The sequence below is a fragment of the Bombina bombina genome, chromosome 12 (assembly GCF_027579735.1).
Source record: "Bombina bombina isolate aBomBom1 chromosome 12, aBomBom1.pri, whole genome shotgun sequence".
NCBI classification, from domain to species: Eukaryota; Metazoa; Chordata; class Amphibia; order Anura; family Bombinatoridae; genus Bombina; species Bombina bombina.
This window is the reverse complement of record NC_069510.1, coordinates 132,488,790-132,632,968: the sequence shown is the minus strand read 5'-3', so window position 1 is coordinate 132,632,968 and position 144,179 is coordinate 132,488,790. Positions and strand designations below refer to the sequence as shown.

Genomic DNA, 144,179 nt, shown 5'->3' with positions numbered 1-144,179 from the left:
AAGGTGTGTGTGTGTGTGTGTAAGGTATGTGTGTGTGTGTAAGGGGTGTGTGTGTGTGTGTGTAAGGTATGTGTGTAAGGGGTGTGTGTGTGTGTGTGTGTAAGGTATGTGTGTAAGGGGTGTGTGTGTGTGTGTGTGTAAGGTATGTGTGTAAGGTATGTGTGTAAGGGGTGTGTGTAAGGGGTGTGTGTGTGTGTGTGTAAGGTATGTGTGTAAGGTATGTGTGTAAGGGGTGTGTGTGTGTGTGTGTGTGTGTAAGGTATGTGTGTAAGGGGTGTGTGTGTGTGTGTGTGTGTAAGGTATGTGTGTAAGGTATGTGTGTAAGGGGTGTGTGTGTGTGTGTGTGTGTGTATGTGTGTAAGGTATGTGTGTAAGGTATGTGTGTAAGGGGTGTGTGTGTGTGTGTGTAAGGTATGTGTGTAAGGTATGTGTGTAAGGGGTGTGTGTGTGTGTGTGTGTAAGGTATGTGTGTAAGGTATGTGTGTAAGGTATGTGTGTAAGGTATGTGTGTAAGGGGTGTGTGTGTGTGTAAGGTATGTGTGTAAGGGGTGTGTGTAAGGGGTGTGTGTGTGTGTAAGGTATGTGTGTAAGGGGTGTGTGTGTGTGTGTGTGTGTGTGTCTGTGTGTAAGGTATGTGTGTAAGGTATGTGTGTAAGGGGTGTGTGTGTGTGTGTGTGTGTAAGGTATGTGTGTAAGGTATGTGTGTAAGGGGTGTGTGTGTGTGTGTGTAAGGTATGTGTGTAAGGGGTGTGTGTGTGTGTGTGTAAGGTATGTGTGTAAGGGGTGTGTGTGTGTGTGTGTGTAAGGTATGTGTGTAAGGGGTGTGTGTGTGTGTGTGTGTGTAAGGTATGTGTGTAAGGGGTGTGTGTGTGTGTGTGTGTAAGGTATGTGTGTAAGGGGTGTGTGTGTGTGTGTGTGTGTGTGTGTGTAAGGTATGTGTGTAAGGGGTGTGTGTGTGTGTAAGGTATGTGTGTAAGGGGTGTGTGTGTGTGTGTAAGGTATGTGTGTAAGGGGTGTGTGTGTGTGTGTAAGGTATGTGTGTAAGGGGTGTGTGTGTGTGTGTGTGTGTAAGGTATGTGTGTAAGGTATGTGTGTAAGGGGTGTGTGTGTGTGTGTGTGTGTGTGTATGTGTGTAAGGTATGTGTGTAAGGTATGTGTGTAAGGGGTGTGTGTGTGTGTGTGTAAGGTATGTGTGTAAGGTATGTGTGTAAGGGGTGTGTGTGTGTGTGTGTAAGGTATGTGTGTAAGGTATGTGTGTAAGGTATGTGTGTAAGGTATGTGTGTAAGGGGTGTGTGTGTGTGTGTAAGGTATGTGTGTAAGGTATGTGTGTAAGGGGTGTGTGTGTGTGTAAGGTATGTGTGTAAGGGGTGTGTGTGTGTGTGTGTGTGTGTGTCTGTGTGTAAGGTATGTGTGTAAGGTATGTGTGTAAGGGGTGTGTGTGTGTGTGTGTGTGTGTGTGTGTGTAAGGTATGTGTGTAAGGTATGTGTGTAAGGGGTGTGTGTGTGTGTGTGTAAGGTATGTGTGTAAGGGGTGTGTGTGTGTGTGTGTAAGGTATGTGTGTAAGGGGTGTGTGTGTGTGTGTGTGTAAGGTATGTGTGTAAGGGGTGTGTGTGTGTGTAAGGTATGTGTGTAAGGGGTGTGTGTGTGTGTGTGTAAGGTATGTGTGTAAGGGGTGTGTGTGTGTGTGTGTAAGGTATGTGTGTAAGGGGTGTGTGTGTGTGTGTGTAAGGTATGTGTGTAAGGGGTGTGTGTGTGTGTAAAGGGGGGTGTCTGTCTCTGACTGTCTGGGAGCCTGTCTATTTCTTCTTCAGATGCCATGAAGCTGAGGCAAGAATGGTTCTTTAGGTAAGAGAATATGTATTTATGTCATTAATAGGTTTATAATTATATACAAACGGCTAGATTACGAGTTGTGCGTTAGGTTAAAAAAGCAGCGTTAAGAGGTCCTAACACTGCTTTTTAACGCCCACTGGTATTACGAGTCTTGAAGGTACAGGCTCACCGCTCACTTTTTTGGCCAGACTTGGCAATACTGCAAATCCACTTACGTAAATTGCGTATCCTCTTTTTTCAATGGGACTTGCATAGCGCCAGTATTACGAGTCTGCCAAAAAGTGAGCAGTACACCCTCTCCTGTCAAGCCTGGTACCGCATTTTAAAGTCAGTAGTTAAGAATTTTACACTACAACGCCGTAGCATAAACTCATAACTAAAGTGCTAAAAAGTACACTAACACCCATAAACTACCTATTATCCCCTAAACTGAGGCACTCCCACATCGCAAACACAAACAAATTTTTTTAAACCCCTAATCTGCCGAACCGGACATCGCCGCCACTATAATAAATATATTATATTAACCCCTAAACCGCCGCACTCCCGCCTCGCAAACATTAGTTAAATATTATTAACCCCTAATCTGCCGTCCCTAACATCGCCGACACCTACCTACATTTATTAACCCCTAATCTGCCACCCCCAACGTCGCCGCCACTATACTAAAGTTATTAACCCCTAAATCTAAGTCTAACCCTAACCCCCCCAACTTAAATATAATTTAAATAAATCTAAATAAAAATGACTATAATTAACTAACGCCTAGATTTAGAGTTCTGCGTTAGCCGTCAAAACCAGCGTTAGGGGGTCCTAACGCTGGTTTTGGCCGCCCGCTGGTATTTAGAGTCAGTCAGGAAAGGGTCTAACGCTAACTTTCCAGCCGCGACTTTTCCATACCGCAGATCCCCTTACGTCAATTGGGTATCCTATCTTTTCAATGGGATCTTTAGAGTATTTGAGTATTTAGAGTCTTGGCTGAAGTGAGCGTTAGAAATCTAACGACAAGACTCCAGCCGCAGAAAAAAGTCAGGAGTTAAGAGCTTTCTGGGCTAACACCGGTTCATAAAGCTCTTAACTACTGTGCTCTAAAGTACACTAACACCCATAAACTACCTATGTACCCCTAAACCGAGGCCCCCCACATCGCCGCCACTCTATTCAATTTTTGTAACCCCTAATCTGCCGACCGCACACCGCCGCAACCTACATTATCCCTATGTACCTCTAATCTGCTGCCCCTAACATCGCCGACCCCTATATTATATTTATTAACCCCTAATCTGCCCCCCCCAACGTCGCCGCTACCTACCTACAATTATTAACCCCTAATCTGCCGACTGGACCTCACCGCTACTATAATAAATATATTAACCCCTAATCCGCCTCACTCCCGCCTCAAAAACCCTATAATAAATAGTATTAACCCCTAATCTGCCCTCCCTAACATCGCCGACACCTAACTTCAAGTATTAACCCCTAATCTGCCGACCGGACGTCGCCGCTACTCTAATAAATGTATTAACCCCTAAAGCTAAGTCTAACCCTAACCCTAACACCCCCCTAAATTAAATATAATTTAAATCTAACGAAATAAAATAAATCTTATTAAATAAATTATTCCTATTTAAATCTAAATACTTACCTGTAAAATAAACCCTAATATAGCTACAATATAAATAATAATTATATTGTAGCTATTTTAGGATTAATATTTATTTTACAGGCTGATCGGCAGATTAGGGGTTAATACTTGAAGTTAGGTGTCGGCGATGTTAGGGAGAGCAGATTAGGGGTTAATACTATTTATTATAGGGTTTTTGAGGCGGGAGTGAGGCGGATTAGGGGTTAATACATTTATTATAGTAGCGGTGAGGTCCGGTCGGCAGATTAGGGGTTAATAATTGTAGGTAGGTGGCGGCGACATTGAGGGCGGCAGATTAGGGGTTAATAAATATAATATAGGGGTCGGCGGTGTTTGGGGCAGCAGATTAGGGGTACATAGGGATAACGTAGGTTGCGGCGGTGTACGGAGCGGCAGATTAGGGGTTAAAAATAATATGCAGGGGTCAGCGATAGTGGGGGCGTCAGATTAGGGGTTAATAAGTGTAAGGCTAGGGGTGTTTAGACTCGGGGTACATGTTAGGGTGTTAAGTGCAGACTTAGGAAGTGTTTCCCCATAGGAAACAATGGGGCTGCATTAGGAGCTGAACGCTGCTTTTTTGCAGGTGTTAGGTTTTTTTTCAGCTCAAACTGCCCCATTGTTTCCTATGGGCGAATCGTGCACGAGCATGTTTTTGAAGCTGGCCGCGTCCGTAATCACCACTGGTATTGAGAGTTGCAGTGGCGGTAAATATGCCTGTACGCTCCCTTTTTGGAGCCTAACGCAGCCCTTCTGAGAACTCTCAATACCAGCGTTGTTTAAAAGGTGCGGGGGAAAAAAGCACTCGTAGCTAACGCACCCTTTTGGCCGCAGAACTCTAAATCTAGGCGTAAATTATTCCTATTTAAAACTAAATACCTATAAAATAGACCCTAAGATAGCTACAATATAACTAATAGTTACATTGTAGCTATCTTAGAGTTTATTTTTATTTTACAGGCAAGTTTGTATTTATTTTAACTAGGTAGAATAGTTATTAAATAGTTATTAACTATTTAATAACTACCTAGCTAAAATAAATACAAAAGTACCTGTAAAATAAAACCTAACCTAAGTTACAATAACACCTAACACTACACTATAATTAAATGACTTGCCTAAATTAAATACAATTAAATAAAATTAGTACAAAAACCCCCCGAAATAATAAACAAATTACAAGATTTTTAAACTAATTACACCTAATCTAATCCCCCTAACAAAATAAAAAAGCCTCCCCAAAATAAAAAAAAAGCCCTACCCTACACTAAATTACAAATAGCCCTTAAAAGGGCCTTTTGCGGGGCATTGCCCCAAAGTAATCAGCTCTTTTACCTGTAAAAAAAATTACAAATCCCCCCCAACATTAAAACCCACCACCCACACAACCAACCTTACTCTAAAACCCACCCAATACCCCCTAAAAAAAAACTAACACTAACCCCTTGAAGATCACCTTACTGGGAGAAGTCTTCATCCAACCGGACCGAAGTCCTCAACGAAGCTGGGAGAAGTCTTCATCCAAGCGGGGCGGAGTGGTCCTCCAGACGGGCAGAAGTCTTCATCCAGACGGCATCTTCTATCTTCATCCATCAAGCGCGGAGCGGGTTCATCTTCAAGACATCCGACGTGGAGCATCCTCTTCATCCGACGGCTCTTCTGGAATGAAGGTTCCTTTAAATGACGTCATCCAAGATGGCATCCCTTCAATTCCGATTGGCTGATAGAATTCTATCAGCCAATCGGAATTAAGGTAGAACAAATCCTATTGGCTGATGCAATCAGCCAATAGGATTGAGCTCGCATTCTATTGGCTGATTGGAACCTTAATTCTATCAGACAATTGGAATTGAAGGGACGCCATCTTGGATGACGTCACTTAATGGTACCTTCATTCAGCTTTAGTCGTTGGATGAAGAGGATGCTCCGTGTCGCATGTCTTGAAGATGGACCCGCTCCACGCCAGATGGATGAAGATAGAAGATGCCGTCTGGATGAAGATTTCTGCCCATCTGGAGGACCACTATGCCCGGCTTGGATGAAAACTTCTCCCGGCTTCGTTGAGGACTTCAGCCCGGTTAGATGAAGGCTTCTCCCGGTAAGGTGATCTTCAAGGGGTTAGTGTTAGGTTTTTTAAGGGGGTATTGGGTGGGTTTTAGAGTAGAGTTGGTTGTGTGGGTGGTGGGTTTTAATGTTGGGGGGGATTTGTAATTTTTTTTACAGGTAAAAGAGCTGATTACTTTGGGGCAATGCCCCGCAAAAGGCACTTTTAAGGGCTATTTTTAATTTAGTGTAGGGTAGGGCTTTTTTATTTTGGGGGGGCTTTTTTATTTTGTTAGGGCGATTAGTTTAGATGTAATTAGTTTAAAAATCTTGCAATTTGTTTATTATTTTCTGTAATTTAGTGTTTGTTTTGTTTGTACTTTAGATAATTTAATTTAATTTAATTGTATTTAATTTATGGAAATAATTTAATTATAGTGTAGTGTTAGGTGTAATTGTAACATAGGTTATGTTTTATTTTACAGGTACTTTTGTATTTATTTTAGCTAGGTAGTTATTAAATAGTTAATAACTATTTAATAACTATTGTACCTAGTTAAAATAAATACAAACTTGCCTGTAAAATAAAACTAAACCCTAAGCTAGCTACAATGTAACTATTAGTTATATTGTAGCTATCTTAGGGTTTATTTTATAGGTAAGTATTTAGTTTTAAATAGGAATAATTTAGTTAATGATAGTAATTTTTATTTAGATTTCTTTTAATTATATTTAAGTTAGGGGGTGTTAGGTTTAGGGTTAGACTTAGGTTTAGGGGTTAATAACTTTAATATAGTGGCGGCGACGTTGGGGGTGGCAGATTAGGGGTTAATAAATGTAGGTAGGTGTCAGCGATGTTAGGGCCGTCAGATTAGGGGTTAATAATATTTAACTAATGTTTGCGAGGCGGGAGTGCGGCGGTTTAAGGGTTAATATGTTTATTACAGTGGCGGCGACGTTGGGGGCGGCAGATTAGGGGTTAAAAAGTGTAGGTAGGTTGCGGCGACATTGGGGGTGGCAGATTAGGGGTTAATAAATATAATGTAGGTGTCGGCGATGTTGGGGCCAGCAGATTAGGGGTTCATAAGTATAATGTAGATGGCGGCGGTGTCCGGAGCGGCAGATTAGGGGTTAATAATTATAATGTAGGTGTCAGCGATGTCAGGGGCAGCAGATTAGGGGTTAATAAGTGTGAGATTAGGGGTGTTTAGACTCGGGGTTCATGTTAGGGTGTTAGGTGTAGACATAAAATATATTTCCCCATAGGACTCAATGGGGCTGCGTTATGGAGTTTTACGCTGCATTTTTGCAGGTGTTAGACTTTTTTTCAGCCGGCTCTCCCCGTTGATTCCTATGAGGAAATCGTGCACGAGTACGTTACACCAGCTAACCGCTAATGTAAGCAGGGCTGGTATTGGAGTGCGGTAATGAGCAAAATTTTGCTCAACGCTCACTTCTTGTCTGGTTTGTAAAAACTCGTAATACCAGCGCTGTCTGTAAGTGAGCGGTGAGCATAAACTGCTCGTTAGCACCGCACAGCCTCTAATGCAAAACTCGTAATCTAGGTGAAAGTGTTTTATTCTTAATACAAATGTGTAATAACTTTGTACTTTCAAGTTGTAATAAGCATGCAACCCGACACGCATACATTTTTTAGTTCTAGCAAAGTTGATGTCCTAAATGTTTTATATAATAACAGTATATATCAGCAATAAAAGGCTGCATTGTGAAAAGGCAAAATATAGGGTCCTATTTAAGAACTTGCGATATTGTGGATCATGTCTGCTGCACATCGATAAATGCCGACAGCATATGCTCTCGGCATTTATCATTGCACCAGCAGTTCTTGTGAACTGCTAGTGCAATACCGCCCTCTGCAGATTCGCAGCCAATTGGCCGCTAGCAGGGGGTGTAAATCAACCCGATCGTTTGGATCGGGTTGATTTCTGCCGATGACTTTCTGCCACCTCAGAGCAGGCGGACAGGTTATGGAGCAGCGGTCTTTAGACCGCTGCTTCATAACTTGTGTTTCTTGCGAGCCTTCAGGCTCACCAGAAACAAGGGGCATCAAGCTCCATTTGGACCTTTATAAATAGGCGCCATAGGATAAGAACTATTTAGCGCTTTCACTCGAGTGTAAACTTCGCTAGAACGTTGGTTTGCACGCGTATTATAAGTTGAAATTTGCACTTGACACGTTATTGTCACTGATGAACTCGAGTATAAGGGTTATGGCTAAAATAAATGTGTACCAAACACAACAAATACATTAAAATTAAGTATTACACCCATATTAACACTATCTTATAAAAATGATTCATATAAATTTTAATAATTTTTTGTATAAGGGTTAAAAGGAGAAATAAGGAGATCCAGAGTTCTCGGGATTCGAGTTGGCAGCAGCACGTGGAGCGCTCTGTGAAGAGGCAGGATCCGGCAGTGATTGAGGCCTCTGGACCACTGATGACGAGGACACTGGGGCAGCTGTGAGGCGGAGCCTGCAAGTCCTGGGGCACTTAAGGAGGCCAATGTGCCCGATCTCCAGACTGCAGGTAAATCTGCTGGGCTATCACAGGAGGGACCACTGTGGTGGGGGAGGGTGTCAATTCCTAGTGATGCTGCATTATGGAGTTTTGTGGGGGCCTCAGCCGGTGGTGATTTCAAGGTCTGGGGATTATGCCAGGGGAACAAGGGGATATGTGTGGTGGGGAGGGTGCTGTAAGGCAAGAAAGGGTGGCTGATCTGTGGGGGAGCAACTGCTCTTAGAGGGCTGGTTGGGGGGTGGTAGGTATAATGGCTGCATGTTTGGGGGGCTATAGGTAGGGGTGATGTGGGTATGAGTGCTCTGCAGTTCTGTTGAACCTTGGTGGGGATTCCCTGCTTTGATTTTTAGTCTGCTTGGCAATGGCACCTGGCTGGTGCTTCTAGTCTAAACATGCAATAAATATATAAATTGAGCAGCATAATATCACCCTCAGGTCAGTTGCTTCATTATATGCTACCCAGAAAATGGTCTTGGGGGGGTGTGCCCTCAGTATGAGTCCTGTAGGGCTGTTTGATGAGGTCCTTAGGGAAGGTGTGGCTGGTTGGTGTGGTGGCAGTATGGGTTCTAGGGTGAGGATGGTTGGGTGGCATGCGTTTGGAGGGATGAGGAGTTTGGTGGCATTAAAGGGGAATATCTGGGGTGTGCTGGTGTGGCTGGGTGGGTGCCTGAAAGGGGGAGCTAAGAATTGGACTCGGTTAGCATCTGGCGGGGGTATTTACTTGTCTTTTCTGGTGGTCATGGTGGCTGCTGAGAGCAGGTCTTGTGGTGCCGGATATGGGCTGGAGTGTCCACTCTGCAGGCTGGATCATAAAGGTGATTCAATTGTCCTGTAGGACATTCTCAGTGACCTCAATGAGGAGAATCTAGCAGAGGGCATGTCGGCAGGATCTGTTATGACTGGCCAAGTGGGTGAACTTGATGCTTTGGTGCAGTTGTTGAGATGTTTATAACCACAATCCCAGGGGAGGAGGGGGCAGCAGGAGGGGAGACCTAGAGTTTCTAGGATGGCAGGTGGGGAGGCTCAGGATGGCTGTAGGGTTTTGATTGGGGATCTACAATGCAATAGAATTGCATAATTAACAAACGCATAATAAAAAGTCAATGCAATAACACCTGCTCCAAATTTCAAATAAGCAGTAGATTTTTTTTTCTGACAATTTCCTGCCCCCTGTATCATGTGACATCAGCCAATCACAGACTAGCATACATATACCCTGTGAGCTTGTGCACACACTCAGTCGGATTTTTTCCCCCTGAAAGTGTGCATATAAAAAGATTATGTGTTGCAGCCGCAAAGTTGAAGCGGTTTTATTGGGTCAGTCTCTAGTAGTGCAGTTGTTCAGGCAACTTAATTGGGTAGTGCTTCAGGTCCCTGCGTAGCTGGCGTGTCGTCTAATGCGGGGGTTAAATGTTTTCTGAAGAAGCATTTAGGCGACCATTCTTGTGTCCATTTAGCTGCTAATGTAAAAGAAAAAATTTGGAAGTTCTTAAAGATATTTTCACTGTTGCCTTTGCACCAGTTTGTTGAGATTATGGAGAATGACAAAGGGGGTTCGGGAAAATAAAGTATAAGCAAAGAAAGAGGCGATACTGAAAATTCCCAAAAATGTTTGTCAATTGATCTTGTGCCTTTTGCATCCTAACGAGTATTATCTTGGAAAAGTTCCCAGAGCAAGAGGTGGTTCTGTTCTGTTAGTTTGACAAAATTTCGTCCTCTTACCGAACTTCTGGGGGGCTTGCATGGCGGCGGTACAATAGACAGTTTAGTCAGCAGCTTGCTGGGCATCCAGAGATGCGATGGAATGATGGGGATATAGCTGTAGATCATGATCCCTTTGTAGTCTGGGCAGTCCTTTCGAGTTGGGGGAGCCTATTCTGGAGGGGGCACAGGTGCAAGTACCTCTGTCTCTATCTGTAAAGAGTTGTGCTTTCAATTTAACAAGAGCCAATGTTGCTTCGGTGTCTCCTACAAATACAGGCATGTTTGGATTGTGGCAGATTGTGTTTGTTCCCCAAATGTTTCACAAATGGCAGGTCTTGTGGTAAGACAAAACGAAGGTGGGTTTCTGCGGGAACACATGGGAATGGTCAAGTCCAACAGGAACGCATGGGAATGGAGATCCTGCACTATTTTTGCAGGTGGAAAAAAGTTCCCCCTGGACAGAGAACAGAAACAATTCAGTAAACACTGCTGCTGCTGGTGGGAGGAGCTGCAACACAGTCTAGTTAGGGGGATAGTGAGATCCTCTAGTAATAGGCAGTAAAACTTCCTACAATACACTAAATGCAAGCCTGTAAGCAGTCCTGCTATGTGATCAACCAGCACTGTGTGGAAGACGGTTACTTAGCTCCCCTCAGCAGAAATAGGACTATTGCACCTCAAGTGGGTGAGACTCTGTGACAGAGGAGAAGTCTAGAGATGCTGTCAGACACAGAGGTTTCAGCCTGCCCTGGAAAGGAAGAAGGAAGGAGGGTGTGAGGAACTGAAGCTTAGCTGGCTATGCAATATGTGAGTTAAAACCAAAGTATGGACACCCTGGATCTTGACATTAAATGGACATGAATGCCTGCACCAAACTATTTTAGCCCCTACAAAAGGGTGAAACATGAAAAGTCAGCTCGGAATGGGCAATTCCCATGTGCTCAACGACATAGGACTGGAGTTTTAAGTAGTCATTTCAACGACTCAGTGAGAGTATTGATTGAGTGAGAGTATTGATGAGAGTCTGGAGATGAAGGGAAAGTTTTTCTGGGAAACCATCCAGACTACTGCTAACAGCTCCTAAGCAATCAGTGTTGACGAGTTTCACTGCCTGCTTTCTCTCACTCAAGTCCATGTCAGGAGCGCTGCTATAAGACTTTCACACTTGAGAGGCTGTGTTCTGTTCCATAGCATGGATCCTGGAGGTAAGATCGTTTTTCAATTTTTACACATAAAACGCTATAACAGGGTAACAGTGTGGCTCCTTTATACCTTGATAGGATCCAGGGTTAATATCCTCTGAAGGGGGTTTATTGAACAGTTGGGGTTAAATTAATCAGTGTATTAATTATTTACATGCTGCTTTGTGTGATTTTTTCCTGGGCTGATAGACTGTGTGTTTTTGGCTGGAACAAACAGGTTTCACTTTTGAGTTTCACTTTTGTTTTTGAAAGTGTTGCACAGCTCCTATTACTTGCTGTACTTGTAATAACAAGGGAAGTACTGTCTTGCACTCCATGTGACCGGGTATGGTCTATGTTCATTTCCTCCATTCCGGCTGATACTTGAACCTGAGGAGAGCGTTTCCTCTGTTAACTGTCTGGGTCTTGGAGGTGGTGAGTGCCCCAGCCACTGGTAGTAAAAAGGTGCAGTTTTCATAATAAAAAATATTTTTATTTGTGTCCTTCTGTTGGTATAACCTGAGCTATGGAGGACTCTGACATGTTAGAAGGTACTCCTGCACTAAATCATACCTGTTTATATTGTGAGGAGGCTGTGGTTTTCCTGCCCACTCAATTATGTTCCACATGCTTTAACACCGTTATAAAGTCTAAGAAGGGAGACAAGCCTGCTAAGGCTCTTAGTCCCTCTGAGCCGTCTACCACTCATGACTCGGCGTCCCGTGAGATTACTACCCTTGCTACATTATCCACTCCACATGCAGTTCCCCGTTGCACAACTAATCCTCCATCCGGAGGGGGCCTTCTTCCTGCAGACTTTGTTGCGCAGTTACAAACGGCGGTGTCTGTGGCCCTCAGTGCATTACCTCGCTCTAACGCAAGAGAAAGGTTAAAGTTAAACATAGTTCTCCTGACCTGGAGTCATCTAAATATTTATCAGATTTAGCTATTATGTCCCAGTTATTCGATGATGAGTTAACCTCTGTAGCTTCAGAGAGTGAACTTTCTGGGTCTGAGTCTAAGTCTGCGTCTAAATGTAGTTTCACTCTATCACATAAAATCCTCTTGAAAAAGTCTGCTTAGTGCAGAGGAAATGCGTTGGGGTACAAAAAAAGAACAGAGAAGCCGGTCTGTTCAATCACTGAACTAGCATTCATCACACTAATTTGCGGGTGTTACTTGTTCATGAACCGCTCATCCAAGGATTTGGGGCCAGACTGACACTTGCAAAGAAGTTGCATGAGCCAAGGAGTCCTTTTTAAACTACATTTAAAGGCACATTCTTACTTCCCTTCTGTAAGTGTATATTGTTGTGCAGTAGGGTTTTTAATAAAGTGTTTTATTACCTTGAATCTGGGTTGCGCTTGTTTCTTTCTATACAGATTAAGGGACGACAATCTTCTATTTTTCGTTCCTTTCATTCTGACAAATCCCAACAACAACAATCCTCCTCCAAGCCCAAGCAACCCAAGAGTACTTGGAAGCCGGCTCAGTCCTGGAATAAATCCAAGCAGAATAAGAAGCCCGCTGAAAACAAATTGGCATGAAGGGGCGGCCCCCGATCCGGGATCAGATTGTGTAGGGGGCAGACTGTCTCTTTTTTCAGACGCCTGGTTCAAGGATGTACAGGATCCGTGGGTCCTGGAGGTGATATCTCAGGGATACAAGATAGACTTCAAATCTCATCTGCCAAGGGGCAGATTCCTTCTCTCGAATCTGTCTACCAGACCAGAAAAGAGGGATGCCTTTCTAGGGTGCGTTCGGGATCTATCCTCCTTAGGAGTTGTTCTCCCAGTGCCTATCGAAGATAGAGGTTTGGGGTTTTATTCAATCCTTTTCGTGGTCCCAAAGAAGAAGGGAACTTTCTGCCCAATTCTGGACATAAAGTGCTTAAACAAATTTCTCAGTGTCCCTTCCTTCAGGATGGAGACGATAAGGTCCATCCTTCCTTTAATTCAGGAAGGCCAGTTTATGACCACTATATATCTGAAGGACGCTTACATTCAGTTCCAATCCACAGGGAACACTTTCAGTTCCTGAGGTTTGCATTCCTGGACCAGCACTTCAAGTTCATTGCCCTTCCATTTCGCCTAGCTCCTGTCTAAGAATCTTTACGAAGGTTCTGGGGGCTTTTCTAGCCATTACCAGAACTCAGAGTATTGCAGTAGCACCATACTTGGACGATATTCTGGTGCAAGCACCATCCTTTCATCTTGCGGACAAATATTCTGAGTCCCTTCTCAGTCTTCTTCGATCACATGGATGGAAGATAAACTTGGAAAAGAGTTCTCTTATCCCAAGTACCAGGGTGGAATTTCTGGGTACTATACTAGACTCCATATCCATGAGGATATTTTCAACAGACCAGAGACGTTGCAAGCTAACTTCGGCATGTGTTTCCCTCTGGACCTCCTTGAGTCCCTCTGTGGCTCAGTGTATGGAGGTAATTGGTCTTATTTTGTCCTGCATTCCTTTTGCCAGGTTCTGTCTCAGACCTTTACAACTGTGCATGCTGAGGCAGTGGAACGGCGATCATTCAGATCTGTCTCAACAGATTGTATTAGAAAGCTGTTTGAGAGAATCGCTCCCTTGGTGGCTCTGTCCAGATCATCTGTCCCGAGGGACATGAATCTTAAGACCATCCTTGGAAATTGTGACTACTGACGCAAGCCTATCTGGATAGGGAGCTGTTTGGGGAGCCAGGAATGCACAGGGGTTGTGGATTCAGGAGGAGTCCTCCCTCCCGATTAATATTTTGTAACTACGGGCAATCTTCAAGGCCTTGAAGGCTTGGCCACTTCTGGGTTCCTCCCAGTTTATCAGATTCCAATCACAAGAAGTTCCTTGGTGATGAAGGAATTATCTCAGATTCTGGAGTGGGCGGAGGCCCACTTCTGTTCGCTGTCAATGATCCACATTCCGAGTGTGGACAACTGGGACGCAGATTTTCTCAGCAGGCAATCCTTCCATCCAGGGGAATGGTCTCTCCATCCCGTGGTGTTTGAAGAGATATGCAGCAAGTGGGGGACACTGGAGATAGATCTTATGGTGTCCTTTCTCAATACAAAGCTACCCAGGTACGGGTCGAGGTTGAGGGATCCCCAAGCTAATCTAATAGATGCACTAGCAGTGCCCTGGATGTTCAAACTTATATATCTTTTTCCTCCATTACCGATTCTTCCTTGAGTGGTGGCCCGCATCAAGCAGGAGCAGGCATCAGTAATCCTGATTGCTCCATCGTGGCTGCGGAGGACGTGGTTCGTGGATCTAGTGGGGATGTCCTCATCTCCTCTGTGGAAGTTATCTTGTCGCAGAGACCTGCTGATACAAGGTCCATTTGTTCATCAAAATCTAGATTCTCTGAGGCTGACTGCGTGGAGATTGATTGCTTAGTCTTAGAGAGATTTCTCTGAGAGTGGCATTGATATTCTTATTCAAGCTCGTAAACCAGTTACTTGCCGTATCTACCACAAGGTGTGGAAGACCTACTTATTCTGGTGGGAAGAGCATGTTTTTTCCTGGCACAGAGTTAAGGTTGCGAGGATCTTATCTTTTCTCCAGGATGGGCTGGAGAAGGGCCTTTTTGCTAGTTCCCTGAGGGGACAGATTTTGGCCCTGTCACTTTTATTGCACAAGAGACTGGCTGAGCTTCCAGATGTCAGACCTGTGTTTAGATCTGGAGCTCCTCTTGGAGCCTAAATCTTGTTCTTTGGGTTTTGCAACAGGTTCCGTTTGAGCCTCTGCATTCCATTGACATTAAATTGTTATCTTGGAAGGTTCTCTTTTTATTGACTATTGCCTCTCCACGCAGAGTTTGAGATCTCTGCCTTGCAATTTGAGCACCCTTATCTGATTTTTCATGCAGATAAGACAGTTTTACGTACTAAATTAGGTTTTCTTTGTAAGGTTGTGTCAGATTGCAACATCAATCAGGAGAATGTGGTTCCTTCCTTGTGTCCTAATCCTTCTTCATCGAAGGAACACTTACTTCACAATTTGGATGTGGTTCGCGCCTTGAAGTTCTATCTTCAGGCTACTAAGGAGTTTAGACAATCTTCCGCTTTGTTTGTTGTCTATTCAGGGAAGCGTAAGGGGCAGAAGGCTCCTTTTTGGTTAAGGAGTGTCATCCACTTATCTTACGAGACAGCGGGACATCGTCCTCCTGAGAGGATAACGGCTCATTCCACTAGAGCAGTGGCTTCCTCTTGGGCCTTTAAGAACGAGGGCTCTATGGATCAGATTTGTAAGGAGGCTCCCTGGTCCTCCTTACATACTTTTTAAAAATTTTAAGTTTTGCAGGATGTGGTGCCCTCAGAATAGGGCCTGCCTCTTCCTTTTTGTTCCCTCCCCTTATTCATTTATTGTTCTCTTAGGCTTGGGTATAGTTTTCCCAAAAGTAAGGAATGTAGCCGTGGACTCTCCCTATCTTAGGAAGGAAAACATAATTTATGCTTACCAGATAAATTCCTTTCCTTCCGGATAGGGAGAGTCCACGGCCACCCCTTGTTTTTTCTTGTCTATGGGTGGTCCCCTATTGTTTATTTTATTCTTCTGGCACCATTTATACCCTAATATTTTTCCTGCTGTTCCTTGTTCCCTTGGCAGAATGACTGGGGTAATGAGGGAGTGGGAGGGATATTTAAGCCTTTGGCTGGGGTGTCTTTGCCTCCTCCAGGTGGCCAGGTGTTGTATTTCCCAACAGTAATGAATGAAGCCGTGGACTCTCCCTATCCGGAAGGAAAGAGATTTATCTGGTAATAGAATACGGAGAATCCAAAATCCTCAAGAGGTGCGCTGGTGTATGATCGATAATCCTCAGTTCCGGTACACTGAATTCACGGCTGCACTCCCCAAAGGAATGGAATCCTGACTGCACAGATAAGATAGAAAAAGAGAGGCGCCAACACATAAAACAGTATCGTTGATCTGATAAGATGGATTAGATGTGAGCCCCCCCCCTTGATGAGAGTTTATACTCACAAGGTAAGCGGCACTAACAGCGTGCCTTAAACTGCAAGTCGGGACTGTTTAGAGTCGCCCGACAGACACCCCCAGGCAGAGACACGTCACCACAGGACCTCCAATCGGCTACAAGCAATACCGCTTTGTTGGAAATCTCCGGGATCAGCTGTAGTATGCGGCGGTAGTAGTTGAAGACAATAGACAAAGAGCTCTTCTTAATACCGGTCAGTAAGATGGGTGAATGGACATTCAAAGTCAGGAACACGTAAGGTATAGATAAAATCTTGATTTATTACAAGTTTAAAAACAACAGCAACGCGTTTCTCGGCTACAATGCCGTTTCATCAGGCTGTCATTTATCTGGTAAGCATAAATTATGTTTTTAAACAACTTTCCAGTTTACTTCTATTATTAAATTTGTTTCATTCTTTTGGTATCATTTGTTGAAGGAGCAGAAATGCACTAATGATTTCTAACTGAACACATGGGTGAGCAAATAACAATCTGTATATATATGCAGCCACCAATCAGCAGCTAGAACCTATGTTCTTTGCTATTCCTGAGCTTACCTACATAAACATTTTTGCAAAAGATAACAAGAGAAAGAAGCAAATTAAATAATATAAGTGAATTGGAAAGTTGTTTAAATTGTATGCTCTGTCTGAATCATGACTGGCTTATTATGACTTTACTGTCCCTTTATACAACAGGTGTTCATGGGTGTCTAGTTTAGTTATTGTAAAGTTGTTTTTAAAATAAATTCAGTGCTTCACCAAAGACAAAAATGTGTCCACCAAGCAGGGAAGAATCATGTTCTTCTAGCTTCCTGCTTTCTCTCTTTCTCTCTGATTGAAATTCCTTTTAGTTCTTCCATTGATAGCTAGGATGATGTTTGCAAGGGAAATACATGTGTGCACATAAAGGAAATTAGTCCTTGCAATTAAAGGTGTTTGTGAAACATCTTGTAGTAGGATAAGCCACATTACTTTATTTTATACACCAATAGTATGTGCATTCTATTTATATATGTTGCTGTCTTCATATATATCAATTTATGGTGAGCAGGTCAGATTCTCTGCAGAATGCTGACCTGTGCAAGATAATGTATTTGCTGCAGATTCAATCTTACCAGTTTCATCCCAAAGTGTAAGGTGAACTGTTTTACTTTCAATGTTACTGTGCCCTCCTGCTTCCTTTGCTAGTGTTAAATGCTTCACGTTTACTGGGTATATTTATTAATGGTAAAAGAAAATGACACTCAGACGCCTTGTGATCATAATTTTACTTTAAATCACATTAACATTCGGCTAAATTACGAGTTTTGCGTTATGAGTAAAAAAGCAGCGTTATGGCTTATAATGCTGCTTTTTCACTACCGCTGCTATTACGAGTCTTGTAGGTACAGCTGTACCGCAAACGTTTTTGGCCTTAACGCAAATTAACTTATGCAATTTTTAAATAGGACTTCCATAGCGCCGATATTACAAGTTTTTCTGGGAGGCCAAAAAGTGAGCGGTACAGCCTATCCCGCAAGATTCGTAACGCATTCTAAAGTCAGTAGTTCTGAGTTTTACGCTACAAAGCTGTAGCATAAAACTCATAACTAAAGTGTTAAAAAGTACACTAACACCCATAAACTACCTATTAATCCCTAAACAGAGGCCGTCCCGCATTGCAAACACTATAATAAAATTATTAACCCCTAATCTGCAGCTCCGGACATTGCCGCCACTATAATAAACATATTAACCCCTAAACCGCTGCACTCCCGCATCACAAACACTAGTTAAATATTATTAACCCCTAATCTGCCGCCCCTAACATTGCCGCAACCTACATTACAGTTATTAACCCCTAATCTGCCGCCGCCCAACTTCGCCGCCACTATACTAAAGTTATTAACCCCTAAACCTACGTCTAATCCTAAACCTAACACCCACTAATTTAAATATAATTAAAATAAATCTAAATAAAACCTATTATTAATAACTAAATAATTCCTATTTAAAACTAAATACTTACCTGTAAAATAAACCCTAAGCTAGCTACAATATAACTAATAGTTATATTGTATCTAGCTTAGGGTTTATTTTTATTTTACAGCTAAGTTTGTACAGGTATACCCCGCTCATACAGCGGGTTAGGGACCGGAGCCCCGCTGTAAAGTGAAAACCGCCTTAAAGTGAAACAAGGCAGTTTTAGCTTTCTTTTCACTTGCCAGTGTGTTTAAAAACTTGAAAACATGTTTGAACATATATATATATTAGGGGTGCAATAGTGCTAGGTTTAGTTTAACACTAGCACAAGATTCAATAAATACGGTACCTGTGACAATTACTGTAGTAAAATTTGCCAGACTATAGCACTGAGACACAGATTGCACTTTAATGCTGTAAACAGAGTGAACTAATCATAACAAAATGGTGCCAGTCACTTTTCTCGCAATCTCACGATGATTACCGCACTGTTTCAAAATCACTGGAGGATGAACTTCAGCTCCACAAAGCGCTGTATTAGCGAAACGATGTAAAGTGAAGCGCTGTAAAGTGAGGTATACCTGTATTTATTTTAACTAGGTAGAATAGTTATTAAATAGTTATTAACTATTTACTAACTACCTAGCTAAAATAAATACAAACTTACCTGTAAAATAAAACCTAACCTGTCTTACACTAACACCTAACTTTACACTACAATTCAATAAATTACATAAATTAAATACAATTACCTAAATTACAAAAAACAAACAAACACTAAATTACACAAAATAAAAAAAGAAATTATCTGATATTTAAACTAATTACACCTAATCTAATAGCCCTATCAAAATAAAAAAATCCCCCCCAAAATAAAAAAAACCCTAGCCTACAATAAACTACCAATAGCCCTTAGAAGGGCCTTAAAGTAATCAGCTCTTTTACCTGTACAAAAAATACAAACACCCCCCAACAGTAAAACCCACCACCCACACAACCAAACCCCCCAAATAAAAACCTAACTAAAAAAACCTAAGCTCCCCATTGCCCTGAAAAGGGCATTTGGATAGGCATTGCCCTTAAAAGGGCATTTAGCTCTTTTTCAATTGCCCAAAGCCTAATCTAAAACTAAAACCTACCCAATAAACCCTTAAAAAAACCTAACACTAACCCCTGAAGATCCACTTACAGTTTTGAACAGCCGACATCCATCCTCAACGAAGCCGGGAGAAGTCCTCAGCGAAGTGGCAAGAAGTCCTCAACGAAGCCGGGAGAAGTCTTCATCCAAGCCGGCAGAAGTGGTCCTCCAGACGGGCAGAAGTCTTCATCCAGACGGCATCTTCTATCTTCATCCAGACGGCGCAGACCGGGTCCATCTTCAAGACATTCAGCGCGGAGCATTCTCTTCAAATGAAGTCTTCTTCCCAAATGAATGTTTCTTTAAGTGACATTATCCAAGATGGCGTCCCTTGAATTCCAATTGTCTGATAGAATTCTATCAGCCAATCGGAATTAAAGGTGAAAAAATCCTATTGGCTGAAGAAGATAGAAGATGCCGTCTGGATGAAGACTTTTGCCCGTCTGGAGGACCACTTCTGCCGGCTTGGATGAAGACTTCTCCCGGCTTCGTTGAGGACTTCTTGCCGCTTGGATGAAGACTTCTCCTGGCTTCCTTGAGGATGGATGTCCGTCTTCAAAACTGTAAGTGAATCTTCAGGGGTTAGTGTTAGGTTTTTTTAAGGGTTTATTGGGTGAGTTTTAGTTTTAGATTAGGGTTTGGGCTTTTGAAAAAGAGCTAAATGCCCTTTTAAGGGCAATACCTATCCAAATGCCCTTTTCAGGGCAATGGGGAGCTTAGTTTTTTTTAGTTTGGTTTTTATTTGGGGGGTTTGGTTGTGTTGGTGGTGGGTTTTACTGTTGGGGGGTGTTTGTATTTTTTTAACAGGTAAAAGAGCTGATTTCTTTGGGCCAATGCCCCGCAAAAGGCCCTTTTAAGGGCTATTGGTAGTTTATTGTAGGCTAGGGTTTTTTGGTCGAGAAACGCGTTGCTGTTTGCCATTGTTTTAATATTACAACTCAATAAATTACGAGTTTTTATATTTTAACCTGCTCTACGTTTGCTGCCTTTGATTGGTCCGCTGACCTGTCATTTCCACTGCCGAGTTTGGTTACTCCCGGAACAGCTCCCACTACTGACGCTGACTGCAAGGCGGCCGCCGATTGGCTCTGTGTACGCCTAAGCACCGGAGTGATTGTTGGGCGACAGAAAGTCCCGTCCTGCACTGTTAGGCATTCTGATATGCCGCCGCTCTTGTGAGTACCTCTGTTTACGAGTTGCTTTATCGAATGTGATTTGTTCTACTTGCACGATACTGTCCCATGAGGCGCCTCTCTCTCTCTCTGTTTATACAGGTTCCTATTCTATTGCAGATTTCCTAAGAGTGCTGCCTGATCTTCTGAGAGATATTGGATTTTTCCACTATCTGGATGGTTAGGAACTTTGCGCACCTCACATAGGCCTAGATTTAGAGTTTGGCGTTAGCCGTGAAAACCAGCGTTAGAGGCTCCTAACGCTGGTTTTAGGCTACCGCCGGTATTTGGAGTCACTCAAAATAGGGTCTAACGCTCACTTTTCAGCCGCGACTTTTCCATACCGCAGATCCCCTTACGTCAATTGCGTATCCTATCTTTTCAATGGGATTTTTCTAACTCCGGTATTTAGAGTCGTTTCTGAAGTGAGCGTTAGACATCTAATGACAAAACTCCAGCCGCAGGAAAAAAGTCAGTAGTTAAGAGCTTTCTGGGCTAACGCCGGTTTATAAAGCTCTTAACTACTGTGCTCTAAAGTACACTAACACCCATAAACTACCTATGTACCCCTAAACCGAGGTCCCCCCACATCGCCGACACTCGAATAATTTTTTTTAACCCCTAATCTGCCGACCGCCACCTACGTTATCCTTATGTACCCCTAATCTGCTGCCCCTAACACCGCCGACCCCTGTATTATATTTATTAACCCCTAATCTGCCCCCCTCAACGTTGCCTCCACATGCCTACACTTATTAACCCCTAATCTGCCGACCAAGCGCTACTATAATAAAGTTATTAACCCCTAATCCGCCTCACTAACCCTATCATAAATAGTATTAACCCCTAATCTGCCCTCCCTAACATCGCCGACACCTAACTTCAATTATTAACCCCTAATCTGCCGACCGGAGCTCACCGCTATTCTAATAAATGTATTAACCCCTAAAGCTAAGTCTAACCCTAACACTAACACCCCCCTAAGTTAAATATAATTTCAATCTAACGAAATAAATTAACTCTTATTAAATGAATTATTCCTATTTAAAGCTAAATACATACCTGTAAAATAAATCCTAATATAGCTACAATATAAATTATATTTATATTATAGCTATTTTAGGATTAATATTTATTTTACAGGTAACTTTGTATTTATTTTAACCAGGTACAATAGCTATTAAACAGTTAAGAACTATTTAATAGCTAAAATAGTTAAAATAATTACAAATTTACCTGTAAAAGAAATCCTAACCTAAGTTACAATTAAAACTAACACTATACTATCAATAAATTAATTAAATAAACTACCTACAATTAACCTAACACTACACTATCAATAAATTAATTAAATAAACTACCTACAATTAACCTAACACTACACTATCAATAAATTAATTAAATACAATTCCTACAAATAAATACAATTAAATAAACTTGCTAAAGTACAAAAAATAAAAAAGAACTAAGTTACAAAAAATAAAAAAATATTTACAAACATCAGAAAAATATTACAACAATTTTAAACTAATTACACCTACTCTAAGCCCCCTAATAAAATAACAAAGCCCCCCAAAATAACAAAATGCCCTACCCTATTCTAAATAACTAAAGTTCAAAGCTCTTTTACCTTACCAGCCCTGAACAGGGCCCTTTGCGGGGCATGCCCCAAGAAGTTCAGCTCTTTTGCCTTTTAAAAAAAACATACAATACCCAAGCCCCCCAACATTACAACCCACCACCCACATACCCCTAATCTAACCCAAACCCCCCTTAAATAAACCTAACACTAAGCCCCTGAAGATCTTCCTACCTTGTCTTCACCATACCAGGTTCACCGATCCGTCCTGAAGAGCTCCTCCGATGTCCTAATCCAAGCCCAAGCGGGGCTGAAGAGGTCCATGATCCGGATGAAGTCTTCATCCAAGCGGGAGCTGAAGAGGTCCATGACCCGGATGAAGTCTTCTATCAACGGCATCTTCAATCTTCTTTCTTCCGGATCCATCTTGCAGACCTCCGACGCGGAACATCCTGCTGGCCCGACGGACTAACGACGAATGACGGTTCCTTTAAGGGACGTCATCCAAGATGGCGTCCCTCGAATTCCGATTGGCTGATAGGATTCTATCAGCCAATCGGAATTAAGGTAGGAATATTGGCGGATCCAATAAATTCAATCCGATTGGCGGATCCAATAAGCCAATCAGATTGAGCTCGCATTCTATTGGCTGTTCCGATCAGGGGGGGTTTGGGTTAGATTAGGGGTATGTGGGTGGTGGGTTGTAATGTTGGGGGGCTTGGGTATTGTATGTTTTTTTTTACAGAGCTGTATTTCTTGGGGCATACCCCGCAAAGGGCCCTGTTCAGGGCTGGTAAGGTAAAAGAGCTTTGAACTTTAGTAATTTAGAATAGGGTAGGGCATTTTTTTATTTTGGGGGGCTTTGTTATTTTATTAGGGGGCTTAGAGTAGGTGTAATTAGTTTAAAATTGTTGTAATATTTTTCTTATGTTTGTAAATATTTTTTTATTTTTTGTAACTTAGTTCTTTTTTATTTTTTGTACTTTAGCTAGTTTATTTAATTTTATTTATTTGTAGCAATTGTATTTAATTAATTTATTGATAGTGTAGTGTTAGGTTAATTGTAGGTAATTGTAGGTAGTTTATTTAATTAATTTATTGATAGTCTAGTGTTAGGTTTATTTGTAACTTAGGTTAGGATTTATTTTACAGGTAAATTTGTAATTATTTTAACTATTTTAGCTATTAAATAGTTCTTAACTATTTAATAGCTATTGTACCTGGTTAAAATAAATACAAAGTTACCTGTAAAATAAATATAAATCCTAAAATAGCTATAATATAATTATAATTTATATTGTAGCTATATTAGGATTTATTTTACAGGTAAGTATTTAGCTTTAAATAGGAATAATTTATTTAATAAGAGTTAATTAATTTCGTTAGATTTAAATTATATTTAACTTAGGGGGGTGTTAGTGTTAGGGTTAGACTAAGCTTTAGGGGTTAATACATTTATTAGAATAGCGGTGAGCTCCGGTCGGCAGATTAGGGGTTAATGTTTGAAGTTAGGTGTCGGCGATGTTAGGGAGGGCAGATTAGGGGTTAATACTATTTATGATAGGGTTAGTGAGGCGGATTAGGGGTTAATAACTTTATTATAGTAGCGCTCAGGTCCGGTCGGCAGATTAGGGGTTAATAAGTGTAGGCAGGTGGAGGCGACGTTGTGGGGGGCAGATTAGGGGTTAATAAATATAATATAGGGGTCGGCGATGTTAGGGCAGCAGATTAGGGGTACATAGGGATAATGTAAGTAGCGGCGGTTTACGGAGCGGCAGATTAGGGGTTAATAATAATATGCAGGGGTCAGCGATAGCGGGGGCGGCAGATTAGGGGTTAATAAGTGTAAGGTTAGGGGTGTTTAGACTCGGGGTACATGTTAGAGTGTTAAGTGCAGACGTAGGAAGGGTTACCGCATAGCAAACAATGGGGCTGCGTTAGGAGCTGAACGCGGCTTTTTTGCAGGTGTTTGTTTTTTTTTCAGCTCAAACAGCCCCATTGTTTCCTATGGGGGAATCGTGCACGAGCACGTTTTTGAGGCTGGCCGCGTCAGTAAGCAACTCTGGTATCGAGAGTTGAATCTGCGTTAAAAATGCTCTACGCTCCTTTTTTGGAGCCTAACGCAGCCTTTATGTGGACTCTCAATACCAGAGTTATTTTTATGGTGCGGCCAGAAAAAAGCCGGCGTTAGTTTTTCGGGTCGTTACCGACAAAACTCCAAATCTAGCCGATAGAGACTCTATTGCTCTATTTTTTTATAATTTATTTTGCATGTTTCCTGTAATTTAGGTCTGAAATGTGTGGCTTTTCTCCATTGCCACTAGAAAGCTTGGTGTGATCCGGGCAGATTTAAGAACCCTGACCCTGTAATAGGCTACATTGCAATGGCTTGATCCCTATCTGTTCTTAACTGGCCACAGCAAAGGAGACAATATAGTCACCCTCAAGATAATTTTTAAGGAGTATGTCCTCAGACTGCAAAACAGTGCAAGATTTTCTAACAAAATGACAACATTAAGGACTAGATTACAAGTTGAGCACAAAATATTGCTTCCGCAAAAGTGATATTTACGCTCAACTTAGTAATACCAGCACATTCAAATGTGTGCTGATATTACAAGTGAGGTGCAATGCAAACCCGACCTTGTGTTCGCATTGCACGGAAGCATTGCACTGACGAAAACACCCTTCCATAGGCTCCAATGGGAGCCACGTTCTCATGCCGTGAGACACGGCATTAGAACTAACGCAGCAAAGTGGGTAAGTCATGCATCGATGGGCAGCAAATATAAATATATATATATAAGAATATACACATACAGTGGGTATTGAAAATAATTACCCCCCTTGAAAATAATCACCCCCTTGTGTCAGTATTTTGTTGAACCACCTTTTGTTTTGATTGCAGCCTTTAGTCTGTTGGGATATGTCTCTACTAACTTTGCACATCTAGACTGTGCAATATTTGCCCACTCCTCTTTGCAGAACTGCTCCAGTTCCGTTACATTTGATGGTGACCGTTTGTGGACTGCAGTCTTCAAGTCATGCCACAGATATTCAATGGGGTTTAAGTCTGGGCTCTGACTAGGCCATGCAAGGACATTCACCTTTTTCTCCTTCAACCACTCTGTGGTCATTTTTGCTGTGTGCTTTGGGTCATTGTCATGTTGGAAGATAAACCTTCTTCCCATTGATAACTTCCTGACAGAGGGCAGCCGATTTTTCTCAAGAATTTTATGGTATTTTGCCCCATCCATTATTCCTTCTATCCTGACAAGTGCTCCAGTGCCTGCTGCAGAGAAGCATCCCCATAACAGGATATTACCACCTCCATGCTTTACTGTAGGTATGGTGTTATTTGGATGATGACCTGTATTGGATTTCCTCCAGACATATCGTTTGAGGTTAAGGCCAAATAATGAAATTTTAGTCTCATCTGACCAGTTTCCTCCTGGCTCTTTCATCCAGTTTGGAGTGACGTCCTGATCCAGAGTGGGTCTGTGTTGTACCAAATACCTTCAACTTCTTAATAATAGACTTCAATGTGCTTCTAGGCATTGATAAAGCCTTTGCTATTTTCTTGTATCTATCTCCTGACTTGTGTCTATCCACAACATTATCCCAGAGATCTTTTGACAGTACTTTGCCACCCATAGTTGATTGTTTGCTTCAGTTGCACTACCAGGGAATGAGATGCTCCAGGAAAGCTCTTTTCATGCTGAGTTAATCAATATGCCCACAGCTGATCACAGTTGAAGGTCAAATGGCATTGTTTGTGCCATTGAGAAGGTGATTAGCTACACCTGATTGAGTTTACAAGTAATTTTAGGAGGGGGTGATCCTTTTTGCAATTCAGTGATTCTGTTTTTGAATTGTCTTTATTTTTGCCTGACATTTGGATGTTATAAGTTGCACTGAGAAATTACAACTGGATAAACAAAAACTGTGTCTGTCTTTATTTCAGGCTGCAAAGCAACAAAATATGATTATTTTCAAGGGGGGGGGGTGATTCTTTTCAATACCTATTGTATATATTTCTGTATATACACATATTAACATATAAATATATAAGTATATCAGCATATACATATATAATTACTGGGAACACAGCGTCCCCAATTTAATTTGCCCTTTTGCAGGTGCACAATAAATTAGTGCTCCACTTGTTTTATAAGTATTTAGGGTTAGATTACATTTATTTTTTTTATGCAGATATTTTACAATGCAGTGATTCATTCAAAATTACTTTAATGTCCTTTCCAGTCACCTCTGATAGCCAATGGGTTAATAGTGAATAAATTAGAAAGCCCTGAGAGGTTGGGATTAAGGGATGCCAGTGTTTATGAAGGATTATCCTTAACCTGGTTATAAAGGACTTTCCTGGAACCTCTCCTGTTCCCCTTATATTTCCATAAACAAAATAAAATCCCTGGCACTAACATAAACAGCGCATTAGTGGCTTCGCCCTCATCTTCAAATACTGATCTCTGCACCTACAGCTCAGAGGTCAAATGTCCCCTAGTGCTTTATATTTAACCACCCTGGTGAAATCTGACCACTCAGTGGCTGGAGCCAGGCTGTATTTAGCTGATCTTATACAGGGATTGTAGGTCACTTCAAATTGCTTTCAAACAGCCTGTGGCTTCTTTGTCTACTAGTGAAGCATTTGGCTTTGGGAAGCTTTACCACTTGTCAGTATAAACCACAGAATACCCCCATGGAACTCATTCATAAAGCTGGAGTACAGTTTGTCCCACCTTGCCTGGCTTATTAACAATCAAATGGCTATGTGTGAGCTAATGTTTATGTAAGACGTGTGTGCATCTATTACTGAGTATATAACAGCAAAAGTGCAGCTGCTTTAGCCAGAGCTTAATGTTTGTTCATTGATCTTTACATTATTCAATATAAAACAACAAAGCAGCAAATATGGTATAATGAGGGTACAGTAACAGGGCTAAGAAAAACCGGGGGCAAATCTATAAGTCTATCTGTCTAGATCTATAAAATAATAGATATATCAGAGCATTACAGGAATTATGTGAGCAAAAACAATAACTGATATACACACAAAACAAACATTATGGGACAGATTACAAGTGGCGCGCTAACTTTTTTTCCCCAGCTCGCACCCAAACAAGACTCAAAGTGAACTGTTAACACAGGTGGGTTAGCACGCGTATTACAAGGTGAAAGTTTGCGCAAGAGCGAAAGACTCAGACGCGCTAGCTTCAGGACTTCGGATATTGCTTGCACGCAAACTTCTCCCATTGACGTCTATGTGGCGTATTAAAAAAAAACTAACAGTTGTCGATCACAATCTAACTCGACATCGCACTAGACCAACAGTGCTAAACCCAAAGGTAGGCATTAATACTTCAAATTCCAATGTTCTTCACATAGAAGAACATGTTTATTTATATATATATATGGTATATTTCAAAATACAAATAAGTTTTTCTTCTACGTAAAGAACATTGCCATTTTAAGTATTTATATTCAAAACTTTAAATATATATTTATTTATATCTATATCTCTGTTTATGTATGTACAGGTATATAAATAATAGACATGTGCACCGCTAAAAAATTCGGTTCGTTTTCGGTTCGGATCGATTCGGACTTTTCGAATTTCGTTTCGGATCGAACCGGATTCGGCAAAATTTGAATAAATTCGTTTCGGATTTATTCGGATCCGAATAAATTCGTTTCGGATTTATTCGGATTCGGCTGAATTCGGTTCTATTCCGTTCCGAAATTCGGTATGTTTTTAGTACACTAACACCCATTTAGTACACTAAGTCACTAACACCCATAAACTACCTATGAACCACTAAACCGAGGCCCCCCCACATCGCAAACCCTATAATAACATTATTTAACCCCTAATCTGCCGATCGGATATCGCCGCAACCTACATTATAGCTATTAACCCCTAATCTGCTGTCCCTAACACCGCCGACCCCTACATTATAGTTATTAACCCCTAATCTGCCCCCCCCAATGTCGCCGCAATCTAACTACAAGTATTAACCCCTAATCTGCCGACCCGATATCGCCGCCGCCTACATTATAGCTATTAACCCCTAATCTGCTGTCCCTAACACCGCCGACCCCTACATTATAGTTATTAACCCCTAATCTGCCCCCCCAATGTCGCCGCAATCCTAACTACAAGTATTAACCCCTAATCTGCCGACCCGATATCGCCGCCGCCTACATTATAACTATTAACCCCTAATCTGCTGTCCCTAACACCGCCGACCCCTACATTATAGTTATTAACCCCTAATCTGCCCCCCCCAACGTCGCCGCAATCTAACTACAAGTATTAACCCCTAATCTGCCGACCCGATATCGCCGCCGCCTACATTATAGCTATTAACCCCTAATCTGCTGTCCCTAACACCGCCGACCCCTACATTATAGTTATTAACCCCTAATCTGCCTCCCCCCAACGTCGCCACAATCTAACTACAAGTATTAACCCCTAATCTGCCGACCGCAAATCGCCGCCACTATAATAAATGTATTAACCCCTAAACCGCCGCACTCCCGCCTCGCAAACACTATAATACATTTTATTAACCCCTAATCTGCCCTCCCTAACATCGCCGCCACCTACCTACAATTATTAACCCCTAATCTCCCGCCCCCAACGTCGCCGCTACTATAATAAGGTTATTAACCCCTAAACCTAAGTCTAACCCTAACACTAACACCCCCTAACTTAAATATAATTTAAATAAAACGAAATAAGTTTACTATAGTTAAATAAATGAATCCTATTTAAAACTAAATACTTACCTGTAAAATAAACCCTAATATAGCTACAATATAACTAATAGTTACATTGTAGCTATTTTAGGATTTATTTTTATTTTACAGGCAACTTTGTGTTTATTTTAACTAGGTACAATAGTTATTAAATAGTTAATAACTATTTAATAACTACCTAGCTAAAATAAATACAAATTTACCTGTAAAATAAATCCTAACCTAAGTTACAATTACACCTAACACTACACTATCATTAAATTAACTAAATAAATGAATCATATTTAAAACAAAATACTTACCTGTAAAATAAACCCTAATATAGCTGCAATATAACTAATAGTTACATTGTAGCTATTTTAGCATTTATATTTATTTTACAGGCAACTTTGTATTTATTTTAACTAGGTACAAAAGCTATTAAATAGTTATTGACTAATTAATAGCTACCTAGTTAAAATAATTACAAAATTACCTGTAAAATAAATCCTAACCTAAGTTACAATTAAACCTAACACTACACTGTCATTAAATAAATTAACTACAAGTACCTACAATTATCTACAATTAAATAAACTAAAGTACAAAACCCCCCCACTAAATTACAAAAACAAACAAACACTAAATTACAAAAAATAAAAAAATATTACAAGAATTTTAAACTAATTACACCTAATCTAAGCCCCCTAATAAAATAACAAAGCCCCCCAAAATAAAAAAAATGCCCTACCCTATACTAAATTACAAAAGTTAACAGCTCTATTACCTTACCAGCCCTGAACAGGGCCCTTTGCGGGGCATGCCCCAAAGAAAACAGCTCTTTTGCCTGTAAAAAAAAAACACAATCCCCCCCCCCCACATTACAACCCACCACCCACATACCCCTACTCTAACCCAAACCCCCCTTAAATAAACCTAACACTACCCCCCTGAAGATCTCCCTACCTTGAGTCGTGTTCACCCAGCCGGGCCGAAGTCTTCATCCGATGGGGCAGAAGAGGACATCCAGACCGGCAGAAGTCTTCATCCAAGCGGGGCAAGAAGAGGTCTTCCATCCATCATACAAGTACCAAAATACAAACAAACAGTAAATTACAAAAAATAATAAAATATTACAATAATTTTAAACTAATTACACCTAATCTAAGCCCCCTACTAGCTATTAATATAGCTTCAATATAACTAATAGTTACATTGTAGCTATTTTAGGATTTATATTTATTTTACAGGCAACTTTGTATTTATTTTAACTAGGTACAATAGCTATTAAATAGTTAATAACTACCTAGCTAAAATAAATACAAATTTACCTGTAAAATAAACCCTAACCTAAGTTACAATTACACCTAACACTACACTGTCATTAAATTAACTAAATAAATTAATCCTATATAAAACTAAATACTTACCTGTAAAATAAACCCTAATATAGCTACAATATAACTAATAGTTACATTGTAGCTATTTTAGGATTTATATTTATTTTACAGGCAACTTTGTATTTATTTTAACTAGGTACAATAGCTATTAAATAGATATTTACTGTTTAATAGCTACCTAGTTAAAATAATTACAAAATTACCTGTAAAATAAATCCTAACCTAAGTTACTATTAAACCTAACACTACACTATCATTAAATAAATTAACTACAAGTACCTACAATTAAATACAATGAAATAAACTAAACTAAAGTACAAAAAAAACAAACACTAAATTACAAAAAATAAAAAAAATTACAAGAATTTTAAACTAATTACACCTAATCTAAGCCCCCTAATAAAATAACAAAGCCCCCCAAAATAAAAAAATGCCCTACCCTATACTAAATTGCAAAAGTAATCAGCTCTATTACCTTACCAGCCCTTAAAAGGGCCTTTTGCGGGGGCATGCCCCAAAGAAAACAGCTCTTTTGCCTGTAAAAAAAAACACAATACCCCCCCCCACATTACAACCCACCACCCACATACCCCTACTCTAACCCAAACCCCCCTTAAATAAACCTAACACTACCCCCTGAAGATCTCTCTCTACCGTGTCTTCACCCAGCGGGCCGAAGTCTTCATCCGATGGGGCAGAAGAGGACATCCAGACCGGCAGAAGTCTTCATCCAAGCGGGGCAAGAAGAGGTCTTCCATCCATCAGAAGTCTTGATCCAGACGGCATCTTCTCTGTTCATCCATCCGGAGCGGAGCGGCAGCATCCTGAAGACATCCCACGCAGAGCATCCTCTTCTTTCTTGATCCGACGACTAGGTGACTGTACCTTTAAGTGACGTCATCCAAGATGGCGTCCCTTGAATTCCGATTGGCTGATAGGATTCTATCAGCCAATCGGAATTAAGGTAGGAAAAATCTGATTGGCTGATTCAATCAGCCAATCAGATTCAAGTTCAATCCGATTGGCTGATCCAATCAGCCAATCAGATTGAGCTCGCATTCTATTGGCTGATCGGAACAGCCAATAGAATGCGAGGTCAATCTGATTGGCTGATTCCATCAGCCAATCGGATTGAACTTGAATCTGATTGGCTGATTATATCAGCCAATCAGATTTTTCCTACCTTAATTCCGATTGGCTGATAGAATCCTATCAGCCAATCGGAATTCAAGGGACGCCATCTTGGATGACGTCACTTAAAGGTACAGTCACCTAGTCGTCGGATCAAGAAAGAAGAGGATGCTCTGCGTGGGATGTCTTCAGGATGCTGCCGCTCCGCTCCGGATGGATGAACAGAGAAGATGCCGCCTGGATCAAGACTTCTGATGGATGGAAGACCTCTTCTTGCCCCGCTTGGATGAAGACTTCTGCCGGTCTGGATGTCCTCTTCTGCCCGATCGGATGAAGACTTCGGCCCGCTGGGTGAAGACACGGTAGAGAGATCTTCAGGGGGGTAGTGTTAGGTTTATTTAAGGGGGTTTGGGTTAGAGTAGGGGTATGTGGGTGGTGGGTTGTAATGTGGGGGGGGTATTGTGTTTTTTTTTACAGGCAAAAGAGCTGTTTTCTTTGGGGCATGCCCCCGCAAAAGGCCCTTTTCAGGGCTGGTAAGGTAATAGAGCTGATTACTTTTGTAATTTAGTATAGGGTAGGGCATTTTTTTATTTTGGGGGGCTTTGTTATTTTATTAGGGGGCTTAGATTAGGTATAATTAGTTTAAAATTCTTGTAATTTTTTTTATTTTTTGTAATTTAGTGTTTGTTTTTTTTTGTACTTTAGTTTAGTTTATTTCATTGTATTTAATTGTAGGTACTTGTAGTTAATTTATTTAATGATAGTGTAGTGTTAGGTTTAATAGTAACTTAGGTTAGGATTTATTTTACAGGTAATTTTGTAATTATTTTAACTAGGTAGCTATTAATTAGTCAATAACTATTTAATAGCTATTGTACCTAGTTAAAATAAATACAAAGTTGCCTGTAAAATAAATATAAATGCTAAAATAGCTACAATGTAACTATTAGTTATATTGAAGCTATATTAGGGTTTATTTTACAGGTAAGTATTTAGTTTTATATAGGATTAATTTATTTAGTTAATTTAATGACAGTGTAGTGTTAGGTGTAATTGTAACTTAGGTTAGGGTTTATTTTACAGGTAAATTTGTATTTATTTTAGCTAGGTAGTTATTAACTATTTAATAGCTATTGTACCTAGTTAAAATAAATACAAAGTTGCCTGTAAAATAAATATAAATCCTAAAATAGCTACAATGTAACTATTAGTTATATTGTAGCTATATTAATAGCTAGTAGGGGGCTTAGATTAGGTGTAATTAGTTTAAAATTATTGTAATATTTTATTATTTTTGCTAATTTAGTGTTTGTTTGTTTTTTTGTACTTTTCTGATGGATGGAAGACCTCTTCTTGCCCCGCTTGGATGAAGACTTCTGCCTGTCTGGATGTCCTCTTCTGCCCCATCGGATGAAGACTTCGGCCCGGCTGGGTAAACACGACTCAAGGTAGGGAGATCTTCAGGGGGTAGAGTTAGGTTTATTTAAGGGGGGTTTGGGTTAGAGTAGGGGTATGTGGGTGGTGGGTTGTAATGTGGGGGGGGGATTGTGTTTTTTTTTTACAGGCAAAAGAGCTGTTTTCTTTGGGGCATGCCCCGCAAAGGGCCCTGTTCAGGGCTGGTAAGGTAATAGAGCTGTTAACTTTTGTAATTTAGTATAGGTTAGGGCATTTTTTTTATTTTGGGGGGCTTTGTTATTTTATTAGGGGGCTTAGATTAGGTGTAATTAGTTTAAAATTCTTGTAATATTTTTTTATTTTTTGTAATTTAGTGGGGGGGGGGGGTTTGTACTTTAGTTTAGTTTTTTTAATTGTATTTAATTGTAGGTACTTGTAGTTAATTTATTTAATGATAGTGTAGTGTTAGGTTTAATTGTAACTTAGGTTAGGATTTATTTTACAGGTAATTTTGTAATTATTTTAACTAGGTAGCTATTAAATAGTCAATATCTATTTAATAGCTATTGAACCTAGTTAAAATGAATACAAAGTTGCCTGTACAATAAATATAAATGCTAAAATAGCTACAATGTAACTATTAGTTATATTGCAGCTATATTAGGGTTTATTTTACAGGTAAGTCTTTAGTTTTATATAGGATTCATTTATTTAGTTAATTTAATGATAGTGTAGTGTTAGGTGTAATTGTAACTTAGGTTATGATTTATTTTACAGGTAAATTTGTATTTATTTTAGCTAGGTAGTTATTAAATAGTTATTAACTATTTAATAACTATTGTACCTAGTTAAAATAAATACAAAGTTGCCTGTAAAATACATATAAATCCTAAAATAGCTACAATGTAACTATTAGTTATATTGAAGCTATATTAATAGCTAGTAGGGGGCTTAGATTAGGTGTAATTAGTTTAAAATTATTGTAATATTTTATTATTTTTGGTAATTTAGTGTTTGTTTGTATTTTGGTACTTGTATGATGTATGGAAGACCTCTTCTTGCCCCGCTTGGATGAAGACTTCTGCCGGTCTGGATGTCCTCTTCTGCCCCATCGGATGAAGACTTCGGCCCAGCTGGGTGAACACGACTCAAGGTAGGGAGATCTTCAGGGGGGTAGTGTTAGGTTTATTTAAGGGGGGTTTGGGTTAGAGTAGGGGTATGTGGGTGGTGGGTTGTAATGTGGGGGGGGGATTGTGTTTTTTTTTTACAGGCAAAAGAGCTGTTTTCTTTGGGGCATGCCCCGCAAAGGGCCCTGTTCAGGGCTGGTAAGGTAATAGAGCTGTTAACTTTTGTAATTTAGTATAGGGTAGGGCATTTTTTTTTTATTTTGGGGGGCTTTGTTATTTTATTAGGGGGCTTAGATTAGGTGTAATTAGTTTAAAATTCTTGTAATATTTTTTTATTTTTTGTAATTTAGTGGTTTTTTATTTTTTGTAATTTAGTGGGGGGTTTTGTACTTTAGTTTATTTAATTGTAGATAATTGTAGGTACTTGTAGTTAATTTATTTAATGATAGTGTAGTGTTAGGTTTTATTGTAACTTAGGTTAGGATTTATTTTACAGGTAATTTTGTAATTATTTTAACTAGGTAGCTATTAATTAGTCAATAGCTATTTAATAGCTATTGTACCTAGTTAAAATAAATACAAAGTTGCCTGTAAAATAAATATAAATGCTAAAATAGCTACAATGTAACTATTAGTTATATTGCAGCTATATTAGGGTTTATTTTACAGGTAAGTATTTAGTTTTAAATAGGATTCATTTATTTAGTTAATTTAATGATAGTGTAGTGTTAGGTGTAATTGTAACTTAGGTTAGGATTTATTTTACAGGTAAATTTGTATTTATTTTAGCTAGGTAGTTATTAAATAGTTAATAACTATTTAATAACTATTGTACCTAGTTAAAATAAATACAAAGTTGCCTGTAAAATAAAAATAATTCCTAAAATAGCTACAATGTAACTATTAGTTATATTGCAGCTATCTTAGGGTTTATTTTACAGGTAAGTCTTTAGTTTTAAATAGGATTCATTTATTTAACTATAGTAAACTTATTTCGTTTTATTTAAATTATATTTAAGTTAGGGGGTGTTAGTGTTAGGGTTAGATTTAGGTTTAGGGGTTAATAACCTTATTATAGTAGCGGCGACGTTGGGGGCGGGAGATTAGGGGTTAATAATTGTAGGTAGGTGGCGGCGATGTTAGGGAGGGCAGATTAGGGGTTAATAAAATGTATTATAGTGTTTGCGAGGCGGGAGTGCGGCGGTTTAGGGGTTAATACATTTATTATAGTGGCGGCGATTTGCGGTCGGCAGATTAGGGGTTAATACTTGTAGTTAGATTGTGGCGACGTTGGGGGGAGGCAGATTAGGGGTTAATAACTATAATGTAGGGGTCGGCGGTGTTAGGGACAGCAGATTAGGGGTTAATAGCTATAATGTAGGCGGCGGCGATATCGGGTCGGCAGATTAGGGGTTAATACTTGTAGTTAGATTGCGGCGACGTTGGGGGGGGGCAGATTAGGGGTTAATAACTATAATGTAGGGGTCGGCGGTGTTAGGGACAGCAGATTAGGGGTTAATAGTTATAATGTAGGTGGCGGCGATATTCGGTCGGCAGATTAGGGGTTAATAAAATAATGCAGGTGTCAGCGATAGCGGGGCGGCAGATTAGGGGTTAATAAGTGTTAGATTAGGGGTGTTTAGAGACTCGGGGTACATGTTAGGGTGTTAGGTGCAGACTTAGTGTTTCCCCATAGGAAACAATGGGGCTGCGGTGTTAGTTTTTTTTCAGCCGAAACTCCCATTGTTTCCTATGGGGAAATGCCGAATTTTAACGAGCTAATTCGGATTTATTCGGAGATACAGCAGCTATTTCGGATTCATTCGGTAGATTCGGAAGTATTTTAATTCGGAAATCCGAATCGATCCGAATCTCCGAATTTACCGAATTTACCGAATTTCCGAATTAATCCGAAACGAACCGCACATGTCTAATAAATAACATAATTTATGTAAGAACTTACCTGATAAATTAATTTATTTCATGGTGGAGAGAGTCCACTAGCTTTTTACTGATGGGATATGAATTCCTACCAGGAGGAGGCATATTTTCCTAAACCTCAAAAGCCTATAAATACCCCACCCACGTCGCTCATACCTCAGTTTAACGTATAGCCAAGAGGTGAGATGTTTAAGGAGTAAAGGCATAAAAAAGAGGAGCAGGAAAAATGATGTGCTTATTAAAAATAACCCAAAAATAAAGAAAACAAAATTGGGTGGGCCTCGTGGACTCTCAGAACACCATGAAATAAATTAATTTATCAGATAATAAATTATGTTTTCTTTCATATAGGTGGCGAGAGTCCACAAGTTTGTTACTGATGGGATATAATGCCCAAGATGTCAAAAGTCCATGAGTAACAAAAAATAAAGGGAGGCATAAAATAAAAACAGCTAATTTCGCTGAGAATTTAAAAGAAATCCAAAAGTAATGTATTTTTAAAAAAGACAAATAAAAAAAACTTAATTCATAGGCACTAGAATCAAACTGAGACAGCTGCCTGAAGAACTTTTCTACCAAAAGCTGCTTCGGAAGAAGCAAAAACATAAAAATTATAGAATTTAGTAAAGAAATGCAAGGAAGACCAAGGGCCCCATCCGATATGCAGCGTCGCCCGCAAAAGCCGGCGACACCGTTTTTTTTGCGGGTTTGGTATCCTATATACAGCGCCGCATATAAATGCGGCACGTATATTTCACCCGTCGGACGTAGTTTTTTTCCCCGTAGACTAACATATAAAACACGAGCAATTTGGTATACAATATCCAGCGCAAGGCCTTACGTGGCGAAAATGGAGAAATCTTACTCCATTTTCACCTCGCCATAAACTGCACCCGTAGCAGGCCTTGCGCTGAGTATTGGAGCACCGTAACTCCCTAAAATGCCTTCCAAAAAAAACCTAACACCTAACGCATGCGCAATGTCTATCTACCTGTCAACCGCAATCCCTAATAAAGTGTATTAACCCCTAAACCGCCGCTCCCGGACCCCGCCGCCACCTACATTAAATTTATTAACCCCTAATCTGACCTCCCTACACCGCCGCCATCTACATTAAATATATTAACCTCTAATCTGAACCCCTACACCGCCGCCACCTACATTAAACGTATTACCCCCTAAACCTAAGTCTAACCCTAACACCCCCTAACTTAATTATTAATTAAATAAATCTAAATAATATTAATATTATTAACTAAATTATTCCTATTTAAAACTAAATACTTACCTATAAAATAAACCCTAAGCCAGCTACAATATAATTAATAATTACATTGTAGCTATTTTAGGATTTATATTTATTTTACAGGTAACTTTGTATTTATTTTAAAGGACCAGTAAACACAGTAGATTTGCATAATCAACAAATGCAAGATAACAAGACAATACAATAGCATTTACTCTGAATTTCAAATGAGTAGTAGCTTTTTTATAATAAATTTCAAAGTTATGTATATTTCCACTCCCCCTGTACCATGTGATAGCAATCAGCCAATCACAAATGCATATACGTATAGTCTGTGAGTTCTTGCACATGCTCAGTAGGAGCTGGTGACTCAAAAAGTGTAAATATAAAAGACTGTGCACATTTTTTTTAATGGAAGTAAATTGGAAAGTTGTTTAAAATTACATGCTGTATCTGAATCATTAAAGTTTAATTTGACCTGAGTGTCCCTTTAACTAGGTACAATAGCTATTAAATAGTTAATAACTATTTAATAGCTACCTAGTTAAAATAATTACAAAATTACCTGTAAAATAAATCCTAACCTAAGTTACAAATACACCTAACACTACACTATCAATAAATTAATTAAATAAATTAACTACAATTATCTAAAATAAAATACAATTAAATAAACTAAACTATAGTACAAAAAAATAAAAAAAAACACTAAATTACAAAAAATAAAAAAATATTACAAGAAGTTTAAACTAATTACACCTAATCTAAGCCCCCTAATAAAATAAAAAAGCCCCCCAAAATAATAAAATGCCCTACCCTAAACTAAATTACAAATAGCCCTTAAAAGGGCCTTTTGCAGGGCATTGCCCCAAAGTAATCAGCTCTTTTACCTGTAAAAAAAAAGAACAAACCCACCACCCATACACCCCTACTCTAAAACCCACCCAATCCCCCCTTAAAAAAAACCTAACACTACCCCATTGAAGATCACCCTACCTTGAGCCGTCTTCACCCAGCTGGGCCGAAGTCTTCATCCGATGGGCCAGAAGAGGACATCCAGACCGGCAGAAGTCTTCAGCCTATCCGGGCAGAAGAGGACATCCGGACCGGCAGACGTCTTCATCCAAGCGGCATCTTCTATCTTCATCCATCCGATGAGGAACGGCTCCATCTTGAAAACCTCCGGCGCAGATCATCCTTCTAGGCCGACGACTAACGACGAATTAATATTCCTTTAAATGACGTCATGCAAGATGGTGTCCCTCGAATTCTGATTGGCTTATAGGATTCTATCAGCCAATCGGAATTAAGGTAGGAAAAATCCGATTGGTTGATTTAATCAGCCAATCGGATTGAAGTTCAATCCGTTTGGCTGATTGGATCAGCAATAGAATTGACCTTGCATTCTATTGGCTGATCCAATCAGCCAATCTGATTGAACTTCACGCTGGGGCTATCAGAAACACATAAGATTGTTTCATTATGATCTTTGAGATCACTCTTGGAAGTAGAACCAAACGGGGAAAAATGTAAGCAGGCTGGTAAGACAAGGGTACTGCTAGAGCATCTAACATTTCTGCATGAGGATCCCTGGACCTTAAGAGGTCCATTCGGAAGTTTCTTGTTCAGACGAGAGGCCATCAGATCTATTTCTGGAAGGCCCCACATTTGTACAATTCGATAGAACACATCTGGGTGGAGGGACCACTCCCCCAGATGTAGAGATTGATGGATGAGATAATCTGCTTCCCAGTTGTCTCCACCTGGGATATCAATCGCAGTGATTAGACAGGAATTGGATTCCGCCCAAGAAAGTATTTGGGATACTTCCTTCATAGCTAGGAAACTGTGAGTCCCCCCTTGATGATTGACATATGCCACTTTTATGATATTGTCCATCTGAAAATGAATGTAAGGTTCTCTCTTTAAAAGAGGACAAGCCTGAAGAGCTCTTAATAGAGCACAGAGTTCCAAGATATTTAACCACCAGGTCAGAGAGAGTTGTGTGTTGGGATTTAAGAATATCAGTTGTGATATTCGAGTGTAATCCTTGCACCACTGTTGCAACATGCAAGCTGTAGAGGTCTCAAATGAAAACAAGCAAAGGGGATTGCTTCTGATGCTGCAATCAAGAGACCAAAAACTTCCATACACATGACCAGTGAAGAGAATGATAAAGACTGAAGGTTTAGACAAGCTGAAACCAATTTAAATTGTCTCTTCTCTGTTAGGGATAGAGTCATGGACACTGAATCTATCTGGAACCTAAAAAGGTGATCTTTGTCTGAGGAATCAAGAAACTCTTTGGTAAATTGAGCCTCCAACCATGTCTTTGAAGGAACGACAATAGTTGTTTCATGTAAGATTCTGCTAAATGAAAAGATTGAGCTAGTACCAAGATATCATTCAAATTACGAAACACCACAACACCCTGCTCTCTGATTACAGCTGGGAGGGCAATGAGAACCTTTGAAAATATTCTAAGAGCTGTTGCTAGGCCAAATGGAAGAGTGATAAATTGGTAATGCTTGTATTGAAAGGAGAATCTCAGAAATTGATAATAATCTGGGTGGATTGGGATGTGAAGGTAAGCATCCTGTAAGTCTATTGTAGACATAAACTGACCTTGCTGAACAAAAGGCAGAATAGTCCTTATAGTCACCATCTTGAAAGTTGGGACTCTTACAAATTGATTTAAAGTTTTCAGATCCAAAATTGGTCTGAAAGAATTTTCCTTCTTTGGGACAATGAAAATATTCGAATAGAAACCCAACCCCTGTTCCTGTGGAGGAACTGGGACAATTACCCCGAAGAGTTCTAGATCTGAAACACATTTCAGAAATGGTTGGACCTTTACTTTATGTTTTGGAACATGGGTGAGAACTAATCTTCCCTTGGGTGGTCTTATTCTGAATCTAATTTGATACCCCTGAGAAATAATATTCTGAATCAACTGATTTTGGACAGGGTCTACCCAAAATTCTTGAAACAGTTTTAGTCTGCCCTCACCAGAAGAACTGGATTGTGGGCCGCACCTTCATGCTGGCTTAGGGGCCAGATTTGGTTTCTTATATGGCTTGAATTTATTCCAATTGAGAGGTGGTCTCCAATTAGGGGAGGGAGCAGTTTTCTGTTCTCTATTCTGACAAAAGGAACTAAAACGATTGGTAGCTTTAAACTTTCCCTTAGATTTTTTGTCTTGGGGAAGAAAAACTCCCTTTACCCCAGTAATAGTAGAAATAATAGAATCCAATTGAGAACGAAAAAGATTTTTACCTTGAAAAGAGAGAGACAGTAATCTTGTTTTAGACACCATGTCTGCATTCCAAAATTTAAGCTATAAAGCTCTTCTAGTTAGAATAGCTAAAGACATAGGGGCCGATTTATCATGCCCCGTATTGAGCTAAATGTAACTGTTTACGCACGAGCTTCAGGCTCGCCAGAAACAGGAGTAAAGTAAGCAGCAGTCTTAAGACCGCTTCTCTTTAACTCATCCACTACCTCTGAGTCGGTGGACAGCAATCCGCCCAATCGCATACAATCAGGTTAATTGATACCCCCTGCTAGCGGCCGATTGGCCGCAAATGTGCAGTGGGCAGCATTGCACAAGCATTTCTAGTAAAATGCTTGTGCAATGATAAATGCTGACAGCGTATGCCCTCTGCATTTATCAATGTGTGGCGGACATGATCCGCTGTAGTCCGCACATTAATAAATTGGCCCTATAGATTTGACATTGATTTTCATAACATAAAAGATAGCATCACAAAGAAAATGATTTGAGTGTTAAAGTAAAAAGATAATGTTAGATAATTCAGGGTCTGAAGACAACTGCTGAGCTAAACTGTTCAACCAAAAGGTAGTAGCAGCAGCAACATCAGCCATAGATATAACTGGTCTAAGAATATAGCCAGTATGTAAATATGCCCTTCTAAGATAAGATTCAAGCTTCCTATCTAAAGGGTCTTTAAAAGAAGTGCTGTCTTCCATATGAATGGTTATACGTTTAGCAAGAGTGGAAATAGCCCCATCAACCTTAGGGGCTGTTTCCCAAAGTTCCAAATTAGCAATAGGTAATAATTTTTTAAACCTAGAAGAAGGGTTAAAAAGAGGTACCAGATTTAGACCATTCATTAGCAATCACATTAGAGATAACATCTGGAATAGGAAAAACTTCAGGAGTAATAACAGTAGTTTTAAATACAGAATTTAAACAATTACAAGTGTCAGGTTAGGTAAAGTCTGGAATCAGACCCAAATGCTAGAGTGAACTTAACTAACACGCTAGCACACTGAGTATAACCCTGGACGTGACCCATGACAGGTTCTGCAATAGGTACTCACACAAAAGCAGGATTGCCCACAGGTTGCAGAGTAGGTGTTATTGGTAACTTGATAGCAGGCGCTGTAGGGTCAGGGAAAGGTGTAGTCAGACAGGCAGTGTTCGGTAACTTGTAATCAGACATATTAGGGATAATCAACAACGTAGTCAGGCAGGCAGAGTTAGGCAGGTTCTAGGTTCGAATCCGTAGGCAGCCTTGAAAGGAGATGAATGTAAGGAGAAATTGAGGCGGGAGTTGTGGGCTAGTTCCGCTAAAGGAAGAAGCTGTGACCAGTTGGAGTGTTGATGGTTTACATAGTGGCAGAGAAAAGATTCCAGAGATTGATTCACCCGTTCAGTCTGATCGTTGGACTGGGGATGATGAGCAGTAGAAAGTGAAATGTTTATTCCAAATTGTTTGCAAAGAGACCTCCAAAATCTAGAGACGAACTGGACTCCTCTATCTGAAACTATGTCTAACGGAAATCCATGTAATCGGGTGACATGAAGGATGAAAAGCTCAGAGAGTCTCTGAGTGGAGGGTAGTCCTGGCAGAGAAATAAAATGGACTGACTTGGAGAACCTGTCTACAACTAAATGAAAAAAGGAAGGGGATCTAGTAGAGCGTAAAGGTCAAAGATACCAAACTCCTTACAAATGAATAGCTCCTTCGTTCTATTCAGAAACAAGTGTACAAGTGAGGAAAAAGTAAGGGCGCTAAGATAGCTAAAGATATCTGAGATATAAAAAATAAGGGGTTCATACAAGTAAAATTATATGTGTTCCAACTCAAAAATGATTAAAGTGTATTAATAATATTTAAATAAACATTTATATGAAAAATATCTGAAAAGATCATATAATAAAATTCATTTAATAGTAGCAAAATCTTTGAGACATCAAATAGAAATAAATATCAAAGAGAATTAATTAAAATAGGGATGTCTCCCTAATAATTGTGCACAGTCTAAAAAATCATCAGGTGTTAATATACACAGGCCCCTATTTATGAAAGTCTGGAGGATCTGATCCGACAGTGCGGATCAGGTCCGCCAGACCTCGCTGAATACGGTGAGCCAGCAGGGGGGTGTCAATCAACCCGATCATACTCGATCGGGTTGATTTCCGGCGATGTCTGTCCACCTGCTCAGAGCAAAAAACACAAAAACACTCTGACACACACACACAAAAACACTGAGACACACACACAAAAGCACTCAGACACACACACACACAAACACTTAGACACACACACAAAAAAACTCAGACACACACACATACAAAATATGTAAACTGCACTGCATTAATTATAAAGCGCATGCCTAGAGCTGCTCCCTGGCTCAGCAGAGCATCAAATGAAAGATAAACTGAGCACTCTAAAATAAATCACTAAAGAAAAGGTTTAGGTGCGCAAACTATGAAAATTCTGCTCTCTGACTCTGTTCCAAGTCTGTCAGTGCACAGCCCCGGGCCGCTTGCCTACCGCTTCTTATGGCCAATCACCTCTGCACTCTGCCCACCCCCAGACCCCCACCCGCCCTCCCCTCCTACCTCTTCAGTGTGCACTTAGTGTACCGTAACCGTACCGGTCTGGTGGGCATCATACGTGGCTCTTTCACTTTAGAGACAGTGTCAGACAGTTTTGCGGTCAGGTGCCAGGCATCCCCCTCATGATTTCCCAGTTCCCGTTTAGAGAGACAGCACAGCAGTGAGTGACTCCGCTGCTCCACACGTCACTGAGCAGTGAGCACAGATAGGCAGGTAGGTTTAGGCTACCAGCGCAACTTCGCAAGCCCTACGGCACGCCCACAACATTCATAGTGAAATTGGGCAGGGGAGGAGCAAAGTACAAACAAGCAAAAGCAACCGGGAAAACTATTTGTGGAAATTGCAGTGCTGGCTCAAGGGGCAAAAAAATTAAGTGTCTACAAATTACCCAGTCCCACTAATGTTCACAAATGCTGGCCCCGCTAATAAAAAAAAAATATATGCATCTCTACGTTGTATTTCTTTGAATTTCAATAAAAAAATTTAAAAAAAATTCTGGTGGTGTCACCCCCTGGAGGAGGTCACCCGGATGCGGCCCGCACCCCCCTAGTGACACCACTGGGCTGCACCACCTCCATAGGCTGCACCACAAGGGGGCAGAGCAGACAGAGAACGGATGAGGGTCTTATGTCTGCTGTTACTTCATACACCCATTAAAGTCTCCAGGGGCAAAGGCAGATGGTGATAGAGATGCATGACATTCAGCAAGAAGTAAGCAGACATAACAGCCTGTTGGAGCAACTGGTAGTGTCCCTGCAACAAGAGAGGGCCTCCAGCATCACAGAGCCCACAGGTGGCGCCACTTCTGATGCCCCCCCCTTCTAAGCTGGTAGTTATGGCCTTGCTCTCCTGCGCCTCCTGTTATTTTTTGTGCCTCTAGAGCCAGCCTCACCCTCCTCCTTCTCCTAAATTCTGAGGGTTTTTTCCAATCACTCATGCACAAATGATACATCTGGATTCCTTATTTTAATCTATGCTATTTGAGATTCACAACTAATGGTATTGTATTTGATATATGCTAGTATGGTAACTTACTCCAATGCATAACAGATATGGGCAATACATCTCTCTCACATTCTGCCTCTGCACCTGGTGTATGATGTAAAGCATACATAAAGGCCCTCATACGTTCTCCGTCTGCTCTTTCCCCTTGTGGTGCAGATATTTCTGAAAAGTCTTAGATATTAGATAACTATTCCATCATAGGAATTATTTACAACAACATATATTTTGAGGTTATATATTTAATGGCGCAAAAAAATATAGTGTCATTGTACTCTCAAATAGTTTTTATTGATATGTTACACTGTAAAATCAATTCAAATAACTATCATGGACTGTTTCTTTAATAGTTTAAAAATCTACATATTTGTATGGCATACAGACTGTGTCATGCCATACAAGGGATTCAATCATGGACTGTGTTACTTATTGCTCAACGTTCAACATCCTTGTGTTGCTTATGGGCTGTGTTATGCCGTATGTGAGATTCAATCATGGACTGTGTTATGCCATATGTAGGATTCAATCATGGACTGTGTTATGCCATACTCTAACACAAACACTTGCTCTCATGGAGTGTTTTTGTTTAAACTCAGGCTATAGGGGACGGGTGGCTGATCCAGCAAGTAAAATTGACATATGTTAATGCAGTGGTCCCATGCATTTTTAGCCTGATTTTTATGAAATATTTACCTATTTTACAATTTGATATAAAGTGGTGGTTTATGAATTGTGGTGATTTTACAAAATGAATCAATGGTCAAATTGAAGGTATTATTTAGTGGTGGTGGTCACGTTTGCTCACTAGTGGTACTGGAGCACCTCTGAAACACACCTTCATTCACTATGTAATATACAGTTGCAAGAAAAAGAGTATGTGAACCCTTTGGAATGATATGGATTTCTGCACAAATTGGTAATAAAATGTGATGTGATCATCATCTAAGTCCCAACAATAGACAATCACAGTCTGCTTAAACTAATAACACACAAAGAATGAACTGTTGCCATGTTTTTATTGAACACACCATGTAAACATTCACAGTGCAGGTGGAAAAAGTATGTGAACCCTTGGATTTAATAACTGGTTGAACCTCCTTTGGCAGCAATAACTTCAACCAAACGTTTCCTGTAGTTGCAGATCAGACGTGCAGAACGGTCAGGAGTAATTCTTGACCATTCCTCTTTACAGAACTGTTTCAGTTCAGCAATATTCTTGGGATGTCTGGTGTGAATCGCTTTCTTGAGGTCATGCCACAGAATCTCAATCCGGTTGAGGTCAGGACTCTGACTGGGCCACTTCAGAAGGCGTATTTTCTTCTGTTTAAGCCATTCTGTTGTTGATTTACTTCTATGCTTTGGGTCATTGTCCTTTTGCAACACCCATCTTCTGTTGAGCTTCAGCTGGTAGACAGATGGCCTTAAGTTCTCCTGCAAAATGTCTTGATAAACTTGGGAATTAATTTTTCCTTTGATGATAGCAATCCGTCCAAGTCCTGATGCAGCAAAGCAGCCCCAAACCATGATGCCCCCACCACCATACTTCACAGTTGGGATGAGGTTTTGATGTTGGTGTGCTGTGCCTCTTTTTTGCCACACATAGTGTTGTGTGTTTCTTCCAAACAGCTCAACTTTGGTTTCATCTGTCCACAGAATATTTTGCCAGTACTGCTGTGGAACATCCAGATGCTCTTGTGCAAACTGTAAACGTGCAGCAATGTTTTGTTTGGACAGCAGTGTCTTCCTCTGTGGTATCCTCCCATGAAATCCATTCTTGTTTAGTGTTTTACGTATTGTAGATTCGCTAACAGGGATGTTAGCATTTGCCAGTGACTTTTGTAAGTCTTTAGCTGACACTCTAGGATTCTTCTTCACCTCATTGAGCAGTCTGCGCTGTGCTCTTGCAGTCATCTTTACAGGACGGCCACTTTTAGGGAGAGTAGCAGCAGTGCTGAACTTTCTCCATTTATAGACAATTTGCCTTACCGTGGACTGATGAACAGCTAGGCTTTTGGAGATACTTTTATAACCCTTTCCAGCTTTATGCAAGTCAACAATTCTTAATCGTAGGTCTTCTGAGAGCTCTTTTGTGCGAGGCATCATTCACATCAGGCAATGCTTCTTGTGAAAAGCAAACCCAGAACTGGTGTGTGTTTTTTATAGGGCAGGGCAGCTGTAACCAACACCTCCAATCTCATCTCATTGATTGGACTCCAGTTGGCTGACATCTCACTCCAATTAGCTCTTGGAGATGTCATTAGTCTAGGGGTTCACATACTTTTTCTACCTGCACTGTGAATGTTTACATGGTGTGTTCAATAAAAACATAGCAACATTTCATTCTTTGTGTGTTATTAGTTTAAGCAGACTGTGATTGTCTATTGTTGTGACTTAGATGATGATCAGATCACATTTTATGACCAATTTGTGCAGAAATCCATATCATTCCAAAGGGTTCACATACTTTTTCTTGCAACTGTATGTACTACTTTAATTATATATGGTGGTGTGCAGGTTTTTTATTTTTCCATGAGTGTCATTTTTTTTTTATTTTTCTATTTTTTTAAACAGACTATTGCCCTCTCGGATCGAGTGCAATTGACTGGGTTATGAAAGAGACATTGAACTTTAGAATTCCATGTGTTCTATGGATTCGTACTAAAATTACTATACTGTGATGGATGAATAGTATGCTATTAAAGTGACAGTCTAGTCCAAAATAAACTTTCATTATTCAGATAGGGCATGTAATTATTAACAACTTTCCAATTTCTTTTTACCACTAATTTTGCTTTGTTCTCTTGGTATTCTTAGTTGAAAGCTAAACCTAGAAGGTCCATATGCTAATTTCTTAGACCTTGAAGGCTGCATGTTTTGACAGTTTTTAACCACTAGATGGCATTAGTTCATGTGTGTCATATAGATAACATTGTGCTCACACACGTGGAGTTACCTAGGAGTCAGCACTGACTGGCTAAAATGCAAGTCTGTCAAAAGAACTGAAATAAGGGGGCAGTCTGCAGAGGCTTAGATACAAGATAATCACAGAGGTAAAAAGTATATTAATATAATGGTGTTAGTTATGCAAAACTAGGGATTGGGTAATAAGGGGATTATCTATCTTTTTAAACAATAAAAATTCTGGTGTAGACTGTCCCTTTAAACTAAGTTAAACTTAGTTATTATTTGATGAAGTCATCTTCCTTATTTAAATGTGTTCTGAAAAAGATTGGACATGAAACTTATGTTGTCATCTTATTCAAATGTCTTACGGTAATTAAAAAAGATGACAGTATTTTGGTGTTGTGATATTCTTCATCTACATGTCTTAATAAAACTATTTGACATGATTCCTGTGTTTTTATTTTTTACATATGTTTCATTTTCTTTACATATGTTGCACATACATTTTAAACAATTATAGTCCTAACACTTTTCCGCCTTGGATTAAAGAGCTTCTTTCTTTAACAAAGGTTTCAAACATGTTGTGATTGCCTGGTAAGTTATGATATAAAAAACAAGTCTGGTATAAAAGTGATGATACTTATTTGCACTTAATGAGTGTTCAATTAGATTGTTTAGAACAAATTCTCCCATGAATGGCTGTAAATAAAGATTGTAATTCTAATTGAATCATTACATCTTAACAATTGTTTAATAAGATATCTGCTGAAGAATTTTACCATATATGGTTTTAATCAATGGTTAATTTGTTAATAAAATAATTGAATAATTAACTCTTAATTGTTTAATACTATATATGATTATAAACTTCATATCCTCCATATAAGGCAGTGAAAAATTGTTTTTGTGCAATATTTATTTAAATACTTTTATTAGATAGTGTTATTATGAGTGTAACTGTACTTTGCAATGTATTATTTATTTATTTGTGACACTTTTTTGTTTTGCAAAACAGTTAACCAGAGCTCTGACCCGACACTTGTTAAATTAAATTGCGCTCAGGTGATCGCGTTTATTTTTAACTTGTAATATGAGCAAAAAACCTGACACTTGCAAACATACGTGATAACCCCCTTATCTGTTAGCTCTCCTCTCGTATTCTGGCCCTTTATGTGCAGTTAAAGAGACACTAAACCCACATTTTTTTTCTTTAATGATTGGGATAGAGCATGCAATTTTAAGCAACTTTCTAATTTACTCCTATTAGCAATTTTTCTTCATTCTCTTGGTATCTTTATTTGAAAAGCAGGAATAAAAGCTTAAAAGCTAGCCCATTTTAGGTTCAGCACCTGGGTAGTGTGTGCTGATTGGTGGCTAAATGTAGCCACCAATCAGCAAGCACCATCTAGCGTGCTGAACCAATAATGGGCCGGCTCCTAAACTTTCATTCTTGCTTTTTCAAATAAATATACGAAGAGAACGAAGAAAAATTGATAATAGAAGTAAACTAGAAAGTTGCTTTAAATTGCACGCTCTATCCGAATCCTGAAAGAAAAAATTTAGGTTTAGTATCCCTTTAAAGTCTGAGTTTCATGTCCCTTTAAATTGGTGCTGTGGCCTCTACACCCATGCCTAATGATATCACGTGTATTCTATGACATCACAGAAGATGTGACATCACTGGAGCAGTAGCCTGTGTCACCTCTTCTCTTGCACAGAAGAAAATGTGTCAGTAGAACCAGATACAATGTATGCTTGCTCTTAAACACAGAGAATGGCAGCTGTGTCATTTATTAAGCTGTAGGGTGAGTGACAGACTCTCAGGGGTATCATGTTGGTAATGCTGGAGTTGCACAGAGTGGTTCCCTTTGTGCCATAGGTGAGTTACATCAAACTACAGGACCCACCATAAGAAAGGCACCAGCGCGTGTTTAGTGCCATCGGACACTGGTTTAATAGGATTTCTATTAGCAACATGGGAGAATTAGGATTTCATTAGCGTGTTCTTGTGCTGGCAGACGACGCATCAATAGCCTTCATCTTTGCATAATTTAAATGTCTGTTTTCACCCAGATGAGCTGCGCTGACTTTTGCATACTCCATGAATCTCGTGTTTCCTAACTGTGCCTGTCTCTGTCATTTAATAAGTCTAATTAAGGTCAACAGGAAACTCCCTAGAAGGGAGGAAGATAGCTCAGAACTACTTAGGTTATTTTTTGTAAAGATTAAAACTGATTCTACATTATACTAATAAAGAATCTCTAGTATGACAGACAGACAGACAGACACCAAAACAAATACAGTGATAGTAACAGATGGACAGATAGACAGACACCAAAATAAACACAGTGACAGTAACAGACAGATAAACAGACACCAAAGCTAAAACAGTGACAATAACAGACAGACAGACACCAAAGCAAACACAGTGACAGTAACAGACAGACAGACATCAAAACAAACACAGTGACAGTAACAGACAGACAAACACCAAAGCAAACACAGTGACAGTAACAGACAGACACCAAAGCAAATACAGTGATAATAACAGACAGACAGCAAAGCAAACACAGTGACAGTAACAGACAGCAGACACCAAAACAAACACAGTGATAATAACAGACAGACATCAAAGCAAACACAGTGATAGTAACAGACAGACAGACAGACACCAAAGCAAACACAGTGACAGTAACAGACAGCAGACACCAAAACAAACACAGTGACAGTAACAGACAGACACCAAAGCAAATACAGTGATAATAACAGACAGACAGCAAAGCAAACACAGTGACAGTAACAGACAGCAGACACCAAAACAAACACAGTGATAATAACAGACAGACACCAAAGCAAACACAGTGACAGTAACAGACAGCAGACACCAAAACAAACACAGTGACAGTAACAGACAGACACCAAAGCAAATACAGTGATAATAACAGACAGACAGCAAAGCAAACACAGTGACAGTAACAGACAGACAAACACCAAAACAAACACAGTGACAGTAACAGACAGACACCAAAGCAAATACAGTGATAATAACAGACAGACAGCAAAGCAAACACAGTGACAGTAACAGACAGCAGACACCAAAACAAACACAGTGATTATAACAGACAGACACCAAAGCAAACACAGTGATAGTAACAGACAGACACCAAAGCAAACACAGTGACAGTAACAGACAGCAGACACCAAAGCAAACACAGTGATAGTAACAGACAGACAGACACCAAAGCAAACACAGTGACAGTAACAGACAGACAGACACCAAAGCAAACACAGTGATAGTAACAGACAGACAGACACCAAAGCAAACACAGTGACAGTAACAGACAGACAGACACCAAAGCAAACACAGTGACAGTAACAGACAGCAGACACCAAAACAAACACAGTGATAATAACAGACAGACACCAAAGCAAACACAGTGACAGTAACAGACCGACAGACACCAAAGCAAACACAGTGACAGTAACAGACAGCAGACACCAAAGCAAACACAGTGATAGTAACAGACAGACAGACACCAAAGCAAACACAGTGACAGTAACAGACAGACAGACACCAAAGCAAACACAGTGATAGTAACAGACAGACAGACACCAAAGCAAACACAGTGACAGTAACAGACAGACAGACACCAAAGCAAACACAGTGACAGTAACAGACAGCAGACACCAAAACAAACACAGTGATAATAACAGACAGACACCAAAGCAAACACAGTGACAGTAACAGACAGACACCAAAGCAAACACAGTGACAGTAACAGACCGACAGACACCAAAGCAAACACAGTGACAGTAACAGACAGCAGACACCAAAGCAAACACAGTGATAGTAACAGACAGACAGACACCAAAGCAAACACAGTGACAGTAACAGACAGACAGACACCAAAGCAAACACAGTGATAGTAACAGACAGACAGACACCAAAGCAAACACAGTGACAGTAACAGACAGACAGACACCAAAGCAAACACAGTGACAGTAACAGACAGCAGACACCAAAACAAACACAGTGATAATAACAGACAGACACCAAAGCAAACACAGTGACAGTAACAGACAGACACCAAAGCAAACACAGTGACAGTAACAGACCGACAGACACCAAAGCAAACACATTGACAGTAACAGACAGACAGACACCAAAGCAAATACAGTGATAGTAAGAGAGAGACAAACAGACACCAAAGTAAACACAGTGACAGTAACAGACAGACAGACACCAAAGCAAACACAGTGACAGTAACAGACAGACAGCAAAGCAAACACAGTGATAGTAACAGACAGACAGACCAACACCAAAACACAGTAACAGACAGACAAACAGACATCAAAGCAAACACAGTGATAGTAAAAGACAGACAGCAAAGCAAACACAGTGAGAGTAACAGACAGACAGACACCAAAGCAAACACAGTGACAGTATCAGACAGACAGACAGTCACCAAAGCAAACACAGTGACAGTATCAGACTGACAGATAGACAGACAAACAGACAGATAGACAGACAGACATCAAAGTCAACACAGTGATAGTAACAGACAGACAGACACAAAAGCAAACACAGTGACAGTAACAGACAGACATCAAAGCAAATACAATGATAGTAACAGACAGATAGAAAGACAGACAGACAGCACAGCAAACACAGTGATAGTAACAGACAGACAGACACAAAAGCAAACACAGTGACAGTAACAGACAGACATACAGACATCAAAGCAAATACAATGATAGTAACAGACAGACAGACAGACACCAAAACAAACACAGTGACGGTAACAGACAGACATACAGACATCAAAGCAAATACAATGGTAGTAACAGACAGACAGACAGACACCAAAACAAACACAGTGACGGTAACAGACAGACACCAAAGCAAATACAGTAATAATAACAGACAGACAGCACAGCAAACACGGTGATAATAACAGACAGACAAACACAAAAGCAAATACAGTGACAGTAACAGACTGACAGAGAGAGAGATAATGAGTTGTAGATATACAGATATAAATAATAGACAGCTAAAAATGATAGACAGACGGATAGAAATACAGACAAATGTACTTAATTATCTTGATATCCTTTGTTAATAAGTAGGTTCAGGAGCAGAAGTGCATTAGTGGGGCTATATGCATGTTCAGTGCAATGGACATCTGCATGCACAATGAAATGGTTATCTGCATGCACAGTGTAATGGCTATCTGCATGTACAGTATAATGGCTATCTGCATGCACAGTATAATGGTTATCTGCATGTACAGTATAATGGTTATCTGCATGTACAGTGTAATGGATATCTGCATGTACAGTGTAATGGTCATCTGCATGTACAGTATAATGGTTATCTGCATGCACAGTGCAATGGTTATCTGCATGCACAGTGCAATGGTTATCTGCATGTACAGTGTAATGGCTATCTGCATGTACAGTGTAATTGCTATCTGCATGTACAGTGTAATGGCTATCTCCCTGCACAGTATAATGGCTATCTGCATGCACAGTGTAATGGCTATCTGCATGCACAGTGTAATGGCTGTCTGCATATACAGTGTGATAGCTATCTGCATGTACAGTGTAATGGCTATCTGCATGCACAGTGTATTGCCTATCTGCATATACAGTGTAATAGCTATCTGCATGTACAGTGTAATGGCTATCTGCATATACAGTGTAATGGCTATCTGCATGTACAGAGTAATGGCTATCTGCATGTAACCTGCTGCTATACTCAGTGTTACTTTATAATGCTGCATGTACAGTGTAAAGGCTATCTGCCTGCACATTGTGATGGCTATCTGTATGTACAGTGTATTGTCTAGCTCCCTGCACAGTGTAATGGCTATCTGTATGCACAGTGAGTGTAATGACTATCTGCCTGTACAGGTTAATGGCTAACTGTCTTCACAGTGTAATGGCTATCTGCCGGCACAGTGTGATGGCTATCTGCTTGAATAGTGTGGGATATCTGCATATACAGTGTAATGGCTATCTGCGTGTAGAGTGTAATGGATATATGCATGCACAGTATAATGGTTATCTGCATATACAGTGTAATGGCTATCTGCCTGCACAGTGTAATGTCTATCTGCCTGCACAGTGTAATGGTTATCTGCCTGCAGAGTGTGATGGCTATCTGCCTGCACATTATAATGTCTATCTGCCTGCACAGTGTGATGGCTATCTGCCTGCACAGTGTTATCTGCCTGCACAGTGTAATGGCTATCTGCCTGCACAGTGTAATGGCTATCTGCCTGCACAGTGTTTGATGGCTATCTGCCTGCAGAGTGTGATGGCTATCTGCCTGCACATTATAATGTATATCTGCCTGCACAGTGTGATGGCTATCTTTCTGTGCAGTATAATGGCTATCTTTCTGTGCAGTATAATGGCTATCTGGCTGCACAGAGTGATGGCTATCTGCCTGCACAGTGTGATGACTATCTGCTTGAACAGTGTAATGGCTATCTTTCTGCGCAGTATAATGGCTATCTGGCTGCACAGTGTGATGGCTATCTGCTTGCACAGTGTTTGATGGCTATCTGCCTGCAGAGTGTGATGGCTATCTGCCTGCACATTATAATGTATATCTGCCTGCACAGTGTGATGGCTATCTTTCTGCACAGCATAATGGCTATCTGCCTGCACAGTGCAATGGCTATCTTTCTGTGCAGTATAATGGCTATCTGGCTGCACAGTGTGATGGCTATCTGCCTGCACAGTGTGATGACTATCTGCTTGCACAGTGTAATGGCTATCTTTCTGCGCAGTATAATGGCTATCTGGCTGCACAGTGTGATGGCTATCTGCTTGCACAGTGTAATGGCTATCTTTCTGCATAGTATAATGGCTATCTCCCTGCACAGTGTGATGGCTATCTGCTTGCACAGTGTAATGGCTATCTCCCTGCACAGTGTGATGGCTATCTCCCTGCACAGTGTGATGGCATCTGCCTGCACAGTGTGATGGCTATCTGCCTGCACAGTGTAATGGCTATCTGCATGCAGCCTGCAGCTATATCCAGTATCACTTTATAACGTTTCATGTCTTATGCAGCAGGAATATGATCTGCTACTTTAAAAATAAAAACGGACACATAAAACTACAGTACCCAGGTCGCCTGCAGCACAGCAGAGGAAATGTCGTTTGCTGGCAGCTTTCCTAGCTTTAGAGACAATCCCCAGGGCTGTGCATGGGATGCTGCAGGGGCTCAGGATCATGCAGGGAAGTTACAGCTGCACCCTGCAGCTCCCTGTAGTCTGCAGGGTGATGGGGAAGCAGGGGCGCCCCTCCCTGGACTGATCATGTCTGTGGTGAGCAAAGTTTCCTGTGGTAGCAGCTTTTGCAGCTGGGTGGGGGAGAGCGCTTCTTTTTAAGGCAGGGTGGGTGGTTAGATAAAGAGGAAATACAAGTGGCAGAATAAGATGCAGTGACAAGGACACCGAAGGAGGACACGGCAGGACATGTGCAGCTAGAGATGGGGAGCCCCCCTCATCGTGCTCATTAATAAGCAGGTGACGAAACAGGTGTGGGGACACCCAGACATAAGCCCGTCTCACCCACAAGCCGCGGCTCTGGTCTACTGATGCCAACGTTCCACACAGGTACCCACCGTGCTCCACAGAATGCCAGGGGAAACCCCCATCCTGCAGATCAATACCCTGCGCTGTTCGCTGATCATTACAAGCGTGAGATTTTATGTCTGCAGCCCAGAGACAGGAGCATGTGTGTTGTGTGCCTGTGTATATGTCACATGTAATAATCTTATATGTACAAATCATACTAGTATCAGTACCAGGAGCATGTGTGTTGTGTCCCTGTGTATATGTCACATGTAGTAATATTATATGTATAGATCATACTAGTATCAGTACCAGGAGCATGTGTGTGTATATGCCTGTGTATAAGTCACATGTAGTAATATTATATGTATAGATCATACTAGTATCAGTACCAGGAGCATGTATCTTGTGTGCCTGTGTATATATGTCACATGTAGTAATGTTATATGTACAGATCATACTAGTATCAGTACCAGGAGCATGTATGTTGTGTGCCTGTGTATAAGTCACATATAGTAATGTTATATGTACAGATCATAAAAGTATCAGTACCAGGAGCATGTATGTTGTGTGCTTGTGTATATGTCACATGTAGTAATATTATATGCACTGATCATACTAGTATCAGTACTAGGAGCATGTATGTTGTGTCCCTGTTTACATATGTCACATGTAGTAATATTATATGTACAGATCATACTAGTATCAGTACTAGGAACATGTATGTTGTGTGCTTGTGTATATGTCACATGTAGTAATATTATATGCGCAGATCATACTAGTATCAGTACAAGAGACAGGAGCATGTATGTTGTGTGCTTGTGTATATGTCACATGTAGTAATATTATATGCACAGATCATACTAGTATCAGTACAAGAGACAGGAGCATGTATGTTGTGTCCCTGTGTATATGTCACATGTAGTAATATTATATGCACAGATCATACTAGTATCAGTACAAGAGACAGGAGCATGTATGTTGTGTCCCTGTGTATATGTCACATGTAGTAATATTATATGCACAGATCATACTAGTATCAGTACAAGAGACAGGAGCATGTATGTTGTGTGCCTGTGTATATGTCACATGTAGTAATATTATATGCACAGATCATACTAGTATCAGTACAAGAGACAGGAGCATGTATGTTGTGTCCCTGTGTATATGTCACATGTAGTAATATTATATGCACAGATCATACTAGTATCAGTACAAGAGACAGGAGCTTGTATGTTGTGTCCCTGTGTATATGTCACATGTAGTAATATTATATGCACAGATCATACTAGTATCAATACTAGGAGCATGTATGTTGTGTGCTTGTGTATATATGTCACATGTAGTAATATTATATGCACAGATCATACTAGTATCAATACTAGGAGCATGTATGTTGTGTGCCTGTGTACATATGTCACATATAGTAATATTATATGCACAGATTATACTAGTATCAGTACCAGAAGCATGTATGTTGTGTCCCTGTGTATATGTCACATGTAGTAATATTATATGTACAGATCATACTAGTATCAGTACCAGGAGCATGTATGTTGTGTCCCTGTGTATATGTCACATGTAGTAATATTATATGTACAGATCATACTTGTATCAGTACCAGGAGCATGTATGTTGTGTGCTTGTGTATATGTCACATGTAGTAATATTATATGCACAGATCATACTAGTATCAGTACCAGGAGCATGTATGTTGTGTCCCTGTGTATATGTCACATGTAGTAATATTATATGTACAGATCATACTTGTATCAGTACCAGGAGCATGTATGTTGTGTGCTTGTGTATATGTCACATGTAGTAATATTATATGCACAGATCATACTAGTATCAGTACCAGGAGCATGTATGTTGTGTGCTTGTGTATATATGTCACATGTAGTAATATTATATGAAAAGATCATACTCGTATCAGTTGTGATCTTATTACATATAAATACTTTATAGACAAAATCTATTAACATATGATCAGAAATATATTTTATATAAATGTTGTATTGGATATTGCTAACAGTAACCAGCGCTACGGAATTTGGCGGCGCTATACAAATAAATGATAATAATAATAATAATATTTGTATTATTCTCATACAAACATTCCTCATTTGTAATGAATTCTAATTAAAAGCTTATATATATATTTATATTTATATATAAATAAATATATATACACGTTTATTTTTATTTTTTTAACCAGCAGGTGCACATATAATGGTTTTATAAAAAACAACAACCTTTCATTATGTGTGAAACGGACACTTTACGTAGTTTATTTTCCGGATATCACTGACAGCTTTGATAAAAGAAAAAAAACACACAAATAAAATAAATGTTCAGAATGTAAAAGAATAAATGAAGAAAAATGAAAAATTGAATAAAAAAATAAGATATATTTTAATAACTGAAATATTTAATATTAGAAAATAGATTGTTTTTCTATAGATGTCTATATATAATAAGAATATAGACTGACTCAACCCTATTTATATATTTCATTTTAAAGCCCAAACTTATCCATACCATTATATATTATGATGAACATATTTATAATTCTTTAAAATCAAACATCAAATAACAATTGGGTTAGTGAGCACAGGAATGAGCTATTTTCAGAGAGAAAAAATATCTGTATGTTGCAGATGGGCACATATAGGAGAGCAGTAGGGTGGGCTTAATAAACAGTTCTGGAAGGTCATGTTGTTGCCCTTATATTTTGGACAATGTTAATCTAATGTACAGATTAACCTGTGATGAGTTAAATTAGCTCAAACCCCAGATTCCCTGGAGGGGAGGATATACAGTATGTTCCACATACAGCAAGCAAGACCCATTTGTGATGTCAGATATAGTAAATGTTTTATACATTGGTCAGATGGGATGTACTTAAAGGGTCGCAGAAATCAGTCATCATGACTCAGACAGAGCAAAAGATTGTTACCAACTTTCCAGTTGTCAGATACCTGTTGCTTGGTATTGTTTGTTAAAGCGTAGTTGCCTACCATGAGATGAGAAACTGCAATGCATTGCTGCAGCCGAGTAGGATTTTGGGTATGTGTTTAACCATTTAAAGGGTTTATGTCCCTTTAATGAGACATGGGAGTTATAATTCATCTTTTAAGATTCAGAGAGTGTACAACTGCAAAGGGATTAAACACATAGTTAATAAGCTCCAGAGCAGCAATACACTAGTGGGAGTTAGCTGAGCACACCTGGTGAGCCAATGACAAGAGGCATATATGTGTAGCCACCAATCAGCAGCATTCTCCCAGTAGTACACTGCTGCTTCTGAGCCTACCTATGTCTATTTTTTAACAAAGGATACCAAGAGAATGAAGTGCCTTATAATTGCATGCTCTTTTTGAATCATGGAAGTTTAATTTTGACTGTCCCTTTAAATTTACCCAATTTTCTTGGCATTCTTTGCTGAGACATAGCACCTTTCCATGATAGCATACTAAGGTATGCTAAGGAGTGTGCATGTAACTTGAGCACTTTATGGCACCAGTATTGGTTGTATTTGATCTTTGGTAATTATTAAATAACAATGCAGGGGGAATTTGACGCAAACCCCCAAGAATCAGCCTTGGGTCACATAAGTCCCTAACAACATAACAAGTTCCCCTGCACTAAATATTATATATTAATAGAGAATGTTTAGCAATAGTTTTACTTTTTCATCTACATTAACAGCTCTTTGCTCACAATTTTAAAGGGCTATGAAACTAAACAAGTTTCTTAGTGATTCAGACAGAATACAATTTATAAAAGTTTCCAATTTACTTCTATTATCAAATTTGCTTTGTTCCCTGGATATTCTTTGTTGAAGAGATACCTAGGTAGCATCTGGAGCACCACATGGCAGGAAATAGTGCTGCAAACACGTGCACGCTCCTGAACTTACAGTCCTGATTTTCAACAAAAGATACCAAGAGATCGAAGTAAATTTGATAATAAAAGTAAATTAGAAAGTTGTTTAAAATTGTATGTTCTATCTGAATCATGAAGGGAACATTTTGGGTTTATATCCCTTTAATTTTTATGTGTAATAAACAGTAAATACTCTCAAGGGCTAATTTGTAGCTCTGTACATGGAGGAGGAAGCACATTCTCCACCCCTGTCATGCTATCTGTATTTCCTCCAACAGAAAGGAAACTCTGAGCAATATAGAAAAAGAGAGAAAAAAGTCGTCTGTTGTGCACACAAAGAATGGACATAAAACAAATCAATTTACTTTAAATGGCTACTATTGTAATATAAAGACATCCAGGTTAACTGAATGATACCTAGAGAAAGCATCAGTAATGATACCAAAATATAGATATAATAAATACAGTATCCAGTGCAAATACAAGAAACTAAGGACTAGATTACGAGGGGAGCGCAATATTGCTCTTAAGCAAGTGCGATATCCACTCAGTAATGCCAGCGCACGTAATGCCACTTGTAATGGCTTGTGATTTAACGTGTGCCCGTAAGGGGCAAATTTGCCCCTTTATGGACGCACAAAAGATAGCGCTCCACTCGTAATCATCAAAACTAATTTTGACCTTGCCCATAATGCTATGAGAAACGTTAGACTTTGCTACAGCCAAATTTGTATTTGTTATTTCTTTTGTGTGCACATGCCATCGTTTTAAACGCTATAACATTTTTATAGTGAAATTAAAATTTCCACATTTGAAACCTACATGTACGATGTGTTTTAATGTTAGAGTTGTTTATAATTCTATTGAATTTGATTACTGTGATTTATATAATGTGATCATTCCAGATAGAATAGATTATTTTTTATGGTTTTGTATTACATTATCATTATTATGTGCTTTGAATATAATGTTATAATTATAAACATTTTGATACATAATTAAAAGGACATTAAACACTATATAAATGCTAAATAGAATGATGCATTCAAAGAAAAGATTACTCTGAGAATATCATGTAGATGTATTTTTTAAAGTTTCATTAGTTGTTTAAATATTGACAAACTAAGTATAAAGTTTTGTGTCTATAAAACAATGGGGGCTGCCATGTTGTAACTTAGGTTACCTTCTCTGCTGTGGCCAATTAGGGACAGTTTTAAATAGGTCACTAAAGTGTGCAGCCAATGGCTGTGTGGTATATAACAGTGTTCTGCACTTCCATTTCTAACATTAACTGAAAAGCATTTGATTGTCAGAATTAAATTACAGGAAAAGGTGACAAAATAAATAATGAAAGTATACTGTAGAATTTGTATCTATATTTATGATTTATTATTTTAAATGACCATCTCAAAGTGTTTAATGTCCCTTTTACTGGAACACAAAACCGAAATGTTCCTTTCATGATTCAGACAGAGCATACCATTTAAAACAGTTTCCAATTTACTTCTATTATCAAATGTACTTTGTTCTCTTGCTATTCTTTGTTGAAGAGGATACCTAGGTAGGTAGCGTGCACATGTGTGGAGCAATTTATGGTAGCAGATGTATAAGACCATTAAGAGCATATAAAGAGAACAAGTACATTTGATAATAGAAATCAAGTGGAAAGTGTTTTAGTCTGTCTAAATCATGAAAGAAAAAACTTGGCTTTCCTGTCTGTAAAGTAGACGTATGCATTTGTTTCGTTAGGAATGTAAATTTGTAATGAAAAATGAATATTCATTTTGTTTTCACAAAACTTATATCCGAATGAATGCACCAACAAAATTTAAATAAAGCGAAGAAATACTGATGAAATTTGTTAGTATTCATTTGTTTTCTTTAAATTACCTTTAGGGGTTAAAATACCTCTAGTGGGCTGGAGTGCCACGATAATACCCAATCCTTCTTCATAGAGCCCTGGGCCGCAATTATACCCAATACTTCTTCATAGAGTCCTGGGCCGCGCTAATAGCTCACCACTCTTCATAGATCCTCAGCCTGCGCTAATACCCAACCTTTCTTCATAGAGTCCTGGGCCGCGCTAATACCCCACCCCTCTTCATAGAGTCCTGGGCTGCACTAATACCCCACCCCTCTTCATAGAGTCCTGAGCCGCGCTAATACCCCACCCTTCTTCATAGAGTCCTGGGCCGCGCTAATACCCCACCCCTCTTCATAGAGTCCTGGGCCGCGCTAATACCCCACCCCTCTTCATAGAGTCCTGGGCCGCGCTAATACCCCACCCCTCTTCATAGAGTCCTGGGCTGCACTAATACCCCACCTCTCTTCATAGAGTCCTGGGCCACGCTAATACCCCACCCCTCTTCATAGAGTCCTGGGCCGCTCTAATAACCCACCCCTCTTCATAGAGTCCTGGGCCGCGCTAATACCCCACCCCTCTTCATAGAGTCCTGGGCCGCGCTAATACCCCACCCCTCTTCATAGAGTCCTGGGCTGCACTAATACCCCACCTCTCTTCATAGAGTCCTGGGCCACGCTAATACCCCACCCCTCTTCATAGAGTCCTGGGCCGCTCTAATAACCCACCCCTCTTCATAGAGTCCTGGGCCGCGCTAATAGCTCACCACTCTTTATAGATCCTCAGCCTGCGTTAATACCCAACCCTTCTTCATACAACCCTGGGTCGTGCTAATAGTAGGCTTAGCGTGGTGGATCCCATGGCCTGCATTAAAAAAGGAGGTCCTTTAGTTTACTCCCGGGGATCCACTACACTCTGAAGAAGGGTGGGGTATTACCGCAGGTCTGGGGCACTATGAAGATGGGTCGGGCTTAGCGGCGGCCGGGGGTCTATGAAGAGGGGTGGGGTATTAGAGCAGGTTGAGGCTTATGAAGAAGTGTCGGGTATTAGCGCAGGCTGAGGCTCTATGAAGAAGGGTCGGGTAATAGAGCAGGCTGAGGCTCTATGAAGAAGGGTCGGGTATTAGCGCAGGCTGAGCCTCTATAACGATGGGTCGGGTATTAGCGCAGGCTGAAGCTCTATGAATAATGGTCGGGTATTAGCGCAGGCTGAGGCTCTATGAAGAAGGGTCGGGTATTAGCGCAGGCCTGGAGCTCTGTGAAGAAGGGTCGGGTATTAGCGCAGGCTGAAGCTCTATGAAGAATGGTCAGGTATTAGCGCAGGCTGAGGCTCTGTGAAGAAGGGTCGGGTATTAGCGCAGGCTGAGGCTCTATGAAGAATGGTCGGGTATTAGCGCAGACTGAGGCTCTATGAAGAAGGGTCGGGTATTAGCGCAGGCCTGGAGCTCTGTGAAGAAGGGTCGGGTGCTAGCGCAGGCTGAGTCTCTATGAAGAAGGGTCGGGTATTAGCACAGGCTGAGGCTCTATGAAGAAGGGTCGGGTATTAGCGCAGGCTGAGGCTCTATGAAGAAGGGTCAGGTATTAGCGCAGGCTGAGGCTCTGTGAAGAAGGGTCGGGTATTAGCGCAGGCTGAGGCTCTATGAAGAAGAGTCGGGTATTAGCGCAGGCTGAGGCTCTGTGAAGAAGGGTCGGTATTAGCGCAGGCTGAGGCTCTGTGAAGAAGGGTCGGGTATTAGCGCAGGCTGAGGCTCTATGAAGAAGGGTCGGGTATTAGCGCAGGCTGAGGCTCTGTGAAGAAGGGTTGGGTATTAGCGCAGGCTGAGGCTCTATAAAGAAGGGTCAGGTATTAGCGCAGGCTGAGGCTCTGTGAAGAAGGGTCGGGTATTAGCGCAGGCTGAGGCTCTGTGAAGAAGGGTCGGGTATTAGCGCAGGCTGAGGCTCTATGAAGAAGAGTCGGGTATTAGCGCAAGCCCGGGGCTCTATGAAGAAGGGTCGGGTATTAGCGCAGGCTGAAGCTCTATGAAGAAGGGTCGGGATTAGCGGCAGCCGGGGCTCTATGAAGAAGGGTGGGGTATTATCATGGCCCAGGGCTCAATGAAGAAGGGTGAGGTATTAGCGCAGGCCCGGGGCTCTATGAAGAAGGGTCGGGTATTAGTGCAGGCTGAGGCTCTATGAAGAAGTGTCGGCATTAGCGCAGGCTGAGGCTCTATGACGATGGGTCGGGTATTAGCGCAGACTGAAGCTCTATGAAGAAGGGTCGGGTGTTAGCGCAGGCTGTGGCTCTATGAAGAAGGGTCGGGTATTAGCGCAGGCTGAGACTCTATGAAGAAGGGTCGGGTATTAGCGCAGGCTGAGGCTCTATGAAGAAGGGTCGGGTGTTAGCGCAGGCTGAGGCTCTATGAAGAAGGGTCGAGTATTAGCGCAGGCTGAGGCTCTATAACGATCGGTCGGGTATTAGCGCAGGCTGAGGCTCTATGACAATGGGTCGGGTATTAGCGCAGACTGAAGCTCTATTAAGAAGGGTCGGGTATTAGCGCAGGCTGAGGCTCTATGAAGAAGGGTCGGGTGTTAGCGCAGGCTGAGGCTCTATGAAGAAGGGTTGAGTATTAGCGCAGGCTGAGGCTCTATAACGATCGGTCGGGTATTAGCACAGGCTGAGGCTCTATGACAATGGGTCGGGTATTAGCGCAGACTGAAGCTCTATTAAGAAGGGTCGGGTATTAGCGCAGGCTGAGGCTCTATTAAGAAAGGTCGGGTATTAGCGCAGGCTGAGGCTCTATTAAGAAGGGTCGGGTATTAGCGCAGGCTGAGGCTCTATGAAGAAGGGTCAGGTATTAGCGCAGGCTGAGGCTCTATGAAGAAGGGTCGGGTGTTAGCGCAGGCTGAGGCTCTATGAAGAAGGGTTGAGTATTAGCGCAGGCTGAGGCTCTATAACGATGGGTCGGGTATTAGCGCAGGATGAAGCTCTATGAAGAAGGGTTGGGTGTTAGCGCAGGCTGAGGCTCTATGAAGAAGGGTCGAGTATTAGCGCAGGCTGAGGCTCTATGAAGAAGGGTCGGGTATTAGCGCAGGCTGAGCCTCTATAACGATGGGTCGGGTATTAGCGCAGGCTGAGGCTCTATGAAGAAGGGTCGGGTATTAGCGCAGGCTGAGGCTCTATGAAGAAGGGTCGGGTATTAGCACAGGCTGAGGCTCTATGAAGAAGGGTCGGGTATTAGCGCAGGCTGAGGCTCTATGAAGAGGGGTGGGGTATTAGCGCAGGATGAAGCTCTATGAAGAAGGGTCGGGTATTAGCGCAGGCTGAGGCTCTATGAAGAAGGGTCGGGTATTAGCGCAGGCTGAGGCTCTATGAAGAAGGGTCGGGTGTTAGCGCAGGCTGAGGCTCTATGAAGAAGGGTTGAGTATTAGCGCAGGCTGAGGCTCTATAACGATGGGTCGGGTGTTAGCGCAGGATGAAGCTCTATGAAGAAGGGTTGGGTGTTAGCGCAGGCTGAGGCTCTATGAAGAAGGGTCGAGTATTAGCGCAGGCTGAGGCTCTATGAAGAAGGGTCGGGTATTAGCGCAGGCTGAGCCTCTATAACGATGGGTCGGGTATTAGCGCAGGCTGAAGCTCTATGAAGAAGGGTCGGGATTAGCGGCAGCCGGGGCTCTATGAAGAAGGGTGGGGTATTATCATGGCCCAGGGCTCAATGAAGAAGGGTGAGGTATTAGCGCAGGCCCGGGGCTCTATGAAGAAGGGTCGGGTATTAGCGCAGGCTGAGGCTCTATGAAGAAGTGTCGGCATTAGCGCAGGCTGAGGCTCTATGACGATGGGTCGGGTATTAGCGCAGACTGAAGCTCTATGAAGAAGGGTCGGGTATTAGCGCAGGCTGAGACTCTATGAAGAAGGGTCGGGTATTAGCGCAGGCTGAGGCTCTATGAAGAAGGGTCGGGTGTTAGCGCAGGCTGAGGCTCTATGAAGAAGGGTTGAGTATTAGCGCAGGCTGAGGCTCTATAACGATCGGTCGGGTATTAGCGCAGGCTGAGGCTCTATGACAATGGGTCGGGTATTAGCGCAGACTGAAGCTCTATTAAGAAGGGTCGGGTATTAGCGCAGGCTGAGGCTCTATGAAGAAGGGTCGGGTGTTAGCGCAGGCTGAGGCTCTATGAAGAAGGGTCGAGTATTAGCGCAGGCTGAGGCTCTATAACGATCGGTCGGGTATTAGCGCAGGCTGAGGCTCTATGACAATGGGTCGGGTATTAGCGCAGACTGAAGCTCTATTAAGAAGGGTCGGGTATTAGCGCAGGCTGAGGCTCTATTAAGAAAGGTCGGGTATTAGCGCAGGCTGAGGCTCTATTAAGAAGGGTCGGGTATTAGCGCAGGCTGAGGCTCTATGAAGAAGGGTCAGGTATTAGCGCAGGCTGAGGCTCTATGAAGAAGGGTCGGGTGTTAGCGCAGGCTGAGGCTCTATGAAGAAGGGTTGAGTATTAGCGCAGGCTGAGGCTCTATGAAGAAGGGTTGAGTATTAGCGCAGGCTGAGGCTCTATAACGATGGGTCGGGTATTAGCGCAGGATGAAGCTCTATGAAGAAGGGTTGGGTGTTAGCGCAGGCTGAGGCTCTATGAAGAAGGGTCGAGTATTAGCGCAGGCTGAGGCTCTATGAAGAAGGGTCGGGTATTAGCGCAGGCTGAGCCTCTATAACGATGGGTCGGGTATTAGCGCAGGCTGAGGCTCTATGAAGAAGGGTCGGGTATTAGCGCAGGCTGAGGCTCTATGAAGAAGGGTCGGGTATTAGCGCAGGCTGAGGCTCTATGAAGAGGGGTGGGGTATTAGCGCAGGATGAAGCTCTATGAAGAAGGGTCGGGTATTAGCGCAGGCTGAGGCTCTATGAAGAAGGGTCGGGTATTAGCGCAGGCTGAGGCTCTATGAAGAAGGGTCGGGTATTAGCGCAGGCTGAGGCTCTATGAAGAAGGGTCGGGTATTAGCGCAGGCTGAGGCTCTATGAAGAGGGGTGGGGTATTAGCGCAGGCTGAGGCTCTATGAAGAGGGGTGGGGTATTATCATGGCCCAGGGCTCAATGAAGAAGGGCCGGATTTGCGTGGCCCAGGGCTCTCTGAAGAAGGGTGGGGTATTAGCGTGGCCTGGGGCTCTTTGAAGAAGGGTCTGGATTAGCGGGTCCGGGGGCTCTATGAAGAGGGGTGGGGTATTATCGCAGCCCAGGGCTCTATAAAGGAGGGTCAGGATTAGCGGTGGCTCTCCAGAGTGCTAAATGTAAGTATAACACTACAGGTTTAGCAAAAACAAATGTAAACGTTTTACGCATATTCAGTATTCATTTGGTTTTAAATTTGAGGAAATATTTGTCGCTAAAGATTCGGATGAACCAAATTTAGTTTTTTACAAATACTGCTGCCATATAGTGCTCAAGACACATGCACACTCCTAGGTCTACCTCAGTATGCTGTTATAAAAAATTTAAACTAATTTTCAACAGAGAGGTACATTAAATGTTACACTCCATCTGTGAATCATGAGAGTTTAATTATGACATACATGTTTATTTAAAAGGGATATACTAGTTCTGACATAAAATGTTTTAATGCAAAGGCCTTAAACACATAGCCAAAGACCTGCTCAGGACGCAGCCAATGAACACATGTAGTATCCTTCCACCAGCTTAGGCAGCGGCGTGGGTGCGGCAGGACTTTGACTGTTGGTTTAACTCATTCGGAAGGAGATTTTTGTGCCATAATAATCTACTAGATCAGGTGATATATTACCAGTGATATAACTGGTGTTGCAGGGGGAAGTATGGAATTGTATTTTGGAATACACACTTGTTAGTGGGTTCTTAAACCAAGTAGCAGAGTATTAAAATAACTCTAATTCCAGGTACCAAGGAGGGGGACCAAGGAATTAGCCGGTTGCTGGTTGCTGTGAGATGCCCTGGGAGCATCTATGGATATAGCACGCAAAATAAACAATATTTACACTGGCCACCTAGAGGACGTGTCACCATGTGCCCTCAAGGAGAAGAGTAATCTCCAAAACTCCATGCCTCGACTTCCCCAAGACGCTCTGAACCTGCTAGAGATAGCCCTGGTTTTAAATACCATGGGATGCATCCAAAGTCTCAACTGCAAACCCAAAAGTTTCAAAGAGTCTATCTTGATCCCTGAGATCAAAGCCTCCATTGACTCCACCCCTACCAGCATCGATGAGTCCTCCAACATGGTCCTCAGATACAGAACACCCTATTTCCGCGCAGTCGCCCAAGTTATAGTGCCTCCTATCGCTGTTAAGGAGACCTGGAAAGTTGGATGGATCCAAGCTTGCAACCATATGGAGTTCTATAACTACTACGGGTGCTTGGGCATGTAAGTATCCATAAGAATCTTACTTTTGTATGACAATTCCATATCCTGGCTGGTTGGAAGAATTAATTATGTTGGGTTACAAGGGCAAAAGATCGGAGTAAAAGAAAACAAATCATGTAAGAATTACATAGTGGTGATTTAAAGGAACAGTAAACCCTTAGTAATTACTACATGTTTCTGCAGTCTACTAATATATTAACATGCCAGCAGAGTCCGAACATTATTAGAACAGATTAACACCTTGCTTGCTGCACTTAATTTTCTGTGGTTAAACTCCAGCCACCACTTTTCTTATTTGAAGGAGCTTATCCAGACGTGTGTCTGGAGATAACATGATTGCATAAACAAAATCTTCATTGTTTGGATTTAGCAGAAATGATAAGATACCAAACGACAAATTAGGGACAGATAAGTGGCAATATTAGGCTGGTGAAGCCTGTCACGTGCAGGACTGGGGGAAAAAAACACAATTTTCAGACTACAACTAGAGAAAAAAGAGGCCAAATAAATGATGAAAGTAAATTTTAGATGTGTTTTATATTATGAGCTCAGCGTTTACTGTCCCTTTATTCAAGTAGCGTTTGGCCAGACAGATAAGCAGAGCACAAATGCTTTACTAAAAGGCTGATCAGATGTGTTCCTATAGGGAGCTGCCTGGTGTAATGGGCAACTACTGTGCATTTATTAAAGGGACACTGGACCCAATTTTTTCTTTCATGATTTAGATAGAGCATGCAATTTTAAGCAACTTTCTATTTTACTCCTATTATCAATTTTTCTTCGTTCTCTTGCTATCTTTATTTAAAAAGCAGGAATGTGATGCATAGGAGCCGGCCCATTTTTGGTTGAGAACCTGCTTATGCTTGCTAATTGGTGGGTAAATGTAACCCTCCAATAAACAAGAACTATCCATGGTGCTTAACCTAAAATGGGCTGGCTGCTAAGATTTACATTCCTCCTTTTAAAATAAAGATAGCAAGAGAACAAAGAAAAAGTGATAATAGGCGTAAATTAGAAAGTTACTTAAAATGTTATGTTCTTTCTGAATCATGAAAGAAAAAATTTGGGTTCAGTGTCCCTTTAACACAATGAACTGTGTTAGCTTGTTAGTTTGCAATAAGCAGAATTACATATATTGTAATTAATGTCTCATGGTTGTGAGTAATTCATCAGAAGTAAATTATCATGAGAAGAGAATGCAGTCTTGTTTTATAACATTTTGTCTCCATAGCAGCTTCTCATTATAGCCTTCTGACAAACAGTATCTGCTCAAACTCTCACCTTATCTAGCAAATAAGTAATTAAAGGGACATTCCAGCCATAATTGGAAAACACACAGATTCATTTCAGTTTTGAATGGAATCAATTTTGCAATATAACGTGTATAAGCAAAAGCTATAGCTGTTTCAAGAGTGTACTTAAGTATGCTCCGGGCACCAGCATTTTAAACATAACACTTGCTCTGAGAGCCTAAGGTGTTTTTATCATCTGGTAATGACTACATTTGCATCATTCCTGACCTGATACATACCCCACTGGCTTTCTAAGCAGCTGCTGTATTTAAAATGCTGGTGCACTTGGGCTCTATTTATCATTCCAATTCTCCTATATTTTCTCCTAAAAGTTCTCATGAGAAATAATTCTCCTATTTATTATTCAATAATACTCCTAAAATTGGGCAAGTTCGACTGTAATATTCTCCGACTCCGTTCTAACTCTCCTTGGAGGACATGTTCTCCAAAAAAAGGGTTAAATTAGATCTTTTTAGTCGTATTTCATATAGTTCTAATAATTCTCCTAGTTACAAATTTATCATTTATATTCTCCTGTGGAGGACTGAAAGTTCTCCTGCAAGTTCCTACCTTAAAGTTCTCCATAGCTACAGTGGAGAACAGCATTAGAAATCTATTCTCTACCAGTTGTAGAAGCAGTTACACACACAAAAGGGCTCTACAAGGTGCAAAAATTATCTATAACAAAGCACAATAATAATGGTTATTGGAGCGCAATAATAATTTATGATGGAGTAAAAAAAATATATATAATGGAGCACCAAAATAATATATAACAAAGCACAAAAATGATATCTATTGGGGCATAAAAATAAGATATAAAAAAGCGCTAAAATTGAAGCACAAAAACAATGAAAATGTAGATCTATTTCATATATGAAAGTTTGCTGAAGAGGGGCGTTAACAAAGCTACTAGGAAGGCTGTATAAAGATTTCTATTGGTTTATATATGATTGACATGGAGAATAGTTGCTTAGTTTTAGTGATAAATAAGGAGAAGATACTAATCCGACTGGAGAAATTTATCATTAGTTCTCCCCAGCTCTCCTCAGCTCTCACATGGAGAAAAAACATATTTTTTATGATAAATATGGGCGCACATGTGCTCCTCTCCTAAGGAGAGCTGTGGAGAACTGATAGGAGAACAGAAAGGAGAATTCCCCAAATGATTGATAAATAGAGCCCTAAGAATATATAGGTATGCTTCACATGCACTTGCAGAGAAAAATACTAATCTTTTCAAAGATGTAGTTCTTCTATGAGCATTTTAATTTTGACTGGAATGTCCCTTTAAGGGAAATAGCACAGCATTGCAATATACAATCTTTACGTATTTTGCCTTTTACTACTCAGAACCAGCAATTTAACCTGCTGCAAAAAGTTGCATCGTCAGTAGTGAAAAAAATCAATAAGAACATGCAATTGTGCAACTAGAATGTTACTTAAAGGGACAGCCCAGTCAAATTAAACTATCATGATTCAGATAGGGCATGCAATTTTAAACAACTTTCCAATTTGCTTTTATCAAATTATCTTTGTTCTCTTGGTATTCTTAGTTGAAAGTTAAACCTAGGTAGGCTCTTATGCTAATTTCTAAGCCCTTATCTCAGTGCAGTTTGTAAGCACTGTTTCATGCTATGTAGTGCACCAGATGCTACCTGGGTATCTCTTCAACACAGAATATTATTGGAGCAAAGCAAATTTGATAATAGAAGTAAATTGGAAAGATTTTTAAAATGGTATCCTCTGTCTGAACCACAACTTTCTGGGTTTCGTATCCCTTTAAATATTTAACTGGCATCATATTACCAGTATTTGTCTGTTTGACAACACATTCCAGACCTGGAAACAAAACTGTAGCACAATTAGCCCCAGGGGGGATTTACACAAACAGAAGATGCTCACTAGACCATTATCTAACTGTTTTTATCCTTTAATGAGAATTTTACAGCAAGGCTCATCTTGTTAATATATAATAATATGCGGTAAGCTGGTCGCCACCGTCACGGATCAAACCTTATATTTTTCACGGTGACATCTAAAAGACGGTTATTGGAATGTGTTTTTAAATTAAATAACAATTTTAAAGGGGCGTTAAAAACCCTTTGAGACTGTAATATAAAGTGTTTAATTGTAATATAAAGTGTTTAATTATATGCTATGTATACTGTATTTTTCCCTCTCTTTCTGTAGTTTATTTCTGAATATAGTGTGCTTTCATATTCTTGTACAGACTTATTCTACGCAATCATTGGTTGCCTACTCATTTGCAACACGGCAGCGACCATTTTAAAACTTACCATTATCTCCTAAGTCATATTCTCTGGTTAACTGCTGTATTTGTTTGTTTTTTGTTAAATGGGACCTGATGTAATTATAAAATCTATATTATTAATATTGTCACGTAACCGTTATTTATTTCCCTCCCCCCCCCCCCCCCCCCACCGTTGCATTTCTTGTTCTGTAGTTTAGTGACATAGAGCCGATGATCTTAAGCTCTCTGGGCTGGTGAGATTTTGTAAGAATACTCGCCAATCGTTCTATTTCCCTGGTGAGATTCTACAAGATTACTCGCCAATCCTTCTATTTCCCTGGTGAGATTCTATAAGAATACTCGCCAATCGTTCTATTTCCATGGTGAGATTCTATAAGAATACTCGCCAATCATTCTATTTCCATGGTGAGATACTATAAGAATACTTGCCAATCCTTCTATTTCCCTGGTGAGATTCTACAAGATTACTCGCCAATCCTTCTATTTCCCTGGGGAGATTCTATAAGAATACTCGCCAATCCTTCTATTTCCCTGGTGAGATTCTATAAGAATACTCGCCAATCGTTCTATTTCCCTGGTGAGATTCTATAAGAATACTCGCCAATCGTTCTATTTCCCTGGTGAGATTCTATAAGATTACTCGCCAGTCCTTCTATTTCCCTGGTGAGATTCTATATGATTACTCGCCAGTCCTTCTATTTCCCTGGTGAGATTCTATAAGATTACTTGCCAATCCTTCTATTTCCCTGGTGAGATTCTATAAGAATACTCACAAGTCCTTATTTTCCCAATTGGCCTTTTGACTGTCTTTGATCATGTCATTAACTAATTTATTGCAATCAGCTGAATGCTCTGGCCTATAAATTTAACACTGCTATGGGGAAGCAATGCAGGGGTTAGCATTGCAGGCTTAGATAGCAGTATTGTAAGATCATCTGTTCACATCTCTTAAGTGAATATTTATAAGTGACGCATTAACAATTGGGCAAAGAATTATACAAAAATTGAACAAGGATTGGACAAGGGATAAGGCAAGTTCTTTTGTAATACTGTGTTTTATCCACTGTTTGCTTAGTTTGTAATAATGCTCAATATCTTTACATTCCGTTTTGCTACCTTTTGTCTCTATAACAAACTACTTTATTCTATTACTCCTTCCTCCTCACCACCTGAAATGTTCATTAGCCCATCTCTCTTAACCTCACCTTACTTTTGTATTCATGAACTTTACACATTCCTAAAGACTCTCTCTCCCCCTTGCACTTCAGCCCAAAAACGGTCTCATTACTGCAAATCTGCATCTCATCTCATGTCACTCTCCCTCTTGCTCATACTAGCTGCTGATGACATCTCCCCTAATCCTGGTCCCCCACAACTTCCTAGCCTTGCACATCCATGTGTGCCTTTCAATAGACTTCAAAAACAAAACTCTGGTAACCTTATTCTCATTCCTCATGCATCTAAAGCCGCCACCCCCTTCACTTGTGCACTCTGGAACTCTCGCTCTGTTTGCAACAAGCTCACTGCAATCCATGACCTCTTTATCTCTCACTCTCTCAGACTTCTGGCTCTTACAGAAACCTGGCTCTCTGCATCCACTGCTTCACTGTCACATGGGGGTCTCCCCTTCAGCCACACTCCTAAGTCTGGAAATAGACAAGGAGGTGGTGTTGGTATTTTACTTTCCTCTTGTTGCCCCTTTCAACAAATACAGCCCTTCTCTTCCCTCACATTTTCTTCATTTGAAGCACACATGATTAGTTTATTCTCTCCCCTGTCTATACGCGTTGCAGTCATATACCGCCCCCTGACTCCTCAACTCAATTTTTAGATCACTATGCTGCCTCGCTTCCTTATTTCCTTTCCTCAGACACCCCTGCCCTCATTCTTGGTGACTTCAACATCCCTCTTGACAATCCCACTGCCTCCTCTGCAAAACAACTTCTGCAACTCACTTCCTCTTTCGGCCTGTTACAATGGACTGACTCTCCCACTCACAAAGATGGTCATTCCCTTGATCTGATTTTCAGCTATCGATGCTCTCAAACTTCACAAACTCACATTTCCTCTTTCTGACCACCACCTCCTCACTTGTAATATCACCTCCCTCCGTACAACTCCCCCTCCCTCTACCCCTCACACCAAACTTCACAGAAGCACTAAGTCATTAGATCAGCAACAGCTCCCTAGCTCTCTTGAACCTCTCCTCTCTTCCATCCCCTCCTTTTCCTGCCTGACCAATCTATCTGCCACTATAACTCCTCCCCTTACATCGGTCATTGACAATCTGTCCCCACATACCATAGCTCAGAAACCACACTCTTATCCTCAGCCCTGGTATACTCCTCTGACACAGTACCTACGCAGATGTTCCTGTACTGCTGAGCAACACTGGAGAAAATCTTGGAGTTCATCTGACTTTCTCCACTACAAGTTCATCTTGAACTCCTACTATTGTGCCCTTAATCTTTATAAGCAAAAATACTTCTCTACTCTCATCTCTACTCCACTTTCAATACTCTTCTCCGCCCACCCCCACCTCTTAATACAACTTCTCTCTCAGCTCAAGATTTTGCCAGCCACTTCAATAACAAAATTGACTCCATCAGACATAAAACCAGCTCTCAACATACTACCAATCTCCCATCCCTTCAAAAGCTCACAATCATTCAAAACCCAAATAGCCATAAATTGAGCTCTTTTGCCCCTGTTACCGAGGAAGAAATTTCTGCCCTTATACTCTCCTCCAACCTCACTACCTGTCCCCTCGACCCCATCCCCTCACAGCTACTCCCCTCCCTATCTTCTACCCTTACCCCTATACTCACACACATCTTCAACCTCTCCCTCAGCACTGGTATATTTCCTTCATCTCTAAAACATGAACTGGTTACACCTATCCTCAAAAAAAAACTCTCGATCCAACCTTTACATCCAACTACCGTCCTATTTCCCTACTCCCTCTTGCCTCAAAGCTCCTTGAAAAGCTAGTATATGCACGACTATTCTATTTCCTTACGCTAAACTCTCTTCTTGACCCACTGCAATCTGGATTTCGTCCCCATCACTCCACAGAGACAGCAATTGTCAAGGTTACCAACAACCTACTTACAGCAAAATCCAAAGGCCACTTCTCTCTACTTATACTCCTTGATCTGTCTGCAGCCTTTGATACAGTTGACCACCCTTTCTTTGCTCCAAACCCTCCAATTCTTTTGTCATCTGCGACACAGCTCTCTCATGGTTCTCTTCCTATCTATCTAACCGTACCTTTAGTGTAGCCTTCTCTGGAGCATCCTCTGCCCCGTTACCACTTTCTGTTGGGGTACCTCAAGGCTCTGTCCTCGGTCCCCTTCTCTTTTCAATCTACACATCATCATTAGGTTCCTTAATAAAGTCCCACGGGTTTCAATACCATTTGTATGCCGAAGACACCCAAATCTATCTCACTGCCCCAGACCTACCTCCTTCCTTACTAACCCGTGTCCCTAACTGTCTTTCTCATATCTCATCTTGGATGTCCTCTCACTACCTTAAGCTAACCCTCTCAAAAACTGAACTCCTTATTTTTCCCCCTTCCTCCAAAATCTTCACCCCCCAATTTTCTCTAAATGTTGATAATTCCATCATTACCCCTACCCCGCATGCCCGATGTCTTGCGGTCACACTTGACTCAGACCTTTCTTTCATTCCTCACATTTAGTCCTTGGCTAAAGCCTGCCGCTTCCACCTTAAAAACATGTCTAAATTTAGATATTTCCTTACACAAGACACAACAAAGATTTTATTCCACTCTCTCATCCTTTCCCGCCTCAACTATTGCAACTATGTCCTCTCTGGTCTCCTTGCTGCCGCCTATCTCCTTTACAATCCATAATGAATGCCTCTGCCAGGCTCATCTTCCTTACATGTCACTCTTTATCTGCTGCACCTCTCTGCCAATCCCTTCACTGGCTTCCTCTTGCCTCCAGGATTAAACACAAAATCCTCACTCTGACATACAAAGCCCTTAACTGGACTGCTCCCCCCTACATTCCAGACCTTGTCTCCAGATACTCTCCCTCCCGTCCCCTTCGCTCTGCTCACAATTTCCTACTCTCCTTCTCTCTTGTTATTTCCTCACATTTCGGTTTACAGGACTTCTCCAGACTGGCTCCCATCTTGTGGAACTCCCTGTCTCGCTCCAAAAGACTCTACCCTAGTTATAACAGCTTCAAGCGCTCCCTAAAGACTCTACTATTCAGGGATGCATACAACCTACACTAACCTTTCCTAACTCCATTGGTTTCCCCTTGAACCCCTTAAAATGTAAGCCTATGAGCCCAGCTGTTTGTAGATCGTCTTCATAAGAGCCGACTACAACAGTGCAACTCTCTGCAGGACCCTCTACCCATTTGATCCCTATAAATGTTATCTTGTATACTGCCTATGCTCATAGCGCTGCGGAATCTGTTGGCGCTCTACAAATACCTGATAATAATATTTCCCTAGTGAGATTCTATAAGAATACTCAGAAGTCCTTCTATTTCCCTGGTGAGATTCTATAAGAATACTTGCAAGTCCTTCTATTTCCCTGGTAAGATTCTATACGAATGCTCGCCAATCCTTCTATTTCCCTGGTGAGATTGTAGAAGAATACTCGCAAATCCTTCTATTTCCCTGGTGAGATTGTAGAAGAATACTCGCAAATCCTTCTATTTCCCTGGTGAGATTCTATAAGAATACTTGCAAATCCTTCTATTTCCCAGGTGAGATTCTATAAGAATACTTGCAAGTCCTTCTATTTCCCTGGTAAGATTCTTTAAGAATACTCGCCAATCCTATTTCCCTGGTGAGATTCTATAAGAATACTCGCCAATCCTTCTATTTCCCTGGTGAGATTCTATAAGAATACTCACAAGTCCTTCTATTTCCCTGGTAAGATTCTATAAGAATGCTCGCCAATCCTTCTATTTCCCTGGTGAGATTGTAGAAGAATACTCGCAAATCCTTCTATTTCCCTGGTGAGATTCTAGAAACATACTCGCAAATCCTTCTATTTCCCTGGTGAGATTCTATAAGAATACTTGTCAATCCTTCTATTTCCCTGGTGAGATTCTATAAAAATACTTGCAAGCCCTTCTATTTCCCTGGTGAGATTCTATAAGAATACTCGCCATTCCTTCTATTTCCCTGGTGAGATTCTATAAAAATACTCGCCAGTCCTTCTATTTCCCTGGTGAGATTCTATAAGAATACTAGCAAGTCCTTCTATTTCCCTGGTGAGATACTATAAGAATACTCGCAAGTCCTTCTATTTCCCTGGTGAGATTCTATAAGAATACTCGCCAGTCCTTCTATTTCCCTGGTGAGATTCTATAAGAATACTCGCAAGCCCTTTCTTTTTCTCTGGTGAGATTCTATAAGAATACTCAGAAGTCCTTCTATTTCCCTGGTGAGATTCTATAAGAATGCTTGTCAGCCCTTCTATTTCCCTGGTGAGATTCTATAAGAATACTCGCAAGTCCTTTTATTTCCCTGGTGAGATTCTATAAGAATACTTGCAAGTCCTTCTATTTCCCTGGTGAGATTCTATAAGAATACTCGCAAGTCCTTCTATTTCCCTGGTGAGATTCTATAAGAATACTCAGAAGTCCTTCTATTTCCCTAGTAAGATTCTATAAGAATATTCGCAAGTCCTTCTATTTCCCTGGTGAGATTCTATAAGAATACTCGCAAGCCCTTCTATTTCCCTGGTGAGATTCTATAAGAATACTTGCAAGTCCTTCTATTTCCCTGGTGAGATTCTATAAGAATACTTGCAAGTCCTTCTATTTCCCTGGTGAGATTCTATAAGAATACTCGCAAGTCCTTCTATTTCCCTGGTGAGATTCTATAAGAATACTCGCAAGTCCTTCTATTTCCCTGGTAAGATTCTATAAGAATACTCGCAAGCCCTTCTATTTCCCTGGTGAGATTCTATAAAAATACTCGCCAGTCCTTCTATTTTGCTGGTAAGATTCTAAAAGAATCTTGAAAAAGGCCCTATCCAAGGGCTGAAACGCGTAGACGATTTGAAGTAGATTTGTGAGGCTCAATATACTCCTAGGACCACGGCACTTGGGTAAGTCTATGTACCAATAGACCACATCCCATAGGCCTTTCTGTTTAGTACATTTTCTTTTTTCCACAGGACTTTGCTTTTACTATGGACTGGGAATCTGGGACAAACACTACCCATCCTTAAGAATTGATTTAACTCATCGGATCCATATAGGATTAAAATTTGGGACTTAATTTGATTTTTTGGGGACTTATATTGAATCATTCATCCACATTTATTTGTAGGATCTATTATCTGTTAGATTAGGATAGATTGTAATAGATTACTTTGTTTAGACTTATTAATTTTCATTCTCACCAGAGACATCAGTGTCACTGCAATTAGAATTGTCATACTAGGATTGTGACACACGGTTTTCTAGAATTTGTTTTTAGATAATGTTTGTTTTTTGATATCACATTTGATCACTTGTTTATCACATTATTCTTTTTGTTCTCTTTTTTTTGATCATACCGGTATTTGATCGTATTTTAGTTTCAGATAACATTTGTACAATTTACATTAATGTTGTAACCATCCTCTTGGATAATTATCTGAACCATAAATTGAGTCTTTGATTCTTATCCTAAATAGATAGATCTGATCGTATATACTTTTGATCTCAGAATCCTATCTTGATTAGATAGATCTGATCATTTAATATTTGTTTTTAATGTTTCTGGAATATGTATCAGCTGGAGACAATGTCCGTGTGCTGCATCAAGAGTTGCTCACTTGCAAACTTTTCCTCCAAGCTTTTTATTGTTCCAATGTGGCTGCTAGTAACAGAAGTGAATGTCCTATAACATCGTCACACTGCTCCTCCGTCTACGCGTTTCGTCCTCCTTATCAGGACTTTTTCAAGACACAGAGCTCACTTGTATTATGTAGCACACGGACATTGTCTCCAGCTGATACATATTCCAGAAATTGTTTTTCCTGGGCTGACTTTTCTGACTGGTTTTTAAAGGCTTCATTCTTTTAACTTCTTGTAAGTGCAATGATTTGTGTGCTCTGAAGAAATTGTTATTGATTTACCTTGAGTCATGGATGCGCTCTGTGCTTTATCGTTCCAGTGTTTCCATAAAATGGGTTTAACATGGGCATGTATGTAATTTTCTCTCAAATCCCAGCTTAATTATCTAAACATATCCGCCCTACAGATCTCACTGTTTTTTCTTGCAAATAAAAAAGTAGCAAGCTTGTCTCAAAAAGCTGAAAATATTTATAAACCTAATAGACAAAAAGATGCATTCAAAAATTGTTATTAACATTTTACATGCTACTTTTTTTTTAACCTGTGATACAGAATTTAATGCTCAGATTGTTAATATATAGACAACATACTTTTTTCATATGACTTTAGAATGGACTTTAAATCATGTGACCTGGAACAACCTGTCCCCTTGCTTTACTGTTGTTACAAATCCCACTACAATGTACCCTAAATTTGCAGGAGAGTGACCCTTATTCTTCTGTCCTTGTGTCACTGACAGGCTGCACAAACCTCCCAACCATCCGGATACTGTAGGATTGTCACAGGTTGTGAGTTCCCACTATCCCTGCCAAAGCTTAGCTGGTCAGGGCAAATGTCCCTGGTTTCTTCTGACTGCCCTTGCTCCACCCACAACATCCTGTTCTCTGTCTTCCTTAGCTCCATCCACCAAACACCTCCAGCCCACAGCCAAGAAGTCCCTCTCATAGAAACATAGATTTTAATGGCATAGTCTGCCCTATGTTTCCTAAAAGTATAAACTTATCTAGTTCGTAGGATAGCCTTATGCATATCCCGGCCATTAATTAGTGCGTAGGGTAGTCTTAAGCGTACCCAGGCATTAGTTAGTATGTAGTATAGCCTTATGCTTATCCTAGGTATTAATTAGTATGTAAAACAGTCTTATGCTTATCCCAGGCATTAATTAGTACGTAGGATAGTCTTATGCTTATCCCATTCATTAATTAGTACGTAGGTTATTCTTAAACTTATCCCAGGCATTCATTAGTACATAGGATAGTCTTATGCTTATCCCAGGCATTAGTTAGTACGTAGTATAGCCTTATGCATATCCCGGGCATTAATTAGTACGTAGGATAGTCTTAAGCTTATCCCAGGCATTCATTAGTACATAGGATAGTCTTAAGCTTACCCAGGCATTAATTAGTATGTAGAATAGCCTTATGCTTATCCCAGGTATTAATTAGTATGTAAAATAGTCTTATGCTTATCCCAGGCATTAATTAGTACGTAGGATATTCTTAAGCTTATCCCAGGCATTCATTACTATATAGGATAGTCTTATGCTTATCCCAGGCATTAGTTATTACGTAGTATAGTCTTATGCGTATCACAGGCATTAGTTAGTATGTAGTATAGTCTTATGCTTATCACAGGCATTAGTAAGTACGTAGTATATCACAGGAATTAGTAAGTACATAGGATAGCCTTATGCTTATACCAGGCATTAATTAGTATGTGGATAGCCTTATGATTATCCAAGGCATTCATTAGTACATAGGATAGTCCTATGCTTATCCCAGGCATTAGTTAGTACGTAGTATATCACAGGCATTAGTAAGTATGTAGGATAGCCTTATGCTTATACCAGGCATTAATTAGTATGTGGATAGCCTTATGCTTATCCCAGGCATTAATTAGTATGTAGGATAGTCTTATGCTTTTCCCAGGAATTAATTAGTATGTAAAATAGTATTATGCTTATCCCAGGCATTCATTAGTACGTAGAATAGTTTTTTGCTTATCCCAGACATTCATTAGTACGTAGGATAGTTTTATGCTTATCCCAGGCAGTAATTAGTATGTAGGATTGCCTTATGCTTATCCCAGGCATTATTTAGCACGTAGTATAGCCTTATGCTTATCCCAGGCATTAATTAGTACGTAGGGTAGCCTTATGCTCATCCCAGACATTAATTAGTACGTAGAATAGCTTTATGCTTATCCCAGGCATTAGTTAGTACGTATGATATCCTTATGCTTATCCTAGGCATTAATTGGTATGTACAATAGCCTTATGCTTATCCCAGGCATTAATTAGTACCTAGGATAGCCTTATGCTCATCCCAGGCATTAGTTAGTATGTAGGATAGCCTTATGCTTTTCCCAGGCATTAGTTAGTATGTAGGATAGCCTTATGCTTTTTCCAGGCATTTAATAGTACGTAGGATAGTCTTATGCTTATCCCAGGCATTAGTTAGTACATAGGATAGCCTTATGCTTATCCCAGGTATTAATTAGTATGTAGGATAGTCTTATGGTTATCCTAGGGATTAATTAGTATGTAGGATAGCATTATGTTCATCCCAGGCAATAATAAGTACATAGGATAACCTTATGCTTATCCCAGGCATTAATTAGTATGTAGAATAGCCTTATTCTTATTCCAGGCATTAAGTAGTATGTAAAATAGCCTGATGCTTATTCCAGGCATTAATTAGTACATAGGATAGCCTTATGCTTATCCCAGGTATTAATTAGTACATAGGATAGCCTTATGCTTATCCCAGGTATTAATTAGTATGTAGGATAGCCTTATGCTTATCCCAGGCATTAGTTAGTACATAGGATAGCCTTATGCTTATCCCAGGCATTAGCTAGTATGCAGGATAGTCTTATGCTTATTCCAGGTATTAATTAAAATAATCTTATGTTCATCCCAGGCATTAATTAGTACATAGGATAGCCTTATGCTTATCCCAGGTATTAATTAGTATGCAGGATAGCCTTATGCTTATTCCAGGTATTAATTAAAATAATCTTATGTTCATCCCAGGCATTAATTAGTACATAGGATAGCCTTATGCTTATCCTATCAAACAATGGTCGGTCCATAGCACTATAGTAAAATTTAACTTTATTGGAAACCGGGTAAAACAAAAATGTGACTTCACTTTTTCATTTTACCCTGTTTCCAATAAAGTGAACTTTTACTATAGTGCTGTGGACCAACCATTGATTGATTGATTGTTTGGGGAGCTAGGCAGCAACCCCAGGTCTTCACGAGCACATTGAATTCCACCCGTGGCTGTATCATTTGGAGTATATTATGCTAATCCTAGGCATTAATTAGTATTTAGAGTATCCTTATTCTTATCCCAGGCATTAAGTAGTATGTAGGATAGCCCTATGCTTATCCCAGGCATTAGTTAGTACATAGGATAGCCTTATACTTATTCCAGGGATTAATTAGTACGTAGGATACATTATGTTCACCTCAGGCATTAATTAGTACATAGGATAGCCTTATGCTTATCCCAGGCATTAATAAGTATGTAGAATAGCCTTATTTTTATCACAGGCTTTAAGTAGTGTGTAGGACAGCCTTATGCTTATCCCAGGCTTTAATTAGTGTGTAGGATAGCCTTATGTTTATCACAGGCATTAATTTGTATGTAGGATAGCCTTATGCTTATCACAGGCATTAATTTGTATGTAGGATAGCCTTATGCTTATCCCAGGCATTAATTAGTAAATCGGATATCGTTATGCTTATTCCAGGCATTAATTAGTACATAGGATAGCCTTATGCTTATCCCTGGCATTAGTTATTACATAGGATAGCCTTATGCTTATCCCAGTGATTAGCAAGTATGCAGGATAGTCTTATGTTTATCCCAGGCATTAATTAGTATGTAGGATAGCCCTATGCTTATCCCAGGCATTAATTAGTACGTAGGTTAGCCTTATGCTTATCCCAGGTATTAATTAGTATGCAAAATAGGCTTATGCTTATCTCAGGGATTAATTAATATGTAGGATAGCATTATGTTCATCCCAGGCATTAGTAAGTAAGTAGGATAGCCTTATGGTTATCCTAAGCATCAATTAGTACATAGGATAGCCTTATGCTTATCCCAGGCATTAATTAGTAAATAGGATAGCCTTAAACTTATGCCAGTCATTAAGTAGTAAATAGGATAGCCTTATACTTATGCCAGGCATTAATTAGTACATAGGATAGCCTTATGCTTATCCCAGGCATTAGTTAGTACATAGGATAGCCTTATGCTTATCCCAGGCATTAGCTAGTATGCAAGATAGTCTTATGTTTATCGCAGGCATCAATTAGTATGTAGAATAGCATTATTCTTATCCCAGGCATTAAGTAGTATGTAGAATAGCATTATGCTTATCCCAGGCATTAAGTAGTATGTAGGATAGCCTTATGCTTATCCCAGGTATTAGTAAGTAAGTAGGATAGCCTTATGCTTATCCCAGGCATTAGTAAGTAAGTAGGATAGCCTTATGGTTATCCTAAGCATTAATTAGTACATTGGATAGCCTTATGCTTATCCCAGGCATGTATAAGTAAGTAGGATAGCCTTATGGTTATCCTAAGCATTAATTAGTACATTGGATAGCCTTATGTTTATCCCAGGCATTAATTTGTATCTAGTATAGCCTTTTGCTTATCCCAGGCATTAATTTGTATCTAGGATAGCCTTATGTTTATCCCAGGCATTAGTAAGTAAGTAGTATAGCCTAATGCTTATCCAAGGCATTAATTTGTATCTAGGATAGCCTTATGTTTATCCCAGGCATAAGTAAATAAGTAGGATAGCCTTATGTTTATCCCAGACATTAATTTGTATCTAGGATAGCCTTTTGTTTATCCCAGACATTAATTTGTATCTAGGATAGCCTTTTGTTTATCCCAGGCATTAATTTGTATCTAGGATAGCCTTATGTTTATCCCAGGCATAAGTAAGTAAGTAAGTAGGATAGCCTTATGTTTATCCCAGGCATTAATTTGCATCTAGGATAGCCTTATGTTTATCCCAGGCATAAGTAAGTAAGTAGGATAGCCTTATGTTTATCCCACGCATTAATTTGTATCTAGGTCTAGGATAGCCTTATGTTTATCCCAGGCATTAGTAAGTAAGTAGTATAGCCTTATGCTTATCCAAGGCATTAATTTGTATCTAGGATAGCATTATGTTTATCCCAGGCATTAATTTGTATCTAGGATAGCCTTATGTTTATCCCAGGCATTAGTAAGTAAGTAGGATAGCCTTATGTTTATCCCAGGCATTAATTTGTATCTAGGATAGCCTTATGTTTATCCCAGGCATAAGTAAGTAAGTAGGATAGCCTTATGTTTATCCCAGGCATTAATTTGTATCTAGGACAGCCTTTTGTTTATCCCAGGCATTAATTTGTATCTAGGATAGCCTTATGTTTATCCCAGGCATCAGTAAGTAAGTAGTATAGCCTTATGCTTATCCAAGGCATTAATTTGTATCTAGGATAGCGTTATGTTTATCCCAGGCATAAGTAAGGAAGTAGGATAGCCTTATGTTTATCCCAGGCATAAGTAAGTAATTAGAATAGCCTTATGTTTATCCAAGGCATTAATTTGAATCTAGGATAGCCTTATGTTTATCCCAGGCATTAATTTGTATCTAGGATAGTCTTATGGTTATCCCAGGCATAAGTAAGTAAGTAGGATAGCCTTATGTTTATCCCAGGCATTAATTTGTATCTAGGATAGCCTTTTGTTTATCCCAGGCATTAATTTGTACCTAGGATAGCCTTATGTTTATCCCAGGCATTAGTAAGTAAGTAGGATAGCCTTATGTTTATCCCAGGCATTAATTTGTATCTAGGATAGCCTTATGTTTATCCCAGGCATAAGTAAGTAAGTAATATAGCCTTATGTTTATCCCAGGCATTAATTTGTATCTAGGACAGCCTTTTGTTTATCCCAGGCATTAATTTGTATCTAGGATAGCCTTATGTTTATCCCAGGCATTAGTAAGTAAGTAGTATAGCCTTATGCTTATCCAAGGCATTAATTTATATCTAGGATAGCGTTATGTTTATCCCAGGCTTAAGTAAGGAAGTAGGATAGCCTTATGTTTATCCCAGGCATAAGTAAGTAAGTAGGATAGCCTTATGTTTATCCAAGGCATTAATTTGTATCTAGGATAGCCTTATGTTTATCCCAGGCATTAATTTGTATCTAGGATAGTCTTATGGTTATCCCAGGCATAGGTAAGTAAGTAGGATAGCCTTATGTTTATCCCATGCATTAATTTGTATCTAGGATAGCCATATGTTTATCCCAGGCATTAATTTGTATCTAGGATAGCCTTATGTTTATCCCAGGCATTAATTTGTATCTAGGATAGCCTTATGTTTATCCCAGGCATAAGTAAGTAAGTAGGATAGCCTTATGTTTATCCCAGGCATAAGTAAGTAAGTAGGATAGCCTTATGTTTATCCCAGGCATAAGTAAGTAAGTAGGATAGCCTTATCTTTATCCCAGGCATAAGTAAGTAAGTAGGATAGCCTTATGTTTATCCCAGGCATTAATTTGTATCTAGTATAGTCTTATGTTTATCCCAGGCATTAATTTGTATCTAGGATAGCCTTATGTTTATCCCAGGCATTAGTAAGTAAGTAGTATAGCCTTATGCTTATCCAAGGCATAAATTTGTATCTAGGATAGCCTTATGTTTATCCCAGGCATTAATTTGTATCTAGGATAGCCTTATGTTTATCCCAGGCATTAGTAAGTAAGTAGTATAGCCTTATGTTTATCCCAGGCATTAATTTGTATCTAGGATAGCCTTATGTTTATCCCAGGCATTAATTTGTATCTAGGATAGCCTTATGTTTATCCCAGGCATTAGTAAGTAAGTAGTATAGCCTTATGTTTATCCCAGGCATTAATTTGTATCTAGGATAGCCTTATGTTTATCCCAGGCATTAATTTGTATCTAGGATAGCCTTATGTTTATCCCAGGCATTAGTAAGTAAGTAGTATAGCCATATGCTTATCCAAGGCATTAATTTGTATCTAGGATAGCCTTATGTTTATCCCAGGCATTAATTTGTATCTAGGATAGCCTTATGTTTATCCCAGGCATTAGTAAGTAAGTAGGATAGCCTTATGTTTATCCCAGGCAATAATTTGTATCTAGAACAGCCTTTTGTTTATCCCATGCATTAATTTGTATCTAGGATAGCCTTATGTTTATTCCAGGCATTAATTAGTACATAGGATAGCCTTATGCTTATCCCTGGCATTAGTTATTACATAGGATAGCCTTATGCTTATCCCAGTGATTAGCAAGTATGCAGGATAGTATAGCCTTATGCTTATCCAAGGCATTAATTTGTATCTAGTATAGTCTTATGTTTATCCCAGGCATTAATTTGTATCTAGGATAGCCTTATGTTTATCCCAGGCATAAGTAAGTAAGTAATATAGCCTTATGTTTATCCCAGGCATTAATTTGTATCTAGGATAGCCTTATGTTTATCCCAGGCATTAGTAAGTAAGTAGTATAGCCTTATGCTTATCCAAGGCATTAATTTATATCTAGGATAGCCTTATGTTTATCCCAGGCATAAGTAAGGAAGTAGGATAACCTTATGTTTATCCCAGGCATAAGTAAGTAAGTAGGATAGCCTTGTGTTTATCACAGGCATTAATTTGTATCTAGGATAGCCTTATGTTTATCCCAGGCATTAGTAAGTAAGTAGTATAGCCATATGCTTATCCAAGGCATTAATTTGTATCTAGTACAGTCTTATGTTTATCCCAGGCATTAATTTGTATCTAGGATAGCCTTATGTTTATCCCAGGAATTAGTAAGTAAGTAGTATAGCCTTATGCTTATCCAAGGCATTAATTTGTATCTAGGATAGCCTTATGTTTATCCCAGGCATTAATTTGTATCTAGGATAGCCTTATGTTTATCCCAGGCATTAGTAAGTAAGTAGTATAGCCATATGCTTATCCAAGGCATTAATTTGTATCTAGGATAGCCTTATGTTTATCCCAGGCATTAATTTGTATCTAGGATAGCCTTATGTTTATCCCTGGCATTAGTAAGTAAGTAGGATAGCCTTATGTTTATCCCAGGCATTAATTTGTATCTAGGACAGCCTTTTGTTTATCCCATGCATTAATTAGTAAATCGGATATCCTTATGCTTATTCCAGGCATTAATTAGTACATAGGATAGCCTTATGCTTATCCCTGGCATTAGTTATTACATAGGATAGCCTTATGCTTATCCCAGTGATTAGCAAGTATGCAGGATAGTCTTATGTTTATCCCAGGCATTAATTAGTATGTAGGATAGCCCTATGCTTATCCCAGGCATTAATTAGTACGTAGGTTAGCCTTATGCTTATCCCAGGTATTAATTAGTATGCAAAATAGGCTTATGCTTATCCCAGGGATTAATTAGTATGTAGGATAGCATTATGTTCATCCCAGGCATTAGTAAGTAAGTAGGATAGCCTTATGGTTATCCTAAGCATTAATTAGTACATAGGATAGCCTTATGCTTATCCCAGGCATTAATTAGTAAATAGGATAGCCTTAAACTTATGCCAGGCATTAAGTAGTAAATAGGATAGCCTTATACTTATGCCAGGCATTAATTAGTACATAGGATAGCCTTATGCTTATCCCAGGCATTAGTTAGTACATAGGATAGCCTTATGCTTATCCCAGGCATTAGCTAGTATGCAAGATAGTCTTATGTTTATCGCAGGCATTAATTAGTATGTAGAATAGCATTATTCTTATCCCAGGCATTATGTAGTATGTAGAATAGCATTATGCTTATCCCAGGCATTAAGTAGTATGTAGGATAGCCTTATGCTTATCCCATGTATTAGTAAGTAAGTAGGATAGCCTTATGCTTATCCCAGGCATTAGTAAGTAAGTAGGATAGCCTTATGGTTATCCTAAGCATTAATTAGTACATTGGATAGCCTTATGCTTATCCCAGGCATGTATAAGTAAGTAGGATAGCCTTATGGTTATCCTAAGCATTAATTAGTACATTGGATAGCCTTATCCTTATCCCAGGCATTAATTTGTATCTAGTATAGCCTTTTGCTTATCCCAGGCATTAATTTGTATCTAGGATAGCCTTATGTTTATCCCAGGCATTAGTAAGTAAGTAGTATAGCCTAATGCTTATCCAAGGCATTAATTTGTATCTAGGATAGCCTTATGTTTATCCCAGGCATAAATAAGTAAGTAGGATAGCCTTATGTTTATCCCAGACATTAATTTGTATCTAGGATAGCCTTTTGTTTATCCCAGGCATTAATTTGTATCTAGGATAGCCTTATGTTTATCCCAGGCATAAGTAAGTAAGTAAGTAAGTAGGATAGCCTTATGTTTATCCCAGGCATTAATTTGTATCTAGGATAGCCTTATGTTTATCCCAGGCATAAGTAAGTAAGTAGGATAGCCTTATGTTTACCCCACGCATTAATTTTTATCTAGGTCTAGGATAGCCTTATGTTTATCCCAGGCATTAGTAAGTAAGTAGTATAGCCTTATGCTTATCCAAGGCATTAATTTGTATCTAGGATAGCATTATGTTTATCCCAGGCATAAGTAAGTAAGTAGGATAGCCTTATGTTTATCCCAGACATTAATTTGTATCTAGGATAGCCTTATGTTTATCCCAGGCATTAATTTGTATCTAGGATAGCCTTATGTTTATCCCAGGCATTAGTAAGTAAGTAGGATAGCCTTATGTTTATCCCAGGCATTAATTTGTATCTAGGATAGCCTTATGTTTATCCCAGGCATAAGTAAGTAAGTAGGATAGCCTTATGTTTATCCCAGGCATTAATTTGTATCTAGGACAGCCTTTTGTTTATCCCAGGCATTAATTTGTATCTAGGATAGCCTTATGTTTATCCCAGGCATCAGTAAGTAAGTAGTATAGCCTTATGCTTATCCAAGGCATTAATTTGTATCTAGGATAGCGTTATGTTTATCCCAGGCATAAGTAAGTAAGTAGGATAGCCTTATGTTTATCCAAGGCATTAATTTGTATCTAGGATAGCCTTATGTTTATCCCAGGCATTAATTTGTATCTAGGATAGTCTTATGGTTATCCCAGGCATTAATTTGTATCTAGGATAGCCTTATGTTTATCCCAGGCATTAGTAAGTAAGTAGTATAGCCATATGTAAGTAAGTAGTATAGCCTTGTGCTTATCCAATGCATTAATTTGTATCTAGGATAGCCTTATGTTTATCCCAGGCATTAATTTGTATCTAGGATAGCCTTATGTTTATCCCAGGCATTAGTAAGTAAGTAGTATAGCCATATGCTTATCCACAACATTAATTTGTATCTAGGATAGCCTTATGTTTATCCCAGGCATTAATTTGTATCTAGGATAGCCTTATGTTTATCCCAGGCATTAATTTGTATCTAGGACAGCCTTTTGTTTATCCCATGCATTAATTAGTAAATCGGATATCCTTATGCTTATTCCAGGCATTAATTAGTACATAGGATAGCCTTATGCTTATCCCTGGCATTAGTTATTACATAGGATAGCCTTATGCTTATCCCAGTGATTAGCAAGTATGCAGGATAGTCTTATGTTTATCCCAGGCATTAATTAGTATGTAGGATAGCCCTATGCTTATCCCAGGCATTAATTAGTACGTAGGTTAGCCTTATGCTTATCCCAGGCATTAGTTAGTACATAGGATAGCCTTATGCTTATCCCAGGCATTAGCTAGTATGCAAGATAGTCTTATGTTTATCGCAGGCATTAATTAGTATGTAGAATAGCATTATTCTTATCCCAGGCATTATGTAGTATGTAGAATAGCATTATGCTTATCCCAGGCATTAAGTAGTATGTAGGATAGCCTTATGCTTATCCCATGTATTAGTAAGTAAGTAGGATAGCCTTATGCTTATCCCAGGCATTAGTAAGTAAGTAGGATAGCCTTATGGTTATCCTAAGCATTAATTAGTACATTGGATAGCCTTATGCTTATCCCAGGCATGTATAAGTAAGTAGGATAGCCTTATGGTTATCCTAAGCATTAATTAGTACATTGGATAGCCTTATCCTTATCCCAGGCATTAATTTGTATCTAGTATAGCCTTTTGCTTATCCCAGGCATTAATTTGTATCTAGGATAGCCTTATGTTTATCCCAGGCATTAGTAAGTAAGTAGTATAGCCTAATGCTTATCCAAGGCATTAATTTGTATCTAGGATAGCCTTATGTTTATCCCAGGCATAAATAAGTAAGTAGGATAGCCTTATGTTTATCCCAGACATTAATTTGTATCTAGGATAGCCTTTTGTTTATCCCAGGCATTAATTTGTATCTAGGATAGCCTTATGTTTATCCCAGGCATAAGTAAGTAAGTAAGTAGGATAGCCTTATGTTTATCCCAGGCATTAATTTGTATCTAGGATAGCCTTATGTTTATCCCAGGCATAAGTAAGTAAGTAGGATAGCCTTATGTTTACCCCACGCATTAATTTTTATCTAGGTCTAGGATAGCCTTATGTTTATCCCAGGCATTAGTAAGTAAGTAGTATAGCCTTATGCTTATCCAAGGCATTAATTTGTAGCTAGGATAGCATTATGTTTATCCCAGGCATAAGTAAGTAAGTAGGATAGCCTTATGTTTATCCCAGACATTAATTTGTATCTAGGATAGCCTTTTGTTTATCCCAGGCATTAATTTGTATCTAGGATAGCCTTATGTTTATCCCAGGCATTAGTAAGTAAGTAGGATAGCCTTATGTTTATCCCAGGCATTAATTTGTATCTAGGATAGCCTTATGTTTATCCCAGGCATAAGTAAGTAAGTAGGATAGCCTTATGTTTATCCCAGGCATTAATTTGTATCTAGGACAGCCTTTTGTTTATCCCAGGCATTAATTTGTATCTAGGATAGCCTTATGTTTATCCCAGGCATCAGTAAGTAAGTAGTATAGCCTTATGCTTATCCAAGGCATTAATTTGTATCTAGGATAGCGTTATGTTTATCCCAGGCATAAGTAAGTAAGTAGGATAGCCTTATGTTTATCCAAGGCATTAATTTGTATCTAGGATAGCCTTATGTTTATCCCAGGCATTAATTTGTATCTAGGATAGTCTTATGGTTATCCCAGGCATTAATTTGTATCTAGGATAGCCTTATGTTTATCCCAGGCATTAGTAAGTAAGTAGTATAGCCATATGTAAGTAAGTAGTATAGCCTTGTGCTTATCCAATGCATTAATTTGTATCTAGGATAGCCTTATGTTTATCCCAGGCATTAATTTGTATCTAGGATAGCCTTATGTTTATCCCAGGCATTAGTAAGTAAGTAGTATAGCCATATGCTTATCCACAACATTAATTTGTATCTAGGATAGCCTTATGTTTATCCCAGGCATTAATTTGTATCTAGGATAGCCTTATGTTTATCCCAGGCATTAATTTGTATCTAGGACAGCCTTTTGTTTATCCCATGCATTAATTAGTAAATCGGATATCCTTATGCTTATTCCAGGCATTAATTAGTACATAGGATAGCCTTATGCTTATCCCTGGCATTAGTTATTACATAGGATAGCCTTATGCTTATCCCAGTGATTAGCAAGTATGCAGGATAGTCTTATGTTTATCCCAGGCATTAATTAGTATGTAGGATAGCCCTATGCTTATCCCAGGCATTAATTAGTACGTAGGTTAGCCTTATGCTTATCCCAGGTATTAATTAGTATGCAAAATAGGCTTATGCTTATCCCAGGGATTAATTAGTATGTAGGATAGCATTATGTTCATCCCAGGCATTAGTAAGTAAGTAGGATAGCCTTATGGTTATCCTAAGCATTAATTAGTACATAGGATAGCCTTATGCTTATCCCAGGCATTAATTAGTAAATAGGATAGCCTTAAACTTATGCCAGGCATTAAGTAGTAAATAGGATAGCCTTATACTTATGCCAGGCATTAATTAGTACATAGGATAGCCTTATGCTTATCCCAGGCATTAGTTAGTACATAGGATAGCCTTATGCTTATCCCAGGCATTAGCTAGTATGCAAGATAGTCTTATGTTTATCGCAGGCATTAATTAGTATGTAGAATAGCATTATTCTTATCCCAGGCATTATGTAGTATGTAGAATAGCATTATGCTTATCCCAGGCATTAAGTAGTATGTAGGATAGCCTTATGCTTATCCCAGGTATTAGTAAGTAAGTAGGATAGCCTTATGCTTATCCCAGGCATTAGTAAGTAAGTAGGATAGCCTTATGGTTATCCTAAGCATTAATTAGTACATTGGATAGCCTTATGCTTATCCCAGGCATGTATAAGTAAGTAGGATAGCCTTATGGTTATCCTAAGCATTAATTAGTACATTGGATAGCCTTATCCTTATCCCAGGCATTAATTTGTATCTAGTATAGCCTTTTGCTTATCCCAGGCATTAATTTGTATCTAGGATAGCCTTATGTTTATCCCAGGCATTAGTAAGTAAGTAGGATAGCCTAATGCTTATCCAAGGCATTAATTTGTATCTAGGATAGCCTTATGTTTATCCCAGGCATAAGTAAGTAAGTAGGATAGCCTTATGTTTATCCCAGACATTAATTTGTATCTAGGATAGCCTTTTGTTTATCCCAGGCATTAATTTGTATCTAGGATAGCCTTATGTTTATCCCAGGCATTAGTAAGTAAGTAGGATAGCCTTATGTTTATCCCAGGCATTAATTTGTATCTAGGATAGCCTTATGTTTATCCCAGGCATTAATTTGTATCTAGGATAGTCTTATGGTTATCCCAGGCATTAATTTGTATCTAGGATAGCGTTATGTTTATCCCAGGCATAAGTAAGTAAGTAGGATAGCCTTATGTTTATCCAAGGCATTAATTTGTATCTAGGATAGCCTTATGTTTATCCCAGGCATTAATTTGTATCTAGGATAGTCTTATGGTTATCCCAGGCATTAATTTGTATCTAGGATAGCCTTATGTTTATCCCAGGCATTAGTAAGTAAGTAGTATAGCCATATGTAAGTAAGTAGTATAGCCTTGTGCTTATCCAATGCATTAATTTGTATCTAGGATAGCCTTATGTTTATCCCAGGCATTAATTTGTATCTAGGATAGCCTTATGTTTATCCCAGGCATTAGTAAGTAAGTAGTATAGCCATATGCTTATCCAAGGCATTAATTTGTATCTAGGATAGCCTTATGTTTATCCCAGGCATTAATTTGTATCTAGGATAGCCTTATGTTTATCCCAGGCATTAGTAAGTAAGTAGGATAGCCTTATGTTTATCCCAGGCATTAGTAAGTTAGTAGGATAGCCTTATGTTTATCCCATGCATTAATTAGTAAATCGGATATCCTTATGCTTATTCCAGGCATTAATTAGTACATAGGATAGCCTTATGCTTATCCCTGGCATTAGTTATTACATAGGATAGCCTTATGCTTATCCCAGTGATTAGCAAGTATGCAGGATAGTCTTATGTTTATCCCAGGCATTAATTAGTATGTAGGATAGCCCTATGCTTATCCCAGGCATTAATTAGTACGTAGGTTAGCCTTATGCTTATCCCAGGTATTTATTAGTATGCAAAATAGGCTTATGCTTATCCCAGGGATTAATTAGTATGTAGGATAGCATTATGTTCATCCCAGGCATTAGTAAGTAAGTAGGATAGCCTTATGGTTATCCTAAGCATTAATTAGTACATAGGATAGCCTTATGCTTATCCCAGGCATTAATTAGTAAATAGGATAGCCTTAAACTTATGCCAGGCGTTAAGTAGTAAATAGGATAGCCTTATACTTATGCCAGGCATTAATTAGTACATAGGATAGCCTTATGCTTATCCCAGGCATTAGTTAGTACATAGGATAGCCTTATGCTTATCCCAGGCATTAGCTAGTATGAAAGATAGTCTTATGTTTATCGCAGGCATTAATTAGTATGTAGAATAGCATTATTCTTATCCCAGGCATTATGTAGTATGTAGAATAGCATTATGCTTATCCCAGGCATTAAGTAGTATGTAGGATAGCCTTATGCTTATCCCAGGTATTAGTAAGTAAGTAGGATAGCCTTATGCTTATCCCAGGCATTAGTAAGTAAGTAGGATAGCCTTATGGTTATCCTAAGCATTAATTAGTACATTGGATAGCCTTATGCTTATCCCAGGCATGTATAAGTAAGTAGGATAGCCTTATGGTTATCCTAAGCATTAATTAGTACATTGGATAGCCTTATCCTTATCCCAGGCATTAATTTGTATCTAGTATAGCCTTTTGCTTATCCCAGGCATTAATTTGTATCTAGGATAGCCTTATGTTTATCCCAGGCATTAGTAAGTAAGTAGTATAGCCTAATGCTTATCCAAGGCATTAATTTGTATCTAGGATAGCCTTATGTTTATCCCAGGCATAAATAAGTAAATAGGATAGCCTTATGTTTATCCCAGACATTAATTTGTATCTAGGATAGCCTTTTGTTTATCCCAGGCATTAATTTGTATCTAGGATAGCCTTATGTTTATCCCAGGCATAAGTAAGTAAGTAAGTAAGTAGGATAGCCTTATGTTTATCCCAGGCATTAATTTGTATCTAGGATAGCCTTATGTTTATCCCAGGCATAAGTAAGTAAGTAGGATAGCCTTATGTTTACCCCACGCATTAATTTTTATCTAGGTCTAGGATAGCCTTATGTTTATCCCAGGCATTAGTAAGTAAGTAGTATAGCCTTATGCTTATCCAAGGCATTAATTTGTATCTAGGATAGCATTATGTTTATCCCAGGCATAAGTAAGTAAGTAGGATAGCCTTATGTTTATCCCAGACATTAATTTGTATCTAGGATAGCCTTTTGTTTATCCCAGGCATTAATTTGTATCTAGGATAGCCTTATGTTTATCCCAGGCATTAGTAAGTAAGTAGGATAGCCTTATGTTTATCCCAGGCATTAATTTGTATCTAGGATAGCCTTATGTTTATCCCAGGCATAAGTAAGTAAGTAGGATAGCCTTATGTTTATCCCAGGCATTAATGTTTATCCCAGGCATTAATTTGTATCTAGGATAGCCTTATGTTTATCCCAGGCATCAGTAAGTAAGTAGTATAGCCTTATGCTTATCCAAGGCATTAATTTGTATCTAGGATAGCGTTATGTTTATCCCAGGCATAAGTAAGTAAGTAGGATAGCCTTATGTTTATCCAAGGCATTAATTTGTATCTAGGATAGCCTTATGTTTATCCCAGGCATTAATTTGTATCTAGGATAGTCTTATGGTTATCCCAGGCATTAATTTGTATCTAGGATAGCCTTATGTTTATCCCAGGCATTAGTAAGTAAGTAGTATAGCCTTGTGCTTATCCAATGCATTAATTTGTATCTAGGATAGCCTTATGTTTATCCCAGGCATTAATTTGTATCTAGGATAGCCTTATGTTTATCCCAGGCATTAGTAAGTAAGTAGTATAGCCATATGCTTATCCACAACATTAATTTGTATCTAGGATAGCCTTATGTTTATCCCAGGCATTAATTTGTATCTAGGATAGCCTTATGTTTATCCCAGGCATTAATTTGTATCTAGGACAGCCTTTTGTTTATCCCATGCATTAATTAGTAAATCGGATATCCTTATGCTTATTCCAGGCATTAATTAGTACATAGGATAGCCTTATGCTTATCCCTGGCATTAGTTATTACATAGGATAGCCTTATGCTTATCCCAGTGATTAGCAAGTATGCAGGATAGTCTTATGTTTATCCCAGGCATTAATTAGTATGTAGGATAGCCCTATGCTTATCCCAGGCATTAATTAGTACGTAGGTTAGCCTTATGCTTATCCCAGGTATTAATTAGTATGCAAAATAGGCTTATGCTTATCCCAGGGATTAATTAGTATGTAGGATAGCATTATGTTCATCCCAGGCATTAGTAAGTAAGTAGGATAGCCTTATGGTTATCCTAAGCATTAATTAGTACATAGGATAGCCTTATGCTTATCCCAGGCATTAATTAGTAAATAGGATAGCCTTAAACTTATGCCAGGCATTAAGTAGTAAATAGGATAGCCTTATACTTATGCCAGGCATTAATTAGTACATAGGATAGCCTTATGCTTATCCCAGGCATTAGTTAGTACATAGGATAGCCTTATGCTTATCCCAGGCATTAGCTAGTATGCAAGATAGTCTTATGTTTATCGCAGGCATTAATTAGTATGTAGAATAGCATTATTCTTATCCCAGGCATTATGTAGTATGTAGAATAGCATTATGCTTATCCCAGGCATTAAGTAGTATGTAGGATAGCCTTATGCTTATCCCAGGTATTAGTAAGTAAGTAGGATAGCCTTATGCTTATCCCAGGCATTAGTAAGTAAGTAGGATAGCCTTATGGTTATCCTAAGCATTAATTAGTACATTGGATAGCCTTATGCTTATCCCAGGCATGTATAAGTAAGTAGGATAGCCTTATGGTTATCCTAAGCATTAATTAGTACATTGGATAGGCTTATCCTTATCCCAGGCATTAATTTGTATCTAGTATAGCCTTTTGCTTATCCCAGGCATTAATTTGTATCTAGGATAGCCTTATGTTTATCCCAGGCATTAGTAAGTAAGTAGGATAGCCTAATGCTTATCCAAGGCATTAATTTGTATCTAGGATAGCCTTATGTTTATCCCAGGCATAAGTAAGTAAGTAGGATAGCCTTATGTTTATCCCAGACATTAATTTGTATCTAGGATAGCCTTTTGTTTATCCCAGGCATTAATTTGTATCTAGGATAGCCTTATGTTTATCCCAGGCATTAGTAAGTAAGTAGGATAGCCTTATGTTTATCCCAGGCATTAATTTGTATCTAGGATAGCCTTATGTTTATCCCAGGCATAAGTAAGTAAGTAGGATAGCCTTATGTTTATCCCAGGCATTAATTTGTATCTAGGACAGCCTTTTGTTTATCCCAGGCATTAATTTGTATCTAGGATAGCCTTATGTTTATCCCAGGCATCAGTAAGTAAGTAGTATAGCCTTATGCTTATCCAAGGCATTAATTTGTATCTAGGATAGCGTTATGTTTATCCCAGGCATAAGTAAGTAAGTAGGATAGCCTTATGTTTATCCAAGGCATTAATTTGTATCTAGGATAGCCTTATGTTTATCCCAGGCATTAATTTGTATCTAGGATAGTCTTATGGTTATCCCAGGCATTAATTTGTATCTAGGATAGCCTTATGTTTATCCCAGGCATTAGTAAGTAAGTAGTATAGCCATATGTAAGTAAGTAGTATAGCCTTGTGCTTATCCAATGCATTAATTTGTATCTAGGATAGCCTTATGTTTATCCCAGGCATTAATTTGTATCTAGGATAGCCTTATGTTTATCCCAGGCATTAGTAAGTAAGTAGTATAGCCATATGCTTATCCAAGGCATTAATTTGTATCTAGGATAGCCTTATGTTTATCCCAGGCATTAATTTGTATCTAGGATAGCCTTATGTTTATCCCAGGCATTAGTAAGTAAGTAGGATAGCCTTATGTTTATCCCAGGCATTAGTAAGTTAGTAGGATAGCCTTATGTTTATCCCATGCATTAATTAGTAAATCGGATATCCTTATGCTTATTCCAGGCATTAATTAGTACATAGGATAGCCTTATGCTTATCCCTGGCATTAGTTATTACATAGGATAGCCTTATGCTTATCCCAGTGATTAGCAAGTATGCAGGATAGTCTTATGTTTATCCCAGGCATTAATTAGTATGTAGGATAGCCCTATGCTTATCCCAGGCATTAATTAGTACGTAGGTTAGCCTTATGCTTATCCCAGGTATTTATTAGTATGCAAAATAGGCTTATGCTTATCCCAGGGATTAATTAGTATGTAGGATAGCATTATGTTCATCCCAGGCATTAGTAAGTAAGTAGGATAGCCTTATGGTTATCCTAAGCATTAATTAGTACATAGGATAGCCTTATGCTTATCCCAGGCATTAATTAGTAAATAGGATAGCCTTAAACTTATGCCAGGCGTTAAGTAGTAAATAGGATAGCCTTATACTTATGCCAGGCATTAATTAGTACATAGGATAGCCTTATGCTTATCCCAGGCATTAGTTAGTACATAGGATAGCCTTATGCTTATCCCAGGCATTAGCTAGTATGCAAGATAGTCTTATGTTTATCGCAGGCATTAATTAGTATGTAGAATAGCATTATTCTTATCCCAGGCATTATGTAGTATGTAGAATAGCATTATGCTTATCCCAGGCATTAAGTAGTATGTAGGATAGCCTTATGCTTATCCCAGGTATTAGTAAGCAAGTAGGATAGCCTTATGCTTATCCCAGGCATTAGTAAGTAAGTAGGATAGCCTTATGGTTATCCTAAGCATTAATTAGTACATTGGATAGCCTTATGCTTATCCCAGGCATGTATAAGTAAGTAGGATAGCCTTATGGTTATCCTAAGCATTAATTAGTACATTGGATAGCCTTATCCTTATCCCAGGCATTAATTTGTATCTAGTATAGCCTTTTGCTTATCCCAGGCATTAATTTGTAGCCTTATGTTTATCCCAGGCATTAGTAAGTAAGTAGTATAGCCTAATGCTTATCCAAGGCATTAATTTGTATCTAGGATAGCCTTATGTTTATCCCAGGCATAAGTAAGTAAGTAGGATAGCCTTATGTTTATCCCAGACATTAATTTGTATCTAGGATAGCCTTTTGTTTATCCCAGGCATTAATTTGTATCTAGGATAGCCTTATGTTTATCCCAGGCATAAGTAAGTAAGTAAGTAGGATAGCCTTATGTTTATCCCAGGCATTAATTTGTATCTAGGATAGCCTTATGTTTATCCCAGGCATAAGTAAGTAAGTAGGATAGCCTTATGTTTATCCCACGCATTAATTTGTATCTAGGTCTAGGATAGCCTTATGTTTATCCCAGGCATTAGTAAGTAAGTAGTATAGCCTTATGCTTATCCAAGGCATTAATTTGTATCTAGGATAGCATTATGTTTATCCCAGGCATAAGTAAGTAAGTAGGATAGCCTTATGTTTATCCCAGGCATTAATTTGTATCTAGGATAGCCTTTTGTTTATCCCAGGCATTAATTTGTATCTAGGATAGCCTTATGTTTATCCCAGGCATTAGTAAGTAAGTAGGATAGCCTTATGTTTATCCCAGGCATTAATTTGTATCTAGGATAGCCTTATGTTTATCCCAGGCATAAGTAAGTAAGTAGGATAGCCTTATGTTTATCCAAGGCATTAATTTATATCTAGGATAGTGTTATGTTTATCCCAGGCATAAGTAAGGAAGTATGATAGCCTTATGTTTATCCCAGGCATCAGTAAGTAAGTAGTATAGCCTTATGCTTATCCAAGGCATTAATTTGTATCTAGGATAGCGTTATGTTTATCCCAGGCATAAGTAAGTAAGTAGGATAGCCTTATGTTTATCCAAGGCATTAATTTGTATCTAGGATAGCCTTATGTTTATCCCAGGCATTAATTTGTATCTAGGATAGTCTTATGGTTATCCCAGGCATAAGTAAGTAAGTAGGATAGCCTTATGTTTATCCCAGGCATTAATTTGTATCTAGGATAGCCTTTTGTTTATCCCAGGCATTAATTTGTATCTAGGATAGCCTTATGTTTATCCCAGGCATTAGTAAGTAAGTAGGATAGCCTTATGTTTATCCCAGACATTAATTTGTATCCAGGATAGCCTTATGTTTATCCCAGGCATAAGTAAGTAAGTAATATAGCCTTATGTTTATCCCAGGCATTAATTTGTATCTAGGACAGCCTTTTGTTTATCCCAGGCATTAATTTGTATCTAGTATAGCCTTATGTTTATCCCAGGCATTAGTAAGTAAGTAGTATAGCCTTATGCTTATCCAAGGCATTAATTTATATCTAGGATAGCGTTATGTTTATCCCAGGCATAAGTAAGGAAGTATGATAGCCTTATGTTTATCCCAGGCATAAGTAAGTAAGTAGGATAGCCTTATGTTTATCCAAGGCATTAATTTGTGTCTAGGATAGCCTTATGTTTATCCCAGGCATTAATTTGTATCTAGGATAGTCTTATGGTTATCCCAGGCATAGGTAAGTAAGTAGGATAGCCTTATGTTTATCCCATGCATTAATTTGTATCTAGGATAGCCATATGTTTATCCCAGGCATTATTTTGTATCTAGGATAGCCTTATGTTTATCCCAGGCATTAATTTGTATCTAGGATAGCCTTATGTTTATCCCAGGCATAAGTAAGTAAGTAGGATAGCCTTATGTTTATCCCAGGCATAAGTAAGTAAGTAGGATAGCCTTATGTTTATCCCAGGCATAAGTAAGTAAGTAGGATAGCATTATGTTTATCCCAGGCATAAGTAAGTAAGTAGGATAGCATTATGTTTATCCCAGGCATTAATTTGTATCTAGTATAGTCTTATGTTTATCCCAGGCATTAATTTGTATCTAGGATAGCCTTATGTTTATCCCAGGCATTAGTAAGTAAGTAGTATAGCCTTATGCTTATCCAAGGCATTAATTTGTATCTAGGATAGCCTTATGTTTATCCCAGGCATTAATTTGTATCTAGGATAGCCTTATGTTTATCCCAGGCATTAATTTGTATCTAGGATAGCCTTATGCTTATCCCAGGCATAAGTAGGATAGCCTTATGTTTATCCCAGGCATTAATTTGTATCTAGGATAGCCTTATGTTTATCCCAGGCATTAATTTGTATCTAGGATAGCCTTATGTTTATCCCAGGCATTAGTAAGTAAGTAGGATAGCCTTATGTTTATCCCAGGCATTAATTTGTATTTAGGATAGCCTTATGTTTATCCCAGGCATAAGTAAGTAAGTAGGATATAGCCTTATGTTTATCCCAGGCATTAATTAGTACATTGGATAGCCTTATGCTTATCCCAGGCATTTATTTGTATCTAGGATAGCCTTATGTTTATCCCAGGCATTAGTAAGTAAGTAGGATAGCCTTATGCTTGTCCCCCATAGGGTTTGTCATTACCACCTCTTGTGTAAGTTTATTCCATGAATCAATCTCCCTTTCTGTAAAGAAGTGGAAAACCACTGGGAAATGTTGGGAAATAAATCCTGAAATAAAATAATTGTTAAAGGGACATGAAACTCAGATGTAAACATGGATCAAACAAATAATGACCCTTCAACTTACTTCAAATTTACTTTGTACTCTTGGTATCCTTTATTGAAAGTTTTGTAATTATTTGTCCTGTCTCTTACAAGTTTTATATCATTGTTTCTCCAACATAGGTGTGTCCGGTCCACGGCGTCATCCTTACTTGTGGGATATTCTCTTCCCCAACAGGAAATGGCAAAGAGCCCAGCAAAGCTGGTCACATGATCCCTCCTAGGCTCCGCCTACCCCAGTCATTCTCTTTGCCGTTGTACAGGCAACATCTCCACGGAGATGGCTTAGAGTTTTTTAGTGTTTAACTGTAGTTTTTATTATTCAATCAAGAGTTTGTTATTTTGAAATAGTGCTGGTATGTACTATTTACTCAGAAACAGAAAAGAGATGAAGATTTCTGTTTGTATGAGGAAAATGATTTTAGCAACCGTAACTAAAATCCATGGCTGTTCCACACAGGACTGTTGAGAGCAATTAACTTCAGTTGGGGGAACAGTGTGCAGTCTCTTGCTGCTTGAGGTATGACACATTCTAACAAGACGATGTAATGCTGGAAGCTGTCATTTTCCCTATGGGATCCGGTAAGCCATGTTTATTACGATCGTAAATAAGGGCTTCACAAGGGCTTATTAAGACTGTAGACTTTTTCTGGGCTAAATCGATTCATTATTAACACATATTTAGCCTTGAGGAATCATTTTATCTGGGTATTTTGATATAATAATATCGGCAGGCACTGTATTAGACACCTTATTCCTTAGGGGCTTTCCCAAAGCATAAGCAGAGCCTCATTTTCGCGCCGGTGTGGCGCACTTGTTTTTGAGAGGCATGGCATGCAGTCGCATGTGAGAGGAGCTCTGATACTTAGAAAAGACTTTCTGAAGGCGTCATTTGGTATCGTATTCCCCTTTGGGCTTGGTTGGGTCTCAGCAAAGCAGATACCAGGGACTGTAAAGGGGTTAAAGTTTAAAACGGCTCCGGTTCCGTTATTTTAAGGGTTAAAGCTTCCAAATTTGGTGTGCAATACTTTTAAGGCTTTAAGACACTGTGGTGAAAATTTGATAAATTTTGAACAATTCCTTCATGTTTTTTCGCAATTGCAGTAATAAAGTGTGTTCAGTTTAAAATTTAAAGTGACAGTAACGGTTTTATTTTAAAACGTTTTTGTACTTTGTTATCAAGTTTATGCCTGTTTAACATGTCTGAACTACCAGATAGACTGTGTTCTGAATGTGGGGAAGCCAGAATTCCTATTCATTTAAATAAATGTGATTTATGTGATAATGACAATGATGCCCAAGATGATTCCTCAAGTGAGGGGAGTAAGCATGGTACTGCATCATTCCCTCCTTCGTCTACACGAGTCTTGCCCACTCAGGAGGCCCCTAGTACATCTAGCGCGCCAATACTCCTTACTATGCAACAATTAACGGCTGTAATGGATGATTCTGTCAAAAACATTTTAGCCAAAATAAACACTTGTCAGCGTAAGCGCGGCTGCTCTGTTTTAGATACTGAAGAGCATGACGACGCTGATATTAATATCTCTGAAGGGCCCCTAACCCAGTCTGATGGGGCCAGGGAGGTTTTGTCTGAGGGAGAAATTACTGATTCAGGGAACATTTCTCAACAGGCTGAACCTGATGTGATTGCATTTAAATTTAAGTTGGAACATCTCCGCATTCTGCTTAAGGAGGTATTATCCACTCTGGATGATTGTGACAAGTTGGTCATCCCAGAGAAACTATGTAAAATGGACAAGTTCCTAGAGGTGCCGGGGCTCCCAGAAGCTTTTCCTATACCCAAGCGGGTGGCGGACATTGTTAATAAAGAATGGGAGAGGCCAGGTATTCCTTTCGTCCCTCCCCCCATATTTAAAAAATTGTTTCCTATGGTCGACCCCAGAAAGGACTTATGGCAGACAGTCCCCAAGGTCGAGGGAGCGGTTTCCATTTTAAACAAACGCACCACTATACCCATAGAGGATAGTTGTGCTTTCAAAGATCATATGGATAAAAAATTAGAAGGTTTGCTTAAAAAGATGTTTGTTCAGCAGGGTTACCTTCTACAACCAATTTCATGCATTGTCCCTGTCGCTACAGCCGCATGTTTCTGGTTCGATGAGCTGATAAAGGCGGTCGATAGTGATTCTCCTCCTTATGAGGAGATTATGGACAGAATCAATGCTCTCAAATTGGCTAATTCTTTCACCCTCGACGCCACTTTGCAATTGGCTAGGTTAGCGGCTAAGAATTCTGGGTTTGCTATTGTGGCGCGCAGAGCGCTTTGGTTGAAATCTTGGTCGGCTGATGCGTCTTCCAAGAACAAACTACTTAACATTCCTTTCAAGGGGAAAACGCTGTTTGGCCCTGACTTGAAAGAGATTATCTCTGATATCACTGGGGGTAAGGGCCACGCCCTTCCTCAGGATCGGCCTTTCAAGGCAAAAAATAAACCTAATTTTCGTCCCTTTCGTAGAAACGGACCAGCCCAAGGTGCTACGTCCTCTAAGCAAGAGGGTAATACTTCTCAAGCCAAGCCAGCTTGGAGACCAATGCAAGGCTGGAACAAAGGAAAGCAGGCCAAGAAACCTGCCACTGCTACCAAGACTGCATGAAATGTTGGCCCCCGATCCGGGACCGGATCTGGTGGGGGGCAGACTCTCTCTCTTCGCTCAGGTTTGGGCAAGAGATGTTCTGGATCCTTGGGCGCTAGAAATAGTCTCCCAAGGTTATCTTCTGGAATTCAAGGGACTTCCCCCAAGGGGGAGGTTCCACAGGTCTCAGTTGTCTTCAGACCACATAAAAAGACAGGCATTCTTACATTGTGTAGAAGACCTGTTAAAAATGGGAGTGATTCATCCTGTTCCATTAAGAGAACAAGGGATGGGGTTCTACTCCAATCTGTTCATAGTTCCCAAAAAAGAGGGAACGTTCAGACCAATCTTAGATCTCAAGATCTTAAACAAGTTTCTCAAGGTTCCATCGTTCAAGATGGAAACCATTCGAACTATTCTTCCTTCCATCCAGGAAGGTCAATTCATGACCACGGTGGATTTAAAGGATGCGTATCTACATATTCCTATCCACAAGGAACATCATCGGTTCCTAAGGTTCGCATTCCTGGACAAACATTACCAGTTCGTGGCGCTTCCTTTCGGATTAGCCACTGCTCCAAGGATTTTCACAAAGGTACTAGGGTCCCTTCTAGCTGTGCTAAGACCAAGGGGCATTGCTGTAGTACCTTACTTGGACGACATTTTGATTCAAGCGTCGTCCCTTCCTCAAGCAAAGGCTCACACGGACATCGTCCTGGCCTTTCTCAGATCTCACGGATGGAAAGTGAACGTGGAAAAGAGTTCTCTATCCCCGTCAACAAGGGTTCCCTTCTTGGGAACAATTATAGACTCCTTAGAAATGAGGATTTTTCTAACAGAGGCCAGAAAAACAAAACTTCTAGACTCTTGTCGGATACTTCATTCCGTTCCTCTTCCTTCCATAGCTCAGTGCATGGAAGTGATCGGGTTGATGGTAGCGGCAATGGACATAGTTCCTTTTGCGCGCATTCATCTAAGACCATTACAACTGTGCATGCTCAGTCAGTGGAATGGGGACTATACAGACTTGTCTCCGAAGATACAAGTAAATCAGAGGACCAGAGACTCACTCCGTTGGTGGCTGTCCCTGGACAACCTGTCACAAGGGATGACATTCCGCAGACCAGAGTGGGTCATTGTCACGACCGACGCCAGTCTGATGGGCTGGGGCGCGGTCTGGGGATCCCTGAAAGCTCAGGGTCTTTGGTCTCGGGAAGAATCTCTTCTACCGATAAATATTCTGGAACTGAGAGCGATATTCAATGCTCTCAAGGCTTGGCCTCAGCTAGCGAGGGCCAAGTTCATACGGTTTCAATCAGACAACATGACAACTGTTGCGTACATCAACCATCAGGGGGGAACAAGGAGTTCCCTAGCGATGGAAGAAGTGACCAAAATCATTCTATGGGCGGAGTCTCACTCCTGCCACCTGTCTGCTATCCACATCCCAGGAGTGGAAAATTGGGAAGCGGATTTTCTGAGTCGTCAGACATTGCATCCGGGGGAGTGGGAACTCCATCCGGAAATCTTTGCCCAAGTCACTCAGCTGTGGGGCATTCCAGACATGGATCTGATGGCCTCTCGTCAGAACTTCAAAGTTCCTTGCTACGGGTCCAGATCCAGGGATCCCAAGGCGGCTCTAGTGGATGCACTAGTAGCACCTTGGACCTTCAAACTAGCTTATGTGTTCCCGCCCTTTCCTCTCATCCCCAGGCTGGTAGCCAGGATCAATCAGGAGAGGGCGTCGGTGATCTTGATAGCTCCTGCGTGGCCACGCAGGACTTGGTATGCAGATCTGGTGAATATGTCATCGGCTCCACCTTGGAAGCTACCTTTGAGACGAGACCTTCTTGTTCAGGGTCCGTTCGAACATCCGAATCTGGTTTCACTCCAGCTGACTGCTTGGAGATTGAACGCTTGATTTTATCGAAGCGAGGGTTCTCAGATTCTGTTATCGATACTCTTGTTCAGGCCAGAAAGCCTGTAACTAGAAAGATTTACCACAAAATTTGGAAAAAATATATCTGTTGGTGTGAATCTAAAGGATTCCCTTGGGACAAGGTTAAGATTCCTAGGATCCTATCCTTCCTTCAAGAAGGATTGGAAAAAGGATTATCTGCAAGTTCCCTGAAGGGACAGATTTCTGCCTTGTCGGTGTTACTTCACAAAAAACTGGCTGCTGTGCCAGATGTTCAAGCTTTTGTTCAGGCTCTGGTTAGAATTAAGCCTGTTTACAAACCTTTGACTCCTCCTTGGAGTCTCAATTTAGTTCTTTCAGTTCTTCAGGGGGTTCCGTTTGAACCCTTGCATTCCGTTGATATTAAATTATTATCTTGGAAAGTTTTGTTTTTAGTTGCAATTTCTTCTGCCAGAAGAGTTTCAGAATTATCTGCTCTGCAGTGTTCTCCTCCTTATCTGGTGTTCCATGCAGATAAGGTGGTTTTACGTACTAAACCTGGTTTTCTTCCAAAAGTTGTTTCTAACAAAAACATTAACCAGGAGATTATCGTACCTTCTCTGTGTCCGAAACCAGTTTCAAAGAAGGAACGTTTGTTGCACAATTTGGATGTTGTTCGCGCTCTAAAATTCTATTTAGATGCTACAAAGGATTTTAGACAAACATCTTCCTTGTTTGTTGTTTATTCCGGTAAAAGGAGAGGTCAAAAAGCAACTTCTACCTCTCTCTCTTTTTGGATTAAAAGCATCATCAGATTGGCTTACGAGACTGCCGGACGGCAGCCTCCCGAAAGAATCACAGCTCATTCCACTAGGGCTGTGGCTTCCACATGGGCCTTCAAGAACGAGGCTTCTGTTGATCAGATATGTAGGGCAGCGACTTGGTCTTCACTGCACACTTTTACCAAATTTTACAAGTTTGATACTTTTGCTTCTTCTGAGGCTATTTTTGGGAGAAAGGTTTTGCAAGCCGTGGTGCCTTCCATTTAGGTGACCTGATTTGCTCCCTCCCTTCATCCGTGTCCTAAAGCTTTGGTATTGGTTCCCACAAGTAAGGATGACGCCGTGGACCGGACACACCTATGTTGGAGAAAACAGAATTTATGTTTACCTGATAAATTACTTTCTCCAACGGTGTGTCCGGTCCACGGCCCGCCCTGGTTTTTTAATCAGGTCTGATAATTTATTTTCTTTAACTACAGTCACCACGGTACCATATGGTTTCTCCTATGCAAATATTCCTCCTTAACGTCGGTCGAATGACTGGGGTAGGCGGAGCCTAGGAGGGATCATGTGACCAGCTTTGCTGGGCTCTTTGCCATTTCCTGTTGGGGAAGAGAATATCCCACAAGTAAGGATGACGCCGTGGACCGGACACACCGTTGGAGAAAGTAATTTATCAGGTAAACATAAATTCTGTTTTTATTTAAATTAATTGTACCCATGGGCAGCGCTGCGTAATATGTTGGCGCTTGATAAATAAAATATAATAATAAATACCTAGGGGCAGTAGGGCGCTACAGGGATCTAGCTGCTGATTGGTGGCTGCACATATATGTCTATTGTCATTAGGTCACAAATTGTGTTTAGTTAGCTCCCAGTAGTGCATAACTGCTCCGGAGCTGACTTTAATTATGTGTTTAATTCCTTTGCAGGAGTTAAACACATAGTTATATACAAGCAATATTACAATAATAAAATGATATAAGATATTAGATATCTTTGTGTTTATTTATGGATAATCAGACTCTGTTAGCTTCTGTTTATTGGAATCACAAAACATTACAGCTAACCGCTTGTTATATAAATATGTACTTCCCCTTGTGAAGTATCAGTCTGATCCGGTGAGTTAAAGGGACAGTCAACACTAAAATTGTTATTGTTTAAAAAGATAGCTAATGCCTAATTATTTTTAAAACTTAGGTTGCAACATGGCGTCTCCAATGACTTTATACATTCTAAAGTACTTTATAGAAACAATTACTTGACTTTTATATGTTCAATATTTAATCAACTAATATAATTTAAAAAATCTAAATATTATACTCAGGCTAATTGTTGCTTTAAATACATGGTTTATATTGTTTAGGGATGCACCCTACATTTCTATATGCAATGGGGATATTACTTTACAGAGCTCAATGAAATGTAATTAATGTTTTGTATTAATAGTAAGTATTCAGATTTGTATATAAAGTACACCGATAAATGCACATTTAAATTACGCAGTATTTTTATTTATTTAACGGGACATAAAACCCAATCTTTTTCTTTCATGTTTCAGAGAGAACAGCTTTCCAATTAACTTCTATTAAAATATTTCCTTTGTTTTCTTGTTACCCTTTGTTGAAAAGCAGAGATGTAAGCTCCGGAGTGAGCATGAGTCTGCAGCACATTAGCAAGAGCACTAGATGGAAGCACTGTTTCCTGTCAGACATGTGCACGCTACATATCTAGGTATCTCTTCAACAAAGAATCACATGAGAACAAAGAAAATAGGATAATAGAAGTCAATTGGAAACTTTTTTTTTAAATTGTATTCTTATTTCCCTTTAATATACTCTAAAAAAAAACCTATCATATTTAATATACAAGTCTTTTTTAAAAAAAAGGGTATTGCAGCCTTAGCAAGTGGGTTGAATGAGGGCCTGAGCTTCTCTCACATGTCTCTATTTAAAGGGACAGTGTAAAACAATTTGCATATAACTGCATGTAATAGACACTACTATAAAGAATAATATGCACGGATAAGGATATAAAATTCAGTATAAAACCGTTTAAAAACTTACTTTAAATTCCTGGTTTAGCTGTGAGGGTAGGCTGGGACACCCACTGAAAGAGGCTGGGAAAACATAAAAAAACAGACAGTCCTCCCTGCCTCCCCCCTTCCCTGCATATAAAAAATCCCATTACACAAACAGGAGCCAATAGGAATCTGTAGACATCAGTATGCATCTAAAACGTTGGGGCTTGGTTAGGAGTCTGAAAATCAGCAAAATGTTATTAAAAAAATAAGCAAAACTTTACATTTGTACAAAAATAATCCCAGATATAAATGCATCATCTACAAAACATTTATGCAAAGAAAAATCTAATGCACAATGTCCCTTTTACTCCTATGGGTCACACTGATTTATTTAATGAAATGTTTATTCTCTTTTTATAAAGCATCGCCTTGTTCTGTGGCACTTTACAGTAATAACGTGATATACACAAGAGCCTAACACGCTTGTGGCGCTTACAGTTTATCTCTTTCAGTAAACCCTTATCTTATCGCCTGCACATTTGTGGACAGAGATAACTGAAAACTTTTTTTTTATGATGTTGCTTGTTCATCAATTTAACAACAGATATGCAGGTTTTGTAATTACTTTATTTTTTATTTCATTTTCACTTGTATGTATAAATGTTCTAGCCATTAACGAGATATGAAACCCAAAACTACTGTCATATAGTTCTCCAGAAATGAGCTGCCTCCTAAGAATAGATCCCTTCTTTTAAACAAAAGATACCAAGAGAACGAAGAAAAAATGCCAATAGAACTAAATTAAAAGGTTGTTTAAAATCGCTGCTCTATCTGAATCATGAAAGAAAAAATTGTGTTTCATATCCGTTTAACATTTATAGTTGCGTGAGGTGCACATGAGACAAGAACTGCTTGCTTAGCGGAAACACAATCTTTACAACTAAACTAACTTCAGAAACATACAAGAAACATAGTTAAAAGGGCTTTAAAGCCATTTTTTCCTGATTCAGATAGAGTATAACATTATAAACAACCTTCATATTTACGTGTTATCTCATTTTTACTGTCCCTGAATGTGTCTCGCTACTGTAACGATAATTACGTTTTCTCAGTTTTTATCTTTCAGACTTATTAGAATGTTTTAAAGTTTGTTGTTTTTTGCATACAAGAAGGTGCAACTTTATTTATTATAATTGAGAGTCACTTGCAAGTCGCTGAGTTATTTTACTAGATATTAGTTTCATAAATGTATTTTAATGAATCAAGGCTAATATATAGCTTCCTTTTCATAGCGGTGTCTGTATTGGCATTTGCATAGCTTTACCTGCCCCTGCCTCACATTGTGCAGAACATGTGCGTTTAATTACTCTGTCTCAGCTACATACTATGGGGTAGAATTATCATACCCCGGGCGGAAATGATTCACTGTAGCGAATCATGTCCGCCTTGCATCGCTAAATGCCGACAGCATACGCTGTCTGCATTTAACATTGCACGAGCAGTTCTGGTGAACTGCTTGTGCAATGCCGCCCCCTGCAGATTCGTGGCCAATCGGCCGTTAGCAGGGGGTGTCAATCAACCCGATCGTATGAGATTGGACGGATTGATGTCCGCAGCCTCAGAAGCAGAGGACGAGTTATGGAGCAGCGTTCTCAAGACTGCTGCTTCTTAATTACTGTTTCCGGCAAGCCTGAAGGGGCATGGTAAATCGGCCCCTATTTGTTGTTTTGCTGCCAATGTTTTCATTAGTGTATTTACTTTCAGTGAGCAAGATTACAAGTAGTGCGTTATGAGTTTTCCGCGCGGGATGTGGTCTTTTCGCAGCTATTACAAGTCTTGAAAAATTGCGATTGTGTGCGACAATCCTTTCTGCGCCTGAAGAGCTGTAGTTAACAGTTTTCCGCAACATAAAAGTTTCACAAAACACTTCAAAAATACATTACAAAGTACATTTACACTCATTAACAATGTCTAATAAATATACATTACACAGTACAGTTACACTCATTAACACTGTCTAATAAATATACATTACACAGTACAGTTACACTCATTAACACTGTCTAATAAATATACATTACACAGTACAGTTACACACATAATAACGCTATCTAATAAATATACATTACACAGTACAGTTATACTCATATTAACACTATCTAATAAATATACATTACACAGTACAGTTATACTCATAATAACACTATCTAATAAATATACATTACACAGTACAGTTACACACATAATAACACTGTCTAATAAACATACCTTACACAGTACAGTTACACTCATTAACACTGTCTAATAAATATACATTACACAGTACAGTTATACTCATATTAACACTGTCTAATAAATATACATTACAAAGTACAGTTATACTCATATTAACACTGTCTAATAAATATACATTACACAGTACAGTTACACTCATTAACACTGTCTAATAAATATACATTACACAGTACAGTTACACACATAATAATGCTATCTAATAAATATACATTACACAGTACAGTTATACTCATATTAACACTATCTAATAAATATACATTACACAGTACAGTTATACTCATAATAACACTGTCTAATAAACATACATTACACTGTACAGTTACACTCATTAACACTGTCTAATAAATATACATTACACAGTACAGTTATACTCATATTAACACTGTCTAATAAATATACATTACAAAGTACAGTTATACTCATATTAACACTGTCTAATAAATATACATTACACAGTACAGTTATACTCATATTAACACTATCTAATAACTATACATTACACAGTACAGTTATACTCATAATAACACTGTCTAATAAATATACATTACACAGTACAGTTACACTCATTAACACTGTCTAATAAATATACATTACACAGTACAGTTATACTCATATTAACACTGTCTAATAAATATACATTACAAAGTACAGTTATACTCATATTAACACTGTCTAATAAATATACATTACACAGTACAGTTATACTCATAATAACACTGTCTAATAAATATACATTACACAGAACAGTTACACTCATTAACACTGTCTAATAAATATACATTACACAGTACAGTTATACTCATATTAACACTGTCTAATAAATATACATTACACAGTACAGTTTACACTCATATTAACACTGTCTAATAAATATACATACACAGTACAGTTACACTCATAATAACACTGTCTAATAAATATACATTACACAGTACAGTTACACTCATAATAACACTGTCTAATAAATATACATTACACAGTACAGTTACACTCATTAACACTGTCTAATAAATATACATTACACAGTACAGTTAGACTCATAATAACACTGTCTAATAAATATACATTACACAGTACAGTTACACTCATAATAACACTATCTAATAAATATACATTACACAGTACAGTTACACTCATAATAACACTGTCTAATAAATATACATTACACAGTACAGTTGCACACATAATAACACTATCTAATAAATATACATTACACAGTACAATTACACTCATAATAACACCGTCTAATAAATATACATTACACAGTACAGTTACACACATAATAACACCATCTAATAATTATACATTACACAGTACAGTTACACTCATAATAACACTATCTAATAAATATAAATTACACAGTACAGTTGCACACATAATAACACTATCTAATAAATATACATTACACAGTACAGTTACACTCATAATAACACTGTCTAATAAATATACATTACACAGTACAGTTACACTCATAATAACACTGTCTAATAAATATACATTACACAGTACAGTTACACTCACAATAACACTATCTAATAAATATACATTACACAGTACAGTTACACTCATAATAACACTGTCTAATAAATATACATTACACAGTACAGTTGCACACATAATAACACTATCTAATAAATATACATTACACAGTACAATTACACTCATAATAACACCGTCTAATAAATATACATTACACAGTACAGTTACACACATAATAACACCATCTAATAAATATACATTACACAGTACAGTTACACTCATAATAACACTGTCTAATAAATATACATTACACAGTACAGTTACACTCATAATAACACTATCTAATAAATATACATTACACAGTACAGTTACACTCATTAACACTGTCTAATAAATATACATTACACAGTACAGTTACACTCATTAACACTATCTAATAAATATACATTACACAGTACAGTTGCACACATAATAACACTATCTAATAAATATACATTACACAGTACAGTTATACTCATAATAACACTGTCTAATAAATATACATTACACAGTACAGTTACACTCATTAACACTGTCTAATAAATATACATTACACAGTACAGTTACACTCATAATAACACTGTCTAATAAATATACATTACACAGTACAGTTACACTCATTAACACTGTCTAATAAATATACATTACACAGTACAGTTACACTCATAATAACACTGTCTAATAAAAATTATTTTTAAAAAAATTACACACAAAAGTTGTAAGGACTCAAAGATACGAGATCTCTGGTGTTAGAAGAAAAAGCTGACGCAGGGATTTTTTCATTGAGACACATACATAGAGAAACATGGATTTATATGTATAGACATATGTTTAACTATGGAGATAATGAAAATTTTTCATATTACAATCTTATGCACATTAAACAATATCTCAGAGGGATTTTCAGAGATATTTGCATATAGATCTCGAGATATCTAGACATATATATATTCATTCCAAACATAAAAGACGAAATCCAGCGAGCTCCAAAGCAAAAAAAATAGTTTATTCAGATTACACACACTGTTATCAAGGTGAAAAAAGCTTCAATGCAATAAAAGCATCAACGAAAAAGATGCAATAACCTAACAGCTCCCTACCGGTCTTACGCGTTTCGGCTAGAAACAAGCCTTAATCATAGACTATTCATATACATATCTCGCTATAAATAGATATATCAGTCCAAAAATCATCACATATATAGAGAAATATTTATTTATAAATAAATAGAACATATTCCGAATATGTCATGGGCTTTGCGCAACATATTAGGGTTTTTGTGTGGTTTTTATTTGTCTACTCCATTGACTTCTATGGAGGAATACGTGAACGCGCCCGCGATTTTGCTGTTTGCATTATGTGGCTTAACGTGCGCGCAAAATAAGTTATTTTGCAACTTGTAATAGCTGCACAACCCCAAATGCGAAAAAGTCATAACGTGCGTGGTGTTTTCGCAACTGATTTCCCGCGTGACGTGTAATCTTGCCCAGTGTCAGGGATTTTTGTTTAGTACCTGAGTACAGTGAAGAGAGAAGGATCTTTTTTTTTAAACTCTGTAAACGGTCCATTCATTTGAAATATGAATTTGCAGAATATTAAACTCTATATTTTGACTTAAAAACATACAAGTAATATTGCAGCATAAATGTACAAGCTGCCTTTTTCGGTTTTGTAGAAAACGGGGTTGTTTTTTTTAATTGCTGATAACTTTTAGCAAACCTGGAAGTTATGTGAAACTTTATATGCAACACTTCAAGTCAGGGTTAGTATAAAAATAAAAAATAAATAAATTGCTCTATCATAGTAGAAAATGTTATTTTTGAACTGTATGTTCCTTTAACAGAACTCATACAACATTTGCTTTGTGTAGACTAACTGTCCACGTTGTTGAGATATAGGGGTCGATTTATGAAGCAGCGGACGCTGTTTCCGACCCACTCCGCTTCAGGTCCACCTGAAGCGAAAGTTAAGAAGCGGCGGTCGTAAGAGGCGGCAGACAGCAATCAGCCCGATCGTATCCGATCAGGATGATTGACACCCGTGGCCGGTTGGCTTCGAATGTGCAGGGGGCGGCATTGCACAAGCATTTCATGAGAATCAGCATAAGCAGTGCTGAGGTCATGCTTTGCTTTGCTATGATTTCATAGAACTTAAACTGAATAACATGCCTGCACGTGCCAGATGCAAGCTCCCTAGCAAGTCCTGGGACAAGCATCCTGACTGACTGCTTTGAATACCTAGGAACTTTTGAGGTAAAATATCTTCCTTTTTTACATAGAGATGTTTAAGTGATATTTTCTAGTCAGCTTTTTACAGCTATGCCCTTTAAGTAAACAGGATTTTAATGTGCTCGACACTACAAACACTAAACAAGAGTCCCAAAACCGGAGACCCGTATGCAACCAAAAACTCGTTAAAATTTTAAAATCCTGTTATGTAACAAAGTCTATACGCAGTGTTTCCAATTAGCGTATTAATTGTCCATCCACGGTTTATATAGATACTAGTTAAAACACAAGATTTATTATGAAAGTTCAAATAAAATAGCAGACCTGGATGGCTAGGGTACAGGCATACCTAGGACCCCCCCCCCCCCCCGAGCCATGTGACGTGTTTCACCAAATCTTTATCGAAGATGACTATATACATGAAGAACACCAAGCATTTAAGTATCCCTCTCTGGCACGTCACTCCGAGTCATCTCACCAGAAGTGACGTATAGGAGTAGTCACTCCCTACTTCTGTGCACCACATTCGGTGGGAGTAATCCCCACATTACCACTCTGTGTCCATGCCGTGTTCGCACAGAGCTGTTGTCACATGGACACAAGCAGAGCAGAGCCACTTGGGCTCTAAATCAGTAAATACATTTTTCATTTTACTAAAGATGCATTTTATAAGTGAAACTTAATCTGCCTCATTTCTCTTATCTAACTTTTGCCCTAATCCAGATGTGGTCAGAAATACATAATAATGTATTATTACAATGCTCGACACGGTTAGACTGTTCCAATTGATGACTCTCCCAGAATTTCAGGGGGATGTCTTGAGCGCAGCTTGTAACCATTTGCTACAGATATTCAGCCACAGCAAAGGGGTTCAAGAACATTTTCAATGAAAAAATAACATTATCTTAAACCGTTATACACCAGGTTTAGTGTAATGAAAAGGGGGGGGGGGGCTGAAACTGTCTCAGCAGAAATTAAATCTACATATTCTTGAGTTGCCTAAATAAAAAAGAGGAGGGATTTCTCTAAACATGTAATGTTAGGGGTTTTTGTTCCATGTAATGTTAGGTTTGTTGTTTTTTTTAAAGGCAATGTTAGGTTATTTTTTTGGTAACTTAGGAGGTGTTAGGTAAGGGGGGTTAGCTGCTTAGGGGGGTTAGAGCTTAGTGGGTATTTAGTGATGGGGGTTGTGGTGATTTAGGGGTTAATAGTGTAGTTTAGTGCAACAGTTTCCTCCAGCCAAACTCTTTACACAAACTTTCAAGTCACGTAAAGAGTTTGAGCATTAAATGCAATTGCACTACAGCGATTGCATTTACTTACAACTTGTAATACAAGCGGAAATTGCCACTCCACGCCGCCCATTGAAAATATGTGTAAACATATTTGCAGCAATTTAAACAGCGCGCCACTTGTAATATGGATTTGAGCGTAATAAACACTGTTGTCGCGCTAACTAATCGAGCCTTAAGTTTAGAAAATAAAATGGACTGGTCAAAGAGACGACACCACGCTCTTTATAAACAAAAATACAACACACAGTTAAGATAAAAAAATTATAAGGAGAAGTGTCTTTTGCAATCTAAATGTAATATATATACTGTGTATATATATATATATATATATATATATAAATATAAATATATAAAAAATGACAAATGAAAAAACTTGCACTCACTGGTCTTTAAATCAAGTAAAATTTTTACTGTGAATAATGTAACGTTTTCACTGACAAAGTATCCCCTTCCTCAGAAGTCCCCGAAACTTTTATGGATTTTCCAGCAGATTCAAATTTTACTTTGTCCCTGAAACGTTACATTTTTCACAGTAAAAATGTTACTTGATTGAAAGACCAGTGAGTACAAGTTTTTTCATTTGTATTATTATTTCCACTAGCACCCTGGCAGTCATTGGATGGAGTGAGAGTGCACATCTCAGTTATATATATAAACTATATATAAACTAGAAAGAACTGGTGGGAAGATATTATTAGATATACTAGTCAGCTATTTCCTTCACCTTATAGCAAACCAGATGACGATCGATACTGCACAATAACATCTATTGTGATAACGTTACTAGTGCTGAGCTAATTGTAAACAAAGGATGTAAATATTCCTTGTTCAGCCATAGTAAAATGGGACTTTTATGGAATTTCCAGCAGATTAAAATCTTACTACACTATTTTAATAGCATCTTAGATTGGAGATTCCTTTAAAAAAATTGACTATTTTTTATTATTATTAATATACTTCTCATTCAAACTTAGATTTTATTTTTTTAAATTTGCAAAAATATATTATGATTAATTATATATCCATTTGAAATATTTAATAATTAGCATACATGCTAAGTTAAATCAGATTTTTTTTTATTATAGTCTATGTTTTGACAGATTATATAAGGATAATTATGTCTAGTAATTATTTATTGCTGTAGTATTAATATCTAAATACTATAGTCTACATTAAAACAACAGAAAATAAGAAGCAGATTTAGTATATCAAATTTTATAAATAAGAGGTAGTTACAATTTTTAGTTTTAGATAATTAATACAAACAGAAATATATCTATAAAGAGAGAGAGTATAGTCTGTACTTTAATACTAATTAATACTAATTAATATTTTTTTAAAAACATAATAATGTGAGATATTTAGTTTAATTATATACATAATTCTAGACAGCTACTATAAATATTATACGTATATTATCAGTAAAAAACCTGAATTATGCTGTTTACAAACGTTGTTATAATATTTATCTTATAATTGTATTTTTTTCCATGTATAACCCAATAGATCACAGCTGTGAGCACATCATTTGGCCTCTGTTACCCCCTTTCAAAGACAGTGTTGTTAGCTGTCCTATCATTATAGGCAAAGGAAGAGTTTTGTGAGACTGCGGAAGTATTTTGGATGAGATAGGATGCAGGAAGACCCGTGCAGGGGAATGTTTCCTGAATCTGCCCTTTATGAGCGGGATGTTCTTATATAGAGAGAGGAAAGACTTGTCAGGACACTCTCATGAGTGACTACATCTGTCAGGAAGAAGAGATCATTTTTGGTTGCCTATTGACTCAGAGAAAGTCTTATATGTTCCTATTGGATATTTGTTCGGAATCATTGCGCTCTGTGGAGCCAAACAAGGACACACATATATCAACGTCATTGTACCTTAATTAAATGTGGTTTCAGGAAATACTGTCACTATTCATTGGAAAGTAAATATACAGGAAACTAAACTTTCTTCATTGTTTAAATGGTACACTTATGTTATTGAAGTTTTATAGGTGTACTGCATTGCGCTGGAGTTTTTTTTGTTTTTTTTTGGTGGAAAAGGATTAAATAAAGATCTAGCATTCATTTTCAGATAATGTAAACTTCATCTCAGAGTCAGAGTTCATCTCAAGTGTCTCATTATCTTACAGACTGCTGCACAGTAACAGTATATATTTAGTTTTTTTTATTAAATTAAGTAGTGCAGATAGCAATCCACATTACAGATCTACAGGAGCTAAACCTTGGAAGAATATTTAAACTATATAGAAATATAAATGGCTGCTCATATTTATTTATTTGCATTAATTCATCCTTTTTGTGACTACTTTAACTCATACTAAAGAATCAGTTAATCCCAATAACCCTGTTAAAGAGTAAATTGTTTTCTAAAATGTTATTATAGGGAAGATAAAATGCAGTTTGGACCGGTAGGCAACTAGGAAGTGCTAAAATATATTATTTTACAGAATATATATACATAAAATATTTGTTTATTTCATTACAGCCAAAGCGCCATATAGGGTTTAGGCAGATGGTTTTAAGGTAAGCTATATCCCTGCAACTGATATTCTACATTGTTTCTGTTACACATAATTACAGTTCTATGGAAAATGAGATTGTTTCATGTGCCTTTAATCGTGTAGTTAATTCAATTTAAATTTGTTTCAGATTGTTTGCAATCGCTTAGTGTATGGAGGTGGAAAATAAATTTGAATATTCTACTTGTAAACGTTATAAAGAATACTAGCAAACACGGTTTTGGAAAGAGAAGCTAACATTCGTAGGATATACTAGAATGATTATTATTGGGCTCTACATGGGTTTACGTAAAAACATATACTACTGGTAGAGTTAGTAATCATACTTTTCATTTGGTCTGAAAATCATACAAGCAGATGATCATTATAAACAATATAAAACAATCAACAGAAGCTCTTAAAATTAGTACATTATACTAACACAATGTTATCCATACTGTGTTCTGTGGTACCGGATCTCAGCAGGAAATTTGCACCAGTTGTAATAATGAGCCAGCCATAATATTGCAGCTGCTATGATACCACGGGCATAATGTAGCAATGACAATTTTACCTGTGCAACAATCATCAATAAAGCATTGCCCCATGCAAAGGCAAACTTCTGTTAACTTCTTGGATTCTAGAGAGGGCAGCAATTCTTTGCTTTGCCATACGTTGCACCTCTCTTTATAATCCAATTCTTTAACAGTGTCTCTAAGTCTAATCCTAACCACAATATAGTCAACTCTCTTTACTTCAAGATCATTATCTGCAATATTCTAGGTATACTTGAGATCTCCACTCATAACATTTCAGCTCTGAGACTGGGGTCAACAAGCTCACAAAACTGCAAACATGTGGAAATGGAAAAGAGAAAACTAGAACAATGTTCATACAAGGTTTTGGGTGCTTTTGTCTTTTGTAGCAGCTGAATTTGGGTTCTATGGTTTTATTTCATGGCTGAATGAGTTTTAGAACCATTTCAAGGTTCTTAAAAGAGTCATAGTCAGTAGAAGACTATCAACAACTTGTAAAGGTGCTGCTGGTTGGTCTTACTTTTGAAGAACATAATACTTTTGATACTACTGTGAAATGTTTGCTACTTGAGAAAGTTATGAAAATATTACAGAGACGGGCATCTTCCAACAGATACATTTTTGTGCACAACAATGATCTGAGAAATTATGAAGGTTAAATACTCATTAAGAATCATCTTCAAGGTGTACAGTTAGAACAGGTTGGATCACAGTCAGACAAATATCTACAATTAGATTAAGAACAGATACTATGCTAAGAATGTCTTGGTTATGATAATGGACTGTTGTGTATAAATAAATCCATTCTTCACACTTTTTCTTTCCTTTTTTCCCAAAGGTCCAGCTGGGAGCTGCCAGATCTGGAGAAGGGTAAAATCCCTGCAATAAGCGATTCTGATGGAGTAAACTATCCCTGGTATGGAAACACCACAGAGACATGTACAATCATTGGCCCAACCAAACAAGATACCAAATTCACTGTTAGTATGAATGATAATTTTTACCCGAGTGTGACATGGGCAGTACCGGTGGGTACAGGCAATTTGCCCCAGCTGACAGGTATTCACAGGGACCAAAGCTTTACCACCTGGCTTGTGGCTATTAACATGGCCAGTAATGACATTATTATCTTGCACACCATCAAATGGAGGATGAAGTTGGAAATTGATATTGATCCCACCATGCCACTAGGACGGAGATCCAAATTAAAGAAACCATATGCCCAAGAGCAGCCAGTGGTTCTAAACAAGAATGAACCAATACCTCCAAGCGCACTCATAAAACCTAATGCCAACGATGCCCAGGTGCTGATGTGGAGGCCGAAAAATCAAAAGCCAGTTGTGGTGATCCCACCCAAACGTCGATGAGCTACACAATGCTGCTAATAAACAACAAGAGAACCAAAAATCTTGTATGCTGTTCTTGCTTTATTCAAATTGCGGGTAACACTGTGTTATTTTACCTACAGGGTCAAAGAGGCTTCTCCCACCGACAAACGTCTGATGTAAATCCAGCATTTTGGTGACTTTTTTTGTCTTTCATCAAACTTTTGCTTGTTTGGTCAACTTGGGGTGGATAAGAAGAAAATCTAATCCTGTAATTTCCCAAATAAGTGTCTCCATTATAGGAGAAAACCTTAACTGGTTGGAGCTTTTTAGTGTTATATTTTTTTTTAGGAACTTAATCTGACAAATCCAGTTCTAGGGGCGAAGCCTTTGTTGTTGACATCTGCTGTTCTGGTCGAACATATATATATATATTATTTATGATTTCCCAAGTCTGCCTCCCATATGTTGCTTAACTTAATCTGTTAGTTTGCCAAATCCCCCTCCGGTACCGATCTGCTGCTGATGCCACTTTTTTTATCTTAGTCTTACAAATAAAGCTGTGGAATTTTTGAAATTGGGAGATGACACTGGGCATGTTGTGTACAAGTGAGTTAGCGTTTTTTTTCCCATAAACTCAGGGGTAGGGTAGCAAAATATTTTGCAATTAGAGGGTGAACTATGCATTGCTGTGCAATGGCTTTATACCCCTCATACAGAGAAGCTGCTTTTTATAAAAAAAATATATGTATATGTCTGTCGTGATTTAAAATGGTACATCTATGGGGTTAAAGCTCACCTAATGTCCTTATATAGAGAGTAAGGAAACGGTTAAGGGACGCAGAAGTCAACTTTAACCTTTTATGATTCAGATAGTGCATATAACTAAAAAAAAGGTTCCAGTTTACCTTTATCATCAAATGTACCTCTTCTCTTGTGAACCTTTATTAAAGGGACATGAACCCCACAATTTTTCTTTCATGATTTAGGTAGAACATAAAATTTTATACAACTTTACAGTTTACGTCTATTATCAAATTTGTTTCATTCTCTTGGTATCATTTGTTGAAGGAGCAGCAATGCACTACTGGTTGCTAACTTAACACATGGGTGAGCCAATGACAATCGGTATATATATGCAGCCACCAATCAGCAGCTAGAACCTAGGCTCTTTGCTGCTCCGGAGTTTTCCTGGATAAACCTTTCAGCAATGGATAACAAGAGAAGGAAGCAAATTAAATAATAGAAGTAAATTGGAAAGTTGTTTAAAATTGTATTCTCTGTCTGAATCATGAATGTCTAATTATTACTTTACTGTCCCTTTAAGCTCCTATCCATGAGACTATAGTGAGGTGAGCTCAGAAGCACTATATGACAGCAGTGTTTGTAAATGTTTCACACATGGTGCTCAAGACACGTGTTCACTTCTGAGCATACCTCAGTATGCTCACATGGAAAAGAAAGAGGTCAAATTGATCATATATATATATATATATATATATATATATATACACTGTATATAAACTGAAAGTTGTGTTCTATATCCCTTTAAATGTTGGTTTTCTGAAGATGTTAAGTTTAACCCCTGTAAGGGACAATATTATCAGGAAACCAAATGCACTGTATTAACAAACGTTTTAAAGAGATGCACTGGGGTATGATTAAAACATCTTTCAGTTTTTGTTTAGGACACTGGTTTGATAAAGTTTGTTTTGAATCAGTCTTCTGTCTGGTTAAACACATTACCATAATGTGTGTGCAGCTACAGCAAAGGCAGTGATGAGCGCTGGTTATAAAAAAGGACAATAGCAGGATACACATTGTATGTGAATATTCATAATGATCTGCTTGATTTGATCTCATTTAAATGTTTCTGTTTCCTGTGTGATAATGTTCCTTTAACGCCTTATCTGCCATAAAGAACAGACAGAAGGTTATGCCTTTAAAAGTATTGCAATATTTAATAGGTTTCTTTGTGTTAGTAGTGTGAGATGCCTTTTAAACGAGAAGCAAAAAAAATCTGAAACTCCTTGAAGAATATTTCTCCACTAAAAGGTATCACTACCTACAGCAAGGGTAATGCACTGAATATGTTTTATTACTGGTAAGAGAGGTCTGAGCAAGGTACACAGCTATCATTCGGCATCTCAATAAAATAATCACAGCAATTCTCAATAAATGACCAACTGCTGTGTACTGGTTCTTGCTTTCATTCTGCAACTTGAAGTTTTGAATAATAAACAGACAAATTCAAATATTTACAAAAAAATCCTTCTTTTTTTCTCTCTGATTTTTACCATGCACATTAAACAATATAGATATTTCTAATCATGACATCATAGTTTGTTCCTTGCATCACAAATCCACACGAATATTTTTGTTAATTATTTGAAAAAAAATAAATTTTCCTTTCAATCAGAACATTGTTGTCATCCAATCAGGGTTTGCACAAAAAGCCACACCCCTCTTTAAACAACAAGCAGGTAACGAAAGCCTTGGATGTAGGATGGATCAGAGAGAACTTGCAATTTTAGGAGACTTTTCAATTTATTTGTATTCGCAAATCTAATTCATTCTTTTGGTATCCTTTGTTGGAAAACATGTCTAGGTAGGCTTAAGAGCAGCAATGCACAACTGGTAGCTAGCTGCTGATTGGTGGCTGCACGTACTGTATATGCCTCTTGCCATTGGCTCACCCAATGTGTTCAGCTAGCTCCCATTAGTGCATTACTATGTGTGTTACTCATTTGCATGGGTTAAACACATAATAACCTGCTCATTTTTACACGTCTATGTTCCATTAAACACTGGTGGGGGTCATGAAAGCCGGATGTGGCTGTAAGCCTTAAATATTTGGGGCCCTAACATGGTTGGCACACATCACGGTTGGTGGGCGATATTGGTGAAGGTGGATGGACAATTATTTTTCTCTTTAAAGGGACAGTCTACACCAGAATTATTGTTGCTTTAAAAGATAGATAATCCCTTAATTACCCATTCCCCAGTTTTGCACATCCAACACAGTTATAATAAAACACATTTTACCTCTGTAATTATCTTGTATCTAAGCCTCTGCAGACTGCCCCCTTATTTAAGTTCTTTTGACAGACTTGCAGTTTAGCCAATCAGAGCTGTCTCCATGGTAAATTCACGTGCATGAGCTCAATGTTATCTATATGAAACACGTGAACTAATGGCCTCTAGTGGTGAAAACCTATCAAAATGCATTTAGATTAGAGGCGGCCTTCAAGGTCTAAGAAATTAGCATATGAACCTCCAAGGTTTAGCTTACAACTAAGAATACCAAGAGAACAAAGCAAAATTGGTGATAAAAGTAAATTGGAAAGTTGTTTAAAATTACATGCTTTATCTGAATCATGAAAGTTTTTTTTTTGGACTTGACTGTCCCTTTAAAAGGATGTTACTCACCATAAATTCTCTGCAAGACCAAAGACTATTCATTTCTCTTCTTTTACTTGTGAATAAAAAACAAACAAACAAGCAGCCAATCAGCATCACCAGTGCTTAGTTCACACTTTGCTTTGCTGTGATCTTGCAGATGGTTCATACAATACGGACATGTGACCAGCCCATGAGAACCTTCATCAAATGTTCTAATTCATCTCTCACATTCTATTTTTATTTTTAGGATTTTGAGAGTGATGAAACCCAATATTTTATTTAATGATTCAGACAGAGCATACATTTTAAACAACTTTCCTATTTACTTCTATTATCACTTTTGATTCATTCTCTTGGTGACCTTTATTGAAGGAGCAACAATGCACTACAGGAAGTTAGCTGAATACATTGGTAAGCCAATGGTATATATGTGTAGCCACCAATCAGCAGCTAGCTCACAACTCCTGAACCTACATAGGTATGTTTTTCAAAAAAGGTTACCAAGAGAACAAAGCAAAATAGATCATAGAAGTACATTGGAAAGTTGTTTAAAATGGTATGCTCTATCTGATTCATGAAAGAAAATATATGGGTTTCATATCCTTTAAAGGAGTTGTGACAATTTCTTATTGATGTCTTCAGCTTACATATGAAAAAAAAAAATCTTAAAGGGACATGAACTAATGTGTTATCTTGTTGTTGCTATTAGCTATCACCTAGATTACGAGTTTTGCGCTCTAGATGGTGCAAAACGAATGCAACAATAGTTGCGTTATTTCACTCTCCATAGCGCTGTCATTACGAGTTTCTGAAAAGCCGCCTTGTGCGTGCGATATGATGGCAATAAGCTCCATACCGCACAAAAGCCAAGGGCTGATTTGACTTGCTAGTGCACGCTTTCCCCCATAGACATCAATGGGGAGAGAGTGTTAAAAAAAAAATAACACCTGAAGTGCAGAATGGCGATCGCCGTAACGCAACCCCATTGATGTTGACATTGCCAACACTAATAAAGCTATTAACCCCTATTCCGCCGCTCCTCAACATCACCGCCACTAATAAAAGTTATTAACCCCTATTCCGCCGCAACCCGAGATCACCGCCACTAAATAAAGTTATTAACCCCTAAACCTCTGGCCTCCCACATCTCCGCCACGAAATAAACCTATTAACCCATAAACCACCAGCCCCCCCCCACATGGCAAAACACTAAATTAAACTATTAACCCCTAAACCTAACACCCCTAACTTTAAATTAAAATTACAATATAACTCTATTTAAAAAAAATAAAAACTTACCTATGAAATAAAAATAAACCTAACATTAAACTATAAATTAACCTAACCTTACTATTCTAATAAAATAAAAAAAAACTACCAATTAAAATATCTAAATGACAAATTTTAAAAAAAAACGAACGCTACGAAAAAAAAAAAATATCTAAATTACAACTAAACAAAAACAAATAGTACCGAAAAACAGTTTACCAAAAATAAAAAACACTAAGATTACTAAAAATAAACAAAATGATCAAAAATAAAATCAATTACACCTAATCTAATAGCCCTATAAAAATTAAAAAGCCCCCCAAAATAAAAAAAAACACCCCCTAGCCTACAATAAACTACCAATGGCCCTTAAAAGGGCCTTTTGTAGGGCATTGCCCTAAAGAAATCAGCTCTTTTACCTGAAAAAAAATACAAAGTCCCCCCCAACTGTAAAACCCACCACCCAACCAACCCCCCAAAATAAGAAAACTAACTCTTAACAAACCTAAGCTACCCATTGCCCCTAATGGGTCATTTGTATGGGCATTGCTTGGGCTTTTACAAATTGCCCAAACCCTAATCTAAAAAAAACTAGGCCAAAAATGGCTACTTGGTGATTGGTTTGCATGGCTATTGACAAAGGAATTAGTAGCGTAATATGAACAAAAGGTTTAAGTCATGAGTGTAGGCGAAGTTGTCAAAAAACATTTGCACATCACTGATTTTGTCTTTTAAACCGGATTCCATGAAACCCCATCCTCTTCTATTTTTGGAACCCCAAGAGCTTCTGTAAAGCTGAAACAGATTTCTGTACGTTTAGCTGAACCAGCAGGTACAGTTTCAAAATAAAATGGGGCGGGGCCACTAGCAAAGCTTAGCAATGCAAGACACAATATGACAGCTGTAGAGTAACATTCAACCTTATGCTATATTCTCCTTAAAACGAGTAACTATTTAAATGGAAATGAAAGTGATAATTATCACTATCTAAAATGTATTATAGAAAGATGCTTCTGTGCAGAAATACTTTGTTTTTATGCTTGTAAAGATATAAGAGGAACAGTAATGATGAGGCTGTTTAAATACTCGGTGGAGTAAAACAACACACATGTTTTCTTGGTGAAAAGCTTAGTATATTCTTTCCTTGTCACTTTAGAACCACAAGGGAAGGGAATCCTCTGGAGTCTGCAAGTGGCTACCAGAATTATCAATTATAAAGCCACTTCCTTTTTTTATATATTTCTTTATTTTACAAAATTATACAATAGACAGAGAATATTAAAAAAAGAAGAAGAAAATAATACAATAAAAATAAGAAAAATAATATTATACAAATAGCTGTAGTTTTTCTTTTTTTTTCCTTTTTTCCTCCTTTCCCCTTTTTTTCCCCTCCCTTTCCTTTTACCTCAGTATTAAAGTTCTTATAACAATTGAGTTTATCAACTGAGAATACGTAGAGCTACTTATTTTAGACTAAACAAACAATCTTGCAGGTTATTATATCTAAATCTCAAGTTCTTTCTAGAACATTTGTAAATAAAGCTTAGGTAGCTACCCTAAGCTACAGACATAGTCATAGAATATAAGGTTAAATAACCATACAGTATTACTTCCCTCCTCCTTTCTTCTTTCTTCGCCTTAATTCCTACCCTAAAAAGAAGAGAACCCCCTCCTATCCTCCCCTAGTTTAGTTGTATATTAACAATTTGTTCTGAATGCGATATAAAGTCTCTTCCTTGATAGCAAACAAAATCGTTCCAGATCATGCCAAAGGAGTCACCCCCCCGCTCTCTTATCTAGAGTCATAAGCTGCTAAGATTGCAGAATTTACAATAATTTCTTTGCTTCGCCGATCGAGGGTATATTGGAACTAATCTATTTTTTAAAAATAAGTTTTTGTTAAAAATAAGTTTTTCTAAGAGTTATTATTGCTGTCAGAATAAAATTGCCCTTATTACCCAATGAGTCATGACTTTTTAGACCTAAATACACCAATGATTTAGTTTCTATAAATTGATAGGATTGAGAATCATCTATCTTCTTTAACCAAAGTATTTTAGATTTTGATAAGTTGGTTTTGTAGCCTGATACTAGGCTATATTGATCTAAAAGGCTAAGAATACTTTCAAAATAGTTCTTAGGGTTGGATACAAATATGAGAAGATCATCTGCGAATAGCAAAGTTTTAAGTACAGTTTTACCTATAGTAATTCCTGGTAAAGTCTCAACTTGATAGCTATGGCTCCATTATTAAGTCAAATAAAAGAGGAGAAAAGGGACATCCCTGACTGGTGCCCCTTGTCAAAATGAATGAATCTGAAATACCATTATTGACCAATAAAGAGGCTCTTATATCGGAGTAAATATTTGCAATCAATTCCACAAATCTACCTTCAAAAGCTTTAATCATGAATGGCCACTCCACTCTGTCGAAGGCCTTCTCTGCATCCAAGGATAGCAGGAAGGCCTCAGGCAGAGCGGACTAACCTCCACTGTATTGACAGCTTGAATGCAGGATTTTCCTTATATTTGCTTCTGAAATTCTACCACCAACAAAACCTACCTGGTCCTGATGAATAATCTTAGGCATTATGGATTTCATCTTTCTGTCAAGATCTTCATCAGAATCTTGTAGTCAAGATTAAGCAAAATAATTGGTCTATATGAGGTTATTTCTGAGGGATCTTTATTGTTTTTAGGAATTAAGATAATGTTAGCTCTTTTGAAGCTTTCAGATGTCCTGTGGTTCTGTTAAAAATAAGTTTTATACAGATCGTTTAGGACAGGAACTATCTCTGATGAGAGGATCTGGTTAAACTCTAAAGGCAAATTGTCTGGGCCTGGAGTTTTCCCTCTAGTCATAGAGGTGATGATTTTATGAATTTCATGTTCCTCTATTGGCTTATTAAAAGATTCAGAATCTAAGTCCGAAACCTTAGGTAAGACTACATTATCCAGAAACTTATGGATATTAAGCATTTCTGGACATTGAGATGCATATAAATCAGTATAAAAGTTCTGAAATAGAAGAGATATCTGATCCTGTTTTGTATATATTTTCCTCTTGGTTTGCCTCTTAAAAATTGAGGCCATGAATTTACCTGCTTTGTTACCATGCCTTGCGAACCTAGCCAAACTCTTATACAGAGATTCTTGTGCCTCCCCTAAGAGAAATAAATATCTCTCTTTTTTACAAGATAAATAGTTCTCTCTATTTAGATTGTTTGGATATTGTTGGTACAAAAGATATGTATCTCTTAATTCACTTGATAGTTCTTTATCTTTTATATTCTGTTTCTTTCTAAATCTAGCCACATACGTATTGATTTCTGCTTTTATGTATAGCTTGGCTGTTTCCCAAAACATTGGGACATTTTCTCTACAGTGACTATTGAACAGACTGAATTCCTCCCAAGCTTTGACTAAAAATGTTCTAAAATTAGTGGATTTTTGTAGATATGTTGGAAAGAAAAAGGAGTTAAATGTATCAAATACTAAGACCACAGGTGCATGATCGGGTAAAGTATGGTCAAGAATGCTACACTTCAGAACTTTAGAGACCAAGGATTCTGAAATGAGAAATAGATCTAACCTTGAAAGAGTGTTATGAAATTTCGAGCAACATGTGTATTCAAGATTATTAGGATTCAACATTCTCCATATATATGAACTAAACTCATTGAGTCAAAGAGTGACTGAAAAATTCTCCTTTCAAAATTTAATTGAGAAGTTGTGTATTTGGGTTTGGTTTTATCAACCCCTAATTTCCACCTATCCAAATATGAGTTAGTGACATTGTAGCAGTGATGTGCAGTCACTAGAGGCAGGTGAGGCAGCGCTTCACCTCTCATATGGGCAAAAATATATATTTTTTATTGGCTTTAAAAAATAAAATTAAAAAAAATTGCTATTTTATTTCCCCCCAGCATTTTGTTTTCACAGCTACATGTTGTGCAATGGAGAGGCACAAGCAGGTCTGCCCACCATTACACAACATGCTGCGCCACCTACTGGATGAAAGTGGTTAAGATCATTGCATGGCCCATAACTGCTTATTTGAGGCAGTCCTCTTTGGAAGAGATGCAGACTTGCAGTGTTTTAGCCACATTTTATTAAAGTAAGTTCTGCAACCTTAGATTTTGCTGAAAGGGATTCTGTTAGTAAAAATGATAATTTAATGAATGTGGTTTAGTGTTTTTGTTTTTTTACTCTTTTACAGCAGTTTAAGGATAGTTTTTGTATTTTGTTTACTCAAACTTTACACTAGCAGCTTGCCTCTGTACTGCACACTAATTTATAGTGTCACTTTATGAACTCTCTGTAGCTCTGCTGTTTAATTACTTTAAAATGCAGTGGCCCCTCTCTCCCCCCCCCTTGTGTGTGTGTCTCTCTCTCTTTCTCTCTATCTATCCATCTCTCTCCTTATGTGTAGTTCTCCCCCATGGTCTCTTTCTTTCTCTCTCTGTTTCTCTAACCCTCTGTGTGTGATTGTGTCTCTCTCTCTTTCTCTCTAACCCTCTGTGTGTGATTGTGTCTCTCTCTCTAACAATCTTTGTGTGATTGTGTCTCTCTCTCTCTAACCCTCTGTGTGTGATTGTGTCTCTCTGTTTCTCTAACACTTTGTGTCTCCCCCCGTCTCTCTCTCCCTCTCCCCCCGAGTGCTTTTCTGTGTTTCTGTCTACCTTTTATTTATTAATTAATTAATTGGTAGTGCCATCTGATGGTGTGGCTTTATTTAAAGGGGTGGGGTCAAGCGCCCCACCATCTTTAAATTTCACCAGCCACCACTGGATCAAGACATTTTTATATTTACTGAATAATGAAGAAATCTATAAGCATAATTTGCAGCATTAAAGTAAAAAGTATGTTTTAAACATATATTTTAATGGACATGGATTTCTAGATCTCATAATCAGAGCAAGCATTTTGTTATCTGGCAAGAGTTTCTGTTACAAACCTTTAGACTAAAATCAGATGTTTACTAAGTTGAACAGTTTTCCAATACACCATTTAAAGGGACATGAAACCCATATGTTTTCTTTCATGATTTAGAAAGAGCATGCAATTTTAAATAACTTTCCAATTTACATCTAATATCTAATTTTCTTCATTCTTTTGATATCCTTTGTTGAAAATAATATCTAAATATGCTCAGTAGCTGCTGATTGGTGGCTGCACATAGATACCTCATGTGATTGGCTCACCCATGTGCATTGCTATTTCTTAAACAAAGGATATCTAAAGAATGAAGGCGTATCCTAGCCACTGCCTCACCAGCCTCTGACGTCACTGCATATCACTGCATTGTAGTCACCTGTTAGTATGATTTTAGCCTTAGAAAATGTTTCTCACCAAGTGGTTCCAAAAATTTTTCTTTAGGATTGTTTGGTCCATAAATATTAACTAACAGATATTCTTCATTTCGAATAAGAAGCCTTACAATGAAGTATCTGCCCTCTTCGTCCTTCATGACTCTAAGAATCTTGTAGCAGAATTTTGTATGAAATAAAATCATTACCACTCTAGCAGATTTTCTATATGAAGAGAAGAGTGACTCCCCAAGCCATCTGGCTTTGATCTTACTATGTTCAAGATCTGATAAATGCATTTCCTGTAGAGATGCTGTATCAAAATCCTTTTTGCTTAAAAAGTTTATGACAGCTTTCATTTTAATTGGAGAGTGATCCCCCCCCCCCCCCACACACACACACACACACATTCCAAGTTAATATCTTTGCCATCTAATTACCCAAGTAAAGCAAAGGGGAGGGAAGGAAAAAAAACTTAATCTCATCATCCTAGTGCAGTAACAAGTGTCTATGTGGAAACTCAATAAAGTTCATAGTTAGCATAGTTAGAATATAAAAGGAAAATAAATTTTGTGCAATAGTAAATAAATTAATAATATATGATGATTTTATCAACTGTCCACCAAAGTTCATAATGTTGGTAATCTTCTAAGAAAAAGCAAATTGGTCCCATCGTTTAATAAAGCAAAAACAAGTGTTAAAAATTAATTCATCATATATAAAAAATTTAACAAGTATCCACTGGGTCCATGATCTTCCGAAGAGGAAATATATATATATATATTTTCATCATCTTGTGGTACCTTGACAAGTGTCTTTGTGAGAGTTCAAAAACCTTTATAAATAAAGATGTGAAAGAAAAAATCAATGTGCACATCAAATTGTATACAGTGGATTCAAGATCTTCCACATTAAAACATAAATAATAAATGAATTAATAATATGTGGTAAATTTATCAAGTGACCACCAAGTTCAAAATCTTCTGAGGAACAGATTGTTCCCATCCTTCATAACACTAAAACACAATAACCGTGACTCTGTGGGGAAGAAAAAAAAAATTAGGAAGGAAGAATCGAGGGCTCTCATTAATAAAACTAATTTGTTGCTTCATTTTCTAGGAAGGTTTGAGCTGCTTCGGGTGAATCAAAAAGAAAGAAGTTGGAGCCGGGTTTAATCAACGTGGCTGGGTATAAAAGAGAGAAGAATCGGGGGGCGTGTCCTAACAGCGATCCTAGCTGGTCGCACTATCCAAGAGCTCTGATCGAATAGCTAACAATCCGCCGATTTTAGGCATCTTTGCACAGCCAAAACCCGGAAAATACAACCTCATCATTCACTAAACCCTCTGGGTGTTTATCACTGACTTTTGTGCTGTAATTGTGACATCAGTTCTCTGGATCGGACATTAAGGGCCTGGCGCGGCGGCTCACTAAAGGCGGCGCTTCCCCCTCGGTACACCCGAGGTATCTGCTCCTAACTGGGGGATAGAATTTATTTATCGAGGTGAGAAAGGCGAACAGGTCTACAACGATAAGATTGGAACTGCCTGCCCCAGAAATCACTTCATCCGGAGATAATGGAATTGGAACACTTGGCGGGAGAAGATCGCTTTCAGCAAGCGGATTTTATATGGGAGAGAATAGAAAAACCGCTAAACAAGATGGCGAATAATGCACCATACGATCGCCTGCTGCACCTACTGCACAATAGAGAGAAAGCAGTGGGGAACTCAGTGGAATCCATCGGCCTGAGGTGTCCCATAGACACAGAACCTCCTTTGGGCCCCCTGCAGCCGGTAAAGCAGCTGAAAAAGAAGGTTCCAACAAACTGCGCTGCACAAGCTCCTACAGTACAATCAAGAAGGAACCCGACACTAACGAAGCAGCATGTCAGCTATACCGCAGACCAGATAGATAAAAAAACACCCATAACCACTTTACTTGATCTTCCTCTGGCGCACCGGAGCATTCAAGAGACTGACGAGGCTCCAACTCAGAAAATGATTCAGAGGCCATCGGAACTAGAGCCAGCGGGATTTCCCCTGAAAACTATACTCCTTTGGCCTCTACTACCTCCCAACTCTCAGCCGGAGTACACTGAACGGTCTCCCTGCTTTCTGCTACGCCCCACATGTAAGAGGCTACAAAAACAAACATTAGGAGAGACTAAAGTCTATCTATGCAGTGATGCCTGTATTTCATATGCAGAAAAGGGATAGCTTTGAGGACCGTTAGTTACATAACAATAAACTACCACCTTGATTTCATGACTAGTTTTGGCTTTGATCGTTTCAGTAAAGAGACGCTTTACTTTTTAAAGTTCATTACCTGATATACAAACAGTTGCATCTTTCTAGTTAATTGTTTATTTTGTTGGTTAGTCAGGGCGGGAGATTTACCTAATAGGTGAGCCAGAATTATAGAGATTCATTTTAAGTAGCAACATACCATTGCATTAATGTCTAAAATCAGTTAAAGTGTTGAATTATTATGTCTGACACCATTACCTGTACTCTAAATGTTTATATTTAAGGGTGATCATTCCTAGGAGGACAGGGGATTGTCTCTATCTCTATAGTCTTTGCCGTGTGACCCGCGGCCGGGGTCGCACGGAGGGCTACATATGCAGCATTGCTATTCATGAGTCTGAGCATTAGCATGATCACCTCTGCGAGATCTTTTGTGACGCAGTAGAAACTAGCTCACTACTAACCTATTCCCTGAAGCGATGCACAGAGGCACTACATACTTATCATTAGCCATACCACGATAAATACATATGCACATCTTCACCCATACAAAGGATAATCTATATCTCATAAAAGATAATACCCGCTATATGCCTAAAGGATCACTTTATTTAGGTCAATCTTGCTGAGATAGATACCAATAGGAAGTACACATATCACTACATGCATGTTGCTTGGCTGCGTTTGGGGAACATAACCCACTTGTTCTGCTGGACCTGGAACGCCCGATCACCAGTTATACCCCTAATCAGTGACCCAGTTGGGACTTTCCCCCTTTTATAACACACTGGAATTATCATCACACTAAGTTATACCCTTAGTTACCCTTCCTTTTTCTTTGCCTTTTCCCTATTAAACCTTGATCGTATGTTTATATGTGCCCAATATTTTATTCAAGAGAACTATTTCAAGACCCATGAGAGGTCTTACCATCTAAAGAATTTGGGTCCTATAAGAAATACACTGATGTGAAGAGAACACTTTAATGTGTTATAATTGTAATATATGATATATAACACGATTTAATATTGCCATAATACTGTACTACTCTTCTTGCATGCTATGTTCTTTCTTTTTATGAAGTGTATGCCTAATTATTCTAAATAAAGTTAAAAAAAAAATTCAAAATAATACATATATGAAAAAAAAAAAAAAGAGAGAAGAATCTGTTTTCTGAAGCCAATCGGGAACACAAAGAAGAGAATTGCCTCCTTTTCAGAGATGTTTCCATAGAGAAGTCCTGGAAAAGTAGAATTTTAGCCCATTTAAAGTAGAGATTCTGCTGTTTCCTAAAGGCTCTTAAAAGCTCATTTTTTTCCCTGAAAGTTCAGGAGTTTTGCAATTACTGGGCGTGGTTTCTTAAAATTTTGTGAGAAGTCATCTGGTTATCTTCCTAATCTATGCACTCTTTCTATTATAGAGATTTTTGTCAAGCTTTATTCCCAATAGGTCAGGAAGAGTCTCTTCTATAAAGGCTTTCAATTCCTGGAATTTGAGATTTTCAGGGACTCCAATTAGGCGCAGATTGTTACGCCTTGCTCTATTTTCCATGTCTTCCATTTTATTAGTTAAGATTACATTTTGCTTTAATAGAAATTCAATTTTGGAATGTATGGAGTTTTGAGTATCCCCCCAATTAGAGATTCTTTGTTCTACTTCTGTTACTCTCTCGGTCTGGACTTTTATCTCTCCTATTATTGTATCCAGCCTCTTATACAACTCCTCTATTTTAGGGATAATCAAAACTGATACTTGTGTGGCAATCTCGCTGGCATCAAAGGTGTTAGGTAATTTATCTTCCATACTTGACTTGTTGTTGGGAGAGTTAGTAGCCCTGCCTGTTTTTTTATTTAGCTGTTTAGGTTTAGGAGACATTTTTGCTTGGTTAATATATTTATCCATAGGCTTTGCAAGCAATATAGCCAGAAAAAAAAGACAGGGGAGTCAGTTTGCCTTTATACATCTAGCCCAAATCAGCTTCCAGGGCCTCCCTTAACGACAATTTAGGTAATTCTCAAAGGCATTGCAGCTGGCAAATAAAAAATACACTCTCCCAGTATATTATCACAACAGCTGCATAGATGAGCTAAACAGTTTGCTATGCTGAGTAGCTGTATACATAGGGTTCAGACCCATATAGCCATGCAAAATCTGATTGCTTGCTGAACAGTTTTTACTGCACTTAAAGTTCTATTCAGGCAAAGCTGGTCATCTATAACCAAGAACAAACATACATTTTATTATCCCCACAATGATAAAAAACATATCAATTCAGTAAATGACATAAAGTGTGCCAGTGGTATAGAGAGTAAAGTCCCTTTAATACAGCAGCCAATTCTGCCTATTAGGCAAATTACCAGGTATTTCACTATATATTCAATGTCCAGACAGCGTGCTAGTGTGTTGGACTCTCCACTTTATCTGGCAGGTCACAAAAAAGGGTTTACCTCCTATCTGTAGCCCTGTTTTGTCCTGTAGTTGCTGTTTCCTATAGGGAGCGTACCTTCTTATCCTAATAATAGGGGATTGGAGAGGGCCTCTTGTTGGCAGTCTGAGGTAATATATCGGCCAAATTCCTGACTTTCCAGCAGGGCCACTCAAACAGTCGAGTCTGTATTCCAACCCAGACCCTAGACCAACCAGGCCTCTCATGGGGCAAGTCAGGTGGCTTCTCTCCCTCCTCCTCCTGACCCGCCTGGAAACGATGCTTGAAACCACTCTCCGTAGGCAGCCCATAAGCTCAGGGCTTCACCTCCCTGGTTTGATACCAGATGAGGCGGACGGCACGATTAACACAATGCTCTCCTACCGCCGCCTACTACCTGGTCCACGCTCTCGCGTTGCGTGATGATGTCATGAGCGGACAATCCCCTGCATCATTTTGCCACTTCCTTTTATTTATTTAGCTGATATCAAGCAGAACCTCTAAATAAGAAACATCTTTGTGACTACATGAGGTAAGTACATTTAATTGTTAAAGGGACACACTCAAAATTTAATTAAATGTTTCATTATGCTTAATGCAATACATTTTCACAATCTATTTTGCCTTTTTTCCCCCTATAATTTAAATCTAAAAGTTGTCATTTTTTTCTACTCTGCCAGAGAGGGTGGAGTGCTATTCTCCAACTCCAACATGATGCACAGTGATTGGTTTATATGCAAGATCTTATTTATATCTGTCTCCTATTTGCCAAAGCAAAGCAGGTAAGATAAACACGGTGAAGTGGCTGTTCAAGGGGTTTGTCCCTGGACTGCAAAACAATGCAAATTTAGCCAAAAATACAGTTTGAATGTTTTTATTTAAATGGAATATTTTTCTAAAATCAGCTCCCTTTTACTCTCCTTTAGTTTGTGTGTCTTCAGCCCACCCTGCAGCTAGTTCCTCTGCTCTTCTAGAACAGCCAATCAGAAGCCTCTATTGGACTTTAAGGAGTGGGCTAACACTGCTGCCAATCAGCATCTGCACAGTGACAGCCCATGCAGATCAGACACTGGTGCGGAGGCTCAGAGCATTGAGTGTGCACCTTCTGGAGGAAAAATAACAGCTTTCAGGTGTGAGGGAGTAAACCTGAGGGTAAAAGGGAGCTGCGTTTAGAAAATATTCACATAGCCTTTATTTTACAGAAAATGTAAGGTAAGTATGTAAAGTTTTTACTGTTACATTTATAAGGGGTCATACATGCCTTAATGCCCCTTTACAATTAACATAACATAATTGTGTAGACATTAATACTAGGCAGATATTGATCTGCTAATACACATACAGTAACTCCTTGATAAACAGACCACCATATTATGTTTCCAGCTGTAATCGAGTTATGCAGTTACTTATGTAAGTGTTACACCCCCAGTTTATATGTGTGCTGAGTGATTCCCAATCTATGTAACACAAGAGTGTTAAAGGGGACATTCAATCTAAGCTACAATTGTTTGGAATAAAAAATACAGCAAACACACACATATATACATACATATACACACACACACATATATACATACATACATATACACACACATATATACATACATACATACATATATACACACACATATATACATACATATACACACACACACACACACACACATATATACATACATACATACATATACACACACACACATATATACATACATATACACACACATATATACATACATATACACACACACACACAGATATATACATACATACATACACACACACATATATACATACATACATATACACACACACATACATACATATATATACACACACACACATATATACATACATATACACACACACACACATATATACATACATATATACACACACATACATACATATATACACGCACACAAATACATATATACACATATATACATACACACAAATACGTACATACATACAAATATAAACAGTGCGACTCGCGGCAGGGCCCTCTACCCATTTGATCCCTATAAATGTTACCTTGTATACGGCCAATGTTTATAGCACTGCAGAATCTGTTGGCACTCTACAAATAACCGATAATAATAATATATATATAAACACACACACATACATACATACATACATACACATATATACATATAAACACATATATATATATATACCTACACACACATATATACATATATATATACTGTATACACATGCACACACACATATATATATACATAAACACATACATATACATATATACATACACACAAATACATACATTCACACACATACATAAATAGACATATATACATTCACACACATACATACATACACACACATACATACACATATATACATACACAAAATTACATACAGTGCCCTCCACAAATATTGGCACCCTTGGTAAATATAACTAAAGAAGGTTGTGAAAATTTGTCTTTATTGTTTACCCTTTTGAAAATACTCTGCTCTCATGGATATCAAACAATTGCAAACACAACACAGGTTTATAAAAAAAAACACAGGTTGTTAATAAAATGTGTGGCACAATTATTGGCACCCCAATAAATTCATATGAGAAAAATATATTTGAAGTACATTCCCATTGATATTTTACATGATTTAGTACACCTGGGTGACTAGGAACAGGAAATTGTTCAACCGTGACTTCCTGTTTCACAGGGGTATAAATAGGAGGTAACACATAGGCCAAATTCCCATAGTCATTCATCACAATGGGTAAGACCAAGTAATATAGGTTGTTGAGCTTCACAAAATGGGAAGTGGCTATAAGAAAATACAACTGAAAATGCCCATTTCCACCATCAGGGCAAAAATTAAGAAGTTCCAGTCAACTGGAAATGTTATGAATCAACCTAGAAGAGGATGTGTGTCTATACTGGGGCCGATTTATCAACTTGCGGGCAGACATGATTCACTGTAGTGAATCTTATGCGTCCAACAATGATAAATGCCGACAGCATACGCTGTCGGCATTTATAAGCATTTTTTGTGAAATGTTTGTGCAATGCTTCCCCCTGCACATTCGCGGATAATTGGCCGCTAGCAGGGGGTGTCAATTATTGCGATTGGATCGGGATGATTGCAGTTGGACGTGTTAAGGAGCAGCGGCCTTATGACCGCTACTTCTTAACTCTTGTTTCCGGCGAGCCGGAAACATCGGGGGTAGATTGCAGCATCTGCTGCTTGGTAAATCTACCCCATTGTCTCAATGCACTGTGAAGAGGATGGTTCAAGTGGCCAAAAGTTGTTTGGAAGGGTTTCAAGAAAAAAGCCTTTTCTCTCATCTACAAACAAACTTACGCATCTTACGTTTGCCAGACACTGCTGGGATCGGGTTCTATGGTCAGTTGAAACCAAAATAGTTTTTTTTGTCAATAAACACCAGAGGTAGTTTTGGTACACACAGAGAGATAGCCATATGGGAAAGTACCTCATGCCCACAGTTAAATATGATGGTAGCTCTTTTATGTTTTGGGGCTGTTTTTCTGCCAGAGGACCTGGACATTTTGTTAGGATACAAGGCATCAACAGGTATTAAATGAACACCTGACTGCCTCTGCCAGAAAGCTTAAAATGGGCCGTAGTTGAATCTTCCAGCAGGACAATGATCCAAAACAAACACAAAAATGATTTACTGACCACAACATCAAGGTCCCGACATGGTCATCTCAGTCCCCTGACATGAACCCCATAGAAAACCTGTGGGGTGAACTGAAGAGGAGATTCCACCAGCATCAACCTCCAAATATAAAGGATCTGGAGAGATTCTGTATGGAGGAATGGTCTCAGATCCGTTGCCATGTATTCTCCAACTTCAGCAGGTCTTTACTCACATACTTATAGCCAGCAAATACATAGATAAAAATGTAACCGTACCTTTACAAGCATACTTATAGCCAGCAAATACATAGATAAAAACATAACCATAGATTTACTCACATACTTATAGCCAGCAAATACATAGATAAAAATGTAATCATACCTTTACAAGCATAATTACTGTATAGCCAACAAATACATAGATAAAAACGTAACCATACATTTACTCACATACTTATAGCCAGCAAATACATAAAAACGTAACCATACCTTTACTCACATACTTATAGCCAGCAAAAACATAGATAAAATCGTAATCATAACTTTACTACCATACCTTTACCCACATACTTATAGCCAGCAAATACATAGATAAAAATGTAACCATACCTTTACTCACATACTTATAACTAGGAAATACATAGATAAAAATGTAACCGTACCTTTACAAGCATACTTACTGCTAGATTTAGAGTTCTGCGGCCAAAGGGGTGCGTTAGCTACGCGTGCTTTTTTTCTCCCGCACCTTTTAAATACCGCTGGTATTTAGAGTTCACAGAAGGGCTGCGTTAGGCTCCAAAAAGGGAGCGTAGAGAATATTTACCGCCACTGCAACTCTAAATTCCAGCGGTGCTTACGGACGCGGCCAGCTTCAAAAACGTGCTCGTGCACGATTCCCCCATAGGAAACAATGGGGCTGTTTGAGCTGAAAAAAAAACCTAACACCTGCAAAAAAGCAGCGTTCAGCTCCTAACGCAGCTACATTGTTTCCTATGGGGAAACACTTCCTATGTCTGCACCTAACACTCTAACATGTACCCCGAGTCTAAACACCCTTAACCTTACACTTATTAACCCCTAATCTGCCGCCCCCGCTATCGCTGACACCTGCATATTATTATTAACCCCTAATCTGCCGCTCCGTACACCGCCGCCAGCTACGTTATTCCTATGTACCCCTAATCTGCTGCCCCTAACATCGCCGACCACTATGTTATATGTATTAACCCCTAATCTGCCACCCCCGCTATCGCTGACACCTGCATATTATTATTAACCCCTAATCTGCCGCTCCGTACACCGCCGCAACATACATTATAGTTATGTACCCCTAATCTGCTGCCCCTAACACCGCCGACCCCTATATTATATTTATTAACCCCTAATCTGCCCCCCACAACGTCGCCGCCAGCTACCTACAATAATTAACCCCTAATCTGCCGACCGGAGCTCACCGCTACTATAATAAATGTATTAACCCCTAAAGCTAAGTCTAACCCTAACACTAACACCCCCCTAAATTAAATATAATTTAAATCTAACAAAATAAATTAACTCTTATTAAATACATTATTCCTATTTAAAGCTAAATACTTACCTGTAAAATAAATCCAAATATTGCTACAATATAAATTATAATTATATTGTAGCTATTTTAGGATTAATATTTATTTTACAGGCAACTTTGTATTTATTTTAACCATGTACAATAGCTATTAAATAGTTAATAACTATTTAATAGTTACCTAGTTAAAATAATTACAAAATTACCTGTAAAATAAATCCTAACCTAAGTTACAATTAAACCTAACACTACACTATCAATAAATTAATTAAATAAAATACCTACAATTATCTACAATTAAACCTAACACTACACTATCAATAAATTAATTAAATACAAAACCTACAATTATCTACAATTAAACCTAACACTACACTATCAATAAATTAATTAAATACAATACCTACAAATAACTACAATTAAATAAACTAACTAAAGTAGAAAAAATAAAAAAGAACTAAGTTACAAAAAATAAAAAAATATTTACAAACATTAGAAAAATATTACAACAATTTTAAACTAATTACACCTACTCTAAGCCCCCTAATAAAATAACAAAGACCCCCCCAACAAAAATGCCCTACCCTATTCTAAATTAAAAAAGTTCAAAGCTCTTTTACCTTACCAGCCCTGAAAAGGGCCATTTGCGGGGCATGCCCCAAATAATTCAGCTCTTTTGCCTGTAAAAAAAAACATACAATACCCCCCCCAACATTACAACCCACCACCCACATACCCCTAATATAACCCAGACCCCCCTTAAATAAACCTAACACTAAGCCCCTGAAGATCTTCCTACCTTATCTTCACCATGCCAGGTTCACCGATCCGTCCACCGAAGTCTTGATCCAAGCCTCCGAAATCTTGATCCAAGCCCAAGCGGGGGCTGAAGAGTGACGTCCATCCTCTGGCTGAAGTCTTGATCCAAGCGGGCAGAAGAGGACATCCGGACCGGCAAACATCTTCATCCAAGCCGCATCTTCTATGTTCTTCAATTCGATGACGACCGGCTGATCTTCAAGACCTCCAGCGCGGATCCATCCATCTTCACCGACGACTTCCCGACGAATGACGGTTCCTTTAAGGGACGTCATCCAAGATGGCGTCCCTCAAATTCCGATTGGCTGATAGGATTCTATCAGCCAATCGGAATTAAGGTAGGAAAATTCTGATTGGCTGATGGAATCAGCCAATCAGAATCAAGTTCAATCCGATTGGCTGATCCGATCAGCCAATCAGATTGAGCTTGCATTCTATTGGCTGATCGGAACAGCCAATAGAATGCGAGCTCAATCTGATTGGCTGATCGGATCAGCCAATCGGATCGAACTTGATTCTGATTGGCTGATTCCATCAGCCAATCAGAATTTTCCTACCTTAATTCCGATTGGCTGATAGAATCCTATCAGCCAATCGGAATCCGAGGGACGCCATCTTAGATGACGTCCCTTAAAGGAACCATCATTCCTCGGGAAGTCGTCGGTGAAGATGGATGTTCCGCGTCGGCGGGATGAACATGGATCCGGAAGAAAGAAGATTGAAGATGCCGTTGATAGAAGACTTCAGCCGGATCATGGACCTCTTCAGCTCCCGCTTGGATGAAGACTTCAGCCGGATCATGGACATCTTCAGCCCCCCGCTTGGGCTTGGATCAAGACATCGGCGCCAGGACGGATCGGTGTGATACCTCGGTGAGGTGAAGATAAGGTAGGAAGATCTTCAGGGGCTTAGTGTTAGGTTTATTTAAGGGGGGTTTGGGTTAGATTAGGGGTATGTGGGTGGTGGGTTGTAATGTTGGGGGGGGGTATTGTATGTTTTTTTTTTTACAGGCAAAAGAGCTGAATTATTTGGGGCATGCCCTGCAAAGGGCCCTTTTCAGGGCTGGTAAGGTAAAAGAGCTTTGAACTTTTTTAATTTAGAATAGGGTAGGGCATTTTTTTTATTTTGGGGGGCTTTGTTATTTTATTAGGGGGCTTAGAGTAGGTGTAATTAGTTTAAAATTGTTGTAATATTTTTCTAATGTTTGTAAATATTTTTTATTTTTTGTAACTTAGTTCTTTTTTATTTTTTGTACTTTAGTTAGTTTATTTAATTGTATTTATTTGTAGGTATTGTATTTAATTAATTTATTGATAGTGTAGTGTTAGGTTTAATTGTAGATAATTGTAGGTATTGTATTTAATTAATTTATTGATAGTGTAGTGTTAGGTTTAATTGTAGATAATTGTAGGTATTTTATTTAATTAATTTATTGATAGTGTAGTGTTAGGTTTAATTGTAACTTAGGTTAGGATTTATTTTACAGGTAATTTTGTAATTATTTTAACTAGGTAACTATTAAATAGTTATTAACTATTTTATAGCTATTGTACCTGGTTAATATAATTACAAAGTTGCCTGTAAAATAAATATTAATCCTAAAATAGCTACAATATAATTATAATTTATATTGTAGCTATATTAGGGTTTATTTTACAGGTAAGTATTTAGCTTTAAATAGGAATAAGTTATTTAATAAGAGTTAATTTATTTTGTTAGATTTAAATTATATTTAACTTAGGGGGGTGTTAGGGTTAGGGTTAGACTTAGCTTTAGGGGTTAATACATTTATTAGAGTAGCGGTGATATCCGGTCGGCAGATTAGGGGTTAATAATTGTAGGTAGGTGGAGGCGATGTTGGGGGCGGCAGATTAGGGGTTAATAAATATAATATAGGGGTCGGCGGTGTTAGGGGCAGCAGATTAGGGGTACATAGAGATAATGTAGGTTGCGTCGGTGTACGGAGTGGAAGATTAGGGGTTAATAATAATATGCAGGTGTCAGCGATAGCGGGGGCGGCAGATTAGGGGTTAATAAATATAACATAGTGGTCGGCGATGTTAGGGGCAGCAGATTAGGGGTGCATAGGGATAACGTAGCTGGCGGCGGTGTACGGAGCGGCAGATTAGGGGTTAAAACATTTTAATAGAGTGGCGGCGATGTGGGGGGACCTCGGTTTAGGGGTGTATAGGTAGTTTATGGGTGTTAGTGTACTTTAGAGCACAGTAGTTAAGAGCTTTATAAACCGGCGTTAGCCCAGAAAGCTCTTAACTCCTGACTTTTTTCTGCGGCTGGAGTTTTGTCGTTAGATTTCTAACGCTCACTTCAGCCACAACTCTAAATACAGGCGTTAGAAAGATCCCATTGAAAAGATAGGATACGCAAATGGCGTAGGGGGATCTGCGGTATGGAAAAGTCGCGGCTGCAAAGTGAGCGTTAGACCCTTTCCTGACTGACTCCAAATACCAGCGGGCGGTAAAAACCAGCGTTAGGACCCTCTAACGCTGGTTTTGACGGCTACCGCCCAACTCTAAATCTAGGCCTTACTGTATAGCCAGCAAATACATAGATAAAAACGTAACCATACCTTTACTCACATACTTATAGCCAACAAATACATAGATAAAATGTAACCATGGCCTCTAGTTATCAACATGTCTACTTACCTGCCATCGCCGGCCCCAATACGCCCACCTAAGCTCGCCTACCATCGCCGCTGCGGACCTGAATAAGCTCTCCAAAGTTATCAATAAATCTGTCAAAAAGCCGCGCACCAAGTACGGGGCGATGAGCAGCAGACTGTGATAGTTATCACTCATCCGATCTCGCTGCTCTTCGGCTTTTTTACAGCTTTATTGACAAGCTGTCACTAAGCACCCACACTAACTATACTGTTCTACCCCCTATACCGGCGCCCCCGGAGCCCCCCGCAACTAAATAAAGTTATTAACCCCTAAACCGCCGCTCCTAGACCCCGCCGCAACTCTTATAAATGTATTAACCCCTAAACCGCCACTCCCGGAGCACACCGCCACTCTAATAAACTGATTAACCCCTAAACCGCAGCTCCCGGACCCCGCCGCCACCTACATAATACCTATTAACCCCTATCCTGCCCCCCCTATACCGCCGCCACTTATAATAAATTTATTAACCGCTATCCTGCCGATCCCGTACCCCGCCGCAACTAAATAAATTGTTTAACCCCTAAACCACCGCTCCCAGACCCCACCGCCACCTATATTAAACGAATTAACCCCTAATCTGCCCCCCTACACCGTCGCCACCTATAATAAATTTATTAACCCCTATCCTGCCCCCCCTACACCGCCGCAACTATAATAAAATTATTAACCCCTAAACCTAAGTCTAACCCTAACCCTAACACCCCCCTAACTTAAATATTAATTAAATAAATCTAAATATTATAACTCTTATTAACTAAGTTAATCCTATTTAAAACTAAATACTTACCTTTAAAATAAACCCTAATATAGCTACAATATAAATAATAATTATATTGTAGCTATTTTAGGATTTATTTTTATTTTACAGGCAAATTTCAATTTATTTTAACTAGGTACCATAGCTATTAAATAGTTAATAACTATTTAATAGCTACCCAGTTAAAATAAAGAGAAATTTACCTGTAAAATAAAAACTAACCTAAGTTACAATTACACCTAACACTACACTATCATTAAATAAATTATTCCTATTTAAAACTAAATACCTGTAAAATAAACCCTAAGATAGCTACAATGTAATTAATAATTACATTGTAGCTATTTTAGGATTTATATTTATTTTACAGGTAACTTTGTATTTATTTTAGCTAGTTAGAATAGTTATTAAATAGTTATTAACTATTTAATAACTACCTAGCTAAAAGAAATACAAAATTTCCTGTAAAATAAATCCTAACCTAAGTTACAATTAAACCTAACACTACACTATCATTAAATTAATTAAATAAATTACCTACAAATAACTACAATTAAATAAACTAACTAAAGTACAAAAAATAAAAAAAACTAAGTTACAAAAAATAAAAAAAATATTTACAAACATTTAAAAAATATTACAACAATTTTAAGCTACTTACACCTAATCTAAGCCCCCTAATAAAATAACAAAGCCCCCCAAAATAAAAAAATGCCCTACCCTATTCTACATTAAAAAGTTAACAGCTCTATTACCTTACCAGCCCTTAAAAGGGCCTTTTGCGGGGCATGCCCCAAAGAATTCAGCTCTTTTGCCTTTTAAAAAAAAAAATACAACCCTCCCCAACATTAAAACCCACCACCCACATACCCCTAATCTAACCCAAACCCCCCTTAAATAAACCTAACACTACCCCCCTGAAGATCATCCTACCTTTAGCCGTCTTCAGCCAGCCAACCACCGATGGAACAGAAGAAGACATCCGGAGCGGCAGAAGTCATCATCCAAGGGGCGCTGAAGAAGTCTTCCATCCGATTGAAGTCAACATACAGGCGGCGTCTTCAATCTTCATCCATCCGGAGCGGAGCGGAGCCATCTTCAGACGAGCCGACGCGTAGCCATCTTCTTCCACCAACGACTAAACGACGAATGATGTTTCCTTTAAGTTACATCATCCAAGATGGCATCCCTCGAATTCCGATTGGCTGATAGGATTCTATCAGCCAATCGGAATTAAGGTAGGAAAAATCTGATTGGCTGATTAAATCAGCCAATCTGATTGAAGTTCAATCGGATTGGCTGATCCAATCAGCCAATCAGATTGAGCTCACATTCTATTGGCTGATCGGAACAGCCAATTGAATGCAAGCTCAATCTGATTGGCTGATTGGATCAGCCAATCCGATTGAACTTCAATCTGATTGGCTGATCTAATCAGCCAATCATATTTTTCCTACCTTAATTCCGATTGGCTTATAGAATCCTATCAGCCAATCGGAATTCGAGGGGCTCCATCTTGGATGACGTCACTTAAAGGAACCATCATTCGTCGTTCAGTCGTCGGTGGAAGAAGATGGCTACGCGTCGGCTCGTCTGAAGATGGCTCCGCTCCGCTCCGGATGGATGAAGATTAAAGATGCCGCCTGGATGTTGACTTCAATCGGATGGAAGACTTCTTCAGCGCCCCTTGGATGATGACTTCAATCGGATGGAAGACTTCTTCAGCGCCCCTTGGATGATGACTTCTGCCACTCCAGATGTCTTCTTCTGTTCCATCGGTGGTCGGCTGGCTGAAGACGGCTAAAGGTAGGATGATCTTCAGGGGGGCAGTGCTAGGTTTATTTAATGGGGGTTTGTGTTAGATTAGGGGTATGTGGGTGGTGGGTTTTAATGTTGGGGGGGTTCTATTTTTTTTTTACAGGCAAAAGAGCTGAATTCTTTGGGGCATGCCCCGCAAAAGGCCCTTTTAAGGGCTGATAAGGTAATAGAGCTGTTAACATTTTAATGTAGAATAGGGTAGGGTATTTTTTTATTTTGGGGGCTTTGTTATTTTATTAGGGGCTTAGAATAGGTGTAAGTAGCTTAAAATTGTTGTAATATTTTTTAAATGTTTGTAAATAAAAAAAAATCTTTTTTGTAACTTATTTTTCTTTATTTTTTGTACTTTAGTTAATTTATTTAATT

At 38.8% G+C, this 144,179-nt stretch overlaps 1 protein-coding gene across 4 annotated transcripts; it reads left to right on the top strand.

Moving 5' to 3' along the window:
• The first annotated feature begins 53,742 nt into the window (after positions 1 to 53,742).
• Positions 53,743 to 120,150, top strand: FAM78A (family with sequence similarity 78 member A). 4 transcript variants are annotated; one of them, XM_053696033.1, is made up of 3 exons: positions 53,743 to 53,886; positions 65,756 to 66,240; positions 117,395 to 120,150. In XM_053696033.1, exons 2-3 carry the CDS (start codon positions 65,822 to 65,824, stop codon positions 117,921 to 117,923), a joined length of 948 nt encoding a protein of 315 aa, XP_053552008.1. In that variant the 5' UTR covers positions 53,743 to 53,886; positions 65,756 to 65,821; the 3' UTR covers positions 117,924 to 120,150. The 4 variants fall into 4 exon arrangements, with proteins under 4 accessions (XP_053552008.1, XP_053552010.1, XP_053552007.1 ...); XM_053696032.1 differs by lacking the exon at positions 53,743 to 53,886 and adding an exon at positions 53,928 to 54,177; XM_053696035.1 differs by lacking the exons at positions 53,743 to 53,886; positions 65,756 to 66,240 and adding an exon at positions 53,921 to 54,177.
• Positions 120,151 to 144,179: the final 24,029 nt, after the last annotated feature.

What these genes read in the sequence shown, in the direction of transcription:
- FAM78A (XM_053696033.1), top strand. Translation starts at nt 65,822, where the DNA reads ATGGATATAGCACGCAAAATAAACAATATTTACACTGGCCACCTAGAG. An exon ending in TACTACGGGTGCTTGGGCAT is followed by an intron (nt 66,241 to 117,394) that starts GTAAGTATCCAT and finishes TTTTTCCCAAAG; the next exon opens with GTCCAGCTGGGAGCTGCCAG.